Below are 144,179 nucleotides of genomic sequence, written 5' to 3'. Positions count from 1 at the left end.
TATATAATTTGTAAATATTGTTTGTACATTGTACATCTGTTAAAAAAAAAAGTCTGTGCGGAAAAAACAAACAAAAAAAGTGTTCCTTCCTTCGGCTCCTATAGCTGGTGTCAACGCCTGCACAGTGGATCTCCTATTGCTTTCCCGTCTCTGCCTCGTTTGTAGCTAAAATAGTTTCAAATGGGAGTTTTGGAGTTTGGTTATTTGAGCAAAATTAGTGATGCCACTGACGACGACACAGCAGACCCGCCGCTCGGGCCTGGTGCTTCTGCCATGTGTTGTCTCATGTTTGTGACTGTAAGCCGTGAATGCATCCAGGTGAGACAGAACTTTAGCTTGTAGTTTGTTTTGAAGCGAGTTTCTGTCGAAGCAGAGCTGTCTTCAGTTCCTTCATGCCGGCAGAAACACACGAACAGCCAATCATATCTCCAGACGTCACCAGTAACAGGCAAACAGCCAATCATTCAGCAGCTGTGTAGTTCAATTGCAGTGATTGCCATGTTAGTATGTTTTCAAGTGAATAGCGTGCAGTGAGCTTAGACTGTGCGGTGAGAAGCCGGGAGGAGAGTAGATGCAGCCGCTATGTAGCCGAAACTGGCACCGGGAGTACCGTTGTGTAGAATTTCTTGTATAGTAGGAACCGTTACAATTTGGCACCGTGGGTATTAGGGCTGTAGTCAACCAAGGAAATGGTTGGTCGATCAAGACTATGGCACACGTAGCGATTAGTCGACCAAAAAAAAGGCAGAATGAATGAGTAGGAAATAGAGACAAATATTTTGTTTTGGCTTTTTGTGGTGCCAATTTGCTTTTAAACACAGACCATCTATGATATGGACCTTATTCAAGCTTTGACCAGAACCTGACAAAGCAAAAGTGAAACCTACAGGTCAGACAAACATTAGGGATTTATATCCGTGCCCGACCTGAAACCGAGAATTAAAACCTATTTTTTCCTCATACAAATGACATATTTATATTTGTTTTAGTGGTAAGCCGGCTTTTAGTAATAAACTGCTGATGTCAACATCAAATCAGCACACGGGAAAACCAGCACGTCAAACACAGGTGAGCAGTGCACTCCGCTCCGCCAGAGACAGCAGTGGATTTATTTACATAATCCACGTATCAAATATAAGGATAATCCATGTTCTTGTGCAGAAAAAGAACTGATTTAACAGTGGATGCTTGTGTGTTTTGTTCCCTCTCTGCTCTGAGGACTGCACAGTGACAGCTGAAGCGCAACACTTTATTTTTTGCAGAGCAGCACGCACTTGCACAGAGCTGTTGCTGGACATAGAAGCATGTTTAGGCATTAAATACATTATATTGATATTTAATCCTTATCACCTATATAAGTGCATTGCATTTTTTGTTTTAATACGCTATTTAAACTGATATCGTTGCTGGTCGACCAATGAAAATCTTGGTCGACCACTACGGCATCGACCAATAGTCGACTAAACGACCAAAGCTGGCAGCCCTAGTGGGTATCGTGCAAATACAGTTCTAAGAACCCCAAAAACATAGTACTTGAGGTTTATTTTCCCAAACTCACCTGCTTTCCAAAGTTTTAGCCCTCTGAGAAGTCACTTTCTGAGCAATTCTACACAAACGAGCTGATAAGCGGCTTACTTATGTATAGTCATGAGTGGGTGTGTCTACAGACAAGACACTGATTTCCTTCTCCCCGCCAGAGAACGACCCGCCCTCCTTCCACCCACTCCGTAGCCGAGCGCATGCTGCTTTATAAACATGAGACAGAGTGTGGGGGCTGAGCGTTCGCCGGTACATACATAGACTGTAGAAAATACATACATAGCACTGCGGGAAGGACGCTGAAATGCCCACCTCTGTGGGCGTGTCTGTTTACGTGTCAATCACAGCAGAGCACTTCCTGGAGGCGTGGCTTCTCCAGCTCAGTGCCGCGTCCAATTCGTCATCCAAGTGGGAACGCTTCATCAAATTGGAGCGAGGTGTTTGTGCTCGCCCTGCAGTAAGAAAGGAGCAAATCATCCTCTAACTAACGATAGAGGGAATCAATTAAAAAACACTTTGAGCATGTGTATGAAGCCCAAATAAATTATTATTAAATTATTCCATCTTTCAGCAGCACAGTCAGTTAAAGGCTTGTACATTATGTAATGTACACAAATGGGGTCAAGTTAAACATTTTATTTTATATTGTGCATTGTTGTCGTCAGTGCTAAAAAAATATTTGTATGTTTTTTTAATCGATTAATTTATTCAAGAAACAGAAAACATTCATATCCAAAGTGGTCCAACAGAGTGGATGAGGACCTTTGTCACATTACCTAGGAAGAAAAGCTGTTGTGGGATCAGACAAACGCTTCGGTCGGTTTTTGTCACTGCGTGATGCATCGAGAACACACTGCCTTGCAGTAGCGCTACAATTCGGCCTTTTGTTCGCATCATGTCCCACCACAGCAGTAGAAGCTGATTGCCATCAACACACTTATTCAAAGCACTCACCTCCAAACTGTAGCTACATGGATATCCTTGTAAATTCCAGGAGCTTGATGTGGGGATCTAAATCAGATAACATAATCAGTGGAAACAACGCAACAGAGGACAGGGTTCATATGACAGAGTGGATCAGAATACGCTTCGGTCTGTTTTTTGTCACAGTCCCCCCTCTATGAACAGACTGCTGTGAGAGGGGCTTCAATCGGCCTTTTATTACATCAGTTCCACAGAGGGAGAAACATAACTACACGAAACACATGCACTCACCTGGCTAAGACCATTAGTGGCCCACCCCACAGATGGGGTTATAGGCAAATAGATGGTGATCAGAGCTATGGTTTTGGCCCCCACGATGGCACCACTTTCAGTTCCTGAAATAAAGTGATACAAATGACATGCTTAACTTCCATACACAGATCAGTTCATACCCAATATCCATATTAATAAGGGAAAAAATATTATTGACACACAGACATTGATTTTCACAGGTTTTTCACCAATGCGCACAAATGCGAGTGAAATTTTTTTTTTCCCCCCGTAGTCTTATTTTTCTGTTTTAAATGACCATTAATTTAGCATATAAATTGTAACACAACAATCACTATAACACTACTGAAGGTCTTCATTAGGTCCCCCTTTATATACTACCACAGAGATATTGAGAAAAATGTTTTACCTTTTTAAAGAACTTATTAAAATAATAAATAACCAATAATACTGTACATTATTATTTAAAAACAAAACAGAAATACAAAAAAATAAAAAACCAGACTAGCAGCGGTTTTCTGTGGCGTAATGAGTCTATTGGTGCTCCTCGGTTCTTGTGATCAACTTCTGTGTGTGTTAATGGCTGCAGTTCGTAGCTCATAATCAGGGTATGATATTAGGAAAATATTATGAGGGTGATTTTGTGCCCTGTAGTCTAAAAAAAATGGGGGCCATGAAAAAAAAATTAATTACAGCTTGGATACTTGTATAGATTAGATGAACAGTAGCTTCTGCCAACGCAAATAAATGAAAAGCACATCTTGTCTTTTTCAGAGAGAAATTTGCAAGTACTGCGGCAGCTTTACAGAAAGAAGAAGACAGATGTAGGGAAACCATAGGTTTATTTATTTATTTATTTTCATTATATTATAATTATTCTTATTCAGCTCTTAACCTGTAAATATTACACAAAATAAACTTTAAAAACAGCAATGCAAACGAAGTACATTACAATTTTTCTAAAAAAAAATACATAGAAAAATAAAACTATTTTTGTAAACAGGTTCCTTACAAACACATGAAATGCAATACATAATAACTAGAATCTGCTTCACAATTAGTATTTACACATTTAAAAAGCCTACAATAGTTGCAGACTCAAAGAGCTCATAGGCTGCTAATTTATGGCATATATTTACATCTATTAGTGTTATTGTATGCAAGTAATTTATTTCCTCTAATTTAAAATCAAATAATTTTCTTAAAAAAGCACATGAAAAGCAAAAGTAACTACCGTTACAATAAATGGTAAATGGACTTGATTTATATAGCGCTTTATCACCACACTGAAGCAGTCTCAAAGCGCTTTACATATCAGCTCATTCACCCAATCACTCTCACATTCACACACCAGTGGGACAGGACTGCCATGCAAGGTGCTTGTCGACCACTGGGATCAACTTAGGGTTCAGTGTCTTGCCCAAGGACACTTCGACACATAGTCAGGTACTGGGATCGAACCCCCAACCTCTCGATCAGAAGACGACCCACTACCACCTGAGCCACGGTCGCCCATTAATGTTTTTACTCTTTAAAGGTCCGGTATTATGCTATTTTTCACCCATCTCCACTTGTTCTAAGAACCCCAACAACATAGTATTTAAGGTTTATTTTCCCAAACTCGTCTGTTTACTGGAGTTTTAGCCCTCTGAAAAGTCACTTTCATGACACTTCTAAAAACAGGCTGTTTAATGGCCTTCATGCAACGCACTTGGAGAAGGTAATCAGTGATCACTATAGGAATTTTCATTTGTTATCCACACACTCGTTATAGTTTTCAGCCAAAAAACTGCACATTACAGTAAAACACATGGCTATATCAGGGCTATTGTAATTGTGAATCTGACAAACACTGCTTCAGGGTGTGTGTACTGTATGTGTGTGCAGCAGCAGCAAAGTAAACTATCAGCTAAGTCAGCTGAGGTGTTAAGCTGCCAAATCACTTTCTTGTCATCTTCACCACTACTAACCACAGGAATAGTCCATTTAAGGTGATAATCTGTTTTGTCCAACCACTGGTCGCATTGGGTCACAAACACGTCAGATCATGTCAAAAGCAATACGGGGCGATATATCGGCTACTAAAAATGAAACGCTCACAGTAATCCAAAGCTCTCACGCTGCGCTTCGGATTATCTATACACGGAACGTAAATATATTGTGTGTGACATTATGATCATACCCCCTGTAATATCTAGGACTCTACTTAGAGAGACATTTCACTGGTAAATATACACAGGTGCTGGTCATGTAATTAGTATATCATGAAAAAGTTGACTTATTTCAGTAATTCCATTCAAAAAGTCAAACTTTTATAATGTATACATTCATTTCACACAGACTGACATATTTCAAGTGTTTATTTCTTTTAAAGTTAATGATTATAACCGACAACTAATGAAAACCCCAAATTGAGTGTCTCAGAAAATTAGAATATTGTGGAGAGGTTCAATATTGAAGACAGCTAATTAACTCAAAACACCTGCAAAGGCCTTTAAATGGTCTCTCAGTCTAGTTCTGTAGGCAACACAATCACGCGGAAGACTGCTGACCTGACAGTTGTCCATTGACACCTTGCACAAGGAGGGCAAGACACAAAAGGTTATCGCTAAAGAGACTGGCTGTTCACAGAGCTCTGTGTCCAAGCACATTAATAGAGAGGCGATGGGAAGGAAAAGATGTGGTGGAAAAAAGTGTACCAGCAATAGGGATAACCATGCCCTGGAGAGGATTGTGAAACAAAATCATTCAAAAATGTGGGGGAGATTCACAAAGAGCGGACTGCAGCTGAAGTCAGTACTTCAAGAACCACCATAAACAGACGTATGCAAGACATGGGTTTCAGCTGTCGCATTCCTTGTGTTAAACCACTCTTGAACAAGAGACAGCGTCAGAAGCGTCTCGCCTGGGCTAAAGACAAAAAGGTCTGGACTGCTGCTGAGTTGGGGTGGGAACCTCTGGGTACCTCACGATATGCAATTAGTGCTTTCTGTAAACAAAAAATAGGGTCTTTCTTACCAGTGACACGTTATAGTGCAGTAATCCAGTAAATAAAATATTGGTTCCTTCAACAAACAGTGACAAATTTCTGTGAAGACGTACCTGCACATTTCAGTGAAAAAGCAGAAAAGGCAATTATTTTACTGTAGGCTACTTAAGTGTTCAAGTTAATGATTACTATACGATTATGGTCTAAAGCAACATCAAATGCAATTTTTTTCATCAAGGGACATGACACTTGTGTTGCCGGCTGGCTGGCTGGCTCCCCACACAGCGCATGAAGTGGGCCGGTCTGTCAATGACTCCCGGTGTCATGTACTGAGTGTGGATCGTACTGAGATTGTATATGCGCATGCAACGCTCTACTGGAAAATTTATTTTTGCTAAAAATAAATAAATAAATAATAATTTTTGTTTAGAAAGTGAACGGACACGTTTGTTTATTAGATTATGTTAGGGTTATAATCTCAGTACGGAGGTGAACTATTTGACCAACATGCTGTGGAGGCTGCCAGAGGAGCAGACATGACATTATCTTTAAAGGCTGGGATACACTGTGCGATTTTTTCAATCGTTATACTCAGCTCCAGCTCAAACTGTGTGACTCAGGTGCAGAGCCCGAATGTGCACAGCTCACGATTCATGTTCTCACACTGTACGGACCGACACTCTGACACGATCTGACTGCTCACCAGTGACGTGCCGTGACCACAAGGGCTGGGTAGGCACGTTGCAAATCGAGACCACCAATGACAATTTCATATGTTTCTGCTGTCAAGTGTTAATTCAATTCAAATCAATTTTATTTGTAAAGCAATTTCCAACAAAGTCATCTCAATGCGCTTATCAAAATATAAAATTCATAATAAGAAAGAAAAAACCCAATAAGATCCACATGAACAAGTGTTTAGCCATCTAACAAAATCAACATCATAAACACCATTAAAGAAACAAAGAATTATTTAATATAGCCTCCATACTCTCCAACAAGATATATCTCATGACAACAGCACATCTGTTGTTTGTGTTGGAAACACAGAAACACAGATAAAATGACAACTTAGAACAGCCTCAGTGAGGAGCATCCACAAAGCCAATCCTTCCTTTTGTACCATTCACTGTGAAAAGTATGAAACATGTTCAGACCTTACCTTTGCTGAAGCTCTGGTAACTCAGGTGTTGGTCTCCATCTTTCAAAAGCTGTCGTTTTTCCTCAAAACAAAGTCTCTATCATCTCTAGCGTCGTCATCCTGACTGTAGCGTTATCACGCCCACTAGCTAGAGAACGTAGCAGCAGCAGTCACGTGTCATCTATTCACTAATGTGCTGTGAACTTACGTATAGCATTTAGCATAGCGCAGTTACGTGCAAAGGCAGCTCTACGCTGCCTTTACGCATAAATTTATGTCACATTGGGAACCTGACTGCGCATGCGCAAACACATAAAATCACGCAATGAGAACGGAGGCAGAAGAGCGACGTGCCTTTGGGAGGGAAAAAAAAAAAAAAATGACTGTGCAGCTGTTCCAGGAAACAGCGCTGTTTAGTAATTTGGGCTATGAAACGCACAAAATGCGGACACTTTCAAACTTATAGCTACTGTAGGCTATTGGAAATAGAAAAATAAATAATTTATAATAAAAAAAATAAAAATAATAAAAATAAAAATAATAATCAAAATATCAATTCACCCTTGGGTAGGCACTGCCTACCTTGCCTACCCTGACTGCACGTCACTGCTGCTCACATTGTGCGTCCATACACGACACGTCGGGGTCTTGTTTCCGGAAATGCAACGTACAAATTAGAAGAAAAAAAAGAACTCTGAAGCTTCGCCATCAAAACAGACGAAGAAAAAAAAGGGGAGTGGAGAGACACTCGCAAATCTCAGCAAAAAGAGCTTTAAAAAAAGAAAAGACAGCGATGTGATGAGCCAGGAGCTGGCTGGACAGACGTGGGCAGTACAGTCCTTCATTTTCACAGCGGTCCTACGGTGTTCGCGCATGCGCAATGTGAGCGTTTACGGTAAGGCAGTCCGTGGCCCTGCTTCAACTGTGAGATACCCTCATGAGGAGCTCATGAGGAGCGACTGGATTTCAAACATGTTTGATTTCCTTATGACTATACGATTGCTGATTGGGAGCTGGTCATGAGGTGTTCATCGCTTCTCGTGACCCCAGCAAGACGCACGACGCATGATTTAGCTGAGACTCGCACCACGATCCCACAAAATAGAAGCACGAGTTGAAAATCGGCTCAAATTAAGCAAAAAATCGTATGCCCGCCTTAAAGAGATCTTTACAGCGCTGTCCCTCACCAACTCCCCACGGACCCGGTTCCCTCGCTGCTCCCTCTCCGCTCTACGGCGGGGTCGGGGTCTCCTCACCCCAGGAGTGACTGTTGACCGGAGCAGTCAACAATCCGCTCCATACACTTTTATACTTTGTTTACAAATTATCTAAGTTTGTATTGAAAAATAAAGTGCACGTTTTAAAACCGTTGATTTAATGTTTGTGTCCAACAAAACACATGGTTGGTACAGTAGTTAAGTAATAATCCAGAAAAAAATTACATTTTAAGATGCTTTAAAAACATATTTTTCTGTGACCAGAAAATAAACAAGGGCTTTTTAATGCCCATTAATGCCCATTTGTGCAGCACACAGCCACAACCCCCTAGCGGCACGGCTGCCAATCGCTTAGCGAGGCGTTTCCTCCATTTAGAAATAAAAGGGCCAACCTCCGAGCGTCACGTTGACGGCATGCCCCCGGCGTAGGTCCTGACGCTGAACCTTAAATTAGGCTTTAAGTACGAATAGCTGCGTACGGATGGCCATTAGAACAAGCGTAAACTTAAAAAATGAATGATTTTCGTTTTTTCAGAATTGTTGATAACCTGCCTATTACCACCTGCCCGCTTTGGAGCAGCGCTCTGGCCCAGCAGCTAGATGGGGTCAGCTTAGTTATAGTTTTAGCTCCGAGAGCTGGAGCTCTGCTGGTGGAAACTCCGAGTTAGCTCCAGCTACAGGCCAGTGGACAAAGCCCATCAGTGCGGTCACCGACTCTGCAGATGTTACGGGTCCCAAGAATGAAGGACCACAATAGCAAATAAAAGTACCTGTATAATGCAGGTGAAACAGAGAAGTCAGGACACGATCTGTGCTCACAGTTCTCCAGAATACTTCTCGTTTAATGACATACATCATCACAATCACATGACCACTACATATTTCCTTAGTCCAGTTTCCTGATTTTGCACACATTTTGCTAATTATATAATTTCTCATAACTCACATTTACATCATCTCTCATCACTCAAGATACAATTCAGTTTTAACCAATAAACAATACTGTTTATAAATAACCCATTCTGTACATACAGTGCATATACTTTGTTTCAGGATAACCTATTTATCATCATTTACTACATAAGTTCACAGTTCTCATGCATTTTGGCATGTAATAAACCTTTTGTCTCTCTCAAGGGGCTGGACTTAAGGATTAATGTTTGTGATATGTATTATTATTAATGTCAACAAAACAGAACTGTAAAACATAAGACATACTATGTAACTACTATACTGTAAACTAGGTGAAACGGGCGTCTATTCTGAGCCAAAATGGCGGCTGCTGCTGCACTTTGTCTGTCTGGTTTGAGCCAAAATGGCGGCTGCCGATTGAACTTTGCCTGTCTGGTTTGAGCCAAAATGGCGGCTGCCGATTGAACTTTTAGTCTTTAAAACTACACATAACTCGGCTAAACATGCTCTAAGCTTCGCTTAACACCTCCAGTGATAACAATGTTTACTTATACTCTACATTCTGTAGTGCTTGGAACATTTATTGACCTGTATAATGCAGGTGAAACAGAGAAGTCAGGACACGATCTATGCTCACAGCTCTCCAGAATACTTCTGAAGAGACGGGGGAAAGCGCCACCCCTTTACCTGTCCCTAGAGGAACTAGTTCCCGCACAGAAGTTCCACTCCTCATTACTTTTGATGGAATTATAGTAAAAGCACCCAAATGTTCACAATAAAAAAAACTAAAAATAAATACATTGAAAAAAATATACCAAAGCTATGGATATTTCAGCTCTTACACATAAATTGTGGCTGACCGATTTTTGGGAGTGCCACACAGACACACACTCTTGATTCGCAGCTCATTGCCATTGTAACATTTCAGTTCGGCAGGCGGACCCCCTAAAGAAATGACTGCCCTGTACAACGCTCTTAGTGTTACTAAATACAAAGAGGTAGAGTTAGTGCTTGAACCACCTTCCGATCGTGTAATAACGATGCGAGGAAGTCGAATCTGCGAATATTATTCTATTTGAATGCAACGGTAAATTAGAAGGTTAGCAACATCCCTAGACTTTTTTAATGTCCAAATGGGGTGAATTAATTGTATTTTCCTACATACATGGGGAGGAAATACGTTTCTTTTAGTTTAGCACGCAACAATACTTCCACTACATAACTTTATTAAAGGATACAATTTAGTGGAACTTTAAAGAACATTTTCACGTTACTGTTTATATTAAGCTGGTGGATTGTCATGATAGCTTACCTCTGTCCTCCACGTGGAATTACAGTAACTTATTTGAGAGCACGGGCCTTCGCTCACATCTCCATTCATCCACATCAGATCCTCCAAATACACCTCCACGTCCGGCAATGAGAACGGCTTAATTCAAATGAACTTTTTAAGGAAAGTTTTTTTTTCAAACTTAATTTCACATCCTTCCACCAACGACGCTGTGCTGTTGTACTTCTTCTTCATTGTTGATTAACGGCAGCTTGCAAGCCTTTAGTCGCATTACCGCCTCCTACTGACCACCGTTGTCATAGACAATCATAATAAAGGCTCAGTCCTAAATCCTTTCACGGACACTGTGCGTAAGCTGATGCTAGCTGCTCTATGTTGCCGTTATGCTTCGCCATGCAATTTTCCGCTAGATATTATGCAGAAAGCTGACGAGCTAATGCAAGTTAATAATAATGATCTTCAATCCAGCAATACAAAAAATAAAGTCTATTTTTAATTCTCAAAATTGAACAAAAGAGCATCAAGTCAGTTCATCAGTAAACCCTGAAACAAATAAGATAATTTCCTTACAGGTTTGTGGGCTTAATTTTTTTTTATTTCACAATGATCAAAACAAACTCAAGCATTTTATTTGAATTGTTGTTTATGTGTATAAATAATCATGATGGTAAAATATCTTTATGATTTACTTTTTCACTTGCCCATTCATGTGTAGTAGCCCCAATTTCCCAGTGAAAAGTTGGCCTGTGAAGGGGATATTTCTGGCTTAAAGCTGATTAGAACCTGCTGGATATAATTTTTAAAAAGCAACCATTACTATTTGCATTTCTCACATTAATAAAAATAAAATGTATCAGTTAATATTTGAAAAATGTATCTCTGCTGAATTACATTCACTTTCAATTCTTACCCAGACTGATATGGTATGTGTACTAAGTATAATTCATGTGCAGTAGTATGTTGTATAATAAAGGCAGTGGCAATTTGTCAATATACTTCATTGGGAACAGTTGTCATCAGTCATCATCCTAAACATACCTATAGTATATAGTAGACAGTATATTAGTTTGTAGTGCATAGTATGGAGCATACAGTTTTGGGAAGGTTACTCTCAAAATGTAATCAGTTACAGATTACAGAGAACATGCCCAAAAATGTAATTTGTAAAGTAATTCCTTACATTACTCAATCAAAGTACCGTAATCTGATTACTTGAATTACTTCCATATTAAATTGTATTTTTTAAGTGTAGGAATGCAGCCATTAATGAAAAGAATAAAGATAACTATTGTAAATACACACTGAGCTAAAAGAGCAAGAATCGAGAATATCCGGTTTTTGATTCTGTCTAGAATACGTTTCTGATGCATATCTGGAGTTTTTTTGATATGCACCATATCTGGTCAAATATGAACCCCATATACTTCATGAAGACAATATATTGTATTAGGATACTAACAACATTTAGATTATGTCATATATGTGTTCTGGACACAACCTGAGGGTGAGAATACCAAGAATCCCAAAATGTCCAGTTTTTGATTCTGTCTAGAATACTGACTTTTCTCTTGCATATCCGGAGTTTTTTGATATGCACCATATCTGATCAAATACGGACCCAATATACTTCATGAAGACAATATATTGTATTAGGATACTAACAATATTCAGATTTCGTCATGTATGTGTTTCGGAAATAATAATAATTAAAGCCGCGAGCGGTGTCATAGGTTCCGATGAAGCGGCCGGGGGCGGTAACCCACGGTCACGTATACCACTGTTGGGGATTTGGGAATTGGCCTGGAGTTGTAAGCGTTTTCGTATAACGGCGTACTTATCGCGAAGGATTTTCCTGTGTCATGATAGGCCCCTCCCACTTTTCACAGCCTGCTCTATTTGCCATAGCAATGTGCTTCCATCTAATAAGATTCATCCTACAGTGTTTTGAAGTCAACACGACATATCGTCTGTCCACTACAGCTGCTCGTGTAGGACGACCACAGAAGCGGTGCCCTCTGAGAACGCAAGGCATTGTGGGTAAATTGGTTATCGTTTGTTGTTTAGCTCTGGACAGTGATCGTGTGTATCAAATATGAAGCAGTTTGAACTTTGCACTCTAGAGTTATAAGCGTTTTCGTATAACGGCGTAGTTATGGCGAGGGATTTTCCTGTGTCATGATAGGCCCCTCCCACTTTTCACAGCCTGCTCTATTTGCCATAGCAATGTGCTTCCATCAAATAAGATTCATCCTACAGTGTTTTGAAGTCAACACGACATGTCGTCTTACCGCTAGAGTTGCTGGCGTAGGACGGCCCAAGAAGCGGCGCCCTCTGAGAGCGCAAGGCATTGTGGGTGTTTTTGGTTATCGTTTGTTGTTTGGGGCTGTACGGTCATCATGTGTATCAAATATGAAGAACTTTGAACTTTGCATTCTGGAGTTGTAAGCGTTTTCGTAAAACAGCGTAGTTATGGCGAAGGATTTTCCTGTGTCATGATAGGCCCCTCCCACTGGCCATGATGGGTAATTTGGTCATCGAGCGTAGTTTATGGATGGACAATCATTGTGTGTATCAAATATGAAGCAGTTTGAACTTTGCATTGGAGCGTTATAAGCATTTTCCTATTACAGCGTGTTGATGGCGAAGAATTTTGCAGTGACATTTTAGGCCCCTCCCACTGACCACTGTCTGTTGTTTCTTCAATAGCAATTTGCTCCCCTCTGTGTAGGTTCATCCTACAGTGTTTTGAAGTCAACACGACATATCGACTGTCCGCTACAGCTGCTCGTGTAGGACGACCACAGAAGCGGCGCCCTCTGAGAACGCAAGGCATTGTGGGTGTTTTTGGTTATCGTTTGTTGTTTGGGGCTGTACGGTCATCATGTGTATCAAATATGAAGCACATTGAACTTTGCATTCTGGAGTTGTAAGCGTTTTCGTAAAACGGCGTAGTTATGGTGAAGGATTTTCCTGTGTCATGATAGGCCCCTCCCACTTTTCACAGCCTGCTCTATTTGCCATAGCAATGTGCTTCCATCTAATAAGCTTCATCCTACAGTGTTTTGAAGTCAACACGACATGTCGTCTGTCCGCTACAGCTGCTCGTGTTGGACGACCACAAAAGCGGCGCCCTCTGAGAACGCAAGGCATTGTGGGTAAATTGGTTATCGTTTGTTGTTTAGCTCTGGACAGTGATCGTGTGTATCAAATATGAAGCAGTTTGAACTTTGCACTCTCGCGTTTTTGTATAACGGCGTAGTGATGGCGAGGGATTTTTGTGTGTCATTATAGGACCCTCCCACTGGCCATGATGGGTAATTTGGTCATCGAGCGTTGTTTATGGATGGACAATCATCGTGTGTATCAAATATGAAGCAGTTTGAACTTTGCATTGAAGCGTTATAAGCATTTTCCTATTATAGCGTGCTGATGGCGAAGGATTCTCCCGTGTCATTATAGGCCCCTCCCACTGATCACAGCCTGTTTTTTCTTCCATAGCAATTTGCTCCCCTCTGTGTAGGTTCATCCTACAGTGTTTTGAAGTCAACACGACATATCGTCTGTCCACTACAGCTGCTCGTGTAGGACAACCACAGAAGCGGCGCCCTCTGAGAACGCAAGGCATTGTGGGTAAATTGGTTATCGTTTGTTGTTTAGCTCTGGACAGTGATCGTGTGTATCAAATATGAAGCAGTTTGAACTTTGCAATCTACAGTTATAAGCGTTTTCGTATAACGGCGTAGTTATGGCGAGGGATTTTCTTGTGTCATTATAGGCCCCTCCCACTGGCCATGATGGGTAATTTGGTCATCGAGCGTTGTTTATGGATGGACAATCATCGTGTGTATCAAATATGAAGCAGTTTGAATTTAGCATTCTAGAGTTATAACCTTTTTCCTATTACAGCGTGCTGATGGCGAAGGATTCTCCTGTGTCATGATAGGCCCCTCCCACTTTTCACAGCCTGCTCTATTTGCCATAGCAATGTGCTTCCATCAAATAAGATTCATCCTACAGTGTTTTGAAGTCAACACGACATGTCGTCTGTCTGCTACAGCTGCTCATGTAGGACGACCACAGAAGCGGCGCCCTCTGAGAACGCAAGGCATTGTGGGTAAATTGGTTATCGTTTGTTGTTTAGCTCTGGACAGTGATCGTGTGTATCAAATATGAAGCAGTTTGAACTTTGCACTCTAGAGTTATAAGCGTTTTTGTGTAACGGCGTAGTTATGGCGAGGGATTTTTGTGTGTCATTTTAGGCCCCTCCCACTGGCCATGATGGGTAATTTGGTCATCGAGTTATAAGCATTTTCCTATTATAGCGTGCTGATGGCGAAGGATTCTCCCGTGTCATTATAGGCTCCTCCCACTGATCACAGCCTGTTTTTTCTTCCATAGCAATTTGCTCCCCTCTGTGTAGGTTCATCCTACAGTGTTTTGAAGTCAACACGACATATCGTCTGTCCACTACAGCTGCTCAAGTAGGACGACCACAGAAGCGGCGCCCTCTGAGAACGCAAGGCATTGTGGGTGTTTTTGGTTATCGTTTGTTGTTTGGGGCTGTACGGTCATCATGTGTATCAAATATGAAGCACATTGAACTTTGCATTCTGGAGTTGTAAGCGTTTTCGTAAAACGGCGTAGTTATGGCGAAGGATTTTCCTGTGTCATGATAGGCCCCTCCCACTTTTCACAGCCTGCTCTATTTGCCATAGCAATGTGCTTCCATCTAATAAGCTTCATCCTACAGTGTTTTGAAGTCAACACGACATGTCGTCTGTCCGCTACAGCTGCTCGTGTTGGACGACCACAAAAGCGGCGCCCTCTGAGAACGCAAGGCATTGTGGGTAAATTGGTTATCGTTTGTTGTTTAGCTCTGGACAGTGATCGTGTGTATCAAATATGAAGCAGTTTGAACTTTGCACTCTCGCGTTTTTGTATAACGGCGTAGTGATGGCGAGGGATTTTTGTGTGTCATTATAGGACCCTCCCACTGGCCATGATGGGTAATTTGGTCATCGAGCGTTGTTTATGGATGGACAATCATCGTGTGTATCAAATATGAAGCAGTTTGAACTTTGCATTGAAGCGTTATAAGCATTTTCCTATTATAGCGTGCTGATGGCGAAGGATTCTCCCGTGTCATTATAGGCTCCTCCCACTGATCACAGCCTGTTTTTTCTTCCATAGCAATTTGCTCCCCTCTGTGTAGGTTCATCCTACAGTGTTTTGAAGTCAACACGACATATCGTCTGTCCACTACAGCTGCTCAAGTAGGACGACCACAGAAGCGGCGCCCTCTGAGAACGCAAGGCATTGTGGGTGTTTTTGGTTATCGTTTGTTGTTTGGGGCTGTACGGTCATCATGTGTATCAAATATGAAGCACATTGAACTTTGCATTCTGGAGTTGTAAGCGTTTTCGTAAAACGGCGTAGTTATGGCGAAGGATTTTCCTGTGTCATGATAGGCCCCTCCCACTTTTCACAGCCTGCTCTATTTGCCATAGCAATGTGCTTCCATCTAATAAGCTTCATCCTACAGTGTTTTGAAGTCAACACGACATGTCGTCTGTCCGCTACAGCTGCTCGTGTTGGACGACCACAAAAGCGGCGCCCTCTGAGAACGCAAGGCATTGTGGGTAAATTGGTTATCGTTTGTTGTTTAGCTCTGGACAGTGATCGTGTGTATCAAATATGAAGCAGTTTGAACTTTGCACTCTCGCGTTTTTGTATAACGGCGTAGTGATGGCGAGGGATTTTTGTGTGTCATTATAGGACCCTCCCACTGGCCATGATGGGTAATTTGGTCATCGAGCGTTGTTTATGGATGGACAATCATCGTGTGTATCAAATATGAAGCAGTTTGAACTTTGCATTGAAGCGTTATAAGCATTTTCCTATTATAGCGTGCTGATGGCGAAGGATTCTCCCGTGTCATTATAGGCCCCTCCCACTGATCACAGCCTGTTTTTTCTTCCATAGCAATTTGCTCCCCTCTGTGTAGGTTCATCCTACAGTGTTTTGAAGTCAACACGACATATCGTCTGTCCACTACAGCTGCTCGTGTAGGACAACCACAGAAGCGGCGCCCTCTGAGAACGCAAGGCATTGTGGGTAAATTGGTTATCGTTTGTTGTTTAGCTCTGGACAGTGATCGTGTGTATCAAATATGAAGCAGTTTGAACTTTGCAATCTACAGTTATAAGCGTTTTCGTATAACGGCGTAGTTATGGCGAGGGATTTTCTTGTGTCATTATAGGCCCCTCCCACTGGCCATGATGGGTAATTTGGTCATCGAGCGTTGTTTATGGATGGACAATCATCGTGTGTATCAAATATGAAGCAGTTTGAATTTAGCATTCTAGAGTTATAACCTTTTTCCTATTACAGCGTGCTGATGGCGAAGGATTCTCCTGTGTCATGATAGGCCCCTCCCACTTTTCACAGCCTGCTCTATTTGCCATAGCAATGTGCTTCCATCAAATAAGATTCATCCTACAGTGTTTTGAAGTCAACACGACATGTCGTCTGTCTGCTACAGCTGCTCATGTAGGACGACCACAGAAGCGGCGCCCTCTGAGAACGCAAGGCATTGTGGGTAAATTGGTTATCGTTTGTTGTTTAGCTCTGGACAGTGATCGTGTGTATCAAATATGAAGCAGTTTGAACTTTGCACTCTAGAGTTATAAGCGTTTTTGTGTAACGGCGTAGTTATGGCGAGGGATTTTTGTGTGTCATTTTAGGCCCCTCCCACTGGCCATGATGGGTAATTTGGTCATCGAGTTATAAGCATTTTCCTATTATAGCGTGCTGATGGCGAAGGATTCTCCCGTGTCATTATAGGCTCCTCCCACTGATCACAGCCTGTTTTTTCTTCCATAGCAATTTGCTCCCCTCTGTGTAGGTTCATCCTACAGTGTTTTGAAGTCAACACGACATATCGTCTGTCCACTACAGCTGCTCAAGTAGGACGACCACAGAAGCGGCGCCCTCTGAGAACGCAAGGCATTGTGGGTAAATTGGTTATCGTTTGTTGTTTAGCTCTGGACAGTGATCGTGTGTATCAAAAATGAAGCAGTTTGAACTTTGCACTCTAGAGTTATAAGCGTTTTCGTATAACGGCGTAGTGATGGCGAGGGATTTTCGTGTGTCATTATAGGACCCTCCCACTGGCCATGATGGGTAATTTGGTCATCGAGCGTTGTTTATGGATGGACAATCATCGTGTGTATCAAATATGAAGCAGTTTGAATTTAGCATTCTAGAGTTATAACCTTTTTCCTATTACAGCGTGCTGATGGCGAAGGATTCTCCTGTGTCATGATAGGCCCCTCCCACTTTTCACAGCCTGCTCTATTTGCCATAGCAATGTGCTTCCATCAAATAAGATTCATCCTACAGTGTTTTGAAGTCAACACGACATGTCGTCTGTCTGCTACAGCTGCTCATGTAGGACGACCACAGAAGCGGCGCCCTCTGAGAACGCAAGGCATTGTGGGTAAATTGGTTATCGTTTGTTGTTTAGCTCTGGACAGTGATCGTGTGTATCAAATATGAAGCAGTTTGAACTTTGCACTCTAGAGTTATAAGCGTTTTTGTGTAACGGCGTAGTTATGGCGAGGGATTTTTGTGTGTCATTTTAGGCCCCTCCCACTGGCCATGATGGGTAATTTGGTCATCGAGTTATAAGCATTTTCCTATTATAGCGTGCTGATGGCGAAGGATTCTCCCGTGTCATTATAGGCTCCTCCCACTGATCACAGCCTGTTTTTTCTTCCATAGCAATTTGCTCCCCTCTGTGTAGGTTCATCCTACAGTGTTTTGAAGTCAACACGACATATCGTCTGTCCACTACAGCTGCTCAAGTAGGACGACCACAGAAGCGGCGCCCTCTGAGAACGCAAGGCATTGTGGGTAAATTGGTTATCGTTTGTTGTTTAGCTCTGGACAGTGATCGTGTGTATCAAAAATGAAGCAGTTTGAACTTTGCACTCTAGAGTTATAAGCGTTTTCGTATAACGGCGTAGTGATGGCGAGGGATTTTCGTGTGTCATTATAGGACCCTCCCACTGGCCATGATGGGTAATTTGGTCATCGAGCGTTGTTTATGGATGGACAATCATCGTGTGTATCAAATATGAAGCAGTTTGAACTTTGCATTGAAGCGTTATAAGCATTTTCCTATTATAGCGTGCTGATGGCGAAGGATTCTCCCGTGTCATTATAGGCCCCTCCCACTGATCACAGCCTGTTTTTTCTTCCATAGCAATTTGCTACCCTCTGTGTAGGTTCATCCTACAGTGTTTTGAAGTCAACACGACATATCGTCTGTCCACTACAGCTGCTCGTGTAGGACGACCACAGAAGCGGCGCCCTCTGAGAACGCAAGGCATTATGGGTAAATTGGTTCTCGAGTTTTGTTTATGGCTGTACGATCATCATGTGTATCAAATATGAAGCAGTTTGAACTTTGCACTCTAGAGTTATAAGCGTTTTCGTATAACGGCGTAGTTATGGCGAGGGATTTTTGTGTGTCATTATAGGCCCCTCCCACTGGCCATGATGGGTAATTTGGTCATCGAGCGTTGTTTATGGATGGACAATCATCGTGTGTATCAAATATGAAGCAGTTTGAACTTTGCATTCTAGAGTTATAAGCTTTTTCCTAGAACGGCGTTCTGTAAATGCTAACCGTGTACATGACCTTAAATGACACCGGTCGAAAACACAAGGCATGATGGGAAATGTTTCAAAGCAGTCATGACCAAGCTTGGGCACATGTCCTTTGTGTGAAATTTGAAGCTGATCGAAGTTTGTGTGTCAGAGTTATGGAGATTTGGAATTTTTTGCGTGCTAACGAAAATTAGCATTGCATTTTTGTGGCGGCGCCACGACCAAACCGTGACAGATACGGAAATTCTTTCGATAACTTTTCATCTTCAATGGGTCCTATGTGGTGTTGCCAAGTTTTAAGCGAATCGGATGAATCCCCTCAGACTAGTTCGCGCAGATGCGTTTCGAGGGCGAAACGCCATTTTTGACCTTTGACCCAAGATGGCTGACTTCCTGTTTGGTTTTGGGCGGGGTCACAATGTAACTTTTTGCTCATTCTGGGGCCAAGACTACATGTGGCGATTTTCGTGCAAATCGGTCAGACCTGGCGGTCATGTGGTTCCATCGTTTGTTTTGGCGGCAAAAACGCACGCTATGCGTGCGTTTTCTGTCCGTTTTTTTTCACGCCACCAAATTATCAAATTTTTCGCCAGGCCTGAGGTGCGTGCAAATTTCGGTGAGTTTTTGGGCATTTTTAGGGGGTCGATTTAGCGATCAAAGGCGGGCGGGGTATAATAATAGGAAATAAAAGCAAAAACAATAGGTTCCTCTGTCCCATTCTGGGACATCGGAACCTAATAATAATTAAAGCCGCGAGCGGCGTCATAGGTTCCGATGAAGCGGCCGGGGGCGGTAACCCACGGTCACGTATACCACTGTTTTGGGAATTGGCCTGAGCAAATTTGGTGTAAATTGGTGTAAAAACAACTGAGATATTGCATTTACCAAGAAATGGCGAAAGATTTTCCTGTCATGATAGGCCCCTCCCACTTTTCACAGCCTGCTCTATTTGCCATAGCAATGTGCACGCTACCAAATTATCAAATTTTTCGCCAGGCCTGAGGTGCGTGCAAATTTCGGTGAGTTTTCGGGCATTTTTAGGGGGTCGAATTAGCGATCAAAGGCGAGCGGGGTATAATAATAGGAAATAAAAGCGAAAACAATAGGTTCCTCTGTCCCATTCTGGGACATCGGAACCTAATAATAATAGGAAATAAAAGCAAAAACAATAGGTTCCTCTGTCCCATTCTGGGACATCGGACCCTAATAATAGGAAATAAAAGCGAAAACAATAGGTTCCTCTGTCCCATTCTGGGACATCGGAACCTAATAATAGGAAATAAAAGCGAAAACAATAGGTTCCTCTGTCCCATTCTGGGACATCGGAACCTAATAATAGGAAATAAAAGCGAAAACAATAGGTTCCTCTGTCCCATTCTGGGACATCGGAACCTAATAAAAGATTAAATCGGGGCTTTCGCCTTTAATTGGCCATGTAATATTATTAAATGCACGGAATTTGTCCTCTGCATTTAACCCATCCCTGAGGAGCAGTGGGCAGCCATTTTTGCTGTGCCTGGGGAGCAGTTCGGGGTTAAGGGACTTGCTCAACATCCCACAGTGATGGCCCAGGTGAGGCTTGAATCGCCAACCCTCCGATTACAAGCCCAGCGTCCTTAACCACTAGGCCACCACTGTGACCCCTGGAATTTTCAGTGGTCTCCATCCAACTACTAACCAGGCCCAAATTTATTGATTCCGCAAAGCAAAACCTCTGACTCTGTCTCTATATGCAATCTCAGGTACTGAATACAAGAGTATCTTAAAACTCTAAGAGTCACTCTTCATAACATAGCTCATAACAGCCAATCCTGATTAACATGATAAAAAACAGCCTTTTACAAGGTACAACAGACAATGATTCATGCTGAACAACTTTCTACCTGTATGGGTGTGAAGGTTCACATTGTATTATGCACGATGGCATCCGAGGAATGCACACCTATAGAATGCAACAACCAACCCTGATTAACGTATTGGGATTAACCCACCTTTAGGAGGTAGAGCAGACAAGGATACCATGCTCACAATGGCAGCGCAGGCCGGGCCAAGTCAAGCATGTGTGAAACCATTGGGAGCCCATTGTGTGCCATGTTTAAGTATTGTTAACTGCACCGTGGGTATCTGATTTACAATATCAATCTGCAAAGTTTTGATTGTGTAGGGCGTTTTGAAACGCATTCAGCGCTTCTTCTGTTTTAATTTGCCTGTGTGTAATTTGTTTAACTGAAGCTATATTTTTATACTTCTTGTATAAACTGTAAAAACTAGTAAGTGATCTGAGATATCAGCAACCAGTATTCCACTTTGAATGTGGTTATTAATATCATTAGTAAAAACGTTATTGATCAGAGTAGCACTGTGTGACGTAATTCTAGTTGGTCTGGTGATTTGGGGAAATAAACCTATGCTATACTTTGTATTTATGAAGTCTTCAGTTCATTTGTGATTTCCTGAATTTAGCATAATCTATATTACCACATATGAACATATTTTTGTGTCTTTTGAGAGATTTCCTCCATCCAGTTTGTAAATTGTTCAAGATTAGACCCTGGTGTTCTATATAAACTACTAACTATTACATTTTTATGTTTTTCTTTAATAATCTCAATTGTTATACATTCCAGTACATCATCAATAACTGCTGGCATGTTATCCATAATTTTGAATTTCAGTGAGTTATCCACAAATAGTGCTACTCCTCCTCATTCCCAATGCATTAGTTACTAAGTATCTCCAAGTGAGTTTTGCAAGTCTTCAGTCAATGGCACGTTATCTGATCGGCTATATTACTACCCTTAACTTGCCTTAAAATGTTATGGAGTTCTGAGTTATACAGTTTTACTGCCTCATGTCTGGCCTATAGAGGTTATTGATGTTTTACCCTTATCTCTGTCAGTTTGGAGCATGGCAAAAATTGTTAAACATTGGCGAAAATGCTTGAGAAAAAAAGTTATTGATACTCAGTAATACACAAGTATATACAGTAAATTAACATCAAGTTATATAATGAAACATATTGCTCGCGTCTGGGATTGGAGCGGATATATTTTTTTTAAACCCACTGATTGGTGATTGGCCCAAAAATTCTGATCTTGTAAAGTATTAAAGTCTATATGTCATTGTTTTAAATTAAGTTGAAATCAGATGTTCTGAAGCAGTTTGTTCCAAAAAAATAGGCTTTGAGAAAGTTGACCTGAATGTATTTTATTATGGTTAAATAAGAGCTATTGGACATTTGATTATAGTTTGTTAAAAAAAAAAACATGAATAATAATCCATATTTACACTTTCTATGCATCACTTTATGCAACTTATTTTTGGACTCTTAAAAAGCACAACAAAAAACAAGCCTTTTCATCCGCAGTGTTGGGACCACATTCAACATAAGGAACAGGAACTAGTTCCTCACATTTAGAACCTGTTTATCTCACTGTCACAACTTAAACAGTAACATCATCACTCTCAGTGAGTGACTTAAAGTGACACTTTCAGTAGTACAATATACTAAAATAAACTCTTCAGCAGGTATTAGGCTAATACAGTCATGAATGACTGGCTGTCTGTTTCAATTTTTATTTGAACTTTTAAAACAGAGTACATTTAAGATGCATTACAGAAACAACAAAAAATAACAGACACAAAAGCAATATATATATATATGTGTGTGTGTGTGTGTGTGTGTGTACAGTATGTAAAGGTTGTTGGGGGCCCTTCTGCTGAACAACAATGATATATTGGTTAAACAAATCTTGCTAAAGGCAGTGTTACCAACACATTAACAGTTTCTTGCCTTGCAGTAGAAAAGGCGACTTTGAAAGTACAGCATGCTCACTGGCTGGCAATTCTTTTCAGTGGAAGGAAAGATGCATATGACCATGGTACTTCATTAGTTTCCCAGACTGCGCAGTTGCTTTTTTGCCCAAAATGCCACACATCCCCATGCTCTTTGAACCATTTCACATTTTCTACTGCATGTTCAACCTTTGTCAGACATTCATCCATCCACAAAAACACAAACACTTTCCATATGTTTGATATCTACCTCGGGCGCAATGATACATTAGGGTCGATCATGGGATGATGATCCTGACCTATAGTGACATGTTGAAAATACATCACCAGCTCAACTATATCTGTTGCTGTACATGAAGTTTAGAGATACTCTCTCAATTATCTCATTCTGATATATTACCTCAAACATTGAGAGAAGATCTGAAGTGTCTGAAATTTACATTGTGCTTTGTTTAACAGGTGGAAGAAAAGTTTCGAGAGTATCATCAAACTCAAAGTTTCTGTGGAAAATATGATCATGAGAGAGATCATGTAGGATATGTATCTTCTCTGCCTGGATAGCTGTGGCAGTGGGGGTCTTACAGGATAATGTTTCGACTTCTGTATCAAATATATCCAAAATACCTGGGTACATTAACTTTTTGCCTGCCACCTGCCATTCAGCTAACCATTTTTGCATCATAATCATTTCAGTGTCTTGTTTATTAGTGTGGTAATCTCCCAATGTACCATTGGCACGTTCAAATGAGAAGCACCAGAAGCCATGAACAGGTCCAAAGTCTTTAACACAGGACTTCAAATGTAGATGTAAATGCAAATTCATCATGCACCACTGTTTACCATATTGGTTTTCAAAGGATCTACACAACATTTGGAGACATCTATAGGCATCCTCAATCTGCAAGTCATTAATAACTCTGGAGCATAGTAATTGTGTTGCTGCAACAAAAACTCTCCACAAAGAGTAATCCTCTTCTCCTATGACTCCTTTAAGGGCAAAGGTGGAATAGACACAAACCCAGAGTTTCCACTGTGCTGCAGTGAAACCCTCAAAAGCTGCCTCAATCTTTGAGGGTATACCAGAGTCAACTGGTACTTGGAAGTTTCAGCAAGTTTACTCTTTCCTGTATTGTGGCAAATCCTTCCGTGGAGATTGCACCTCTTTCTTTCCAAAATTGCATCACTCTTTATGCTGTACCCTCCAGCAAGTTATGCATTGGATCAATAACATGCATTCGAACAACATCAAAATATGGTCATTCTTGTAAGCAGCTGTATCTGGCTCTATATTTACCCTCAATCTTGCTTTTGCTAGCTTTGTTTTTTGCCCCCTTAGCATCTCTGGCATATCTACAGTGGTCCGTGTTACTTCTAACAGGCCATGTATCATCAAACCCAGAGAAATCAACCTTATTGTCTTCAGTCCTTGTAAAGTTTTTTAGGCACTTACTGCAACCCATATTTGCCATATGGCGGAGAAAACCTCCAGTTTTTCTAGCAGCTGGAATGTCACTCACTAAGGACAACAAAGCTCCATGAAAAAATTGCCCATCAATATCTAACCCCGCCCACAGATGTTTTAAATCACTGACCAAAGGTTCCAAAAACCAAATGAATGACCAAAAAAATGACTTCCACTTTGCCAGTAACAAAAGCAAAAATGTGATTATGCCATGTGGTTCACAACCACCAATTTCCTCAGGATATTCTGTCTTCATTTTCACTCCAAACTTCTTGGTCCTCAGAAAACTAAAATGAGAAGTGTTATGGTCAATTATTATACTCATCATCACATCGTCAAATGTATGTTCATGTGTACAATTTGTCATGTTTTAATACATGATGACTCCATTACTCTTTACACTTAGAACAGCTGAATCATGATTAAATAGTACAGATCGTATTATTCTCAGTGCAGCACAGTCTCTGCCAAGGCCAGAATCTCTGCTCGCATGCAGCACACACTATCATGGAGATAAGGGTGGCGCCACATCTTCTTCATAACATAACATCTTCATCATCCTCCAACATTTCCACTATGGGCATCTGACTCCCTCCCTTTTGTCTCTCACTGTTGGGACCTTTTCTTATCTGTATAAAACCTTAAGCTGAAACTGTTAGAGGGCGCGGCACTTCCTTCGGACGTCCGCCTGGACGGACGCTAATTTTGTTTCACTTTGTTCCATCTTGTACCTTTTTTACTTAGCAATAGAATAAACTTTTTTATATAAAATCATCAATGCTTCTCCTGGACTCCATCATTCAACCAGAGCAATGAATCATGTCTCTAAATGAGGTCGACCGTAAATTCAGCCGTAACAATTGGCGTCGACGAACTGAATCCATCTTCTGCTCTGTGGGGCATCGACCGTGGACCAGCACTGGGACACACTTGAAGCCCCGGGGCTGGCCCGCGGTGGTCCGCCCTCGGACAGAGACTGGAGCACGAACCATCGGTTGAACCTCAAACACCAATTCGGACTAAGGTAAAGCTGCCTTTATAAACATATATATATATAAATTTTCATTTACATATATATTTGCTCTGTGCTGATTTTTTTTTGGAACCAGTCAAGCATTGTATTGATTTTCAGCTTTGAGCTTTGATTTTGATCCTCAGCTGTTCTGTGTTTTGACGCAGTGAATAGCTATGAGAAGGGCTCAAATGGTTGAGGTTCTATGCTTTTTAATGCTGTAGGTTCTCTCTGGTTTTCTTCGGGCTCGGATATTTTGTTTAGGCATAAAATACGGCTGGTCATTATTTACTTTGGTTTTGTTCGGACACCCACAGCCTGTGAGGTCCTGACCATAGATAGACGGGCAACAAGGTTTCCAAAACATCCCAGCGGTGCCATGATCTGAGTTCACCTCTGTACCGAAAGATTAAAACCCCGAACCTAACCTAAATTGTGTTTCTGTGAATCAAACAGATGAAGAATCCAATAAACAAATAATATAGGCATACGCATATACAATCTTGGTATGATGTGAACTCAGATCATGCTTCAGTGAGTTTTACTTCTTTTTTTTGTAGTTGTTTGGCTTTAAGGCTCTCATTTTGGAGAGAGCCGGCTTTGGGTTTTTTTGTTTTGTTGTTCTCTCGCAGTGAGCTGCTGTGTTTCTGGGTTTTTTGTTTTTTTTTCTCTCAGAACAGACGTGTGAACACACACACACACACACACACACACACACACACACACACACGTACAGAGAGAGAGAAAGGGAGAGAGAGAGAGCACACACACAGGCACGCGCACGGGCGCAGGCACACGCACAGCCACACCCATCCCAAGAGAGAGAGGTGGCGCCCCTCACTGGCCAGTTTAGTGCACTACACATTGTGATTTCTCACCTTGCCCCCTGCCGATAGAATAGTGCCATTACACACAGACACTATTTTTATTTTTATTTTAAATTTTATTTTGATTTCATGTTTGATGGGCAACACACACTCAAACACACACACACAGATGAATACAGTATTTCATTTTATTTTATTTTAATATTACTGTTACCATCATTATCATTTTTTATTATTTAAATTGTTAGTTTCTGTTGGCTTTGTGGTTGCCCCCCTGAAGAAACGACATCTTCAATGAAAGAATGAAATCACCTTCAACTCTTATGCTAATAAAATGTCAACATCATTCAAAGGACCAAGCATCAGAAGGAAATGGACAATCAAAGGTCGGTGACCTTTCAGGACTCAAGGACTCAACTCCCATTCAGCAAAGCAATGCTGAAATAACTCGCTCAGTCCCAAGTCAACTCTTCATCGTCTATGAATGGGCCGCATGCCCCATCATCAAAGACTGAGAACCTGTGGGCGTCGGAGTGGACACTCCCCCACCAGTGAGTTGCGAGTTAAACGCCACGACTACTGCCTGAATGATGGGCAGCAACTGCAGACTGGTCACACGTCTGCTGGATATCTTCACCAAAAGAGACACTGTTTCAAAAGCCACAAGGATACCAAGCCACAAGAAGTCCACCACAGCCTTTGGTGGTAGTGCTAAATCACTTTAGCCTTGAACTTTGGCATGGAGGGGGACAACTAGCAAATAGCCAACAAGCTTCTCCTTCGCACAATACTAACCCCTCTATCTTCTGACTGTGCACTAGATTATTTTGTTTTCATTTATTCTCTCACACGCAGACAGACCAGACATACAGTCACACACCCACATTCATAACTATGAGAAACACAGGACCACCAGAACTTCACACAGAACCCTTCTGTTTGCCACATGAGATCAAGTGTGCCCATCATTTATCTTTGCTTTTATTCATTATGTTGCTCATTTATTTACACTGCTTTTGCCTTTATGAGAAAAGAACAAACAAAAGGGGAAGAAAATAGTGTTACTGATAAGGTTGTTTTTGTTTGCTTTTCTTTCATTTTATACTCTTGCTGAGGGAGGCCCCCACAATGCAAGATATGGTTACATCCGCTGAAGACAGAGCCCTCTGTTGCCTCAGCTTTTGGAGCTGAAGTTTTAATTTTTATTGGCCATGATTTTTTTTGAGCTCACACGTTTTTCTCCTTTGTTATTTCTGAACGATTCTTCTTTTTCTCTTTTGTTTTTACTCAATTTCAGGAAAATTGAGACAGAGATTGAGGACTGCAGCCTCAACCAAGTTTAAATTTTGACATTTTTTGACCGATACCCTCGTAAACAATCTGTACCTTACCCTTTTTGAAGCTGCTTGCGACAGACAGCCTAGTTCAACATTCATTGTTTTCATTTTGCGCGCCTCCCCCTTACCGCGTCGGACTGTCTGGCCGGCCCAAAGCCACTCGACAGCATGGGGGGGGTACCAAATTTTTCCTGAGAAAAAAATGTCCCATTAGTTGCTATGAGTACATAGGCAATTACTTTTCAAACAAGAAGTCCTGGTTTAATGTGCAGAAAAAGGATACACCTTGCTAGGGAAAGCACTCTTCGGGGGATAGTGGTCCACCTGATTTGATACATGCTTGGTAACCGAATACCGTTCTGAACAAATTTCTACGTTCCCTTAGAGTGAGGGTTATTAGAGGTTGCGTGCTCCGTTCAATCTTAGAGGTGCCCAATAAAGTCCTGACAGTTGAGTTTCCCCCAGGTTTGGTACCGGGGTTGAGTTTGTTTCCCTCAGGTTGCAGACCGAGGTTGAGTTATTCCCAAGCTCTTATTTTTCAAGAGTGTAGGTTGAGTTTCCTGCCGATTCAGAGGTTTTTTCTTAGACTTCTGGAGTTTATGGTGGTTGAGTTATTCCCAAACTCTTATTCTTCAAGAGCGGTGGTTGAGTTTCCTGCTGATTCAGAGATTCTTTTTTACATTTCTGGAGATGGACAGCGGTTGAGTTTCCCCCAGGTTGGGTACTGGGGTTGAGTTTGGTTATTGTGCACGGCTGTGCGATTGCTGCCTGATCAGCAGCTAGTAGACTGTCAGTACTGCAAGGGACAATACTCTAAGTGTAGACTCCGCCAAGGCGGAAGTAAAAAGGAGCGTACCTCTTAGTAATCAGACGATACCAGTAAAAAGCAATTAATTAACACTAAAAGGTTGCCAAGCATGAGGGGGCAATAAGAGCTCATTGACCCCGAGAGAGGAGGTGGACTGGCTATCGCCATTGGTGGGTTAGATGAGACCTATATTCCACTTAGACACTGCAGCAAAACCTTGTGAATGCATGGACGTGAAAATTGAGGCATGAACGTGTGCGGTGCATGAGTGACTGAATGATGACACGTTACGTATGCCTGAGAGAACCGCGTTGTGAGTGCGAATGTGCCGTGGACGTGTCATTGAGTGATTGACCGATGAATGGCTGTTTGACTACACATGTTCCTCTGTTTCACCTTCCTTTCCTCCTGGGTTTTGATGCACTAGATCTTCTCCCTGTTTTTGCCAATTATGTAGTGAGGTGTTCAGAAAACACTGCTGCTTGTTAAAAAATTATGGTTTTAGGCCTTGGGCCTTCTAAAAAGTTACCAGGATTTAAAGGTTTTTTTCTGGGTGTTTAAAAACACCAAACGACATTTTTTATATATGATACCACTTTCAGTGGAATGACTGGCTTTGACCTTGACTGACCTTACTGTTCATGTTCAGTGTCCATGTTTTTTGTTGTTATATGTGTATACTCGTTGTGGTGTGCACTTGTCTATGTCTTCGTCTTAGTTGTTGTTATTGTGTAGCTTTTTCCAAAATACAGGTCGCTGGCTGTATACTCAAAGGAGACGAATCAGATCCAACTAAAGAAAAGAGATATTTTAAATTATTCATTTAAGTCTTAATGTTTTCCTCTCTTTCTGTTTCTGAGTGTTTCCTAACAGAAAATGCCACCGCCTTCTCGACTCCGATCCTACCTCTTCGACGCCATGCCTGGTCACTGCTCTTATGATGAAGGATGAGAATTAAAGGGAAGTATTGTCCATAACTGTAATTGGGAAGCAAAGGGGAAATAGAAATAGACACGTGACAATATGACATATTGTGGATGTTCTAACATAATATCTATTCCAGAGACTACAGAGACTTCCAATCCAACTGCAAAAGTGGGGACAGATCTTCAAATTTCCAAAGGGAGCGTACAGTTGACCCTGGACCTTTTAAGGCTGAGGAGGAGGAGGTCGAGGAGGTTGGAGGGCACAAAGGCAGGCGGACACAAGAGAGAGGAAAACGGAGACACATCCAAAATGATCAGATAAGTGATTTTCCAATGATATTTATCATATGGTTTTAAGAATCCAAATGTATTCTTATGTAAAAAAAGGGAAGGGAGGGACCAACGTCCCTCTAATTTTTGATTTATATTTTATCATAGGAAAATATACCTCAAACCCTCCAACTATTTTCTTCTTGTTCCACCAGCACTTAGCGTGCAAGACCATAAAACACCTTCACTGGGTTTAGACACGTTTAAGGGAAAAATTAAGTGTTCTCAACATTGGGTTGGTGGCCCAATCTGGGTCGCCTGAGATTTAAAAAGGGTCCTCCTGAAACTCTTGATAATTGATTGAAATAAGAGATAGTTTAAAGTTAAGTAACTTCCAAGTATTTAAGGAAGCTCTCCAAACCGTGCTGGGGCTCGTCACCCCTACGAATGGGATAAATAAAGAGAGCAAAAGACAATATGATTGTTCGACTCAACTTAACTTTAATTCTGTCTAACCTTAAAGGGCCAATAATCTTGCTAAACTCCGGTTAAGACACAGAATAGGAGACACTTTTGCCACCAATTGACCTTCAAAATTAAGTAAATTACATCTCAAATAATAATTATGAGGGAAATGAATGAAATAAATGAACTGACAAATTCAGCTCTATAAAAGAATTAGGCTATGTAAATAGGTGTGGAGTGTTAACATTATTCAGAATAAATAAAGGATAGAATAAGATTTCTCCTTCACAAATAAGAGATAGCAACGAAAAATGAAACAAACAATTTAAATAAATAAATAACATTATTTATTTATTTGGTTAAACTCATTTAGCTTTCTCACATCTCCATGTCTCCCAATTGTATGTATTCATCTTGAGAAGACATGTAACCACACTCCACACTTGTCCGACTTGCATGTCCTTCTCCGTCCGACTTGCATGCCCTTGTAAACAGTGGTTCTCAAATTGTTGCTTCTCACCAGGTAAGTAGACGTACCACAGATAATCACTGCAACTCCAGCTATGCTTCTCCTTACTCCAGGAAAAGAAAATCGAATTAATACTTCCTGCTTTTCTTTCAGCCTCATATTTTCCCACTCGCGTGCGAATGGGCTACAGAGCTAGCATGGCTAAAAGCTCACTAACCCACACCTAACCATTGTGTGATTGTGCAGCAGCACCTTTTAGGATCTGAAAAGCTCTCAGATCCTGACCTCTGACCTGTCTCTGCCTTCCTGGCCATACTAACTATTCATTTAGTTAGTTAACTAAACCTAACACCCCTAAACTTTTATTTTATTCTATTCTATTCTATTCTATTCTATTCTATTCTATTCTATTTTATTTTATTTTATTTTATTTTATTTTATTTTATTTTATTTTATTTCATTTCGTTTTATTTTATTTTGTTTTGTTTTGTTCTGTTTTGTTTTTCCCCCCACCCCTTTTTTCTGTCCAGGTACCAGCTAAAGCCTACCAGGTACCAGCTACCAGCTAAAGCCTCAGTAGTGGGATCGCGCCTGTGTTCAGGTACCAGCCAATCCCAAGAGTTCTGTTTCGGTGTTTTTCCCCCTCTTCTGTTCAGGTACCTTCCGATCCCAAGAGAGGTTGCCAGGTGTGTGGAGACTACCCTTCCTCAGACAACAACCAATCATCTACAACGCCGACCGGAAACGAACGACCCACACGGCAGTGAAGGTCGCGGAGCAGGCAACATGGATCCAAGATGATTGCCGACACCAGCTGATGCTGAGACGGAGGCTGACCGAACAATGAAGGGGGAACCGACAAGGCCACTGAGACACACACAAGAAAACGCTCTAGAACAAGGGCCTAGCTTTGTTTATAAGCCACACCAAATGCTCATAGCTAGGTTGAGGGAGGACAACCTCACACCTAGCTGCAGGAATACAGTCATAAACCCTTCTGCTACGATTGAGGAAAATACTCAAGGTTCTTCACTCATGATGCCGCCAATCAAGTGTGATTCTAACCATGGCTATTGGTTACCCCAGTTACCACTGAACTAAGCCGATGAAGACGAGTGATGTCCTTGATGCAAATGATGATTTTTGCTTATCTAGATGTAATAAAGGATGATTTTTGATGATTCATGCCATTGATAATAATGATGAAGTTTTTTTTAAGGTTTATTTCCACATTTTTCTTGATATATCTGTGCCTCACAAAAGAAGAATATATCCAATGTATGACAATAACGATGCTAATGGTTAACCCTGACAGACAGCAAAGGTGGAATATAATAATTTTGTTTCTTGATCTGGTCGTTGATGCGACCAAAAGTGGGGAATGTTATGGTCAATTATTATACTCATCATCACATCGTCAAATGTATGTTCATGTGTACAATTTGTCATGTTTTAATACATGACGACTCCATTACTCTTTACACTTAGAACAGCTGAATCATGATTAAATAGTACAGATCGTATTATTCTCAGTGCAGCACAGTCTCTGCCAGGGCCAGAATCTCTGCTCGCATGCAGCACACACTATCATGGAGATAAGGGTGGCGCCACATCTTCTTCATAACATAACATCTTCATCATCCTCCAACATTTCCACTATGGGCATCTGACTCCCTCCCTTTTGTCTCTCACTGTTGGGACCTTTTCTTATCTGTATAAAACCTTAAGCTGAAACTGTTAGAGGGCGCGGCACTTCCTTCGGACGTCCGCCTGGACGGACGCTAATTTTGTTTCACTTTGTTCCATCTTGTACCTTTCTTACTTAGCAATAGAATAAACTTTTTTATATAAAATCATCAATGCTTCTCCTGGACTCCATCATTCAACCAGAGCAATGAATCATGTCTCTAAATGAGGTCGACCGTAAATTCAGCCGTAACAGAAGACACACAGAAAACATTATGATCAGCAGAATGAAATTTCATAGCTGCTCATCTTCGGAGGAGTTTTCAGTGGAGCAACAACTTAACACGTCTTCTGTACCATCTGTTTTACATTCAAACTGGGTTACATTTAAGCCTGAGGGGCACCAGGCATAGAGGAACCCCGTAATCGAATGATTGATAGGTTGTTTTTTTCCAATCTATTGCAAGGACAGTAGAACCATTCTTCTCCTATGTATAAGATAATGGTAAAGATGAAAAGCAGATGTCGGGTGACGTATCACTGAAGTATATAGGCACCTGCGCGGAGGAGCTTCAGAGCTGCTTTCGACCTCGCACTCTCGAGACAAGCCATGGTATCTGTATCTGACTATTTCATAATGTAATAATAAATGATGTATTTATATCATGATGATGTCAGCAGAAAATTCTTCAACCTCTTCACATCAACAATGGTCCTGGAGTGGCCTAGCCAGTCTCCAGATCTCAACCGCATAGAACATCTTTGGAGGGAGTTAAAAGTATGTGTTGCCTAGCGACAGCCCCAAAAAATCACTGCTCTATTTTTGTATTTTTTTTTACTTGTCTGCACATGCTGTCGAAAGTCAACACTACAAAAAGTGCAATCATTTTGAGACAGGAATGCATGTTTTGTTATTGCAATAAAATAAATTGATTTATTTTATTGCTTAATTGTGACCATCACCAGCCCTCCCTAAGGAAGGGTAAGAAATACTTTATTATAGGGAGAATATAAAAAGGGAGAGCAGTGTTACACCTAGGTGGAGGGGGAGGGGCAGGGGAAAGGAAGCAGGGAGGAAAGACTCAAGGTAGGAAATAGAAAGGGTGGGGAAGAATAGATTATTTTACAGTGAGGGTGAGATGTGAAGTTGTAGAACATATTGTGGTTATTGTGTTGTGTAATCAAGCCAGTATGGTGACAAGTGTGAAGCTTAGCTATAATGGTGGTGGCTGTGGACAGGGGGAATGAATGAGTGGTAATACCTAAAGCAGGCATTTGGGATTAACGTGTCTAAAGTTAAGCCCAGTATGAGTTTTATCCCACATCCCAAGGCGTGCCAGTGCATCGTAGACCAGTATATGTGCAAAAACCGCTACCGCAAACCCAGGAACTGCCCCGGGCCCGCAGATGCAGCAAGGCCAGCAGAAAGAGCGGAAGCCAAGGAGCCCCAGGCCACCCCCCCACGGCCGAGCAGCCCCCCAGACGCCTCCGAGATCTCAGGCCGAGAGGCAGCCACCGCCCCCCACACACACATCCGAGGCCGGCGACCCCCGCTGCCCGCTGGCTTAGGGCGGCCCGCCCCGCCTAAGCAGGCGGCAGCCAAGCAGGAGAGAGGCCAGCACCCACACCAGGGCCAGTACAGGGCCGCATGACACCACAACGTAGCACCCTCCACAGGGGGGTGGCCCCAGCCCCCCCGACGAGAGAGCACCCCCATCCAGGCACCGCAACCCCACACCAAGGCCCCCAGACGAGCCAACCCACAAGCCACCAACCCGGCGCAGCAATGCCCGCCCCCCAAGCAAACTTAGGCCCCCCCACCAGCATCCCGGGCTGACAGGAGCCCCCAACACCAAACCCAACGGGAGAGCAGGCGCAGAGCGAAGGCGGAGGAGGGGGGAGGACGAGACAGGGGGACAGAGAGCAAGAGGAAAGAGTGGCAGAGAAACACGCAGGTCCCCAGCCCCAAGTGCCACCCCGATGTACACGGAGGGGGTAGGAGAGCAACACCAAACCGCCCAGGTACCACAAGAGCACCCGAAAGAGACGCACGCCCGCGCAGAGGCACCCAAAACAGGACATCTGAGAACTTTGTGAAAGATATAAGCTTTTCTCTCCTGTTCTTGCTTCAGAGTAAATCTGACCTCGGCTGCTCTCACAGGGTTTTTGTCTCTCCCCTGTTCTTCTGATTCTGCTTGTGTTAATAAACTTTGTGTTATTATGCAAGCCAGTTTCATCTACGATCCTTATTCATCCTCCACATCATCACCCGGGGAAACACAACAAACTTGGCGTTGTCGGGCAGTGACTGCTACAATTGTTCTTTCGTGCCGTGGTGTCCCTGAGTCCATCCAACATCCTTGGTGGGTAAGTTAACTGGGTGTTTGGGGTCACTGTGTTAACATGGTTATTGTACAGTTTAAAAGAATTTGTGCGTTGCGTGATGTTTGTGTCGAGTGGAATAAGTTTCGTCTAAATTATGTTGTTAAATTGAGACAGACATTGGATAATCGAATAATGGACAACAGAGAACCGAAATGGTAGGATAGTTTTGTTTTGTAACGGTAGGGATGTAATGGCTATTTTATGGTTTTGTGGACTTAATATCCATGCAAGAATTGGGAACATGGCCATTTTTCCTACATTCTGTAAGTCTCTGTCGCAGGTTTCGTCACTTAATCATGAAATATGCTATAGAGAATTTGGCATTTAATTTGGTAAAGGTAAATTTTGAAATGAGAGAAATGAGAATGACTTGACTATGGAATGAATTCATGAAGTTGAGTTGAGTTGAAATGTGAGAGAAATGAAAATGACTTGACTATGGAATGAATTCATGAGTTGAGTTAAGATGATTATTTTTGAGTAAAGATTCAGGATTTTACTCAATATGGTGGAAAATGAATGAGCCACTATGGAATAAAGCGCTGTTTTGATGTTTTGTGCGTCAATAGGAATAAATGGATACAACTGCTGGTCAATTGTATTTGTTTTTTCTGTTTCTGTTTTGTGTGTGAATTAAATGTTGATTTGTATGTCATGTTTGTAGATGTAAGTTGTGTTTTGAACTATATATGATTTAATGCAAGAAGAGGGTAATTTGATATAAACCCAATATTGCATGAGATAGATTTGGTTAAGGGTTAAGAATTATGAGCCCTATAAATTATGGGGACTTTTGTTAGACTTTGGTGCTCTTTGAGATCGATTATTATCTAGAATATATTTTCAACATAATGTTAAACATATCTTAACTATAGTATTTGTATTTATCTCTGTTTAAGGTTGGTTTGGATGTCGACCTTGTTTGGGGCCGCTTGCCCTATGTTTGTCTGCAGTCCGCTGTGGATGTTTCTGTGTCCTCTTGCGCCGCAGGGGGAGGATCTGTGTGTGTGCGTGTGAATGCATGTGCGTGTGCTTTTTCTTCCTGTCATGCGTTGAATGAATGGTAGTGAAATAGCTGGTATAACTGATTTCAATATAATTTGTGACTTGGTGAAGTTGCTATTCAGTGTTTGACAGAGCTGTGTGTTTGTTACTGGATTCTGACTGTTGCCACGATTGACACTCTGGTTTAAAGTTCTTAATAAATAAATAGCGTTGTGCTGCATGCTGACGTCTGGGTTTTAATTTAGATTTTACACTTCTAGCAGTGTCTGAGACATGAGGCCGGCATCAGCCGCCGTTGCATGCATTCTTTACTTCAGTGTAGCTGTTGGGGTTACAGCGTTATATTACTGGATCAATTTATTATAATGGATTAAATTAAATACAACATCAGCATTAATTTGGTAGTGGTAAAATACGTTCCGGACAAAGGCCTGATTTAATAATAATAATGATGATGATAATGATAATGTTTGATGCTGCTTTCGATTATTAAATAGCAATCTGGTTGGATTAACGTGTGGTTTTTCTTAATTGTGTGATCGCTTATTTGCTTTGCCGTTTGATGGCATTGTTTGCTGAATTATGTTATTTTTCAGCGGTGTTTATGTGTTTATGGATCTCTTTTATCCGTTGTCATTTCCTTATTCCACTGACGTGTATTTTACGGTTTCGGACTTGTTCACGGCGTTCCGCTGCAGGGGTCCGGTGTGAACCGTCTCGGATCGATCGCGTCTTCCTTTTTGTGCGTTTGTTGTGATTCTGTGGTTTGTGCCTCTGTCGTGTATGTTTTATGTGTAAGCTGTTTAGGTTTATTTGGTTCCGCTGTGAAAGTTGCGGGTGTTGTGAACGAAGTGGTAAACTGTGTATTTGGTGATGAGAACTGGTTCGTATTTTCTGGCGGGCAGGAATCTTGGTTAAGTGTTTGAATGTGACCATTAGAATATTTGTGAACGTAAGATAATTGTGAACATGCCATGTTGTTTTGTTTTTGTTTTAACTGTCTCGTATTTTGTGTGAGCTAGCTGTGTGTCTTTATGTCTGGATATGAACGGCCTGGGACGCCGGGTTCGTGAGTTTTGGTTATTGGGACTTTGTTATTCGTGTTCTGACGTGGATGTTTACAATAACTGTGTCTTTTTGTTGAGCTGTCCTGGTTAGTGTTGTAATTTCGTTGTAAGTTCACTCCGGTATAATGTGAATGTGTTGTGTCGATTTGTTTCCCTGTTGTTTTTTGGCGTCTGTTTGAGTTCCCGTGATCTTAACTCTTCGTCGTTAACGTGGCTACTGGACGTTTGTTTGTTTTTGAGAGGCGGAGCTACAAGTTACGTCATGGAGTGGACGAACTGAGGTCCGCCCAAAGGGGGGAGGATGATCAGTTGTGGCGCCATCTAGCTAAAGAGATGGTGAACTGCACAATTTTTACTCTAAAGTTAAATACTGCCTCTAGCGGTACATATGGGAAACTGCATGCTTTAGTGGAAGCAATGTTGCTCTCTGCTGGTGTCATGAAGTTAACATTTATATAGAAATTACTCGTTCATTTAAAGTTTATTCTTTAATATTTATACATTATAATTAATCATAATTATATTGTTCTATAAGCTTGAAATATGATTAAGAGTTACAGAAACTTTCCAAGGATTCATTTTTTAGTTTTGGATTTACAGCTTTAAAAATGGTGATGACTTGTTATGAAACTGAATTTTTGTTTTTATTTTTTACATAAGGGGTTGAGAAGAGGAGTGCCTGAATCACAACTCCTAAAGCACTGAAACACACCTGGTGGTTTTGACTTTGTGGGTGACACGATATCTGAATTCCAGTCGAGAGAAACTGGTGCGTTTATTCATGAAATTATTCAAATAGAACATTTGTTTTTGTTTATTTTTTACACATTTATAGCGACACATTACCTTACACAAACAATCATAACACAATTTATTCACTTATATATGGCTTCACAGTGGTATATATGATACATGAAAAGACTTGGCAGTGGACTGAATATTGAATTTGTTTACTTTATTGAGCATCATTGATTAACAATCACTCATTGATTGATTGGCTTTGACAATTAAGTATTATTAATTTGATTAGTTATCTGCGAATTAGCTAATCTGTTTAAACTATCAAGTGAATATGGTGAATAATAATTTCAGTATCTGTGCTTAACTTTACTTTGATTGGGGATATTGATATCATTCCAGTTTTGGAGACGATTTAAGGTTTGATCAATTATATCATTACGATTCGAGTGGATTTATTCTCACATCACTTCTTCTGCAGTTGGCAAAGTTCGGTGACCATAGATTTCGTATAGCACACAATTCGTTCGACATTAGATTTATAGTAAAGGAAAAATTAAGAGAAGTTCCTTATAATGTCGAGTCCTTACATTACACAGCCATGGTCAGTTGAGGGTACTTTTAATCCAGATGTAGTTAACACCTTACAAGTCCTAGTGTCTACTTATAGAGCAAGTCAGAGGAAAGGAAAAAAGGGAAAGAAACGAAGTGAAGAAAAAAGACAAATTGAATTAGGCATACTGCAACTCTTTGAGATCGTAGGGCAAAGTTTCTCTAAACTGGCAAATGACAAAAAGATGCAGAGCATAGAAGACATTAAGAAAAAGGAGAAGACCACCAAGTTGACAAAGAAAACCAACGTATCTTTCTCTCATGCAACATCAGCAAAGAAGCCACCACCATATGAAAGAGAAGTACGTTTACGAATGTTGGCAAAAGCAGAAAGAAGAGGAGATCGATCAACAAAGCAATTAATATCAGAGGAAGACGATACGGATGATAGCGAAAAATATGAAAGTGAAGATGAAGTGGAAGGAGGAAAAAATCTCCAACGGAGTTTACCCACCAATGAAAAGAAGAAGTCTCAAAAGTCAGACACCTGGAAATATGCACTACGTCCAAGAACCGAAAAGAAAGACGACAAAATGTGCCCGGTGATACTCCGAGGACAAAATCTGGAGTACAAGCCTTGGCAGAATACTGACATGTCTGACATACTCGGAAAATTACCGACGCTTCAAGATGGTGCACACCCCTGGATCTCAAAGCTGGAAGAGGTTCTGGTGGGAACACAGCCAGCGATGGGAGATATTAAGAGACTTTTGGCCAGCCTTATTGGAGTTCCAGCGATGAAAGAGATTCTGCAAACAGCAGGCCTAAAGAGATATGTGGAGACGTCTGTCAATGATCAAGAACGGTTTGCTGCAAGTCGAGGACGGGTGTGGAGAACCTTAAGAGGACTTTTTCCAACAAACGTGCATCCTGACAACATCTTCATTGAGCCACTTGGCCACCAAGAGAACCCGAGAGCATATGTGTCGAGAGCTCATCGAATGTGGAGAAACATTACGGGAAATGATCCCGAATTGAACCAGATGGAGAAATCAATTTTAAGAGCCAAAATCCAGAAAGGATTGTCCCTGACAGTGAGGAGCAAATTGGCTGAAGTGTTTGGTCTTAAAAACCAGACCAAAGGAATATATACAGATCACATCGCACATCAGGTGGAAGTGTATCGGAAAAAGGAACAAGATCAAGATACTCTCCGAAAACTCACCCAAATACAGTTGATCGATATAAAGAAGAAGGAAGAGAACCAAGCAATGGTCATGAAGAGTCAGACACAACCTACTCAAGTGCAACCACAACTACAACAACAGTTTCAGCAACAGCCACCTGAGGTTCCCATTGCCTCTTTCCAACAGCCATCGTGTGATCAACGACATATAGAGAGAGGAAGAGGCCAAGCAAACTTTGGAAGAGGAAGAGGAGGAAACTTCCCACAGATACAAGGACCATGTCATAATTGTGGACAAATGGGCCATTTTGCTCGTGATTGCTACAGCTCCAGAGGAAGCTTCAGAGGAAACTTCAGAGGAGGTTTCAGGAATAGCTTCAGAGGAGGCTACAGAGATCAACAGCAGCAAATCAGGGGACCGGTAAACCCATGTAGGGGTCCGGTACCTGGTTTCTAAAGGTGCCAGCTGGTAGTGTCAGGGCCGAAGCAAGAATCAACAATAGAGGTGAAAATAAACAATCAACCATTGGAAGTTATGACTCATTGTGAAGCTGCTTTCACCTGTATTCGGCCGAAGGACGCTATACATCTTCCCATGTCTGGACAACTAGCAGGACAATAGGGGTATGAGGACGTGAAACAGCTGATTCCTCTCACAAAACCCAATCGAGCTTTGCTACAAAAATCAGAGACCTCTTCAGTATACTGGATTGGAGATCTAGATCCAGAACTGCTACAATCAGCTACTATGTGGGAAAAGTCCATCGTGGCAAACATGCCTAACACAAAGCTACCAGAGTATCCACATCATTGCACACTCAAATATTTCAAGAACACGGACCAAGCAAATCCAGAACAATGATTGAGTAATCAACCCAAACATGTTGAGCTGACTTCGTAACCACAAGGAGCAGCTATGACGATAAACATTAACGATTAGTAGTTTGTCTAGGTCAGATGATTAGTCATGTACATAGAAACATCTCTGAAAGTTATTTAGAAGCTATTCATACAGCACTAAAACCTAGAACAGTTAGGGAAATGATGTCATTTATTGATATCACAGACTTTTAGAGCAGGAAGATATTACCTTAGTGAGATGCGCTACGGTAAATTCGGCTGAAAATTTGCCAACTCCAGAAGATGGGGAACCACATGATTGTGTGGAAAATTGCGGGTTTAAGAAAACAGATGGTTCTCAGATCCAACATCATACACAGGTATTGAAATTATTGCATGCAATGATAAAACCAAAAGAAATAGCTATAGCTAAGTGTGCAGCTCACAAACAGGACATGTTAAGAAGTGCCTTCAGACCTACTGGGCCTAATGATTCAGGAAGCCCATGGGTTAGCCCATGTGGCAAAGGGAGAAGTTAGGATAAAAGATTGCAAAAGTGTGTGGGGTTTTGGTTATAGATTATGTTGACATGATAAAAACCAGTTGTGAATAGATTTTCACAATGGTCTGAAGCATGTCCAAGCAAACGTAAAGATGCTCAGTCTGTTGCTAAGTTTTTGTGTCGCGAAATTAAAGTAGATGGGGTTTACCCGATCGCATATCTTCAGACAACGGGAAAGAATTTGTGGATAAAACAGTAAGATTAATTTTAGGAAAAATTAGGAATTAAACAACGCTTAGGAGCTGTCTATCACCCACAAAGCCAAGGTGTGAATAAATGAATGTTGTGCTAAAAAACTGCATTGTTGAAATCTGTTAGCACACAGGTTTTAATTGGGTTGTGGTACTTCCACTAGCATTAGTGATATGTCGTTTAAGTGAATTCCAAAGCAAAAAGGTCAATAGCAATTAGTTAAATCAATAATGACGGTAGAACAGAAAAAATGTCCACTATAGCTAGTGGTATTATTGCATCAAATATAGTTTCTACAAATACATCAGTGATAGATAAGAATGTTTCAATAACAGTGATGACAACAGCTAATTCTAATAATTTCTGATAATCATACAAGTGCAGCTGTGGAAATGAGTTCCACAACAAATAACTCAATGACAACTTTTTCAGTGCCTATAGAGCCTGAAGGTACAAAAACAATACCAGACATTACATCCCAATTTATTATAGTCTATAAATACAACTCAACAGTCTATTGAAACACAATTCTGATAATTTGGTGGAAATAGCTGATTGCCTGTTCACATGCAAAATTCACATCAATACAGTTGTTCTTCGCTAGTGGAATGACAGTTTTTGAATATTCTTGAATATTATGAAGATATTGTAGGTTCTGGGAGCTGCTATTTTATCACTTTGTGTGATTTTCTGTTGTTGTACATTGGTACTGACCTTTGCTAAAGCAATGATACAGATGAGGAGGAGACAGTAGTGGATGATGAGATAGTGGAGACTTATCCATTTTGATTGATTACACCATTCCCTGAACGATATTTTAACCAAGTGGTTTCTTGGTTAAAGGGGGGAACGGAAAGGAAGAATGGAATCACGTATTAATAATGCATTAATTAGGCGTTGAGTGTTAAATATTAATCGATAAAGAAGAAGAAAAAAAAAAAACGAACAACAGAAAGAAAAATTAGAATTTAGCTATCATGTGGTGTTTAATGTTGGTGCAAGATACTGGTCAGATGTTTTTTACCTTCCAGAACAAGTGTGGGAGTGATGGGGCTAGATGATTCTACCTGCCTATATGAACATGGACACCTCAAACATGGACACTCCTGCCATGGACACTGAAGGACAAAATATGGATGGCAATTCCCCCAAAGAAGCCGTCATGAACTGTGATACTGAACGATAAATTGAATAAAGGAATATCAACAACAATTGTCCAATGTATTCATATGTGTCCTACATGTTTGTGATGTTTATTGTATTGGAATATGTTTATTACAATGTATTATACCTCATTAATGATTTCTACTTTATACTAGGTATTTCAATGAATACACATTTTAGAGTTTGCTAGATAGTTTAAAGTGCTTATGTTGGGACCTCAGGTATTGTGATTTTTCCGGTTTTTATTTGTAGGGCCAGTGGGGCTTAGGCAAGGAAAGGCTTACTGTGAGGTGCGATGGGTCGACCAGACCTCACAGTGGGCAACCTTTAGTTTGTTTCTGAGGTTCTCAATGTGTGTACTTTATGTAGATGCACGTAGACATTTAGACATTTATGTTTTTCTTTTCAAGTAATAACAAAATTAGAGTTAAGTAAATCTATAAACTTGGAGTTAAAGACTGATAAATATAAGATAAAAAATAAGGCATTAATTAAATAATACTAGTTTTCTCATTTTGATTGGTTAGAGATTTATTAAAATTGGCAGAGGATGATATTTGAAAGGATCCTTTTCACATTTGGAAATTTTACAGTATGATTAAGGCTAAACATGATGAGGGGTTGTCATAACCTTTAAGACTATTTATGACATGCTTGTTATCTTTGTTTTTTCGAGGTTGATGGACCTCGAAAAGGGGGGAATGAGGTGTATTTACTGTTTCATGTGTAGGAAATTAAATCATCTAAATTGAACTTTGACTGTGCTAGCCTCAGCATTGAGGTCAGAAGGTCTGTCTCCCTCTGTGAAGTGCAAATGTGGACCAAGGGTGGGGGCCCTTTCCCCTTCCTGGCCAAGCAAAGGAACAGTAGAATCAAAGAACAGGTTTGTTCCTGTTATCACCTCTTTGTTACATTACGATCAAAAATAAACAATCAATCAATGTTTCAAACTCTGGGCTCCGACCCCCTGCGGAGCCCAGGGGATTTAATCATCCCCACAGGTCACTCAGGATGTTGGAAGAATACCAGCTGTTTGTTTCCACCTCAAAATGAGATCATCATGTGAGGGTCTTATCACCTAAATGGACAAATGTTGCTTCCTTTCTTTGTGTCCCAGAAAAGGGTCGTTAAGTAATTATGTGACATCTGAGAACTTTGTCAAAGATATAAGCTTTTCTCTCCTGTTCTTGCTTCAGAGTAAATCTGACCTCGGCTGCTCTCACAGGGTTTTTGTCTCTCCCCTGTTCTTCTGATTCTGCTTGTGTTAATAAACTTTGTGTTATTATGCACGCCAGTTTCATCTACGATCCTTATTCATCCTCCACATCATCACCCGGGGAAACACAACACATTGCCAAAAGATGCCACCTAAAAAACAACACAGACAAAGAGATTGGAAGAAGAAATGGGTGAATCCCACAAAAGTGGCTTGCTAATGAGGTTAGTGGCTAGTCCCACTCCGGAAAGTGTAGCCATCTTTGCTGCTATAGGCGAGATGAGCAAGAAAATGGATAAGAGATTTAATGCACTGGAAATAACCCTGGAAGCCAACCATGCTTCATTGGCCAAACATGCGTCTCGTCTCTCGGCAGAAGAGGTAATGAGCAGTGACCACGACACCAGATTAGCCACACTTGAGCTAACAGCTAACCGCCAGGAAGAGGTTAACAAGACGTACAAGATAAAGTTATCAATCTTGAAGCACGCTCCAGACGTCAGAATATAGTCGGTCTGCCTGAAAATATCGAGGCTGATCGACCAGCTGAATTTGTATCCAACTTCATTGAAAACCTCTTCAGAAAAGAACACTTTCCAAAGCCGGTAGAAGTTGATCGTGCACACAGACTGGGAGCACAGATGGCTAACAGGGCTCCGGCCTTGTGTTTTGATAGCCAGGATACATAACTATTGTATCAAGGACCGCATTATGCGGCTGGCAATTCAACGTTCCCCGTTGACGTATCAAGATCAGCGGATTCACATTTTCCCGGACTTCTCGGCCGAAATTATGAAGCAGCGTCAACACTTGGAAGATTACAGGAGAAAACTGAAAGAAGCTGGTTTCCAAACCGGATTTGTTTACCCTGCTCGTCTAAGAGCAGTGAAGTGCCGTCAGGGTAGGCAAGGTAGGCAGTGCCTACCCAAGGGTGAATTGATTTTTTGATTATTTGTTTTAATTATAATATAATTATAAATTGTTTATTTTTCCATTTCCAATAGCCTACAGTACCTATAAGTTTGAAAGTGTCTGCATTTTGTGCGTTTCATAGCCCAAATTACTAAACAGCGCTATTTCCTGGAACAGCTGCACAGTCTTTCTTTCTTTTCCACTTTGCTGTAAGGCAGAGGGAGGCCACGCCCCCTCCCAAAGGCACGTTGCTCCTCTGCCTCCGTTCCCATTGCGTGTTTTTACGTGTTTGAGCATGCGCAGTCAGGTCCCCAAGATGACAACCATTTACGTCCAAAGGCAGCGTAGAGAGCTTACTTTGGACGTAACCGCACTATGCTAAATGCTATACGTAAGTTCACAGTACATTAGTGAATAGATGCCACGTGACCGCTGCTGCTACCTTCTCTAGCGATTGGGCGGGATAACGCTACAGGCAGGATGACAGCGCCAGCGATGATAGAGAAACTTTTTTTTGAGGAAAAAACGACAGCTTTTAAAAGTTGGGAGACCAACAACTGAGTTACCAGACCTTCAGCAAAGGTAAGGTCAGAAAATGTTTCATACTTTCTACAGTGAATGGTACAAAAGGAAGAATTGGCTTTGTGGATGCTCCTCACTGTTCTGAGTTGTTGTCATTTTCTCTGTGTTTCCAACACAAACAACGGATGTGCTGCCGTGTCATGAGATATATCTTGTTGGAGAATATGGAGGCTATATAAAATAATTGTTTATGTTTCTTTAATGGTGTTTATGATGTTGATTTTGTTAGATGGCTAAATGCTTGTTCATCTGGATCTTGTTGGGTTTTTTTCTTTCTTATTATGAATTTCATATTTTGATCAGCGCATTGAGATGACTTTGTTGGAAATTGCTTTATACAAATAAAATTGATTTGAATTGAATTAACACTTGCTGTCAGCACTAATCTCGCGAGAACTGCCACTCAGGCCATTTCAGGTGGTAGTTCTCGCGAGGCTAGTGACAGCGTTCAGTTTATTAAGGCATCTTTTAATTATTGCTACATTAAAATACGGGATATTTACGGGAAAATACTAATACGGGACGATGGTGGGAAAGAGGGGTAAAATACGGGACTTTCCCGGCTAAAACGGGATACTTGACAGGTATGGTTTTGGACACTATGGACAACTTCTACCCTTTGCGGGTTAGTTTTGGCCTCTGGGGTCAACCTTGGAAATTAAATCAGGTAACAATTACACAGCTTTAATTTGGACTTATTATATAAATAATGTTAACACACTTGGGTTTGTAAAACCAACATTATTCTTCTTAACTGTTTACCTTTCAATATATGCCTTATTCTGAACGTTCTTGGTTATCCTGGTGTTTTTTCTTTTTTTCTCTTAATTTCATTCGGAGGGGATACAAAAAAAAGTATTGCTGGTAGCGTTCTCACAACTTTATGTTTATCTGGGTTCTATTCCTGCTTTGTCTGGGAAAGCAGGAATAGAATTGCAGTTGTGTGTTTGTTTGAGACCCATAATTTTCCCACTATCAAAATATTCAATACCACAATATGCCATGATGGCAATAAATAACGTAAGCAATAAAGGGGTCACTATGATAAGTTGGAATGTAAAAGGACTTTGCTCTTCTGTTAAACGTGCAAAGGTTTTTTCTCATTTAAAGTCTTTGTCTTCTGATGTAGTGTTTTTGCACGAAAATCATATCCGACCAACTGAGCAAGCACACTTGAGATGTAACTGGGTGGGACATATATTTCAATCACCATTTTCCAGCAAAGCACGTGGGGTTAATATTATTATTAAAAAAATATTCCATTTCAACATATAACCACTTTTAGTGATATTAATGGCAGATTTCTTATTGTAACTGGACAGCTTTACTCAATGAATGTCACTCTGGTTAATATTTATGGTCCAAATGTGGATGACTGAGGTTATTTTCGTAAAACATTTGATAAGCTGCCGGATATCTCAAATACTAACTTGATCACGGCTGGCGATTTTAATACAGTATTAGATTGGCATTTGGATAGATCTTCAAAAACACAACATGCTCCTTCAAAAGCATCAATAATTTTAAAAAGCTTAATTTCTTCAAATAATGTCAGACATATGGCGACTGCAGCATCCAACATTTTTTTTCACAGTTTCACAATTCTTATTCTAGAATTTAGTTCTTTTTTTTAGACTCTAAACTTCTTCCAAATGTCCAACACACAAAATATAACATTGTGATCTCAGATCACACTCCTACTAGTGTTACATTTGATTTTAATCAACCAATACCAAAAACACCCTGGAGATTTCAACCAAATTTAATTAATGACCCTAATTTCTGTAAATACCTTTCATGTAAAATTTAATTTCTTTTTAGAAACAAACGACACCTCTGATATACCAGACTCAATCTTGTGGGAAACTTTTAAAGTTGTCATGAGAGGTCACATCATTTCTTATGTAGCATCGCTCAAGAAATTAAGAAACTTAAGATTGACAGAAAGTGATCATAAAATATCCCATTTGGAGGCTCAGTATAAACAAGATAATAAAGAGACACTACAAGAAATTATCAATCGTAAGTATAACTATAATACAATTCTGACAAAACAAGTCAGTGACCAGCTGTCTCAACTCCGGATGCACCATTTTGAATTAGGGGATAAATCACATACTCTTTTGGCTCGTCAGTTACGGGGGCAGCAAAATAACAGGGCTATACACAGATATAGTTCAATACAATAAAAATCCGACCACATATCATACAATGCTTAACATGAACTTCAAAATAATTGCAAATAGATTAAATAAACACATTGAATCTCTCATTCATATAGACCAGACCGGCGGTCTGCCAGGCGGCAGGCCGGAAAGGACAAGGGACCATCGCGTAGGCGAGGCCGAGGAGCAGGAGTCCGGCGGCCTCCCATGAGGCGGCGCAGGCTTTGGCGAGACAGACGGGAAGACCTCCGGCTGGCCAGACGGAGAGGGCTCCGGCAAGCTGGGAGTTGGCGGCCGGGTGCAGATTCAGTTTTTAAAGAGTGGAATGGGAGAGGCATCATTTCTTTAAAAGATCTCTATATTAATAAACGTCTTTGTTCCTTTGAAAAACTAGAAGTAAAATGACTTGCCAAAATCAAATTTTTTCAGATATCTGCAAATTCGAAATTATGTAAGTCAAAACATTGCTTTACATAATTTTCTCCCAGAAGACAACTCCTTGTTTAAGCTCTTACTCGGCCCCCCAGACGCAAAGGGATTAATTTCTAAATAGATTGAAACTTTTTCTTATAAACTGGCCCAAACAGATGATAAAATTAAGCATAAATGGGAGGCTGACCTTAATATAAGAATTCAGGATAACATTTGGAAACAAGCATTAAAGGATATTCCTTATTGTTCTATTAATTCTAGATTACAATTAATTCAATTTAAAGTTTTGCATAGGTTACATTATTCAAGAACTAAGTTACATAAAATGTTCCCTCAAACTTCCCCACTGTGTGGAAGATGCAAGATCTTCAATGGTACATTGGCACATCACTTCTGGGAATGCCCAAAGATTAAAAACGTTTGGTGTTTAGTATTTAAATGGTACTCTTCTATATTTAAAATTAATCTGGAGCGGGACCCTGAATCTGCCTTGTTGGGCATCTCTAGTGCACTAGAAAAGGAGGACAAAAAATTGTGTACAACTTTTGCTTATGGTATGGTTATTGCAAAAAGATGTATTTTGAAAATGTGGAAATCAGATGCCCCACCTGTATTTGAAGTTTGGTTGAGGGAATTTATTGGAGTACTCCACATTGAAAAACTTAGATATGAAATGTCAGGGAACCTACATATATTCTATATCACGTGGAAACCTATTTTAGAGTATTTAAAACTTTAGACGACCCCAACTATATTTAATTGTTTTGTGGCTAAATTGTGGATATTTTTAATGATGTAAATAGCCTCATTGTTAGTATTGCGTATTTTGTTGTTTTGTGTAGTGGTACGGTTTTCTTGCTTTATCCAGGTATTTGTGTTTACAATAAATTTTGAACTTTGGACTGTATCTTTATGTACACGCTATGCCTGGCTGTATGTCTTTTTCTGTCTTAGTGTCACATGTAAAATGTTAAAAATCATAAATAAATTGGGAAAAAAAAAATACAACGTAAAACTTGTAAAATCTGTTAAGCTTTTCTTGCAGTATCCTTATATGCAGCCAGGCAGAGAGAGGAAATTATTGTTCTGCCCTTATTCTTCACTCAGATTCAATGATGGACAACACATCACACTGTTCATCTACAGGACTGCTGATGAGCGGGGACTTGTGCTTTCCAGAAATCGGCTGAAGAAAAACCTGAAACATAAAAATTCAATCACAAACACAGTAAGGATAATACAGTTATTGTTATTTTTATTATATATATATATTTTTTTCATTTTCGATTAACTTCCTCAATTTGCTTCAATAAGTGCCATAAGATTTGTGTGATATATTTTCCACTATGAAACTGAATTACATTTAATAGGGGGACCATACGTCTGAATTTACCCGGACATGTCCTCTTTTCACATCTCGGAAACACGTTAATTTAAAAGACCGTAACGCCACTAATATTTGCTCTATAGGATGGAAGATCGCCTGTTTTTAACCCCTTATGGGATTATCATGATCAGCTCTCTATCTAACAGGTAATAGCCCAGAGTTACGGGTATTACCCTAATGCACCATTTTGGGCTATATAAGGTGATATACTTCATGGAAACTTAACCCGGCCGTACTATCCTACTTCATGACACTTTTTGAGTATGCCGAGGTCCGCCCAAGTGTCCTCTTTTTTGAAAGTCAAAATATGGTCAGCCTACATTAGAATATAAGGGGCGGATTCACAAAGATCTGAAATAAAGGGTGGTAATCCAGTTGCTTTCCTAAATCCTTTAGTGACAGTTTCCTCACCTGCTGTGCGGAACTCACTAAGATTGCAGCAATCATTAGTGCATGAGCAGAACTGGTGTAGACCGCCCCTATCTAAATGAGAGTTTTGCTTGTTTAATGGGGCGACGTCTGTGTGCACAAACACATTGACATTTGAAGAAGTTAAATTTTAGGCAGATGGACTTCTCTGTCTGCTGCACAAACATATAATAATGTAAAAAACTAAATAAACAAAAAAAGTTTATTTTTTAATTTAAAAAAAAAAAAAAAACAACTTAAAAACATAATGATATTTTTTCCCCCATCTGTCTGCACCTGATTCTCAGTTGTACTATTTTTCTGTACTAAAACAATCACTGCAAACAGTTCCAGATTTCATGAATCGCTTTGCTTCCCCTGCATTAATTAATTTGCATTTTCTCCTCCCATATTTTTGCTTCCCCTGAGAGATCCGCCACTATGCATATTCAGTAGAAGGAAACGTGCTAAATGGAATGAGGTCGCATTCTGACGCACTGAAGACCTGACTCTCTGGGCTTTGTACTCCTTATTAGTGCGTGGAGTGACGTTTTCACACGTTTTAATACCACTAAACCTTTTGTGAATCCGCCCTTAAGTTTGCAAAAAGTGAGTAATTGTGGTCAATGCCTGAATCATGTTTCATCAATGGGAGATTTGATGCATCGTGAATTATACTTAAAGGAGAGATGAATATAATCAAATCTCAAAACCAAAGAAAATACATACCCTTACAATGCAATGTATCTGAGAGTTGAATTTTTGTGTGGGAGCAGACTTCTCAAATACTGTACTGTATATTTGATAACTCTGATAAACATTGGCGTAATCTGCTTCTGCAGATTGCTAAAACTGCTTACAAAGATTAGGAACGGGAGGAGCTGAATCTTCTTGGCAAGCATTCTTCCAACTTTGGACAATGACTATGTTATTTTTCATTATTTGATGTTTAAAAGTGTGACTGTAATGTTAGTGTGTTAAACTCACAACTGGGATTTCACATGGAGGTTGCATCCAATGTTTGATTGTTCTGCGATGAAAGATACAAATGTACACAATCCCAACGATCAGGATCACAATGAGGAGGATGGTAAACACCCCAGCTGTTATCTTTTTTTCTTTAGAACCTGCTGAAAAAATCAACGCAAACACAAGTACACACAGAATATTATAATCAGGGGTTTATATTAACACCTGCCAACCCACAATTTTAGGATGGTGTTTAGAATTTAAAACGTAATGTGTATCTGGCAACACTGCTTGTTGTACTAACACTATGTCGTGACATGTCATTCAACAATTGGCTAAGCACTTACGTTGGCATGATTGTGGTTATCGGAAAAGACAAACAGAACGGCGCAAAACAAACAATAGGTGCTGAAATACAGTTGTAAAATTAGGTAGGAAAAAACAAACGTGGATATATCTATCGGGTGTTGTAAAACCTGAACTGCAAAAAAGGAAGGCTGCTGCCGACACTGGGGAAAATGAAGATGAAAGAGGATCTGAAAAGAAGAAGAAATTCAGGAGTTTTAATACTAAATTTATGTTGGGTCGTGAGCTGCTGGTATTCGACCATTTGTTCATCTTTAAAATGTGCACTATACAGTTTGTGGGAAGTGGGATTTGTTTACATTTGAAGAGTATGCATGTTGTCCCAGGGTGTCTCAAATTGTCCAAGAGTGTCCCAAACTGTCCTACATTGTCCCACATTGTCACAGAGTGGCCCACAGTGTCTTAAATTGTCCTACATTGTCCCAGTGTCTTACATATTCCCACATTGTCCCAAACTGTCCCAGAGTCTCGCACATTGTTCTGCATTGTCCCACTGTGTCAGACATTGTCCTAGAGTGTCTCAAATTGTCACAGAGTCCTAAATTGTCACAGACAGTGTTTGGAATAACGGCGTTATGTAACAGCGTTTGTTTTTCAGTAACGAGGTAATCTAACTAATTACTTTTTACGCCGTTATCGTTACTGAACGTTAAATGCGGTGGGTTACATGCAGTGATTGAATAAACTGTTATCCAAAAGCAACCCTGGCTTCTTACCCGGGGTTTCCACTGGATACGTCTCCGCTGCGCCACGGCACTGATCCAGTATTTCACCGCTGTCCGCCGTCCGGTAATTCACACCGGTTGCGTTTTGAGTGCGCCGCGGTGCGCTCCGGTTGAACGACTGTGACGTCAAGAGACAGATCAGTTCTCACGATATTTATATAATTGCGCGAGAACGCAGTTAAATGTATGTGTTATAAACGCAACAATAAACAGATAAACAGGTCAGTGTTCCTAACGAAGGAGAACAAGAAGGTTGGACTCTGGATTTGTCATAGCCACATTTTTTAGCAACAGCCAAGAGAGAAGAGAAAAAACTGCACCAGTAAAACATAAACTAAATCAAAGTTGCTGCAGTTTACAGTGTAGTTACAGTATGAGAGGAAACAATATAGTGGATGTGAATTTGTTTTTACACATTATGACGTTTTGGTGATGTATTTACTTGAAATATAATCTGAAGTGTTTTATTTTGAAAAGTAACCCGATATTTTATTGCGGAGTACGTGCTTAATTTCCTGTTTAGCTTCATTTGCTCTGTGCTGATTGATGCGTCGTGCTCCGGTGTCCGCCAGAAATAGAAGCCCTGCGTATATCTGGCGGAGGGCGCCGGACTACCGCATCTGGGAAGGAGCAGACACGCACCGCAGCGGACCCGGTGAAAATTAACACATTGACTAAAATGGAAACCTATCAGCTCCAGTGGAAATTGGGGGTTACTCAGGTGTTGTGAGGAGGTGGGTTAAAAACAAGGTGAGCGATAATGATTGGCTAAGGCAACGTGCCAGCACACGCGACACACACGGGACAAACACACACACACTGCAGATTGAATGAAGCAGCAGAGATGGCGAGCGTGGAGCAGTCTGATGAAAAGCTGGCATTTTTAAGGTGACGATACAAACACTACTTAATTGTGGTCAAAGGCAAGAACGTGTATGTGAAGTGTTCATTATATCCAGGAGAGAAGACTTTGTCGACATCCGTTGTAAGCAACTCAAATTTAATGAAGCACCTCACGACACACGCATCTAAAAAATGTGAATTCTTTGACATATAGGAACTTTTTTTTTTTTTCAACAGTAACGCAAATAGTTACTTTCCTTGGTAATGAGTTACTTTTATTATAGAGTAATTTAGTTACTAACACAGTTACTTTTTGGAACAAGTAGTGAGTAACTATAACTAATTACTTTTTTAAAGTAACATTCCCAATACTGGTCACAGAGTGACCCAAATTGTCCTACTTGGTCCCAGAGTGTCCTACATTGTCCCAAGGTGTCTCAAATTGTCCAAGAGTGTTCCATACTGTCGTACATTGTCCCAGGGTGTCTCAAATTGTCCAAGAGTGTCCCAAACTGTCACAGAATGTTCCAAACTGTCCCACATTGTCACAGAGTGTCCTACAGTGTCCCAGAGTGGCCCACAGTGTCTTAAATTGTCCTACATCGTCCCAGAGTGTCTTACATATTCCCACATTGTCCCAGAGTGTCCCAAGCTGTTCCACATTGTCCCAGAGTGTCCTACATTGTCCCACATTGACACAGTGTCCCAAATTGTTCCAGAGTGTCTCACATTGTCTCAAATTGTCACAGAGTGTCCTCCATTGTCACAGAGTGTCCCAAATTGTCCGATTTGGTCCAAGAGTGTCCCAAATTACCCAATTTATCCCAAAGTGTCCCAAACTGTCTTAAATTGTCACAGAGTGTCCCAAATTGTCCGATTTGGTCCCAGAGTGTCCCAAATTACCCAATTTATCCCAGTGTCCCAAACTGTCTTAAATTGTCCCAGAGTGTCCTACCTCATCCCAGAGTTTCCTACATTGTACCACAGTGTCCTACATTGTCCCAGAGTGTCCCACATTGACTTAAATTCTTCTGCATTGTTCTACTTACTGTCCCATTAGCCAACACAAAGCTCATCCACCCCCGTGCTCCGAAACGGACAAAACAGAAACAATCGCTCTAGAATCCGCCTGTTTGATCAGCTTTAGACTTCATCTGCATGTTCACACCACCCAAATAAGGCCAAGCAAAGAAATCCCTGAGCTGCTTGCTGAGGGGCAGAAACAAAAGCTGAGCATTTGCATAACTTTGCAATAAACCGACCGCCCAGCCATAGCCGTTTTAATCATTTTAATGCGATTCATATACACAATTGTACCGGCTCAATCAGATGAGCTGATGTGTTCTTGTATTGTTTGAATCAGTGTGCTGCTGCTTTAGGGAAACAATAGATTACAGCTGAAATAGACAACAGAGGCTGTGAAACATCTGATGAAAGTTTTAAGAATTTAAGATAAAATCTTTGCAAACAATTTGGCTTTTATTGCCTTAGCAAAATTAAGTAAGCAACAAGCCATCGCTGCCAATGTTTGAGGCTCTAAGAGTCATTTTATTTAATTCTTTATAGACCTGGGGGTTATGAGGGAATAAATAGTCAATTGGTAGAACAAATTTTTTTTTACCTGCACTGAGCTACATTATCACACGGGTTGTTAGTGAAGACATAGACTGATCTTTAATTAAAGTCAAGGCCATTAGTGATGCTTTTTGTAGATCGATAAAAAGCATCTGCGATGAATGGACTTAAACAAAAAGGCAGGGTTTCCCCCAGAAAACTTGTTAAGCCTGGTGGTAGAGAAGCCGACCGGCGGCTCACCATCTCAACCAAAGCAGAGAAGACGTAGACTCAATAAACTGTGCTCTCCTCTGATATAGTCAGATATTATGGTTCAGAGCCGAGAGTTCAGCTGGGAGTAGGTTATTGAGTCAGATCTGTAAACATCCCGGTGAAATTGGACACATCCTTGAGCATGTTGAGGGAGGCCCATTGGTGATAATTAATTGTTTTCGTTACAGGCTGGTATTCTTTCCAGTAGCCTTGAAGTCTCTGGTCACAGTAATCCAATACTGTGGGATCAAACAATTGGCCGACACATCCTTTCCATTCACGAAAGTCTGAGAATTCAATGCCCTGCCCAAACCTTCAGTGATGAGTGGCAGCCTTCCCAAAACGACTGCCACAGACTTTACGATAAATCAGATAGCCGCCAACTAGCAGCATCTCAGCTGCCTTGTTCCAATCATGTAGATATCCTCAACATCCTCAACGGAAAGTAAAGACAGTCAGACGATCTTCCAGAAATCCCAGGAATACATCGTGTATCCAGCTAGAAACGTTCCATCAGGGCACGCAAGCTCACCTCGGCCTCTTTGATACTCTGGTCTTTTTGTAATATGCGACAGGTCACTGGAACTCTGGTGTGGAGCAAACAAGCGAACTCTGGTCCTCTGAAAAATATGGGTCTCGGTTTGGCTCAAGTGAATCTTGGTGCGGTCTTAAACCATGTGAGAAAGCAACCAGGACTTTACATTGAAGAGCAATTGTAACGGAGCAACTCCAACAATTGCTCTGTGCCGCTGCTACTATAATAATATAGCAATAACAAAATATTATAGGAATCCAGTAACAATAATAAAAACAATAATATTATAAACAATATTTATTGATAATAAGGTAATATGAGAATATAAAATAATTATAATAGCAATATTAATACAATTAGAATACCAGTGCCGACATTATAAAATATAAATAAATAATAATAATAATAATAATACAATAATATGAGAATATATTAATATTTATATTTGTTTATAATATTTAATTGTCAAATGCAATGTATAGCCTTAAACAATGTCGTCAATAAAAAACCTGAGCACATCTGAATGTTTTCTGGGTTCCTTTTGTTCTATTTCTATCTTTCCATTTATCCATCTATCATGTCTGACGTTTGTTACAAACAAACCCCAAAAAATGCTTGAGAACTGAGCGATTTATGACAACTTTAACTTGAACTGCAAGCAGTTATGAAAGGGGGCCAAGCCTTCCAGCAGGACTCGGCCCCCAGGTTTCGCAGAGCCCATGGAAATAAGTCACAAAGGATGATGGGCTTGGGGCGAGCGTCAGGACAAAGGCCAACGTGCCAACTGCAGTGAACAGGTAGATATGAAGATTTGGAAGATGTGATTTAAAATGTGAAAGTTACAAGCCAAAATGCATTTGCACCCATTACAGCGTGACCTAGTGGCACACTTTTTGATATGGGTGGCCTGTGTGCTCTGCTATATATACTCTGTAAATTTCACAGCCCTCAACATAATACTTCAGCTGAAATAAATATTTGTTTATTTATAATTTATGTTGTAATAAGCCACGCCCACTTTGACCAATCGCGATTAACTTCAAGATATGGCCTCAGGAGCGACCCAAGATCATACCCACCAAGTTTGGTAAAAGGTTGTCATTTAAGAGATAGACATTTCCCATTAATGGGCGTGGTCTCGTCCAAATGATTCAGTGCTATTCAAGAAATCTGTGGATATGAAGTTTTTGCATGTGCAAAAAAACAGTGTGGGAGTTATAGGCCAAAACGCGTTGACCTTTGTTATAGTGCCACCTACTAGCGGATATATGTGAGTTTTTGCGTCCAAGGTCCCCTGGGGGTTTTGGACCCACCCTCCAAAGGGCACCGCTCTCTCTTGCACAGTTTATTCTGCAGCACCACTTTTACCAACAGAACTATAAAAAGCAACTATATACCTATCTATCTATGAAAACAAGGATGGTCTGTGGGTGTGTGTGTGTGCATGCGTGCGTGCGGAGCAAATATCTCCCCGACGCGGTGCGAGTTCGACCTGAAACTTGGTCGACGGGTTCCAAATACCCCAAGTGTGTGCATCTGTTATTTTGGAGTCATTTGGTCATTTCAAAATGTTTATTTTAATTTTATTTCACTTCTGGATGGCCCCGAAATGAAACCTATTCAACTTTTGACCTCAGGGTGTGAGTGGGCGCTAGCACACCATCTATATCTATCGCCACTTCCGGTTCCGGGTTCATGACGTTTGTTTGGGTTTAAAAAAAAAAAAGGTCAATATTAAAAACGTTTTTGTACCGCTAAAAGTCATTTAAGTTAATATTTCATGATTATTTAATATTATTCCTGTGATTCCAAATTTACTTTAAATCTCGGGTCACAGACTCCACTTCCTCCTTCATCTCCATGAGTGTGGGCGGTGGCTGTGCTGACGGTCGTTAGCCGACCTTATCACAAACATTCTGATTCTTCAAACAGAGGAATGTAACGTTATTGTGAGCGGATGAGTCCGCTATGATTATTGTTTGTTCCGCGCAACGGTGAGTGTTTATTCTTATATTCTTCTATGAGCTAAGAAAGATGCTAGCAGCTACAATGTAAACAAACACACACACACGCACGGCTGATGCGCGTGCATGCACTCCATCGGGATGTACATGGTGAACGCACACAGAGCCGTTGAAAAAGAGAATTGCGACTTTGGTGTTGCAAAACATTTATTTTACGTGGTACTTCCGGGTCTCTCTCTCTCTCTTTTTCACACACACGCACACACAAAAAGGTTCCAAAAACACACAAAATTACTCCAAAATACATACATTACAGAAAAATACACCAAACAACAACAAACATGAAAATGACTCAAAATACACAAAACTAAATATTTATAAAAAAAAATACACAAAATAACAACAGAAATGCAAAAACTACACTAAAAAAGATACAAAAATACACAAAAAGATTCCAGAATCACACTGCAATGGCAACAAAAAACAATAATTATACAAACAATGCACAAAAAGACAACAGAACGATACAAAAATACACATAATGACTCCAAAAACATACATTACAGAAAAATACATCAAACAAAAGAAATATAAAAATGAGTAACAAAAACAAATAATTATACAAAAAATGCACAAAAACACAACAGAAAGATACAAAAATACGCAATTATACCCCTTATGCTCCCACATAAATGCATACTTCCGACAGGCACTGTACTCGTAATAATAATAATTAGAACAAATACAATAGGGTTCCTAGCACCGCTGGTCCTAGGAACCGCGTATGCTTACATACTCGGTCCCCAGGCCCCACTGACTTGGCCCCCTAATAATAATAATTGGAACGAATAGGGTTCCTAGCACTGCTGGTCCGAGGAACTGCGTATGCTTACATACGCGGTTCCCTGGCCCTGCGGGATTGGCCCCTTAATTATGTAAGCACATAATTCCTCTATAGATGTAATGAACTGTAGGAGCGACTGCCTCTGGTCCAAGATGCCCACCGTGTTGAGCACTGCTCTCGTGGGCGGCAGCAATCAATGCGGCGTCGTATTATATGTATTATAATGTCTATGCTTTTTACTAGTCTCTGCCTTTCATGAAGTGGTTAGCGTTAGTCTTATGTGTCGTGGGTTAGCTTAGCACGCTTTAGTAGAGCACCGTGTTTGTGGGAACTTTGGGTGGATCTGATGGAGGAAGTTAGACTGGTTCACTTTCTTGGATGGGTGTCTGGACTTAACCAAGTGACGGTGCGCGATGTATCGCTGCTTGTCACAGCTTCAGGTAAATTGTGAAAAGCAGAGCTGTGTGTGTGAGTAGCGTTGACAGCGCTGAGCTTCCGGTAACAGCGACATATTCTTACCAGTGAGAATGTTTTTGATGATACTGTATATCTCCTGCTAATCATGTCTGTAACAGGCATAGAGCTCTGGGCAAAGATATATAGAAGGTGGGATGAGCCACTCCTCATGAAAAAACAATGTTTAAAATAAATAAACAAGAGAAGATTAGCCTGGCGGGGGAGCAAGTAAAGCCTGGCGGCCTGCCAGGCCTAAAAAGCACTGGGGGAAACCCTGAAAAATGTATGCATTCTTCCACTCTACAGTCAGTTGACTGTAGAGTGGTCAGTTGACTGTCGTCAACTGACCAAAAACAGTTTTTACCACCTGAGAAATATCTCTAAAGTGAGGCATCTGTTATCAAAATCGGATCTCGAACTGGTCACACACATTTATATCTTCATGCATTGACTATTGTAATTCTGTTTTTACTTGTTTTAATAAGTCAACCCTAAACAAACTCCAGATCGTTCAGAACGCTGCTGCCAGACTTTTAACTGGTGCTCCCAGAACGTCCCACATTACCCCCATTCTTTCTACTCTGCACTGGCTTCCAGTTAAGTTTCGAATAGAACACAAAATCTTAGCTCTTACGTTCTGAGCGTTACATGGTCAGGCTCCTCAATGTATCATGGACTTGTTGTGCCCCTACACTTCAGGGCGAAGCCTTCAGTCCTCAGACCAGGGTCTCCTAAAGATCCCAAAAACAAAATTTAAAACCAGAGGAGACCTGGTGTTCCAGGCTGTGGCCCCCAGACTCTGGAATAACCTGCACCAGTCTCTCCGTGAGCTTAAATGTGTGGACACTTTTAAAAAACTATTCAAGACTTTACTTTTCAGAAAAGCTTTTAGTTAACTGGATTTTAAATAAGTATTATCCATTTATGTTGGTGCTCTTATGATGTATATGCACCCATGTTTAATTATTCTATGTTGATGTTGAACTTGTATTTTCACCACAGCTCTGTACAGCACTTTGTGATTCTATCTGCATAAAGCGCTTTATAAATAAATTACTTACTTAATGGGTCTTTCAACAAAACAATACCATCCTCCATGCTTCACTGAGATGAATCCGATTAGATCACAGGTACTTTCTGGGTCAGTGAAAAGCTAAATGTTAAAAAACTAACTTAAAAAATTTGACTCCCCAAAATTTGGCCAGGGTGAGACCATTATTCACAAGGGGTGGCAAATAATACCTTATGCCTGCCTGTACATGACTGAACTTATATACAGTATCACTACTCCTCTGAATGGGATCGATAACATGAAATCTTTGCATGGTAAATATCAATAAACATGTATTGCTTTCAATTACATTCTGGTTAGTTCAAATTGATGAGTTTCTATCTACACATGAATTCACCTCCTCACTTCCCCACGTCTACATATCAGTCAATTTACAGCTTTTTATGGTAATTTATACTTTAACCACCAGACTGCTGCTCTGCTTTCTGTGTCATTTCCTCTTACTGTGAGCTTCTTTACATGCATTAGCATCCGGTGTGTCGATTGCACCCCTCTATCTGTGTAAAAACTACAATACATTATAGGAATGTGCAATATTTTAACGTTTATGATTTATCTTCAAAAACATTCTCACCGGTAAGAATATGTCATCCCACGATATAAACGATAAATTCCCATGTCGGAAATTAGCGAGGGCCACAGTCCATTTGTCCCTCAATTTAGCCAAGAATGCTCAAAAAAGCCACAGAGAACCACCGATTTGTTTATGGTCAGATTTAACACTTGAATGGAAGTATAAAAGTTAACATGAAACACGTTGTGTGAAATAAATGTTAGCATAAATACTAATGTCACTATTCATACATCCCAACTTGTGAAACAATTTTTTTGTAATTATTTTTCACATGTTCACAGACAAAGCTGGTCCCATTAGACTAATGTAACTATTGAGATTATTATACCTAAATATACTGAATGATTAAATCATCAAGCTTGATCTGGTTTAATTATAGGAAATCAGAGAGTTATCAATCATAACTTTATATAACTCGGTATCAAATATGAAATAAACAAGATTAATCAGCAGAGAAAATTATTGGAGTTATTTGTGCTTTTTTTTTTTTTAGAAAATAATTTTATTCCAAGTGAGGAAAGAAATAAATTACATACAATGCACTTCAACATGCACTAATATATTCCATAAAATATCAGCTCATGAACGCTGAGTCAGCAGCTATTGTAGCCTTTTTTAATGTGTCTAGTGCTGATGTATTCAAATTTATTTGTGTTTGTAAGGAACCTGTTTACACTAAGTTGTGAATGTTTTTTTAATTTTTTTTTTAATTTATCGTAATTTTTATCGTTATTGTGATAATACCAGAAATTATCCGGATAATTTCTTTGTCAATATCACCCATCCCTAATACAGTATATACATTTACAAACTTTTTCATCTTTAAAATTTGGCTCAGTGGTCAATGACACATGTTTCTATGGTATGACAAACTCATAACACAAATTTATTTTTGCTTTACACGAACTTTAAAAAATCAACTTCATTTGGTTTCGGGCAGTGTCAGGTGTAACTTTAAAGGGTCGAGCTGTGAGTGCCTGAGCATAGATATCTATGTGCCTGAGCGCATCCCCTATTCCCACAACTTCCAAAGCTCATTATTAAAAGAATTGGAGGTTTTCAGTGGCTGTGCCAGTTCAGTCATCTCAAGCAAGAATGATGCTCGGAACAGCCTCCTGACAGTCGCTTTCCCTAGACAATTGTGTGCCCGACTTGCTGAAAAATACACACATCGACTGCTCTGCCATATTGGCCGCATCATCAACTTTAACTTTTTGTTAACAGTTTGGTAATTAAAAGAGGGATTCTTGCCCCAAAATATTAAAAAGCTGACTCAAAAATAAGTGAACAGTTGACTCTCACCTGAAAAAGGAATGCTCTCACACTGGATACAGCTGGACAGTTCAGTATCATTGCTCAAAAGTGTAACATATTGCACTTTTGCACAATACTGTTGCCCCTCCTCCAGTTCTTTAATGGTAAGTGAAGAAGCAGCGTCTGAATGTTCCTGATGAAAAGTACAAGACCTTTGTATTATGCACATACAAACATTATACAAGATGCAAAAATGAAATAATAATACAAATTTAAATGACCTTCACTTTTGCTAATCAGTCAATAAAGCTGCAATATGTAATTTTTGTTTTGCTTTATTTGGTCAAAAATCCATAATCATCTTATATCGTATTGCATATTTTAATCCAAAGTGTTCTGAGTGGACAGTGAAGCTCTGCTCCTTCTCCTGACCCTGTAAATGAGATTTAGAAAAACAGCAGATGGACTTCAGTCAATCAGAGATCTTTCTACCAAAAGGGCGAGCCCATTAACTGTTTTAAGCATTACTATTGGCTACTTGAGCTGCTCGTCAAAAGTCAATGCGCGTTCTCGATCTGAGAGTAGGGAAAGTCACATGGTAATATATTCCAGCCGAAGTCTCTAACGTGGCTTTTGGCACAGTGGTTACATGGCAAGAGAAGAGGAAAAAGGAAGACAGAGGCGGAGAAGCGACAGAATAAAGGCACAAACGTGTTCAGTAGGAACGGTCCCTCTAACTCGGTGTGCAGCAGACTGTGTCGAGTCAGATTGAGATAGTGATAACAGACGGAATAAATAGCTTGTAAAACTATAAGAGAAACATTATATAAGGTTGAGACAGAAAACAGACTCATTTCATTAGCATTGTGGAGTGTGCCTGCTTTGATCAGCTGGGATCAGGAGGCGGAGGAGCGGCTGCTTGTGTGCGAGGAGCAGCTCTGAGCCTCTGACTGTCTTCAAAGCAGAGTGTGATACATGCTTTAATGTCTCTAAAACATCAGAAAACTCTTCAATAACACAAGATAAAGTCACAACATTTGTTTCTAGTCTCTAGGGAGAAAACCGTTGCAATGAGTTCCACAGTTGTGCACATGCACATAAGTGTTTCCAAGAAGACCGGTAAGTTTTTCAGGAGGGGAGGGGGGAGTTTAGAGCACCTCATGATTCTGTAAATTGCATACACCTACAGCATCCTTTAAGTGGATGCTGTAGGTGTAGCTGCAAATTAAAGCTGCGGTACATACGTTTTTTTGCTTCATTTGGTCAAAAATTCATAATCACCTTTGAGCATATTGTAATTCGAAGTGTTCTAAGTGGACACTGTCATTTTGGAGCTTCTTTTGGCCCTGTATAAGAGCTTTAGAAATCCAAGAACGTGACAAGACTTTTCAGCCAATCAAAGATCTTTATACAGAGTGTTCCATGAGCTGTTTTGGGGTGTTACTATTGGTTCTCTGAAGTTCCCATCACAGCGTTAGGCACAACGGTTACACTGCAAAGCAAGCGGAAAAGGAAGACTAAAGTCCCAAACATACTCGGGTGGAACAGACCACTTAGATGTCTGCTTTGCGTCCTTGTGGTCTGTACCACGTATTGGTGTCTGAGGGAGAGTGGGAACAGATGGGTAATCACATGTAGGGCCCTTTAAAATTCGCTTTATTTTTTTCCAAATTCTGTTTTTTCCACTTTAATTTTTTAAATTCCATTTTTTAGAAATATTTATCATTTTTTAAAGAAAATATTAGTTTTTAACTCCTGTGCGGAAACAAAATCGATAATGATAAATAAAAAAACTCACAATTAAAAAAAAAATGTATGTCAAAAATAAAGTACACACAATTAAAAGGTAGACATACAGTACATTGTAGTGTCATGGATTATTCTGCCTTCTCCTTTTTAATTATTTATATGTCATATAAGATGTATGAGAACAGCATTAATGTCACCTGATTTCCTCTCAGGGATCAATGGTTTACTGAATCTGATCAGGTTTATTAATTAAGTTCTGATCAGCTTAGTTTAAATTATCCTATCTTCTGTTTAATGTGGAATTTGACATTGACTAGATGTTGCACTTTGTTACTTTTGTCCCCCATAGTCAGGACGAAAGTAACACCATGCAATACACTGAAGTTAAAAAACAAAAGAAAACAAAACAATGTTCTGGCTAATAAGCCATGCACTCTCTAAAAAAAAAAAAAAAAATTACATTTTTCATTGCTTAATCAAAAAAAAAAAAATCAATTAAGTATAAGCTTTGTTTTCATTAGTGTTTCATTAGTTAATTTTTTATTAATTCATTATTTCAACATGCATTTTACTGTAGCTCTGATGAGATGTTAGAATGTAACATTCTAATAAAGTTGCTCCAACGGACTTTTATTTTGTAAACCGGAAGTTCCCACTGAAACGGTTGTACTTCAGGTAGCTTGCTGACTGTGAATGTGTACTTAAGAGGCACGGACAAAAGGCTGGAAAAAAAAACTAAAAGACAGCACGGACTGAGTTATTCTTAGTTAACAAGACATAATAGTTTGAACACTGAGCACGTGAAGATGATTAAATCTGATCACTTTTTTACGGAGCGCTGTTGCGCTATACGAAACACGGACAGAGCTTCACAGGCACAGCAAAGTTAAACTTGCACTAGAGGTTCTGTAGTTAGGAGTCAGTGATGATTTGCGTTGTTTTAGAGGGTGTTTGTGGTGGTTTAAAATTAGTTTAATGCAGCCAGGAAAGGAGAAGGGGGGGTGGTGCACCTAATAAGCGGTCCCCGGACACATTACCCCATAAAAAAGAACGTTCTTTGCACCACAGTGACTGCGTTTCATGCCGATTTTGTCCATTTCTGCGTTTAAACGTTTTTATTGGTCAATTCCGTGATCCGTAATTACTTTTGCAGTTTTCGTTTTTTTGAGGATTGATCTAAGTTCTGATATAAAGTGAAGTTGAAATCTCCACCCATGATGATGTCACCTATGCTGTTCAGTTTTAGAATAATAGTTTGGAAAAAGTTAAGTCACCATGATTTGAGGAATAAATATTCACGAAGGTGATTTTTCCAAAAGTATTTCGCCTTTAACTGCTATGCAGCATCCACCAGCATCACTTTGACATTGAAAAGGTACCCTTTTATGCACAAGGATACACACTCCTCATGAGTTGGACTGAAATCAGCTATGGAATACCTGCCCACCCCAGAGTTTCCCCAACTTCTCATGTTCTCACCAACATAAATGTGTGAATTATATGCACATTATAATTCTGAGCTCATAGATGCCAATATAGATGCTCATTTATGTACAGTATATTTCTCCCTCCTTGCATGCTGAGAGCTCTGTTTCCCCAGTGTTATCTTTCCCTGAGACAATTTCACGAAACATGTCTTGTTCTCACAGGAGATTCTCTCTCAGTGTCAGACAATCTCATAACAAAGTCCTTGCAGGTGTCCTGACTGGGAAAACCTTATTCCTTTTCCTCCGTTATGTGATTAGCCAATAGCAGCCTTTCTGATCATCTTTCGTTTTTGTCCTAGGAATCTGTGCTGTTACTATGATTCCCACTTTTTCTCTTCCATGAGAGGGACCTCTTTATCTGTACCTTTTTGTTCATGCCAGAGCTCTGGAATAAACTGCGCAAAATAATGTATCTTTTGTCCATCTTTGACTTTACCTTATCAGACATATAGAGTATGCTTGAAGATTTCCACAACACTTGTAAGAAACACATGTCCAGTTTGTTTTGTTTATGATAAGTACGTACTTTCCTTTTAATCAAGGAGTGTAGGCCATTCAAATTCCATGAAATCAATTGTATTTCTTTGTCCATGTTTTAGAGTAAGGGGGAGTAAAAATAAACCAGGTTTCTATTGTGGAGATGAATGAAGCATGACTTTCTGTTAAATGTCGAGCACGGTGAACACTGATAAAGAACATTAAAATTAGAAGTCGACCGACATATCGACCTGCCGATATATGGCCTTTTTTCAATATCTGCCATGGGCTGATTTTTGTTTTTTTATTCTTTGTTTTTGTTTATTATTTTATTTCTGTTGCATTTGTAGTGTGATTCTGGAGTCATTTTGTATCTTTTTTTAGTGTAGTTTTTTGCATTTCTGTTGTGTGTTTTTTGTATAAATATTTAGTTTTGTGTATTTTGAGTCATTTTCATATTTTTGTTGTCGTTTGGTGGGTGTGTGTGTGTGTGTGTGTGTGTGTGTTGGGGGGGGGGGGGGAATCCATTCTAAATTCATGCACACCAGTCCATCCACGTGCCTAACTTTCACTAAACTTATCTATTTTCAGCAGTTAGGTGTAGTGGCAGGTGTGGCGTGAGTGAAGCTGCAGTGATTAGGCGAGCTTCACTATGTAGCACCGTCTAACGTAACATGTAAACACTTAGATCTGATTCAGAGCGTAACACTACAGTTACTACCACTCTATGGACGGCTGTTGTGACACAGACTGTAACCGGACTAAATGGTGGTCCGTTATACACTCACACACTCACATACCTGCACGCATGTCACGTAGACGCTGATCGACGTGTGTGTGTGAGAGACACTCTACCAGGGACTCTAATCTCCTACGTTGGGTCTCTCTCACACACGCGCTGCTGAGAAATGTGCAGCTTTCAACACAGCAGCCATTGCATGTCAATAACTTCCGGGTGAGGTCTATCCGGTCTAAATAGCGTAAGGTCAAACTAACATGAACGTTTTGAAACGTCATCACCAAATAAGGAACAATGAAAAAGTATGTTTCCTCAAAAGAGAAGTCCACAGGAGCTCTGGCACGCACCGGAAGTGAGCTGTGCACTGAAATAGATATAGATGGTGCGCTAGTGCCCGCTCACACTCTGAGGTCAAAAGAAAAGCTGAATAGGTTTCACTTCTGTGCTGTCCATAAGTGAAATAAAATTAAAATAAACATTTGGAAATGACCAAATTACTCCAAAATAACAAATGAACACACTCTGGGTATTTGGAAGCCGTTGACAAAGTTTCAGGTCTAACAGGCAACACGTCGGGGAGATATTTGCGCACACGCGCACACACACACACACACACAGACCTTTTTTGCTTTTATAGATAGACTAGTACAGTGCCTGTCGGAAGTATGCATTCATGTGGGAGCATAAGTACAGTTGTCAATTATGGCCAAATGAGTATGTGTTTGAAGGTTGGATGTACTAAAGGTCTAAATACTCTGCACTATGTAGTGTTATAAAGGGGTTTATTTGCGGGTGCAAAGTAAAATAGTGTGTGTGATTTATTTGGTTTAATTTTATGGGACATGTGCATGATAAATATGTTAGTTGTTTTTTATACTCATTTTTATATTTTTTTTGTTTGATGTATTTTTCTCTACTGTATGCTTTTGGAGTCATTATTATTGTTATTATTGTTAAAAAATTATTGTTTTTTGTTGCCATTGCAGTGTGATTCTGGAATCATTTTGTGTATTTTTGTATCCTTTTTAGTGTAGTTTTGTGCATTTCTATTGTTATTTTGTGTAAATATTGTTTAGTTTCTTGTTTTCTTTTACTCATTTAGTATAATTTTTTATTATAAATACTGTGTGTGTGTGTGTGTGTGCGTCTACATCCATCTCCTCCGTGTGTTATCTCACGCACGCGTGTGCGTCTTGCACATAATCTGTCGCAGGTTGTTAAGAGAGTGTGTGTGTGTTCTTGCGCAAAACAAACAATAATCACAGTGGAACTGTGTTGTGGACCCATCTGCTATCAAAAACGTAGTCGGCTCATGACCGTCAGCACAGCCGCCACCTACAGGTAATGGGACGAAGGAGGAAGTGAAGTCTGTGACCCGAGATTTAAAGGAAGTTTTGAATCACGCGAATAATATTAAATAACCATGAAATATTAACTTAAATGAATTTTAGCGGTACAAAAACACTGCACTAGTTTTTCAGGTTAAATTATTTGTGAATTTTATTGTTTTTTTTTTTTTTTTTTGAAAAGCACACCGCTCCTGCACATGCTTTATGCAGCAGCTTGACTTCCTCCCTCTCAGTGTGGTGACTGTGCTGATGAGGCTGTACCAGAACCGTATAGTGAGAGAGTTGAGACAACGGAAGTCCAAAATGCTTGTCCGTCATTTGAATCCATTGATTCCTAGTGACATAACTGGGATTTTTGGTAATTTGTCTTCAATAACTGTATTGATTGACAATATTTATACAGTACACCATCATATGTATGTGTATATATAATATGTTTATGTAGTTCCATAGTTTTTTTCCCTAACATAAAGTTGTATTAATGATTAGTGTAAACAGCTAACCGAGCTGCTTTTTTGACGTATTTAATGCCAACATTAATTTGATTAAAAAGTGTTAATATGTACTATATACAGTATGTATTGCTTTGAATTTTCTTTTAATTGGGAGTCATTTTGTCTGTTATGTATGTTATGTGTTATGTATTTCCTTATTTTTCATGTGTTTTTGGAGTTATTTTCAGTGTATTTGTTGTTGTTTTTGGAGTAATTTTCTGTGTTTTTGTTGCTATTTTGTGAATGTCCTTGAATCAAGTTGTCTGTGTATTTAAGGAAGCTTAATCACTGATGTCATCATTTAGATGGTTCCATATTCCGACGCCCTGAAATGAAATGCACCTTTCTTTTGTACTGTTCTCAATTTTGTGTTTTTAACATCTGTATTCCTCACTATAGAAGCTGGCTTATCTGCATTTAATGTAGTTAAGGCCAACATTAATTTGGTTAAAAAAAAATATTAATATGTATGCTTTGAATATTCTTTAATCTTCTTAAAAAAAGGGGTAATTCAAAAACACCACACATTAATGGGTTTAGATACGCTGATAATACTAATAATAATATCCAATATGATTATTTAAAGGTAGGGTAGACGATTTTCAAAAGCCAGCCTGATTTAGCACGTAGCCTACCCGACAGCCTTTACCCCCCTCGCCCCTCCCCTCTGTGCTCCGTTTCACTCACATGCACGCGCACAGCTGCTGCAGAAGAGGAGCTCAGCTCATCGCTTGTATTGTGTAGAAACTTCATTGTCTCATGTCTCATTCAGCAGTAAGTAAACACTAAACTTTATCATTATATATGTCAAAACAACGTGACCAAAAACTCTGTTTTAACTCTGTCAGTGGTGACGCGCTTTCAGTGTGAGCTCGTGCACGCGAGGGGTTGAGAACGGTTCCTTTATTTTTCATTGGTCGAAGTTATTACAGATATACAGCTGCTACAGTTGACAGATTTTCTTCGTTCCTCTTTCAGAGCACATATGATCTTAACTTCTGTCAGGACACAAAGACAATTTCAACCAAAAACTTAAAAAGTGTATCTTGAGAAAATCGCCGACTTCAAAATTGAATCACAAACTGTCTCACCTGCTGTATCTTTAATGCGCTACAATGGTGGCCTGCTCACTTCCTAGACAAAATGTGAGGCTCTGTGAGCCACCATTGCTGTAAAAAAAAAAAAAGAACCACTGAAGTAAACGGAGTTGTCGCAACTTTCTCTCTATACGGCTCTGGGCTGTACCTCCGTGAAGGGGAGTTTATTTTATTATTTTTGCCATCTGTGGTTGTCATACCTCATATATGTTGGTAAGATTATGTTTTGTAATGTTATGAACCTGTTTTCGATCTAATGTGTGAGCTATTTTTGCGTTTTAGTACTTTTGTGAAATCTGCTAATAACTGCAGTTAGCTAACTAGTGCCTTGTGTAATAACATCACGTTACATGTATTGAGCAACCATTTTAAATGGTAAATGGACTTGATTTATATAGCGCTTTATCACCACACTGAAGCAGTCTCAAAGCGCTTCACATATCAGCTCATTCACCCAATCACTCTCACATTCACACACCAGTGGGACAGGACTGCCATGCAAGGCGCTAGTCGACCACTGGGAGCAACTTAGGGTTCAGTGTCTTGCCCAAGGACACTTCGACACATAGTCAGGTACTGGGATCGAACCCCCAACCTCTCGATCAGAAGACGACCCACTACCACCTGAGCCACGGTCGCCCGTTTTATTGTGCTGTTTGCTTATTTGTGCATTTTACTCCATCCACTGACACCAAATATGATTGTATATAATTAAGGAGCCAAGCCCGCGGGGCCTGGGGACCGTGTATGTAAACATATGCGGTTCCTAGGACCAGCGGTACTAGGAACCCTATTGTATTTGTTCCGATTATTAGGGGGCCAAGCCCGCAGGGCCGGGGGACCGCATATGTAAACATATGCGGTTCCTTGGACCAGCGGGGGTTGACAGCTCGTTGGTCTTGGCCATAGTTTGGAGTGTGACTGTTTGAGGTTGGGGACAGGTAACTTTTATACTGATAACGAGTTAAAACAGGAGCCATTAATACAGGTAACGAGTGGAGGACTGAGGAGCTTCTTAAAGAAGAAGTTACAGGTCTGTGAGAGCCAGAAATCTTGCTTGTTTGTAGATGACCAAATGCTTATTTTACTGAGGGATTTACAAATTAATTAATTAAAAATCCTACAATGTGATTTTCTGGATTTGTTTTCTCATTTTTTCTCTCATAGTTGAGGGATACCTATGATGAAAATTACAGGCCTCTCTCATCCTTTTAAGTAGGAGTACTTGCACAATTGGTGGCTGACAAAATACTTTTTTGCCCCACTGTATATCGGCACCCGATACCGCACTTAAAGCTGGTATTGGTAACTAATAACTTAACACACCAATACCTTTACAGCTTCAAATGCATTGTCTTGTGTTTTTCTCTCTCCCAACTCTCACACACTGCTGCCCTGACTCCTAATCACAAGTATGGTGACGTAGGCAAACCATTGGCCCGGAGCTGCCGCTCCGAACCAATCGCAGGGCTGCATTTTCATGATGTGGAAAAGCAAAGGAAGATCCCTACATGTGGAAAAATGTCTGCGATTTGGGAACATTTTAATATAGAAACTCCAGCGAGTCTAACAGTCAAGTGTACATTTACGATCTGAAAGTTTCGAGAGGTGGAATTAAAGAGGTCAGTTTCAATACCACAAACCTGATTAAACATTAGAGAACCAACCCCCTGAAACAGCACCAAGAGTTTGAGGCTACAGCAGCTGCGAGCAAGAAAAAGGGGGGCAGACCAAAGCAACAAACCCTAGTCAGTTCACTCCATGGAAAGGAGCAGTGGGATGGGAAAAGTGAATCAGAAAGAAAGATGACTGCGAAAATAACAGAAATGACTGTGCTCTGTGACCTGCCCCTCTCCTTTGTTGACAACGTGGGATTTCGGCTTTTTAATGGCGCACGCAGCCACTGAGACGGCCATACCTGCACTCAAAAAGACGCTCACGGAGCACGTTTCAAGGAAGCGAAAAGATACAGGCTATTAGCTTCATCACAGATATATTGAGCAGCAACATCTCATTATTTTCGCTGCTTAGTTTAACTGCTCATTCACCGGGTGGACGCTAAAGCATTCCAACAGGAAAGCGTGGCGCTCCACGCAAAAGAGATAAAAGGATCCCACACTGGTGAAGCAATAGCACAAGCAATAAAGAATATGCTGCTTAACTAGAACATCCCAAAATCAAAGGTAAGGTTATCCTACTAATTTCTAGAATTAGCTATTTTGTCTTATTTTTCCACTTGACTTACTGAAAAAATACTGAGCAATCTGTTTCAGAAAAACTATACGAAACACAAATTTTACAATATATTACTGTTATTATACAAGATATACACATTTCATTAAGCATGATTTTAATTATAAAATATATGTAATTTTTTTATAATGTATAATTTAATGTATAATTTTTTATATTTTTACAATTATATTATTCTTATATTGAAGGTTCACACCATTCCTCGTGACAACACTCACAATATGAAGAAAAGGTTTTAGCAGTGTCAGACGAAGCCATGATAGCAATTATTTTTTACTATTTTCAAAAGAAAAACCGGTCATATCTTTATTTAAACACTGTGGTATCGGTAGGTATCGGCATCAGTCGATACGACCCAACCGGGTATCGATATCAAGACAAAAAAATGGTATCGGAACAACACTAATTTACATATATATATATATATATATATATATATATAAATAAATTATGAAGATGTGTTCATAAATGCCCCCTGTACAGATATGTAAATATTTTCAGCAATCAATGAATAGCACAATGATTCATCAAAATTAGTTACGTGTTAACGTTTGTCCTCTTTATTCAAAAAATCAGGATCAAGTTATATATTCTTATGACCAGATTATTTCCAGACTAAATAATGTTAATATTTATCCACACAATAAGTGTTACATACATTGGTAGCTGTAAAAACTATTAAAAACATTAGAAAAATAAGGTGGTTTAGTGCTTACCTATGTCCAAAACATACAGTATAAGGAGTAAACATTAAAAGTAATCATCAAATTCAAAGTTACATACATTGTTTTGACGCCTATTTGTTTCCCAAATATATTAATGTGTGTGTGAATGGGTTGATAAAAAGTAATAACTAATGTCTTTGGAGAAAAGCAATTTATGAGCTTCGGTCCATTCACTTGCAGGGCAGCTTTGCCTTTACCAATATGGCAGCCATGCTGACGTGTCGCTGCAATGAACTAACCCGCTCAATGAGAAGTCTATGCATGTCTATGCTCTTCACTCAAAACTCAATATTTTACTGTGACGTTTTAGACAATGTTGGGGCAAAATTAATTTATCATACATTTGCGTGTGAAGATCTGTGTGATTACCTATCAATGCTCCACATATACAATATTCATGTGTGTTGATTTATTAAGTGTGCTTGCATATCAAAGCTTCATTGTGTGTTGAACCATTTATCATCAAACTGTACATGAAGTGAGTCATTCTGTGTTCTTTGTCTTCTTAGTCACATACTGTAGCTTAGATAAACACCCTGGCACCGGGCCTCCAAGGCCGTTGATAAGGAGGTGCTTTTCACCTCGCAAGGTACAGTGGTGACTCACAGCTTCCCCTACCCCTCCCATCCTCATTCTTCATCCTCCTCATCCTTTTTCTCTCTCTGCCCCCACCTCTTTTCTCTTTTTTTCTCCTCTCTTCTCCCTCTAGCTTAGGACATTATAAATTATATAGTAAGTCTTTAGATAATTAGCACAGGTTTCCTTACCTTCCTGCCAGCAGGAATATTCATTTGTGCTTATCCCTTTAATTTGTTTTTTTTAATAAACATTTTTACTTTGATTCACATTGCTTCTGTCTGGACTTCATCATCACAGAGTGTAAATATTTGGTCTAAAACGAGGGATGCTGAAAATCTGCCATGACAACAATAAATTGTAATCCTTGGGGGAAATCCTTGTTTTCCGTCCATATTTTGCTGCCATCTCGCTGCCTCCAGCATTGTGGTCCAATTCTATTATAAACCTTAGGGTGTACTCACACTGGCAACTGGGGCCGTTCCAAGCTCACAGCAGGAATCCCCCCCTCCCTGTCCCTTTTCTGGCACGGTAGAACGGACGTGATCACCAGCTCAACTCGGTTCCCACAGAGAAACACATCATCACGTTAATTTATGACACACGTATGGCGTTACGTCACCATTAAGCGACTCTGGGTTTGTTGTTGACAGTACATTCTGTTAATTTCATATTTTCTGTTGCTTAGGGTAACTATAAACCAAGATTTACCCAGACACGTGCTCTTTTCACGGACTGGGTTTCCCAGGGCCCCTGAACGCATCACGTTAATTTAAATGACTGTAACTCTGCTCATATTTGCTCTATCGGAGAAATTCCACCAGTTTATGAAAGATAATAAGTTGCTCTTTACAGCCAGTGTCGGTACATTGTGGTAATTTACTCACACGTAATGGAAACATTAAAGATGCCGCTTTGTTTTGACGAAATCGACACAAGGAATAGAGAGAACCAAGTGAGTGAGAAAGAAAGAGAGATTAAAACAGACCAAATAACGGTGGATTTATTAAAAATGAAAGACTCTCTGACGATAAAAACCACCATGAATGGAGGTTCAAATGGATTTGAAAACAAAGGAGGAAACTGAGCCTATAAAGGTAAGATCAGTTTAATTTCTGGATCAATAAATGTCATTCTGATTTTGTGGAGCTAGTCTTTGTGTACATTAATATAAGTGTAAATAGATGCTTTTAATGTGTGAGACAATTTAGCATTTGTGTGTTTGTTTAAACTTTGTGTGTGTGTGTGTGTGTGTGTGTCCATCTGAGCATATTTATCTCCATCACATTCAGTTTTCCTTTTGATGAACATGACAATATCTAACTCTTCTTTTATTTCTTCTTCTTTAAGTCCAAGCAGGGTGGCCACGCCCCTCCCTGGACATTAAAACCATGAGCTGATCCTAGTTTCCATCATCTGGTTTAGACCCATCACTTCCGCACAGAATAAAGCTCAGAGTCAACATGGGAACATGGGAGGCACTTATTTATTGAAATGTATATTAAATGATTATTTAATTTTCTGTAATTTAATTTTTTAGGAGATGTTTTTAATTGTTTCAATAATTTAGAGACTTAAGGAACAGATTGAGATCTCAATGTCACCATCAGTGAACTTTTTTTTTTTTTTTGTAAATTATTCACTGGAAGCTTAGATATTGTGTGACACAGATATCAAAGTTTGTTGTTTTGAGAAGAGTCATATTTATGATTAAAAGTTATGATTGTATTATATTCTAAAGTTTAGAATTATCTGGCTCGTCTTCCTTTCTTTCTGTTCACAGCATAACTTTATATTTAGTTCTACAAAATGTGTTTACAGCTAATTTTACTGATTATTGTTACACATCATCCTGCATGTGCATTATATACAGTATAAATGTGTAGATTTAATCAACTGTTGGAGAAACCATTTTATTAAATACAAAGCAAACAACATGCAAACAGAAAAACAAAGGTAGAAATTGTGTATTTAAATTATGAAATTAGTGAGTTGTTAAAGTGCTGAGGTGCAGCGGCTGTCATAATATTCCCATCCTTGTACTTCCAATGTTTAAATGTTTTGTTTTTAAGGTTCATGTTACATTTTGCAAAAGGTTGCACTTTATTTCTGGCTTATTGATTTTTGTTTGGAAAATTATTACCCTTTCTTTCAGACATTTCATTTATTTGGGCTTGTATTTGTGATGTTCTGTTTTTGGTTACATTTAGATGAATACATTATTACACTACACTTTGCTCCCCAAGACACTGTGTTTGTTTTCATTCTACAGAGTTTGTGAGTATGTGTCCCAGAACACTGAAACACCATATATATATTTATATTATTTATACATTAGCAGCAATACAATGTCCAATTTCCATTTTTTTCTGGGTTATATAATAGCCAACCACATGTGTCCTGTCCACAAAATACCAGTAATATGTTACACATTTGCAGCAGTAAAATGTCCCATTTCCATATTTTCTGGTTTATATGGGTTAATATACCAGTAATATGTGTTTATATGTATATTTATACCCTTGGAAATACCCGGACCTGATGATGACCTGCTACACTCCGTTACTATCCCGCTGTCGGCTGAACAAAGAGAAGTCCTGAAGGTCATGTTGTCCTCTTCCTCCATGAGTTTTCTGTGGTGTTGTTCATATATATATCAGGTATCGCCAACTCTGAACTTTTCATCGGCTAACGAGCACTTCTGACACCGCTATCATTGCGGAATGCAGATGTTTATGTGCCGTAAAGCGTCGCGCGGTACCAACGTCATCACATTTTGCGCGAGGGCCGAGTCGAGTTGTGCGTGCGCATGCGCGGCCAACCGTGCCAGTCTGGCACGCTGTTTGGACCACCTCTTCTAGCAGGACCATCGGGCCGTTAACCCTCCTGCGGTGCAGTTCACACCTACGCAGGCCAGACAATGGCCCCCCATGGTTTCACACATGCACAGAGCTGGTTAGGAACGGCCCTGGTTGCCAGTGTGAGTACACCCTAAATCTATCTGAGAGTGCGCTGTCACACAGGAAACAGCTTGGTTAGATTTGATTAGTTCATGTGTGTCAACTGGTAGCCAGCATCCTATTTTACAATGTGGTGTGCTGGGGGGGAAGCATCTCAAAGGGCGACACATTCAGGTTGGACAAATTGATCAGGAAGGCCAGCTCTGTGGTTGGCATGAAGCTGGACTCTCTGGTGACAATGAGAGAGAGGAGAAAACTGGACTAAGAGCTGGACATTATGGACAATGCCTGCCACCCTCTGCACACTATCATCATCAACCAGAGGAGCCTGTTCAGCCACAGACTGCTCTTTCCAAAGTGCAGGACTAACAGACTGAAAAACTCCTTTGTCTCCCCTGCCATCAAACTCTACAATTCCTGGGTTAGGGGGAGGAGGGGTAACAGACAGATGATGAGCAGTAGTTGTAGTCTGTAGCACCAATCTTGTTTATTTATTATTTATTTCTGTGCATTCTGGTTTTCTTCTTTCATATTCTCTATGTTCTGTATTTCTAAATTCATATGTTATTTCAACCCTGAGTGGTGCTTTTCTTTTGTTCTCTTTCTGTAATGCTACTGGAATTGTTAATTTCTCTGACGGAAGCTTCCCAAGGGATCAATAAAGTCTCTTATCTTATCTAACTTCAAGCTGCAGTATGTAGAATCATGAGACTTGTATAAAAACAACCAGTCCTCCTCCCTTCCCTGTTTCGAAACCTATTGTCTCTTAGCGGTGTCCTTGTGAAGGCGCACAACTGTGGAGTTCTTAGCGATTTTTTTCTCAATAAAGACTAGTGACAAATGTAGGCACTTTTTTTGTGTTATTGGAGAGTTTTCTGATGTTTTAGAGACATGAAAGCACATACCACTCTTCGCTGTGAGGACAGGGGTGTACTCACACTGGCAACCAGGGCCGTTCCTACCCATGTGTGAAACCATGGGGGGCCATTGTCTGGCCTGCTTGGTGTGAACTGCACCACAAGGGGTGTAACGGCCCGATGGTCCTGCTGGAAGAGGTGGTCCAAACAGCGTGCCAGACTGGAATGGTGGCACGCTTTTACTCACATGTTTCCGCTACATGTGAGTAAAATTACCGCAATTTACCGACACTGGGTGTAAAGAACAATTTCTTATCTTTCATAAACTGGTGGAATTTATCCGTTAGAGCAAATATGAGCATTCATATGTTCTGTTGCGTTCGGGGGCCCTACGCAACAGAAGATAAGAAATTAACAGCAATGAGCATGTACTGTCAACAACAAATTCAGAGTCTAATGATGACGTAATGCCAATACGTGTGTCATAAATTAACATAATGAAGAGTTTGTCTGTGGGAACCCAGTGATCACGTCCGTTCTACCATGCCAGAAAAGGGACAGGGAGGGGGGGATTCCTGCTGTGAGCTTGGAACGGCCCGAGCTGGCAGTATGAGTGCAACCTAAGAGGCTCACACCTCCTCCTCTGCCACAAAGCTCACAAACAAGCAGCCGCAGCAATCCCAGCAGAGCAGACAGCCACTCCACTGTCCAGACTGCAAATGATACATTCTCTCTCCACCGTGGATATGCTTCTCTTAGGTTTACAAGCGATTTATCACGTCTGTTATCGCTCTCCCACATACCGAGTCAGAAGGGCCGCAGTGTGCCTTGGGTATGTTTGGGACTTTAGACTGTTGCTTCTCCACGTTGGATTGTTTGCATGGGATATTTTCTAATCTATGTAAAGTTTTAATATTAAGCACTTTGGATTATATTTTATATACAAAAAGCATATAATACAATGACAGTCTTACCTTTAACGATTCTCCTTTTTTACCCAAATAAATTCTGTGTTTTACATGGGCCCCGTATTCTTGAGCAAGACTATGATCTCCACTCAGATGAACAGTAAGGGAGCCAGGCCGAGCCGTCAAACTGAATTGGGGAGTGCAGGGTTCACCTGGAGGGTTAGAGCAGTTGACAGAATTGTTAGATAACAAACTGTGAGCAGGGCCTCTGATTTTCTATAAACACACCTAATTCAGGTTCTTAAACAGACAAAGCAATCTGAAGTTTAACTCTCTCTCCTTATTTAAAATCTGACCCCAATATGACACAGACGTACCTCCATTGCATGTTTTGAGATAATATCATGGATTTACACTTTACTTTTCCTGGGTGACTGAATATTAGGTGTAGCATATGAACAATTATGTCCAACTTTACTCCTTATCTTGTTCAAAATCCCGCACTACGTATTACAGTTCGACTAGTAATCACGCTATGCGGTTACTGAAAATGAATCATCTGAAATGTGTTTATGTGTGTGATGAACAAGTGGTTGAGATAAGGTATTAGTCAAGTCATCTAAATGGGGAAAGACAATTAAAGGGAAACAAAACAGTAAAGTGTAAGATAAACATGGACGTGACATGGAAATGGTCAGGGGTGGAAATTAACAAATTACATTTACTCTCGTTATTGTAATTGAATTGCTTTTTTGTGTACTTCTTTTTTGAGTACGTTTTTAAAATCTGTAATTTTACTTTTACTTAACTAAATTTTGTTTCAAGTAACAGTACTTCGCTACATTTGAAATAGATTTTGTTACAGAGTAAAATAAATCTAGCATGCGGACGGGAGTCTGCTACATATGTGCTATTGAACGTACTCTAGAGCTGTTGTTAGGATCAGTGTGTATATGTCTATGGCCTGCTCTGTTGATTCACGTGACGTCACACACATTGCTGCATCGCGACAAAGCAAGAGTGCTAAATTCTGATGGAGAGCAGGAAACTTGAGAATCTGCCGTCTGAAATCATCAAAATGCCCTTGTTTAGTGGAGTTTACGGCTGAAAAGGAGGTGGCTCTCCTCAAACATGGTAGAAGTTCATATAGCTTAGAGAAAGAGTTTGTTAACTTATAAAAGAAAGCTCTTCGCAAAGATAGAACTTCCTATTACTCAACTTTAATAGAGGAAAACAAAAATAATCCTCGGTTTCTATTCAACACTGTAGCCAGGCTCACCAAAAACCACAGCTCTGTCGAACCCTCTATTCCTGTTAACCTGAGCCAACAGAACAACATCATCTGCAAACAGCAGAGATGAGATCCTGAGGTTTCCAAATCAGACTCCCTGCGGTCCCTGGCTACACCTAGAAATTCTGTCCATAAAAGTAATGATCAGAACAGGTGACAAAGGGAAGAGAAACCAACATGCACTGGGAACAGGTCTGAAGTACTGCCGGCAATGCCAACCAGGCTCCTGCTGCGTTCATAAAGGGAATGGACAGCCCTTAGCAAAGGGCCCCGGTCCCATACTCCCGGAGCACCCCCCACAGGGCACCACGAGGGACACAGTCGAACGCCTTCTACAGACCTTGCCGGGGAGGCTAAGGAGTGTGATCCCTCTGTAGTTGGAGCACACCCTCCGATCCCCCTTCTTAAAGAGAGGGACCACCACCCTGGTCTGCCAATCCAGAGGCACTGTCCCCAACTGCCACACGATGTTGCAGAGACGTGTCAACCAAGACAATCCTACAACATCCAGAGACTTAAGGTACTCAGGACGAATCTCATCCACCCCCGGAGCCTTGCCCCCAAGGAGCTTTACAACCACCTCGGTGACTTCAGACCCGAGTTTTTGCCTCTGCAACCACGCGGGCTGCAGTGCGCTTGGCCTGCCGGTACCTCTCGGCTGCCTCCGGAGTCCTACCAGCCAACAAGGCCAGGTAGGCCTCCTTCTTCAGCTTGATGGCATCCCTTACATCCGGGTGACACCAACGGGTTCGGGGATTGCTGCCGCGACAGGCACCAGAGACTTTATGGCCACAGCTGCGAACGGCTGCATCGACAATGGAGGAGGAAAACATGGTCCACTCGGACTCCATGTCTCCCACCTACCTCGGGATCTGGGAGAAGCTCATCCGGAAGTGGGAGTTGAAGACCCCACTGACAGAGGGATCCACCAGATGTTCCCAATAGACCCTCACAACACGTTTGGGCCTGCCAGGTCTGACCGGCTTCCTCCCCAGCCAGCAGATACAGGTCACCACCAGGTGGTGATTGGTTGACAGCTCAGCTCCTCTCTTCACCCGAGTGTCCGAGACACGTGGCCGGAGATCAGATGATACAACTACAAAGTCGATCATCAACCTCCGGCCTAGAGTGTCATGGTGCCACGTGCACTTATGGACACCCTTGTGCTCGAACATGGTGTTCGTTATGGACAATCTGTAACTTGGACAGAAGTACAATAACAGAACACCACTCGGGTTCAGATTGGGGAGGCTGTTCTTCCCAATCACCCCTGTTCAGGTCTCACAGTCGCAGCCCACGTGGGTGTTGAAGTCCCCCAGTAGAACAATGGAGTCTAGTACCCTTCCCAGGCACTCCAAGAAGGCCGGGTACTCTGCACCGATGTTGGGCCCGTAGGCTGAGACAACGACGAAAGACCTGTCCCACACACGAAGGCGTAGGGACGCGACCCTCTCGTTCACTAGGGTGAACTCCAACACGCGGCGGCTGAGCTGGGGGGCAATAAGCAAGCCCACCCCAGCCCGCCGCCTCTCCCCGCGGGCAACGCCAGAGAAGTGGAGCGTTCAGCCTCTCTCCAGCAGTTGGGATCCAGAGCCCAAGCTGTGTGTGGAGGTGAGCCCGATTATATCTAGCCGGTACCTCTCAACCTCCCGCACAAGCTCAGGCTCCTTCCCCCCAGCGAGGTGACGCGGACCGAGGCACCCAGTCCTCTCTGCACCCGACCCCAACGGATCCCTCTGCGGGTGGTGGGTCCACAGGAGGGTGGGCCTGGGAGGATGGGGAGGGTGGGCTCAGTCCTTTCGGACTGAGCCCGGCCGCACCCCATGGGCAAAGGCCCGACCACCATGCGCTCCCATTCGAGCCCCAGCCCTGGCTCCTGGGTGGGGCCCCGGCTGCGCCATACCGGGCGTCGTCATGGTCCTTGTTCTTACTCTGTCCATAAAGGGTCTTCTGAACCGCGCTTAGTCTGATGGGTCAGACGCCGTAAAAAGTGGATTTTAAACCTACGTCTGCGTTCGTGAGGAGCAGAGTCTGCTGATGCTCGTGTCATCCTCCAGCAGTTCCAGATAAGCCACTGTGCGTCTTCACGCATTGTGTGCGTGTTTCTTTTTATAACAGCTACAGGTGTTTTAGCCAATTGATCAGCAGTTTTGCGCAATGATCATACGATTTTAATTACGATTATTATTATCAATATAAAACTGTATGCACACGTCACCCTGGGGCGTCAGTATCATTTTTTTTCTGCCTTCGACTAGGGATGTAACGATTAATCGGAAGGCAGTTAAAAATCGATTTATAGGTATAACGATTCACATCGATGCTGTGAAAATTGAATCGCAGAGCTTTTTTTAACCAGCAGAGGGCGCTACCCAGAAGTGTTGGCGGCGAGCGAAATCTGCTAATACTTTCTTTCTGGCCATCTTCTACTCTTAAACATATTCATAAATGATTCCTTACCCCTTTAGCACCGAAATAATATCAGGAATATTACGTGAATATCTGTAAAAGTCACGTTTTTCTATTAGTTCTGTCTGCTAGCATAGCTTCTCTTCTTCACTGCAAAATATCTGCATGCCAACCGACCGCTGGTAACCCAGCGGTCGGTTGATTTGTATTATTCCTTTATTTATTTCATTCAAGATTTATTTTTAGTTAAATTGCATTGTTTTGAATAGTTTATCAAGGGATTCTTTTGACAATGAAAAAATAGTATAGTATTTTCCCCAAAAAAACTAAAAAATATTTTTCAGTCATTTATATACAGTCCCATTTTGTAAAATAAATCGTGAGAGAAACGTATCGTGAACCCAGTATTGTGAATCGAATCGTATCGGGAGTTGAGTGAATCGTTACATCCCTGCCTTCGACTCATTCCACCTAGAATGTTTCATAGACTTTATATAACATACTGTACGCATTTCTTCCTTTCAGATGTGATTTATTGGATGCTCTGACACATTGGATGTATTGACACAAGCACTTACCTCATCGAATTGACATCCTTGACTTTTTCTTTATTAGCCACACCATGTCTTGTTATCATGCATGTTATTTTGAAATGGTGTTCTCTAATACATTATAATAATAAAAATATAACCTAGTTTCATCTTAATACGCGACTTTTTATTCTTTTATTGCATGGGAGAGATGCAATAAAAAAAACAATTGAAAAGAAAAAGAAAAAAAATAACTAAGTAACATTTACTCTGAATACATTTTAAGTGAGTTACTTTTTACTTTTATTTGAGTAGATTTTTACACCAGTGACTTTACTTTTACAAAATTTAATCAAAGTAACAGTACTTTTACTTAAGTAGATTTTTTCTGTACTCTTTCCACCCCTGGAAATGGTATACCCTAAAATGGAATCAATAATATCTTTACAATAAAAGCAGAATATTTAACACTGCAGTACAACAGTTTAAACTAAAGCCTTATTTATTTTTACATTTACGACGAAGACGCTTAACATCTTTATCGTCATTTGCTCACCCAGACACATCCAGGTGTCCTGGAGGTTGGTCATGAGATAAGCCACTGAACAAACAAGACACAAGTGGCAAATCTCTGATCACACTGTGGAAAGCATTATATTATTATAATGGATAAATAATAATACGTTTCATTTAGAGGTGCCTTGATCTTAGAAAGGTTGCATGCTAAACTGAGATGCTAATTTACATTCACATTTAGACAAAAATCTTTCAAACTCTTAGAATGCACGTGAAATTGCATCAAATTATGTCGAAGTTCAGCACAGTTTACTGAATAACACAATTTTTCAATATTTGACTGAACATAAGGCCGTGAAATTAATCAAAATTTGATTACAATTTTGGTTATTACACTCAACAATTACAAAACTAACATAATTGAGAAAAAAAAAAACAATTAATTAAAAAAATATATTTTTTATTTTCAAGTTTTATTATACATATGTTTTATTTGCTAAATAAACAAACTTCCACGATTTAGGTTATTTAGAAAGAATAAAATTTAGCACACGAGAAAAAAAGCAATTTTTAACACTAACTGAGTTGTTTAATGCAAGCTCCTCCGCCCCACACCCTCTCAAAGCTAAAGCTAACCTGCCGGCCAACACGAGGAAAATTGTTGCTAGCGGTCTTGAAACATGGCAGGAGAAACGCAGCAAAAAGGCTTCGTAAACAAGCAAGGCAAGTCAAATTCTCTTATATGTGAACACTTTAAGTTTGATAATGAAGAACGAGAGCAAAAAGACAGCACGTGCAAAGAGTTTTGTTTAGTGAAAAAATAAACAATACTAGATTTTAGTGTTTGAAGGATTTTATTTATGTTTAAAAATATATTTTACATTGTTTAGTACAAAAAGTAAATAACTTTTTGGTTGATAAATAATCGTTTCAATAATTGTGATTTCAATATTGACTAAAATAATCGTGATTATAATTTTTTCTATAAATGAGCAGCCCTTATAGCTTTGTATTTGTTTGTTACTTAAAACTTTTTTTTGCCGATAAGGACACTAAAAAAGATCTATAAATTTTGGGCAATTAAGTTACTTTCAACCATGCTTAGAGTTCAAACTACCTACTGACGTAAAAATATACATTGAAGATATTGTTTTTGCAGATAAATCTGGGATGTGTCAACTTAGCTCGAGGGGGAGACAGGGGGAACTAGCTCATGGAAGGATTCTGATGAGCACGGGCAATCTATGAACTGTAGAATGCTTGGGATTGTATGGACAATGCCGACTGCTGAACACTGATCAAACTGTGGTGGGCTGCCAGCATTTCGACTTTCATTACCTTGACTGCTGCAGGCCTCGACAGGTATCGATGTCAATCCATCTCTCTCTGCTTGCACGCGGAGCATTACACAACCAGCATGGTTACCATGAATTTTGGTGGATGTGACATTACAGAAATTCAGAGCTATCTGGACGCAGGCAGGTATATCTTTCCAATTATTATCTAAAATGCTAGAAGACAAATAAGTGAAATCAGTATTGATTATTGATTACTGAAAACACTTTACAGCCACAAGCACATTTTAGTTCTAAATGTCTCATTTAATGTGCACACAAGTCATTTAAAGTTCCTATATCACCATTTCATGTAAATGCAACAAGATACCCTAAAATAGTGCGTCCAAATATTTTACACCATATTATTTGCATATATTTACAGTATATTATACACTACTATATATGGGTTGTGATGTAATAACAGTTCCCAGCACTAGCTCACATTGAAGACACCTATGGAGTTAAATAGCATTACTCTCAAAGATGGTTAGATACATTGTCGCAGCAAATTGTAAGAAGACATCTCGGAATGGAGTTTTGTATTTACAAGTAACCAAAGCTATTATTTGGTCGGGCCACATAATTCGTCACAACACCTGTCTATGACCATGGCCAGACAAATTGATGTCTGCAGCGGTGCTAGTAGCTGAAGCTGGAGCCTTTAACAGCTTTAAAGCAAACAAAAGACTCATGGGGCAGATTTACTAAAGGACCCGCTTACTCGTTTTTCTTTCAGCACTGCTCTCAATGGGCGTCAGGCGGGGGTACATCATAGACAGGGCACCAGTCCATCATGAGGCAACACAACAACACAGACATGAACTCACACTTACATTCACTCCTGTGGGCCATTTAGAGACTTACGATTCATGTTCTTGTGCAGAAAAAGGATTGTATCAACAGTGAACCCTTCAAGGCTGTCCTCCTCTACTCGATGGTCCTAACTGCAGTGCTGATGTTGCGCTCACTGCTACAGCTGCTGCTGGCAGGAATGGAACTATGTGACCGAGCCCGACTACCAGTTCTATATCTGTATGAATCTGACCTGTCGGGTACCGTCGGGCATCCATCCTCTACTTGCAATAAACAGTCACATGAGCGGTAAATAAATAAACTGTCACGAGCCAGCTTGGTTGATAACTGCAGTTACCCTAACAGCAGTAGCTGTCGTTTCACTATGAAGTCTTAATTCTGGATCCTGCCCTATGCTCCTTTAACGCCACCAAAAAAATGGGCATCTTAAACTGTGAGTGAGGTACAGAAACAGAGCTGAGCAGCTGAGCTGGTCCAGTGTGGCGTCTAGTGGACGCTTCTGTGCAAATACCGTACCTTTCTTAGAAGGAGAGGAGGACCTCTCCGCTGTGCACAGAGCGTGCAGAGGTGATGTTTCTCAGCGTGCTCCAGGCACAGTGCTCCTCCATACTCCATCCTCATCTCCATGTTTTGGTCATAAAGATGAAGTTTTGGGTTTAGACCCACGTGACCCACTTTTGTCAGAGCACTGATGGCGAGTGTCAGCGCTGACCTGCTGCGTAATTTATGCAGCTATGGCACAAAGTGTCTGACTCAGACTGTAAAAACGATGAACGGGACATCCTCCCGAGAAAGTGAAGCTTTTATTTTTTAGAGCTCCCTCGCTGACTGGCTGCAGTATAGGTCACAAACTGAGACAAGGGAATCGTTCTGTGACAGACAATGCAGTAAATATTTTGACCTTGGCTGCTGACTCCCACTGAAATGTACCAGCCTTACTACCCCTTTCTAAGGGATTAAATGACCAAATCAAAGACGAGCTTGCTGTCAGAGATGAGCCTCGTGACCTACTTTCATTGGTTTCCCAGGCCATTAATTTGATCTGATCTGTCTCTCCATCCTTTCCTGACTTGTAAACAAGACCCTGAGGTACTTCAACTCCTCCACTTGGGGCAGGACCTCATCTCCAAATCGGAGAAGGCACTCCCTCTTTTTAAGGTCAAGAACCATGGACTCGAATTTGGAGGTGCAGATTCTCATCCCAGCCACTTCACACGGCTGTGAGAGCTGAAGGGCACAGTCTGATGAAGCAAACCAAATGGACACATCATCTGCAAAAAGCAATGACCACTCTGACTCAATCTCCCCTGCCTCCTCCGAGACACGGTTGAAGGTCTCCCTGGGGTGGGAGTTGATGTTACTTTGGAGGGAACTATAAAACTTATATATATAAATATATATAAGTATTATATATAATATACAGTATATATAATATATATAAACTATAGGTTTCCTCTTCAGTATTTTGCAGACTGCCTTCTCTTACAGCCTGAGAATGGATAGCTTTATTTCCCACATATACAGTGGGCTATCTACATTCTCGTCAGTCAAATAAGGTTCACAGCAAAAAGGCTGAATTGATCCTTTCAGCGAAAGATCTGTCTGCAATTTATGCTCAGGTTAATTTGTATCCAAGTACGAAAGGTAAACACTTTTAAAGTAGTCTGCTCCAAAAATCAAACTTTAGTTTGCTTCGGCAATGTCGCTTGTGTACTCATCTGAAAAAGGGTCTACCTTGTGTCATCATCAGCCAGTCACTGGGATTTCAGCAAACCAAATGCTGAGCGGAAGTGAAAATTAAAATGTTAAATAATGATTAGAAACAAATTTAGGATTGTTTGGAACTTTTTATACCAGATATCAGCTGATTTTCTTCATAGAACATAAGATGTTAAAAATGGTGACATAGGGACTTGAAGTATATAACACAAAATTAGGACAAGTATTTTTTATCATTTAGTTCTCACCTACGGGACTGAACAGTGTAGAAGAGTTCCCTGTCCTCTGTTTGTTCTGTCCATATCAGCAACCAATTGGCAACATAGATGTTCTGAGGGGGTGGCACCTTTGACAAAGCTAAAACAGAGAACATAAATAAAAATCATATAGAGGTCACCCTTTCCTCACATAGATGTGAGGATGGTAAATTTAAGCTACACAGTTCACGTGTATTGGCCATTGTTTGCTTTTAATGAAACACATACATACACTGTAGGTTCAGAGACATGGCAGAGTACAGGTGTAATTTTGTAAATATGGGGAGTCAAATTTGTGGCCGATATTTTGTGGCCCCCAACTTATAATAAATAATAAAGTAAACAAAAAAAAACAAAACAGAAAAAAAAAAGTAAAGTTAATAAAGTAAACAAAAATGTGCAATAAGTATTAATTTCCAACTCAATTTCTACAAAACAAATAGTGCAAATATCAAAGATCATAAACTCAAAAATCAAACAGAAAATAAGATAAAAACCAAAATAAATTGGAATTCACTCAACACATAAATCTCTAATTCTTTTCAAATAGCAGGGTTTCAACCTTTTAAATAGTACACAAAGAGCCGTACAATATGCCAACCGGATGTAGACGCGTTTCGCGCATGCATTGAATGGAACCGCTCCGTGAAAAAATTAGGTAGTGACAGGTCGAGCCAATGAGAGCCGAACAGGGAAAAACATCATATCCCCTGCGCAAAGCAGTATCAAAACAAACATGGCAGCCGACACATACAAGACCAACTCAGCTGCGCTCTGGTCTGTTGTAAAACAGACAGACGCTGCTAGTGTCCCGCCTTACGGATATGTGAAGAAAGTTCCAGTCCAACAAGTGACAGTGTGTTATATATTTAAATCTATTTTCAGATTTAAAGCATTGTATTGTCCAGGAGCCTCATTTATAATTGTTGTGCTCGAACAAATCGGAGCCTGAACAATTCCATGTAAGCTTAGTGATTTAAAAAATTACAGTTGTTAACTTTGACCCTGGTGCACAAACATTTTGGAGATGTGGGGAAATGACGGCGCCGGTGAGGAGGTGCTGACAGCGTGACATGAATAGCAAAATGTGCTACAATTAACCTTGACAGGTGTACTGCACCGGTGACTACCTGCCACTGTCCCTTGAGTGGGTCGCACCCGGCGGGCTTACGCTGGGTGCTAAACGCCAGAAGCAAGAGCCCGCTGGGGGCTTGCCTCCCCGGGTAAGTGAAAAAGAACAATAAGAGTTAGGGATGTAATGATTCACTCAACTCCCGATAAGATACGATTCACGATACGATTCTCTCACGATTTATTTTACAAAATGGGACTGTAGACAAATGATGACTGAAAATATTCCTTTACTTTTTTCGGGAAAAAACTAGAAAATACTGTACAATTTACTTTTATTTTTCATTGTCAAAAAATTCCTTTATAAACTATTCAAAACAATGCAATTTAACTAAATATAAATCTTGAATGAAATAAATAGGAATAATACAAATGAAGAAGCCTATTAATTTAAATTCTGGTTCTATAGTAAATAATGCAAAACTGCACAATAGTTCTTTTTCTTTTTAAAAGTGCAACTGAAAAAGTATTTTGTACCTGAACAATTGCACTTAACAATAAGACAGGCTTATCTGAGGACTCGTGCATGAACTGTGGCTATATGCCATGGTCAGTTCACTTGGCCAGGCTGAGAGAGGTTGAGCAGGCCTCGGAAGGGGCTGACAACCCCCTGGACGACCCGCTTCTCCCCTGCCTGGTCCCAGCGGTCAAACGACTGGCCGAAGGGGCCGTGGTGGCTCCAAGGGCCAAGAGACCGAGGGGTAATAAGCTGGCAACCAAGGTTGACCGATTGTCTGCTGAGCTGGGTCACATGAAGGACCTCCTAAAGGCTCTCCAGCCTGGAGCTGCCGCACCGGCACCTCCAGAGATGGAGACCCTGCTGATGAAGACGCCTGTCTATTTCCGCATCAGCGACGCAGTTCGCAGACCTTGAGGAGGACTCGCTGTCGCATGCCTCCAGGTTGCTCTCCCGTTCCTCAGGGCAGAGCCTGTTGCAGGACACTGAGGACAACCCTATGGGGTCTATAATCCGTGGGGCTCTAGCTCGACTGCTGCATGATGCCCAACAGGAAAACCCTGCTCTTGTTAGCACTTTTTTCAGGTGACAACAGGCGCAAAGCGTTTTTTCAGTCCATCTGTTGGAGGACTATGTCAGGGAGCTTCACGCCTGTTGTAGAGACACCAGGGCTTTCTCCCACTCCAACTCGGACGCCAGGGGCCTGGCAGTTATGCAGGACGCCACCAAGTATGGTTTGGGCCAAATACTAGCTGTAAAGCCGGCCATCATGTCTCTGATAGTGTCTCCAGATGAGTCTTTAAGGCTTGATGCTAGGTATCCTCGACCCCAGTGTAGAATAACGGACTACTTGCTGTCAAAGGCGTACAACGCGGCGGCCCGCATGGGGCGTGTCAGTAACTCCCTCTCCCACCTTATGCTGGCCCTCTCTGCGTCTTTATCACAACCACCGGTAGACGCATCGGTGAGAGATTTCAGCGATGCCTCGCTTCAGGCATTCGCCCTCATGACCAGAGAGACGGGGCGTCTGATGTCGACGCTGGTGCAGGCACGGCTGCAGGTGTGGCTAGCTCAGTCACCCCTGACAGACGCGTGCCAAAGAGTTCTCCGCTCTCTTCTAGTGGAACCGGGTGAGCTGTTTGGGTCAGCCGCCCTCAATGCCCTGGAGAGCTCCGCTCAGGCAGGGGCAACCCGGCAGCAGCTGGCAGGTCTCCAGAAGCCCAGAGCTTCTGGGGCCTTTCAGGGCCTTTACGACGCTCCTTGGCAACGGTCCCGGAGTCCACATCTAGTAGCCATCCCCGTTATGGACAGCCAGCAGAGCAGGCAGAGAGATTTTGCCCCCCTAAGCGCCCGCCTCCGAGGCAGCCTCGGGCCGCAGTACAAGGCCCCCGCGTACCCGGGACCTCATGGGTCTGGGGCCGCAGTTACTGACAACAGGGGGCCGGTTGTCGGTCGTTTTTCCTGGCGGCAGCTCAGCTATTGGGCTGCATGCACGCCGGATGCCTGTGTGCTGTCGACTCTCACCCAGGGCTACACCTTGCAGTTTCGACCCGGTCTTACTTACCGGCCGGGTCAGAATGACTTCCATCCACCACCTGGCGACAGCCCTGGCTCTGAGCCAGGAGTTGTCCACACTCCTGGCCAATGGTGCCATTGAGCCCATAGACCTCCTGCTGCAACCAAGGGGGTTCTACTCAAATTATTTTCTGGTTCCAAAGAAGGATGGCAGCCTTCGACCAGTATTGGACCTGAGGAGACTCAACAGGTTCCTGAAAGTTCTGCCATTTCACATGCTCACTGCAGGAGAAGTCCTGTGTGCAATCACAAAAGGGGAGTAATTCACGCTGGTGGACCTTCAGGATGCATATTTCCATGTGCCCATTGAGCCACACCACAAGCAGTTTCTGCGATTTGCCTTCTTGGGGCACCACTATCAGTTCAGTGTACTGCCCTTCGGACTGTCCCTCTCTCCCCGGGTGTTCACTTGGTGGGTGGCTGCTGCACTCACTCCTCTGCAAGCAGACCAGCTGAAGGTTTTTCCTTACATCGACGATTGGCTGGTCTGTGCGCCCTCTCGCGCTCAGGCAGCCAGTGATACAGCCCGGCTTTTGGCCCATGTGGCCCGCCTGGGGCTAAGGGTGAACATGAGGAAGAGCTGTCTGAATCTCTCCCAGCAGGTGACATATCTAGGTATCAACATGAATGCAATCACCATGACGGCAAGTGTGGCAGCTGGACGACGTCCTCTCCTCTCGGTCCCAATTCAGGATAGGCAGGACACTACCTAACGTTCAGTTTATGCGCCTAGCAGGCAAACTTACAGCGGCATCACGGGTTGTCCCCCTGGGCCTACTGGCTCTTCGGCCTTTCCAGATATGGATCAACAGCTTCCACCTGGCGGTTACACAGGCATCGGGTGGTCGAAGTTACCTGGAGGTGCACCCGATCTCTCACCCTGTGGGGAGTGAGGTTGTTCCGGGCAGGGGGTGTGGCCCTGGGTGCCATTCCGTCCCGAAGAGAGACAGTGAAAGGACGCTTGCCCAGCAAGGGGAGGCGCCGTCTGGCAGAAGCGGACGGTGCGTGCCCTGTGGTCGGCCCGGGACAGCATCAGGCACATAAATGTGCTGGAGCTGTGGGCGATTCACCTAGCCTTGGAACATTTTATGCCCTTCGTGGACGGGAAGCACATCCTGGTCCGGTCTGACAACATGTCGGCAGTGGCGCAAATAAACCACCAGGGGGGCACCAGGTCACTGCAGTTACTAAGATTGACAGAGTGTCTCTTACGCTGGGCTGTTCCCCGGCTGGCCAGTCTGAGAGTGATGCATGTGCCGGAGAAACAGAACCACGTGGCGGATTTCCTCTCTCGAAAGGGACCCCCGCCTGGCGAATGGAGGCCCTTGATCCTGCCAACGCTGCACAGGGTCTCTAAGCAGGGCCACCGCCTGCTGCTGGTGGCTCCTCGATGGCCGGGGAGGACCTGGTTTCTCTGCTGTGCAGGCTCTGTTGCCATCAGCCGTGGCGCCTCCCCAGCAGGAGAGATCTACTCTCACAGCTGGGGGGTCAGATCTGGCACCCCAACCTGGGGTGTCTCCAACTATGGGCCTGGCCATTGCAGGGGCCGACCCTCTGCTGAGTAACTGTAGCAATGTCGTAAGAGCCACCATCCTGAACGCGTTGGCTCCATCCACCCAAACACAATATGAGAACAAGCTCAAGAGGGTCTCCGCCTGGTGTGCAGATAGGCAGCTGGACCCTATCCACTGCCCGGTGACTGCTATCCTGGGGTTTCTTCTAATTTGTTAACCTAAAAATAAATCATGTTGTGCAATGACTCAGCCACCTTCCGACTTCACCTCCTGCAACATCGACAGACCATCAACTTTCCTGCACCTGTGGCTAACCAGTTTTAAATCCCTGGTAAGATAACAAAACCAACAAAAACACTGTTCTGGAAGAAAACAGATATTTTAATTGTATGGGAACAGATTAATTTAACCACCAATGTGCCGGTTAAATATGCATCCTTCCTGGCTGGCGGGGTGGCCCTGCTTGGCGGTAGATGGTGTCCTCTTTCGTCGGGGGGGCCGGGGCCGCGTCCCGGTGGAGAGTGTTATATCGTGGCGCCGGGTGGGCCTGTGCTGGCCCTGGTGCGGGCACGGGCCTCCCCCCTGCTCGGCCGCCCTCCTTGGCGGCGGGGGGGCGTCGCTCTGGGCCGGCGTGCGGCGGGGGTCGCCCCCTGGAGCGCCGGGGGATGGGGTTGGTGCCTGGCTGCGCCCGGGGGTGGGGGGTGCCGCCGTGCTCCGCGGGGCCGTCGCGGTCTGGGGGGGTGCCGTGGGGGGGGGTCTCCGGCCTTGCTGCTCCGGGGCCCGCAGTGCCGCTTGCCCGTCTGCACCATCTACCCTCTCGCGTGGCCCGCCATGCAGACGGGCCCGGCTCACACCAGACAGGCCTCCTACATGTACACTTCACCTCACTCCCAGCTGGTCTGGCTCATTCACAGAATGCACAAAAAAAAAAAAAAAAAAAAAAAAAATGCATCCTTTATGTTTGGCAGGAAATGAGCAATTAGCATGTGTTGACCACATGATCATGCGTTATCAAATTCAAGTTACTTTTTGTAGCGTTTCAAATACATTAACTAAAAAAAAAAAATCTTCCTTATATAACACTAGTAGAGTGCCCGTCGGAAGTATGCATTCATGTGGGAGCATGATGTGTTTTTGTGCATTTTTTGTAAAATTATTGTTTTTGTTACTCATTTCCATATTTTTTTGTTTGATGTATTTTTCTGTAATGTATGTTTCTGGAGTCATTATGTATATTTTTGTATCTTTCTGTTGTCGTTTTGTGCATTTCTGTTATTTTGTGTATTTTTGTATAAATATTTAGTTTTGTGTATTTGAGTCATTCTCATATGTTTGTTGTTGTTTGGTGTATTTTTCTGTAATGTATGTTTTCTGGAGTAATTTTGTGTGTTTTTGGAGCCTTTTTGTATATTTTAATGCATTTCTGTTGTCATTTTGTGTACTTTTTGTATAAATATTTTTCATATTTTTGTTGTTGTTTGGTGTATTTTTCTGTAATTAATTGCAATAACAAAATAATATAATAATGCAATAAAAAATATTAATAATAAACAATATTAAATAATTATAAGGTCATATATCGATAATAATAATAAAAATATTAATAATCAAAAATAATATAATAGTAATTATAAGAATAGCAATAACTTTAATACAATAGTAGTAAAATTATACAATAACAATTACAAAATAATATACTGAAAATCCAGTAACTATAATACAATAAAAACAATAACATAAAATAATAAGGTAATAGCAATAATAATAATACAATGAGAATACCAGTAACTATAAGATAAAAGAATAATACATAAAAAGAATAATATAAGAATAGAAATAACAATAATACTGTAGTAGTACGATTAGATAGAGATAATATAATACTGTGTGTGTGAAAAAGAGAGAGAGAGACCCGAAAGTACCACGAAAAATGAACGTTTTGCAACACCAAAGTCGCAACTCGCTCTCAACGGCTCTGTGTGCTTTCACCATGTACATCCCGATGTAGTGCACGCCGTGTGTGTGTGTTTGTTTACATTGTAGCTGCTAGCATCTTTCTTAGCACATAGAAGAATATAAGAAGAAACACTCACCGTTGCGCAGAACAAACAATAATCATTGTCGACCCATCCGCTCATAACGTTACATTCCTCTGTTTGAAAAATCAGAATGTTTGCGATAAGGTTGGCTAACAACCGTCAGCACAGCCACCACCCATAGTCATGGAGATGAAGGAGGAAGTGAAGTCTGTGACCCGAGATTTAAAGTAAGTTTGGAATCACGGGAATAATATTAAATAACCATGAAATATTAACTTAAATGACTTTTAGCAGTTTAGCGGTCGCGATTTAATGACCGTGGCAAAATTGGGTCGCAGGGTGAGACCAGTTGAGAACCACTGTTGTAGAGTAAAGGTTGCAGACCCCTGACCAGGGGAAGAGGGTTAGGAGACCCCACTATAAAAGCTGGGCCTCTGAATTTAATTCCATGGGGTTCACTTCACTTCATACAAAACTACGGTAAGGCAGTTAAGTCAACTATTCATCAGCATGAATGGCTATGTTGTACACTCTCCCCACCCCTGCTCAAAAAAAAAAAAAAAAAAAAAAAAAAATGGAAAAAAGGGTGTGCCCAAATTCAGTGCTGATGGGACCAACTTTTAACTGTTCACTTATCGGTTCAATTCAATGAAGGAAAGCCACAGTTTTCTTAATTTTTTTTGTTTTTGGTATGATATAAAAAATTACATCTGTATTAGGGGTGGGCGATATGAGAAAAATATCAAATCATGTATTTTTTTCATTCAAATTATTTAGAATATTTTAAGTTATTTACCAATAAAACAAACCAAATCACCTACTTAAAATCATCGCCCTAAACGGAAAAAAAGAATAAAAGATCATTTAGGACAAGGTAATTAACTTTTTTATTGTATGTAAGCAATTCGTCAAACTGGTTCCTAGTACATTTAACATCAAACAAAAAGGCTGACAAGTTATTTTAGTCACACAGTCTTTTTACTTTGTTTAACTAAAGTGGTGTAGCCTTAGCATTAGCAACACTTGCTACATAACAAGGCAGCATATCAGTCTAGTGATTTCTATTTGTTATTGAGGTAACACTCATTAATAAAATCCTACTTTAAGCAGTGTATCAACTCCTCATTTCACGCAGTTTAGACAATAATATCCGTAACAAGATAAAACGTTACTGCTTTGGTTACATTAGGCCTGGTGAAATGGACCAATATTCATATTTCTGTATTTTTCCTCAAAATGGCAATAGGTAATATGGACTCCAATTCTTTTTTTTTTTTCAATAGTTTTTCAAGAAAAACAATAATGGTACAAAGTCAGTGGAGAAAAATGCCACAAAGACCATTTTACTAACCTCTAGCAGCACAATATCAACATTTGTTATCACTTTTGACTTTTTCCTTCATTAAGGATGAAATGTGATTAAATTATGTAGTGTTGCTTTTTTCAGGGCAGCTCTGAATTGCTGAAAGTCGTTTTTAAAGTAAATCACATTCAGGACACTGTCTCTTTAAGAATAGGGAAACAGCCCCATGAGTTACAGCAGTAGCAGCTCTCTGCTACAGCGCAGTGACAGTTACTTATAGAAGAGAAACACATGCAGTGTTTTCTCAAACATATTTCAGTGCTTCAACAACACTGATAAAGTTTTACAGGACAGACAGACAGACATCTGCACTGAGCCTCGGGGGGGAGGGGGAGCGGAATGTACTTCTGCCCCATTTAAGCGCTTAATAATCTGTAATGTCTGTAACGCTGACATGCTGACTAGCAAATGGTGTGATTTGGCAGAGAAAAAAAACCATTGGATGTTCTGTGTATGGACCACAGACATATGACGCAGACAGCACCGCAAGGGTTAAAATGTGAACTACTGACGGTTCTACGATCTCCGTGATTTGGGAGATCATTGCCATGTTATAATCCTTAACGATCTAATATCGTCAGATCGCACACCCTTAATCTGTATAATTTTTTAGATTGGACGAACAGCCAAACACACAACAGCTCTTCGGCATGGTGAAACCTTTTCTGTTACAACGGGAGTCAATACGTTGTTATACATATACAACACCCGCTGCCTCAGGAGAGCCCGCAACATCCTTAGGGACTCCTCACACCCTGGTCACCACTTTTTCCAACTTCTGCCCTCAGGGAGGCATTTCAGGGCAATGAAGACAAAAACAAACAGACTAAAAAACAGTTTCTACCCAAGAGCTTTTGTTGCCCTGAACACCTCAAACATCAACAAACCCTGAATCTGCTGTTTTAATGCCCCTCTTTTCTTGTAAAATACCCCTCTTTTCCTGTAAATGTCCTCTGGGGACTGTACAGTTTTTTAAGATTATAATGTCCTGCACTATTCTATTCTATTCTATTTTGCAGTTTTTACAGACTTTGATTCGATGTTTTTTGCACTAATTATCTTTGCACTACTTTTTTCCCCTCTTTCTGCTGATCACATTTTTTTTTACTTCGTTGTGCTTCTAAAGGTTAACAATGACAATAAAAGGATTCTGATTGTGATTACCCCCAAACAAATATGGCAACTGAAATTGGTAGGCCAAAACGTCAAAACTTACTGACTTCACGAATGCAGCATAAATTAATATGAAAATTGGGTAATCCTGTTTCGGTAAAAATCTGTAAAAAATGCAAAGATCTCACATCTGTAAATGTCTTAGATCACAAAACAACTCATCTTCTTGTTGATTTACAGCTGTTGACATCCAGCTTAATGGTGCTTTAGCACCCTAAAACCTTCCCAAATCCTAACACCGAAACCCATTAATCCATATCTGTCAAGTCTCCCCTTTTGGCCAGAAAACTCCCGTGTTTTACCCCTCTTTTCTGCCATCTATTTTCCCATAAATATCCTGTATTATAATGTAATAATAATTAAAAGATAAATAAAAACATTCATCTGCCTCTCTAAAGTGAGAGAACTGCCACCTGCAGTGGCCTGGGTGGCAGCTCTCGCGAGATTAGTGCCAAAAGTGGGACAAACCCAGAAACAACTAAGAAGAGAAATGGATGGATGGATGGATATAAGAGACGTTCCTGCAAGTCGTGTAAATATCTTTGGAAAATGGGACAGCAAATTTACCTTGCTAAAGAGGAGCAGGATGGGGCACAGTTACATGTTCTGTAAGATTTGTCACTGAGATTTTAGCATCCTCCATGGGGGAACGGAACGACTTAAGTCAGCATGAAAAATCATCCCCGCACAAGTGCCACAAACTGCTTCCAAAATGTTTTTTAAAAGATGTAAAGTCTGCAACAAATGTTTATAAAAAGTCATTAGTGAATGCCAGAGAACCACATATATTTTTCATAGCTTATATTGTATCAAAATACTCATTTTAGGAGTTCATGCTGCATTTACTTCTCGGAATAAACAGCATGTAAAGCTCAGTTAGATGGATTGCTGAGTGTGTCCTAACCGAGACCCTCCCCATAACAAGTTACACTACAGAACTCACTCAAACACACTGTCCCTTACAGGTGAACAAGCCAAAAGTGGCACATATTGTGCAGTTGTTTGTTAATAAATGTGCCTGTGTGGCATTTTGCAACAGTAAATTGAATGCAGAATTGTCTTTCTGGTCAGACTTAATTTTACATAAATTTACATTGTATATCACCATTTTGGGGGAAAAAAATATTGAGATAAGAGTTTAGGTCTCTATCACCCAGCCCTAGTAGGAATGTTCACAGCATTTCAATGTCATCAAAGGTCGGCCTACCAGATTATAATCACCTAGTTGTATTTAGTAAGTGGTTGACAAGTGGGTATTTTAGATTTCTTGTACACCTGTCTTAAAATATAAGGGATACTGGAGCTTGGTTGAAGTGGTGGGATTTTAAAATCCAAAACTTGGCAGGTATGCATTAATATATAAATTGTTAGCATCATTTGGTCCATTCAGATAGCTGACCTGGTAAAATAAAGATCGGCTTGTTGGGTTATGCTTTCACCTTTATGCTTGGCCTTAGACTTAGATACACATGAGTCAACCAATGATTTTCGTATCACTGTATTATCTGTATCGGTTGCGATTTCAAAACTGTCTTTCAGCTAAGGACGATTTCTCACAAAACAAACGTCAGACCTTCCAGGTTGTACACACTCACACATAGACACACAGGTTAACGGAACACAGATGACACACGAGGACTAGTCGGCATCCTTGTGTTATTGCCAAGTCCAACGCATTGTTCGGGGCATGGCAGCCCGAGGAGAGAAATAGAATGGTAAACAATATCTCAGGCAGCACTTGGCGGCTCATCTCCTGAGAGGCACTGTCATTGCATTTGACTACCGTACACAAATAAAGCCAGTCACTGAGTGTCTATTTTAGTAGCCAATCATAGATCCAAGACCCGATGCTTTGGTCGCCGCGGGGCGATCCTAACAGAAATTCATTTCAACTTTGTATATACTGTAGTGCAAATAATGACGTTACCTTGCGTGAAAGCTTGAAAAATCAGGAAGACCCAAAACATCGTTTCTGCGTCACTGGGCAGCGAGACAAGACAACTTTGAGCCAGTTGAGGCCCTTGCTACCATGATGTATTTTGATAACTGTATATAATGTATATGACTGTTACTAGTTTGCAAACCAACGAAGAAGCGGAAAAGGAAGAAGTATTTCTTCTTCTTCTTCTTCTAATGGTTTCCGGCAGGCTGTACACTAAAAGAAGCGTAATGCTGCCCTCTTCTGTTCACTTAGAGTCACTCCATTTTAGATTCTCAAATAGAGGTTGGAAGATTGGAGATATCTCACGACTGCCTTATCTATTAAAATCGACTCTGCTCTTGATGCAAATATTGACTTTATTGAAAACACTGTCAACCCAAGAGTTGAAAGTTCTTTAAATAACGTTCCCCTTTCAGCAGAATAACATCCACAGGCCAATAGAACGTGGGAAATAGTCTCAAGTTGACCACACTGACATAATCCATCCGGATGTTTGCCTATTCGATTTAAATATGCAGCTAGTCCACAATGCCCCAGTAAGTATTTCTTCTTCTTCTTCTTTAGGGTTTAATGGCGGTTGAAAACAAATAATTGGTGCATTTCCGCCACCTACTGGTATGAAGTGTGGAGCAGAATGTCAAACATGTTCTACTTATTGTAAAATTTTTTTTTAAAAAAAACATGTAAAAAAAACAAAACAAAACTTATATCCTCTCAATCAGCTTAATTTGTCCAAGAAAATCAAATAAAATTCTGTATCCTTCATTTTCTGAATTATTTTGTAAGATATATTACATTCAAATGTACTTTAATTCATTTCAATCTTTCCACCATCTGTCTTCTTTTTAAATCACATTTATGACAGTGTATAATAACATGTTCCACTGTCTTCTCTTGTCCACAGTATTCACCTCTGCCCGTGTTATGTTTTCCTATTTTAAACAATGTACTGTTTTATCCAGCGTGTCCAAATCTTAGTCTAGATATTATTCTTTCATTTCTCCTAATGGTTCCTGCACTTCTCATTTCACCAACCTTCCTTTGGATTCTATAAAACCTTTCCTTCCTTCCACCCATTTCTTTTGCCACCTTTCCTTCAATCTCTGTTTAATAATGCTCTTCACCTCTGTTCTATTGATGATAACTGCTAAGTCTACTTGAGTATTTGTTGTAGCCTTCTTTGCCACCTTGTCTGCCAATTCATTACCTTGTACGCCTATATATGTGCAGCTAGGTACTCATAAAAACATTAATGTAAGGCCCATCATCTGAATATGATAGTGTTTGTTTGATTTCTATGAAAATGACAGTACTGTAAACTAATGATTGATGAACTTGAATTTGAACAAATAACTGATCTTAGTGGTCTTGTGTCCTTTATACACTGTACTGCTAATAATGTTGCAATCATTTCCCCCATGTAAACTGATAACCCACTTTAATTTGAAATTCCGGCGCAACAAATGAAACCCCGACTTTGCCGACTATGTTTTTTTGATACATCTGTATAGATCTGGACATAACTATGGTACCCGTCAATATAACCCTGTATTAAGTGTGAGTTAAAATGACATTTCCTAACCTTATTCTTCTTTTCTAATAGTGTTAGACCTACTGTGGCTTCAGGCAGTATCCAGGGTTGTATTACCGGTAAGGGTACTTGTCACTGTCCATCCAAAGCTATTTGTGTTCTTCCTCTCCTTCTCCCAGCAAGATTTTAACGTTTCCTGTGTTGGATGATCTTGACTATGCCCTGCAAACTAACCCAGTAAGTCACTGATAGTTGAGTCCTTCTCATTTCTAAAGGCATTTCTCCCATCTCAACTTGTAATGCTTCCGTTGGTGTTGTTTTGAAAGCACCTGTAAACAACCTGAATGCCTGATATTGTATAGCATCTAATTTTTTTTAGAGTTGTGCTTGCTGCTGATCCATATACAATGCACCCGTAATCTAATACTGATCTGATTAATACTATATATATGGCTTTCAGAACAACTCTGGCTGCCCCCTAATCACTTCCAACTAAACACCTCATAACATTTAAAATTTTCTTACATTTATTCACAATTTTCTGGACATGTATAGTCCATGTATTTCTTTCGTCAAACCATAATCCTAAAAACTTAAAAGTGTAAAGTTGTAAAAAGCATTGCTTTTGTTTTCTCTACTGAAAACCTAAAATCCCATTTATAAGACCACTCCTCTACTTTCCAAATTGCCTCAGTTTCTTTACAATGAACTCCACATTCCTTCCCCTTGTCCACATTGCCCCATCGTCTGCAAAAAGTGAAAACCCTATTCCATTCTCTATTCCTCTAAATACATCATTTATCATTATAGGAAATAATAAAGGGCTTATTGTGCTGCCTTGAGGTGTTCCATTCTGAATCACACGTCTTCCTGAGTATTTCTTTCCTATTCTAACCTGTATTGTTCTTTCTAATAAGAAGTTCTTGATCCATCTTTAAATCCTATCCTTGATTCCAAATTTATAAAGTTTGATTAACAATCCTTCTCTACACATCATATCATACGCCTTCTCTATGTCAAAAAAATACTGCCACGATACATTTCTTGTTTATTTCCGTCTTCCTAATGTCATGTTCCAAACATAAAGCTGGATCCATGGTATTTCATCCTCTCCTAAAACCACTCAGTTAATTTGACGTGTCCTTTATTTTTAAAATATGTTAACCTATCATTGATAATTTTCTTCATTATTTTGCAGATGTTAGACGTTGAAGCAATAGGTCTATAATTCCCTGGATGTGTATAATCTTTTCCTGGCTTAGGTATTGGAACTATGATCGCCTCCTTCCAACTTTGAGGCAATTTTCCACCCTCCCAAACTTTATTATATAGATTAATTTAAAAAAAAGGCTTTGACACTTCACTGAGATTGTTTATCATTATGTAACAAATCTGATCCTTATCTGGTGCTGACATATTGGTTTTCCTAAGAGAGCAGTTGAGTTCTGTTTTTGTAAATGGCCTATATCATTGACTTCTTCCTCATGATGTAATATCTCCTCAATCTCTGCTGTTGTCACTTCCCTCATTCTTTTCCCCTCTTCACTAATATTGCCAGAACTATGTATTTTAACAAATGTTTTTACCAGCATATCTGCTTTCTCCTCATCCTTTATTGCTGTTTTTTTTTTTTTTATTTTTTTTACCATCACTTAAGACAGGATATTTACACTCTCTTTTAACCCCCCTCATTCTTTGAATCATTCTCCACACTTTATCAATTATTGTTTCCCTTCATTTTGAAGTTACATTTCCTCCAAAAATCCTTCTTTGCATTTTTAACAGTTCTCCTTACCGTTGCTTGCATTTTCTTCTATGTAATGAAATTCTGGAAACTGATTCTTTTTTATTATCAGTTTAAAAGCTTTACTTTGCAACTTAATTACGTCACCACACTTCTATGTCCACCATGGTACAATCCTTTTCCTGTACTTACCCTTCTTTTGAATACACTGCTTTGCTGCCTTGAGAATAGCTCTACAGAAAGAAACATTTAATTTATCAACATTCTCAGTAATATCCACTTTTTCCATTTCTTGATAACTAATACATCTAAATTTTCCCCAATCTGCACTACTAAACAACCATTTTTGTATACATCCATTGTCACATACTTCTAATCTTAAAACAACTTTGGTTATTATAGCATAGTAATAATTTCCTATAGTTGTTCTTTTAATTACATTCCATGTACAAATCCCAGCTAATGAATTTGACACCAATGTAAGGTCTATTGCAGATTCTGTACCATTTCTAATATTCATTCTTGTACCACTCCCATCATTTAAACACACAACATTTTTAATGTTGATAAAGTATTTCAACACTGCTACTGATAAGCTGCAGCTTATTTTTTTAATTGTTACTCTTATTGTAAATTATGCTTTGTGTTGCTAAATAATAGTGTACATTTTTCCTAAAGACATAAAGCTGCATATTGAACAGTGCATCTGGAAAGAATTCACAGCGCTTCACTTTTTCCACATTTTTTTTTTTTTTTTTTTTAAATAAATAAATGAATCTCTTTCCTCAAATTCTACACAAAATACCCCATATTGACAATGTGAAAAACATTTTAATTAGATTTTATAAAATTTGTGAAAAACAGAAAACCCAAAAAATTACATTTACATAAATATGCACACCCCCTTCTTAATACTTTGTTGACCCACATTTAACAGCAATAACAGCCTCAAGTCTTTTTGAATATGATGCCACAAACTTAGCACACAAATCTTTTGGTAGTTCTTCTTTGCAGCACTTCTTAAGCTCCATCAGATTGGATGAGAGAAGTCTGTGCACAGCCATTTTCAAATATCTCCAGAGACAGATTTATGCTTGTGCTAGTGGGTGCACACTTGAGAGATTGATCCAAAAATATTGATAGTATTAATACCAATGTTTGGACTAGTATTGAATGATGCCGGTGTAAAAAGATTTATCCTTAAGTTTTGTTTTCTCTCCTGTGTGCACATGAGTGCTGCGGTTTCAACAAAGAGGTGACCTGTTTGTCTGTGTTTGTCAGTGCTACTGTTCAAGTGTAAATTGTGTAAGAGGCTGTAAGATAACAATGGTAACACTACAAATGTATAGACGCATATGAAAAAAGCATGTGGAACAAAGCCCTGAGCTATAGAAACAGAGGAGATGTGTAGCCCATTGCCTGTCCTGCAACCCACCCAGAATAATATTCAGTGGTGATCGAAAGTCTGGGCACCCCGGGTCAACATTTGTATAAATGTGAAGAATGAAGACAAGCGAATCTCCAAAAGGCTTTAAATTACAGATGAGACATTCCCATAACATGTAAAAAAAAAAAAAAAAAAAAAAAAAAGGGTTTTATTTCCATTGTTTACATTTTCAAAATAACAGAAAAGGAAAAAAAGGCCTGTGCAAAAGTCTTGACACCCCATATAGTTAATACCTTGTAGTGCCCCTTTTTGTAGCACACTCATCTGACCTTGCCCCAACAATCCAGCAAAATGGGTTCCTATAAGCAGTGGCCTATGTCACGGCAAATTTGCGGTTGACCTCTTTTGGAGACATGATTTATTGCTCTGGTTGAATAATGGAGTCCAGGTGAGGCATTGATGATTTTATAAAAAAGGTTTATTATAAAACTAAATAAAAAAAGAGTACAAAGATGGACAAAATTAGTGACCGCCCCGGGCGGACGTCCGATGATCAAGAGGCCCACAGTTCTAACTCATCACGTATATTCCCCCTCAGTTCCCCTCCCTCCTCCCCCCAGGAGATAAAGAGGACAGAGGAGGTGAAAGAAGAGAGTGAAAAGAGACAGTTTCTTCTTTAGGTCAAAACAACCAGTTCTCTGGTATCTCCTGATTGTTGTGAGTGTTGGAGGTGTGTGCGTGTATGGTGTTTGTGTGTATGAATTGATGTGTATGTGTGACTATGTGAGTGTGTGTAGGCATGTGAGTGTGTGATGCCACTGTGTCTGAGGGATAAGATGTGTTTTGGGAAGCTGACCTCGAGAAGAGAGCAGAAAACATGAGACAGCAGAAATGAAAAGTCTAAACTTAAAGCCTTAAAAAGAATAAGGTCTATGAGTAAATATGTTAATAAACATAACTAACACATTTGCCCTGACACCTACAACCCTGATTATTGCAGAGGTGTGCCTCAGGGTGGCCACAATAAAAGGCCACTCTAAAAATGTTCAGTTTAATCCCACAGCCCAATGCCACAGATGTTGCAAGTTCTGAAGGAGTGTGCAATTATCATGCTGACTGCAGTAATGTCCGCCAGAGCTGTTGCCCGTGAATTGAATGTTCATTTCTCTACCATAAACCATCTCCAAAGGCATTTCAGAGAATGTGGCAGTACATCCAACCGGCCTCACAACCGCAGACCACATGTAACCACACCAGCCCAGGACCTCCACATCCAGCATGTTCACCTCTATGATCGTCTGAGACCAGCCACCCGGACAGCTGCTGCAACAATCTGTTTTCATAACCAAAGAATTTCTGCACAAACTGTCGGATGCCGTCTCAGGGAAGCTCATCTGCATGCTCATCTGGGTCTCGATCTGACTGCAGTTCGTCTTGAATGGGCAAATGCTCACATTCGATGGCGTTTGGCACGTTGGAGGGGTGTTCACTTCACGAATTAATTCTGGTTTTCACTGTTCAGGGCAGATGGCAGTCAGCCTGTGTGGCGTTGTGTGGGTGAGAGGTTTGCTGATGTCAACATTGTGAAAGGAATTGGTCCATGGTGGTGGTGAGGTTGTGAACAACAAACACAGGTGCATTTAATTGATGGCATTTTTAATGCACAGAGATACCGTGACGAGATCTGTGTGTTGCATTTATATTTTTGTTTAGTGTAGATTGCCATTTGGAGACATTTTGGAGATGTTACTGCAGATTTAGGTCCAGAAGTTGGCATCAGGAGCAATTGCCAGATCTTCTTCCCATTTATGATGGGGAATGGATTAGGGATCGACCGATATGGTTTTTTTAGGGCCAATGCCGATTTTTTTTCCATCAGCCTCAGCCGATACAGACTGCCAATTTTCTTGAGCCGATATTTGGAGCCAATACTACTTTTGCTCCCTCAATTTACATCATAAAAATTACACAAAGATGATAACAAATGGTACAAGTCTCAATTAAAAAAAAGGAACATTTATTGAAATTAACAAAGGTGAGGTAGAACGACACCAACAAAAAAATATTTAACAAATAATAAAAACAGGTGATGTAGAACAAGAACAAGTAAAAAAAAGAGAGAAATCTCATTAAATATTATGAAAGAGAACTGTTCGTCCTTGTCCTAAAAATAGCTTTGACAGAAGTTGGCCTGACTGAAGATATATTTTATCAGCATGATTGAGTACAAATATATATAATTATTATATATGTATTAAACACAAAAAAAAAACCATGAATAGGCAATTCCAACACAACCCCAGAACATAAATTAACAGAGGAAAATAATATGTCAGATGCACATTAAGCAACAAACTGCTCTAGTTTCTGTTCTAATTTGCATCAACATTAACTAGAATAAATATTCAAACAAGTCGTAAACTTGCTGCTTCTCACTCAGCGCTGCGTTAAGAGGTTTTTAACTTTGAGAAGCAGCACTGAGTGCACACGCCAAACCTCTGGCCAGTTGCTCGTTACCTACAAGTGTGACATAACACAGACCCACTGAACAAAAGCTAAGTTAAGCAGTTAAAAGATGCTTTGAAAGTTTAAAACCTGCCGTTGGGATTGGAGAGCTTCTTTCACACTCTGCTAGTGGGGGGAGGGGCTTTGCAACCTCAGCAACACGGAGCAGCCTGAGGCAGTCACTCTGTTCATAAAGTGGATCGGCGAACTCTGCAGCGTGTATTGGTTGATGCCTATACACTTAAAACACGCCGGCCGATGAATCGGTCGATCGCTAGAATGGATATTGTTTCATCAGATTCCAAGTATTGAGTGCTCCTGATGCCAAACCACTGGACCAGATATGAGGTCGAGACCATTTAATTATTTTGAAAGATGTCCTGTAAGTTTGTGATGCCCCTCTCTGCTCATATGTGGAGGTGAAGTGTGTGTGTGTGTATGTTTTTTTTTAAATATAGTAGTAGGACTGGGTTATTCCATATGAGTGTGAGTGTAGAAGGTTAGCTAAGGTGGAGTTAGTAAGTTGGTTAAATTTCCACCAGGCTGTCAAAGCTCAGGACATTGTAGAGATTTTGAAACGGGTGGAGTTGAATAGAAGTCTGATATTGGAATATGTTTTACAAAATGTTTTTTCTACTTCACGCCAACTGACATCTGAATTTGTGATAAATGCATTTAAATATGTATTGCAGTTGAGCAATTACTGAAATTTAGAGCGGCAAGTCCGCTTTGTGATTTTGGTTTCTGTTGAGTGGAAAGTTTCATTCAAGGTGTTTGTTTTTCCAGTAGAACTTTATTATGATTGAATCAAGAGATTCAAAGCAGGCTTGTGTCAGCGGGGGTTGGAATCATGGAGAGAAAATAGTTAATTTTTGGAAGAATAGACATTTTAATTGTTGATATTCAGCCAGTTAGTCAAAGTGGTAGATTCATCCAGCAATGACGGCTATCTGTAATGGTCTTGAGAAGCGGAGTTAAGTTGAATCAGAATATCTCTGACAGCCTGGGGGAGATGTTTATGCCTAAATATGTGATATGAGTTGTGCACAATGGGATATGTGAAGTATAAACTGCCACATCCCAGTTATTCTTTGTTATTGGAAGTGTAATGGATTTATGTACAGGAGGTATATGGAGTAGTCAGAAATGTTAAAAATTTATCTATGAGTGCTAATGTTTCTGTTCGGGATGTGAATGGCTGTTGAAAATAGAGTAATATGACATCTGTATATAAATTGCTTTTATGATGAGCAGTAGGTGTCCCTATTCCTGTAATTTCTGGGTTCTGGCACATTGCAGCAGCAAGTGGTTCCATTTATTAGTACTATGGTGGTGGCTGAGGTATGCAATATGTGAACCCAATTAATAGAATATTCCCCAAAGACAAATTTTTGTGTGTGAATGTTAAGAATGAACAGTTAACAATCAAATGACTATAGCAATGACTATTCCTCCATGATGACTGATATACTTTTTTGGGTGGGTGGATTGACTTCTCCCGTTTTCTGGAGAAGCCTCTCGGTGGCCAAGGCAAACTGTGGGATTACTTTCTTTTTTTTTCTTCTTTTTATCGCATGTGTGTGTGTATAAGTGTTTTTTTTTTTTTTTTTTCCTTTGGGCAGGAGGTGGGTGGGGATGTGTTGGTCCAAGTACTTCTTGTATTCATAACCCAATCAAACTATTACCATAATTGTATTATTTGTATGCCAAACTTTACTCTGAACACATATGAACAGCATTAATATTCTGTCTGAACCTACTTTATAGGAACTTTGCTTTCATACAGGAGTCACTTTCGGGATTGCATTGATCCAAGAATAAACACTATCATGTGATTGCCTCCTCCTGTTATACCAAAAAGTGCAATGGGATTTTCATAGCTGCAAACACAATCCAAATGACACTATTCTGGGCACAGGGGGATCCACAGATGGTCAAATCACTTTCTGTTAAATCATTTATATTGGTATTACAATTGCCCTAATCTGTGTATATGCTCCAAATTACTTTGATCAGCATTTCTGGCTCTATATTAAGAGATTCCCCAGAGTATCAGCTTTAATGCTATTTGGCTCCATAACATTGACAGAACAGGAGTGAAAAAAGAGATTAACGATTGGCATCTGTTACATTAGAGAAATGGTCCGCTAATCATGGAATAACCAACATTTGGTGTATGATGAATCCCTCTTTCAAAGAATTTTCCTTTTTCTCCACCTGGCACAAAACTTTTTCAAGAATTAACTATATTTTTTAAAAACTCCATAGAACTGAAATGACTCCAAACTCACTTTCTGACAACAGGGCTGTTTTTTTGCACTTTTTCATGAAGAGCAAGTCAATTAAAGGCTGTTTGTTGGCGTTTTAACACATCTCTGCTCTAGAATTACATTTTCAGACAAGAGCTTGAGGCTGAACTGAAGCAATTTATCACAATAAACAGCCCATCAGTCGATGATCCCTGTGTGCTGGGGGAGGCGGTTAAAAGTTGCATCAGAAACAATGCCATATTGTTTGCATTGAATCTCAACAAATGTAGAAACATTGCATTGAATCCCTGGAATTGGAAATTTCAGCACTTGAACAAGAAATGTTGAAAAATACTTCTGATGAAAACATACAGTATGTAAGGGATGGAAATTATTTGATGAACTTAATAGCCTATTGAGAAAAGTTTGTCATTCACCACACTAGGAAAACTCTTAATTTGAACAGTGCCCGACCCAGCCGTTTGCTCGCTCATAAACTATGAGCAAACATACCAGCTATCAGGACAAGAGAGGGTGATATAACATCCGATCCCATGAAGATTAATAGCACATTCCAACAGTTTTACCAAAACTTGTACAAATCAGAGATGTCTCAATGAAAAAATCTGTTCCGGATTCCTTAAGTCATTGAAATTACCTAAGCTTCCCCAAGAGGCCAGCTGTCATTTAGAAGCACCTATCACTTTAGAAGAACGAAGGAACGCTATTAAATTAATGAAAAGAGGGAGATCTCCAGGCCTGGATGGTTTACTTCCAGAATTATATGATGCTTTTTGGCCTCAGCTCGGTCCTGTTTTAATAGATATGCTTAATTCTTCTATTAACAGAGGTTCCTTCTCAACTAGTTCCAATGTTGCAATCATTTCTGTTCTACTAAAGGATAAACCAACTGATGATTGCTCCTCTTATAGGCCTTTAAGTCTCTTGAATTGTTAAGATAACCTCTTTACTAAGGTTTTAGCTAATCGTCTAGAGCATTACAGGCGTTACCTGTGTAGCATGGTGAATATTTTACCTCTTGTGCTCCCTTAGTGATTTAATTGGCTGGCACTTCGTCTTCACTGTGTGTAGAAGCTAAGGCTATATAAATCTTGGCAGCTGTGTGAATAGCATCAGCCTGATTGGTACCAGCCTTTCTCTCTGAGGTTGTCCTAAACTCACTACGGCTCAGTGTGCTTATCCCTGCTCCTGGTGTGCTGTGCTGATATCCCGACCAGGTCCTGTTTCACAGAGCTCAAAGTGTTATCCCTGCTCATGGTGTGTTTTACTGGTACTGCTGTTATCAGATCTTTTCCACTGCGGTTTTGTGCTGTTTACATTAAGGTTTTATCTTGCTTTTTGCCCTGAGGAATATAGGGCTGAATTTGTCTTATTTGTATATTTTGGCTCTTATGCGCAGTACTGAACATTATTTGTTTGCAGGGGCCGGTGGCATCGGGTGTGTCTGCTCCTAGCAGTGGAGGATCAGTGTCATGGGCGTTTTCACTGGAACTCCTTACCCCTTCCTAAAATTGTAACCTGCTCATTAATTCACATTTTCATGCTTTTGTTTGATTCTTTGTTATTTGGCCTGAGTCTGTGTGTGTGCATGAGTGTTGGGCACAGAGTGGAGTGAGTGCTCTGTGGCCAAAGTAGATTTTCCCCTTGCTACTTGCCGTCGTGGCCGGTGTCAGCCAAAGTAGCTGATCCTCTTTTACAGAGCGTTTGAATGCTCTCATTTAATTCCAGTTCTTTGTTTTGCTTCACCTCAGATGTGAGAATACCGATTTTCATCTTGAAAAAGTTTCTTTTCTTGTTTGACCTCAGTGGGCGAGGCCTCGGAAACAGGAGAACGTAACGAGTTAATGACGATCGAATTCAGCCACCGTATTTATCAACATCAGATTATTCGTAAACTGGGATTGGTGAAATACAAATGTTTCATGAATCACACCTTGGTACTGTCATACTACCAAATGTGCCCTCAAATTTGCACCTGTTTTAATGCAAGGTTGATAAATGAGGGCCAGAGTGCATATGAAGGCGTGCAGTGACAGACTTAAGTGCTACTACTACCTTTAACCCTAACCCTATGTCTTTCTATCTGCAGGAGACATAGCCAATAACCAGGCCTCAATTGCAGCCAGACAATGTAAACATGCTAATATTCATTAAAAAGACCATGTCCATATCACCTGACCGTGGCTCAGGTGGTAGTGGGTCGTCTTCTGATCGAGAGGTTGGGGGTTCGATCCCAGTACCTGACTATGTGTCGAAGTGTCCTTGGGCAAGACACTGAACCCTAAGTTGCTCCCAGTGGTCGACTAGCGCCTTGCATGGCAGCCCTGTCCCACTGGTGTGTGAATGTGAGAGTGATTGGGTGAATGAGCTGATGTGTAAAGCGCTTTGAGACTAAATTCAAGTCCATTTACCATTTATCTTAAATCTAGGCTGCGCAGACTGATATGAAAAAACAAAAACTAAACTTGTAATGCAGTTTCTGCATAGGAATTAATTTTTTTTTTTTTAAATTACATAACATTTGGTTTAAATTTTAAACTGGCAACAGGAGTCAGGAATAAAAAAATGTAATTTATGTTTTTTGTGTGACAGGTGTTAGGTAGGTGCACTAATTAAGAACACTACAAATAGTGACCTGCAGGAGGAACACAGGTATTCCAGGTACTGGGTTGTGGAATGTGGCAGGTGCTCTAATCAAGACTGCTGCAAATGGTGACCTGCAGGAAGAACACAGGTTGTTCAGCCATTGGTATGAGGACAGTGGAATAGGGCAGGTCCACACCTTATTCCACATGAGCATGCAGAAGGTGCAGGAAAAGCTGGTAGGAAATTCTGTTTGGTGTGTATATGGTATGTTGTGTTGAAGTCTAGCACATGACATTTACCATCTTTATTATTTCAGATGTGCTTCCCTGCTTGAGTGGAATACAGCTGGTTGTTTGTAGACTACCGACGGACCAGGTATTTTAAAGTTTGTTTGTAGTTCATCTTTTATTGATATGTTTTAATGTTTTTTTGTATTAAAGTGTTTTTTATGGTTATTAATGTTTTCTTTGCAGAGCATCGGGGTCCATACGCTGCTCTTGTTGAGAATAATTTGTTTGTTTTGTTTATTAGTTAGGCTTTGTTTCCTTTGTTCTAGTCCGTCCTGACATGTGAGCCGGTCAGGGGCAAATAGCTGGGTTTTGCCTGTGGGGTGGGCTAGTTCCTATTTTTTTTGTTCTCTTTATTCATTTTTTGTTTTGCGTATTATTTGAACTTGTGCTCCCCCTTGTCACCAATACCCGGTAAGCTCTCAGTCAGGCATTCAGGTGGGGCCTTAAGGGTGTAAGTGGGCCGTGCATATTCACATGTGTAAACTCTTTGAGAGGAATATTTGAATTGCAGTGTGTAATTGTTGTGAAACCATATCCGCCCCAATCCTGTTACCATAATTGAGAGTTGAACTGGGAGTCTGGTATGGTGAGGCTTATCAATCTTTATGAACTGGTTTTAATAATAAAGATTCTATCTCCCCTCCTATTGGACTGCTGCTTTTGTATTGCTAAATCCTTAAGCGGGTGCAACATTTGTATTTGTATTGAGTTGTAAAGGTCAAACCCAGAGTCAGAATATAACTGCAATTTTGTCTTACCACAATATATTGTATATTATCGTGAACCCATTGTCTATCTTCCCACCCTTAATATTGTTGTACAGGGATGTAACGATTAATTGTGAGGCAGTTAAAAATTGATTCATAGGTATCACGATTCATATCGATTTTCTGAAAATTGAATCGCAGTACTTTTTTTCTGTATATATTTATCCTACTCTTGTCCAAATGCTGAGGCGGTGGGCGGAATCTGCTACTACTTTCTTTCTGGCCGCCATATACATGTTGATAAATGATTCCATACCCCATTAGCACTGAAAGAATATCTGTAATATGTGTATCTGTAAAAGTCACATTTTTCTATTAGCTCCGTCTGCTAGCATAGCATCTCTTCACTGCACATTTATTTTTAGTTAAATTGCATTGTTTTGAATAGTTTATCAAGTGATTCTTTTGACAATGAAAAATACAAGGAAAATAGTACAGTATTTTCTAGGTTTTTTTTCCAAAAAAAAATAAAGGAATATTTTTCAATCATTTGTCTACAGTCTCATTTTGTAAAATACATTTTGAGAGAATCGTATCGGGAGTTGAGTGAATTGTTACATCCCTATTGTTGTATATAAGAGGCAGGTAGATTTCTTATAAATACATGAGTGCACAGAAACATCTAAACACTTGAAGTAATATTACCATTACAGGAGAGAGAAGCAGCAGGTAGTAGAGTGTTAAAGTAAGATATCAGTCGCAAATACAGTATATATTTCAGCAGCACAAAAGGAATAAATGACAAAACTCTTAACACATGCTACACTTGAGTACATTTTTCGTACAAAGCTTCTTCAACAGCTATTGAGATATTTTAAATCAGTCATTGGAACTGTTCAGCAAGGTATTTTACTGCTGGATAAAACAAACTATTAGGTGACAAAACACTGTCTATCCCCTTGAACCTCATTTATAAAGGGTCTGTGCGACAGCTGGAAAGAAATTTTATTCTGGTATGTGACTTTGATGTTCAGCACCTATTTTAATTGTGGCACCAAATGTTTAATAAATGAGGTTTGATGATCAATGATACATGAATTCTTTTTAACATTGTCAAAGATATCTGAGATATACACAGACAACAGATCATTTGCTGGACAACACAAACAGGTTTGTTTTTAATCTACAAATAGCCACAGAAGAAAATACTCTGACAGCCAAAAAACGAACATCAAAAAACACTAATACAGAATACAGTAAAAAGTCAAACTCCCAACAAGTTAAAAATATTTTCTAACCACGCAGAAAGATTAAGGGATTCAACATCTAATGTTACCCCTCTTCTCCTCTCAAACATCTATCTGAGGCATCATTGTCAAGCCATCCAGGCTTGCTAGGTCTTTAAGGTCTCCAGCGGCTTATTCCACAGTGAATTTCATCTGTCGGTCACTATTTATCTTCACCACACTTGTGTTCCTTACCAAGGCCTCGGATTGACAGATCATAAACCACCTCCTCGATCTTCTTCACATCATACTTAAGACCATCATAGCGCTTTCTCAGAGGGTCGTTCTTCAGGTTGAGCAGACGGAAGCCCGAGTCCAATTCGTTAATGAAGTTAGAGATGCGAATCGGTCGGCTGTAGTCACCTGCTGTGACGCTGTTCACCGCCAATCGGGACTGCAGGAACAAACAAAAGAAGCTTGAATCATGCAACTCTGTCACGAGCTACGGTGTAGCTACTGCGCATAACTCATTACAAATTTACCGCCATGCTGCTAGAGGGTTGTGGCCGTGTGTGTATGGTTTCAGAGGAGCATTAAAAAGTCCTGGTTTATCTTCCGATCACAATAAACAATGTTTTATGTCTTAAGCATCTTAAAATGCATGTTCTTCTAGCAATAATAATTATCTTTGGCCAAGCACGTATGCATTGCGTTGAAAACAAAATGTGCCCTTGTGACATTTTTACCAATTCTTCCTTAACTCACTCAGTGCCCCCGACGAGATATCTCGTCATTTCAAATCCAACCGCTCAGCACCATTGACGAGGGATTCACGGGGGATTACAAGAAAACACCCTGGCGGAGGTCCCTCATCAATATCTAAGCTGTGGGGTGTTGTAGTGACCAAATGTGCCCTGACGATGGCAGCGGTGCACCTTTAGATGAGAGATTAGCCACTGATGCTACTATTAGCTGGGTGGGAGAAGGAGGAACGAGTGAGAATATGGCGCTACAGAGTGATATTGTGACGTATCCAGCAGCTCACAGCACCACATACTAACAGAAAATGTGTGGACCTGAGTAGATTATTGATAATGTTGTGATCGTGAGATGAAACTATCAACTAACCGGGCTAAGCGGTCACTGCTGCGTGTCGGGAGGAAGAGGAAGTTACGTCTGTGTGCAGACTGACAGGAGGGAAAGTTGGAGGAACGCCAAAATACAGTAAGAAATCCATTCAACTCTGACAGACAGCAAAATAATAATTTTGCCATCAAAAGCCCAGTCTCAGTGTTTTTTTTTTAATGTTTTATATAAGGAAACAATGTTCAGATGTTAGAGTTGTCACTAAAGCAAAAAAATAGCTTTAAAGTCACTGACAGGGTTTTTATTTACAAAAAGGCTGTTTTCTCTGCTTTTTGTTCTGAAACTGAAGATTTGTGTAAAACTTGCTCTATTCAATGGCTCAGCAGGCACAACAATGGGGCTCAGGATCTAGTTACGGTATCTCTGTGCATTCAAAATGCCATCAATAAAATGCACCGGTGTTGTGCATAACATACACCTGCCCTTATCATTACCCCGCCGCCACCATGGGCCACTCGATCCACAACGTTGACATCAGCAAACCGCTCACCCACACGATGCCACACCTGTTGTCTGCCATCTGCCATGAACAGTGAAAACCAGGATTCATTTGTGAACGTGCCAGACGCCATTGAATGTGAGCATTTGCCCATTCAAGTCGATTAGGATGACTGCAGTCAGCAATAACTAAGGCTCATCGCGCAGGCAGCATAGGAAAAAAGTTAATCTGGGAATCTCTGGGGGGCCGACGGGGCGTCCCCTTGGTGCCCTAAGCGGCTGGGGATGCGGTCATCGTCCTTGGGCGAGCTGCTGCCTGTGCTCCTTGTGGCCTGGGGTCCGGCTCCTGCTGGCTCTGGGCCCGCGCCGTACGATCTGGCCGTCTGCTGGGCGTGAGCCTTGGCTCCTCTGCTGGCGTCTCGAGCGGGGGAATCTCCAGGCCCTCCCTTGGGGAGTTGGGTGCAAGGTAGGGGTGGGGTTGGTGACGGGGTGCACTGGGTCCTCGGCTCCTTGGGGCTTTCTCGGGTGCGTATGTCCATAGCCACCACCATTATACCCAAGCTTCACACTTGTCACCAGACTGGCTTGATTACACAACACAATAACAATATCCACAACTACAACTTCACATCTCGTTTTTACAATAATCAACTCTTCCCCACACTTCCCATTATTGTGGCCAGCCTGAGGCACACCTGTGCAATAATCATGCTGTCTAGTCAGCATCTTGATAAGCCACACCTGTGAGGTGGGATGGATTATCTCTGCAAAGGAGAAAAATTTAGACAGATTTGTGAACAATAATTTAAGAAAAATAAGTCTTTTGTCTATATACAAAATGTTTTAGATCTTTGAGTTCAGCTCATGAAAAATGGGAGCAAAAAAAAAGTGTTGCGTTTGTATTCTTGTTCAGTGTATGTAGTTAACAATTATTAAAATATGTTTAGTATCAAGCTTTCCCACATTTTATCGTTTAAAAAAATTGAAATCAACAATTAGATAAGAGATGCTAACAGAAAGCTAACACAAGAGGAAGGTGAACTTTTAGGTTATTTATTTCAGGCTCAGTAATTGTGATTTATTGTAATTGAACATGTAATTGACTTTCTGAAGATAAATAATAATTGATATTTATTTGGAATTGAAAAAAATGTTGGTCTCTGTATTCATAGTTGAACATGGATAATTGAAGACATAATTGTAACTGAAGATTGTAATTTACCCCAACGCTGGGCTATTTCACCACTCACAAATATTTAAAATAGTTAACATAAGGCCAATGTAGCTGACCTCTGTGTCTCATAATCTATTGTTTATTAGTTTTTCACTAGTAACAAAAAATATAAAAACCATTGCATCAGAAAAACATTTATTTTTTGAAAACGTAATATTTATTATGAACACACATTTGTTCTACATTTTTTGGAGTGTTCTTTCTTCAAAATACATTAATAACTGAGATAATGCAGAATTTGAAATCTGACTGTAGAAGAGCTGAGCGTAAATGAAGATCAACAAAACTCCAGATTCATCTAGAACTATACAAAATAAGTCTGTGAAAATTCAATGATGGCTTGTTCAAAGCAAGACAGCAATACTTTTCTGAAATTATTGCTAAAAATGTCAACAACTCTCGCACGTTGTTTTCTGTAATTGAAAAGCTCACAACCCCCCCAAATCAGATAGCCCCTGAATTACTGTCAGCTGGAAAATACAAAGAATTTGCTGTATATTTCAATGAAAAAATACAATCAATAAGGTCAAACATCAGAACAAACCAGCAAAATAACAAAAAGCTTGAACAGCTTCAACCACTGAGGGATGAGTCAACTACAATGTTAGAGTTTATTACAGTGAACCCAAAAACAATAGAGGAAACTGTTCAGCAGCTGAATCCATCAATGTGCTGCCTTGACACAATACCCTCAAACTTGTTTAAAACTGCTGTAAAGTCAATTGTCACTAATTTGTGTCAGATAATGAACTGCTCATTGCAATCAGGCACCATACCAAAATCCCTGAAAGTAGCTGCTGTGAAACCTCTGTTAATAAAAGAGAACACTGGATGCCTCTATACTGGCTAACTATAGACCAATCAGCAACCTTCCATTCATGGCCAAGATCATTGAGAAGGTGGTCTTCAACCAACTGAGTCAATTCTTAACATTCAACAAAACATTTGATACATTTCAGTCAGGTTTTCGTTCTCATCACAGCACTGAAACTGCTCTTATCAAAGTGATCAATGACATAAGGTTGAACACTGATTCCGGAAAAGTATCTGTTCTCATTCTATTGGATGTAAGTGCTGCATTTGACACTGTAGATCATACAATTTTGTTGCACAGATTGCAAACATGGGTTGGACTGAATGGAAAAGTAATGCAATGGTTTAAGTCCTACTTGGAGGAGCGAAGTTATTTTGTAAGCATTGGAAACTCTGTTCTTGAACCCCTTCTGTTTAGCCTATATATGCTTCCTTTAGGACACATTTTACAGAACTGTAAGGTTGATTATCAGAGCTACACAGATGACAACTATATCTATCACTGAACCCAGATGACTATGGTCCCATTGAGGTGTTGTGTGACTGCTTAGAAAAAGTAAACTGCTGGATGAGTGAAAACTTCCTTCAACTAAACCATGACAAGATGAAAGTGATTGTCTTTGGTAACAAGGAAAAAAGGACTGCTATCAGCAAGTATCTTGAGTCTCGATCTTTAAAAGCTAAAGACCAAGTCAAAAACCTTGGTGTTCTGATTGACTCAGATCTTACATTCAGCAATCAGATCAAATCTATCAAAAAAACAGCCTTCTACCACCTAAAGAACATCTCCAGAGTGAAAGGTTTAATGACTCAGAAAGATCAGGAGAAACTGGTCCATGCTTTTATCTCAGACTGGACTATTGTAATGGTCTTCTGACAGGAATCCCCCAAAAAAGCATCAAACAGCTACAGCTGGTTCAGAACGCTGCAGCTCGGGTCTTAACCAGAACAAAGAAGTCAGAGCACATTACTCCAGTTTTAAAGTCTTTACACTGGCTCCCAGTCAGTCTCAGAATGGACTTTAAAGTTCTACTGCTGGTGTATAAATCTGTGAATGGGTTTGGTCCAGAATACATCAGTGACATGTTAGTCAGGTATGAACCCAGCAGGTCTCTCAGATCTATGGACACAGGTCAGATAGTGGAGAGTAGAGCTCACAGTAAACATGGTGATGCTGCGTTTAGTTGTTAAAGTGGAACAAACTGCCAGCAGAGCTGAAGTCAGCATCTAATGTGAACATTTTTAAATCAAAGTTAAAGGCACTTTTTTTCTCTACTGCGTATGATTGAGAGGGATATTTTTGGTCATGTTGTTGATGTAATGTGTTTGTTGATGATTTTAAATGTTCTTATTGATTTTAAACAATTGAATGTTTTATCATGTAAAGCACATTGTGTTGCCTTGTGTATGAAATGCGCCATACAAATAAATTTGCCTTGCGTGCGTGTGCAAGAGAGAACCCACGGAGGAGATGGAGAGTCCCACACAGAAACCAGGAGGACAGGTAGTGAGTCTCTCACTGTTTCACACACACTGCCTCAAAACAGGCCCTCACCACACATAAGGTATTTATAATAAAAATATACTAAATGAGTAAATAAAACAAAAAAATAAACATTTATAGAAAACGTAAACAAAACAACAAAAATGCACAAAAATCTACAAAAAGGCTTCAAAAAAACAGAATGTCTGCAAAAAAAATAATACATTACAGAAAAATATATCAAACGACAACAAAAAATATGAAAATGAGTCAAAATACACAAAATATTTATACAAAAAATGGGCATGCTATTAGTGAGCTCTGCCTTCTCCTCTGTTGTATACCCGAGTGGATCAGCAAGTGCGCACGTTTGGGCAGAGCATCTGAGTGTTTGGCATGCTCTCTGCAGCAACAAGGATCGGACAGCACGTGAACAGCAGTACCAGGCACTGAATGTTTGGAGGACTTTCCGTACTACAAATTGACTCACTCAAGAGAAGACACCACCGGTAAGAGCTTGTTGCTCCGCAGATGCACTCCATTCACAATCTTAAATGTTTACAACAATGTTGCATTCATGGATGCTCAGTGTTTCTCAAATGTGACCTAGTATGTATTGCCTTTGTTGTGGATTAGATTAAAACGTTATTTGGATATAATAAAAGTGCTTGAAAATACAGAAGTGAAGTTTAAATAATGAGTATATTACATATTGGGGTAAAATTAAACAATTATTTTGATTACAATGTGTTTGACAGGGTAAAAGTATGCCAAATTTTGTTAACTTAGGAATTATAAAAATGTCTGTCATACAGTTTTCTGTTACTACATTAATTGTTTGTTTTTAACGTTTTTACCTAAAGACTGACTAAAGACTGAAGGCACTGCTACCTGCTACAATGAAATAAAAGAAAAGCAGGATAGAAAGCTGATGTCCGAGAAAATTCCTGTCAAACGTCTTCTGAGTGGGTCTCTAGTCCCATCAAGTACAGGACAGTTAAGAGAGGACTCCACAAACAGAAAGATACAAAAAATACATGACTCCAAAAAACATACATTACAGAAAAATCAGTTATCTTCAACACATCCTTATCACAGGAAACTGTGCCAGTCCCCGAGAAAACCAAATTCGACAACACTGAATGACCTGTGACCAGTGGCACTAACATCAGCTGCCATGAAATGTCTGGAAAAGCTGGTTTTATGTCACATCAACTCCATGGTTCCTGCTACTGTGGACCCCCATCAGTTTGCCTATCATTCAAATAGGACAGTAGATGATGCTGTGGTGCTGGCACTTCACTCCACCCTCCAACACCAACGCTCACTTTTTGTTCCAGGACTACAGCTCTGCCTTCAATATGATCAGGCCGCTGAAGCTGACTGCTAAACTGGCTGGCCTGGGAGTTCTACAACACACCCAAAACTGAATCCTGGACTTCCTCACGGATAGACCACAGGTGGTAAGGATAAGAAAGACAACCTCTGCAGATCTCACAGTTAGTACGGGCCCCACGCAGGGCTACTGCCTTAGCCCAAAATTCTTCCCCATGACGGTCTCCCCACACGACAAAAACACGCTCATCATTAAGTATGCAGACGACAACCATCCTTGGCTTCATCAGAGATGGGGATGAGTCGGTATACAGGGACCTGGTCCACAGGACAACTGTCTATGGATAGGAGAATGACCTTGTTCTTAATGTGGAAAAAACAAAATAACTCATTGTGGATTACAGGAGGAGAGCCCCCCTCTGCAGTCATTCACTATTGGTGGGATTGAGGATTGAGCGGACCGACAGCCACAACTTTCTTGTATCCGAGAACCTCAGCTGGGCAAAAAACACTGGTGCGACTGGTGAAAGAGCTCAGCAGAGGCCGTATTTTATCAGGCTGCTGAAGAAGGCCTACAGGGGTCTCTGAGAAGGAGAAGCTGCAGCAGGTTGTCAAAACTGCAGAGTAGGTCATTGGCTCTGATCTCCCCTCCATTGACACCATTTTCACACAGTGCAGCAGGAGAAAAGAACAGAGAATTTTAAAGGACAAGCATCACCCAGCCCATGCTCTGTTCCAGTGGGTGGAGTCAGGTTACAACCTGAGACACCACAAGCCTGTGAGCATCAGCACTCACAGGGCCCGCTTCCACAACAGCTTTTTCCCACCTGCTGTCAGGCTCGTGGCTCAGGACATTAAAGAGGGCAGATACCACAGTACTCTTCCAATTAATAACTTAATCCCCCATGCTGGACAATTTGACCTCACACTCTCCTATGTGCAATATGTAAATTAAACTTAAGTATACTCAACAAAAAGATAAACAAATATAACTTATGTCATTTCCTTGTTTTTGCACCTTTGATTACTGTCTTGGATGATTTGTTGTTTGTAAAAAAAATAAAAATAAAAAAAAATCCATCTGACTCTGGGACATGCACAACAATTCCATTGTACCTGTTCTTTTTGGGCATGTGCATATGGCAAACTTTATTCTATTCTAAAAATACAAACTAAAAAAAAATTAGTACAAAAAAAAAAAAAAAAACAACAAACCAATTTATTATGCGCACGTCCCATAGAATTAAACCAGGGAAATCGCACACATTTTACTTTGCACCCGCATATATATCCCTTTATAAAACTACAGAGTATGTACACCTCTTCGTACATCTCACCTTCAAATACACTCATTAGGCCATAACTGACAACTCTACTTAAGCTCCTACTATATGAATACATACTTCCGACAGGCAATGTACGAGTCATCATAACAGTAATTAAATGCTGCATCAGCAATCAGTTCAATTAGTTTTCAGGGCACTTGCATCCTTTTGTTCTGTGGTGTACCGCCTCCCATGTGTGGTGTATCTCCCAATTTCCACTGAGCAGATATGCAGAGCTTCTGTTTTCCGGACGCCGGAGCTGTGCTGCAAAAGATTCTACAAAGATAAGCCCGTTTGGGACAGGAAATGGTGCAGTGGCCAAAAGAACAGAAGTTGTTCTGGTAGCTGGAGAGGTGCCAGGGCACTTCTCAAGCACTGCCGAGGTGCCCTTGAGCAAGACACTGCTCCCTTCATTGTAAAGCGACTTTGAGTTCCCAGAAAAGCGCGATATAAAATTGATGTATAATAATAATAAATTATCTGATTTATTTTCAAAATAAAATACTCAGTGTTCAAGGCAAATTGTAATTACCGATCCGCTTGCTCCTTCAGGGTGGCGGGGGTCTGCTGGTGCGTATCTCCAGCTTTCTTCAGGCGCTGGGCTGGGAGACACCCTGAACATGGCGGCAGTGGATCGTATTTTACATAAATATATCACCTATCTGTGGTTGAATTACAATTACCTCCAAAAAAGCGGAAAATCTACAGGGCAAGAACGAGTCGATTTCCTTCTACTCCTCTCGAAGGACACACTGTGACCTGTTTGTATGGCTCTGTGGTTCTCTTTGTATTGACGACAACTTGTTATATCGTGTGAATTAGCTAGATCTCCTCAGGCCTTGCTGCAACAGATATTAAGATGATTAAAGAAAATATTACCCCCCTCCGTGTGGTTCCCCTGTTGTCTTTGAGTCTGTCTCCAGCATGTGGTACTCATTTCGGATGGTGACATTTTCCAACATTTTGGCACTGGTGACCAAGATGAAGCCATCTTTTTCATCTGACGTCCTTCCTTGTAGGCTCTTTCAAAAAGTGTTTGAGGTAATTGGCCCTGGGGTTACCAAAATGGTTAACCTCTGTCTACTTCTTCGACACTGTTGACCACCAGGTCCTGCTGAGAAGGTTGAGAGATCAAGTAGGACTGTCAGGGTCACTTCTGCAGTGGTTCACATGTTATTTATCTGGGCGATTAGCTTTAGTGTGACAGCAAACCAAATAAGGTCCGAGTCAGTGGATTTGTTGTGTGGAGTCCCTCGAGGCTCCGTTTTGGGTCCTGTCTTGTTTTTGTTGTATTTGACTCCCTTGGGAACGATTGTCCAATGGTTCAGTGATGTTTCTTACCACCTATTCGCTGATGATATCCAGCTTTACTGCTCCTTTAAGTCACCTGAGATGCAGAAGCTAACCTCTCTACTACATTGTTTAGTGGAAATAAAACAATGGTTAAGTGAAATCTTAAGACCTTATTATTTGTTAAAACTTTTAATTAGCTACTCTTGGGCTGCTATGATTCTATGTTGTCATGGCCTTTGTGTATACCGTTTTTGCTTTTAAACTGTTTTGAAGCACTTTGTGGCTTTATGTCTGTGAAAGGTGCTATAGAAATAAATGTTACTTACATCACAGACGGTGGGGATTGCGGGTACTCAGTGGATTAGTTAAGTATCCAGTAGGTATGTGAATCTCAATCACTGACAATTCGATACGCACCTCGATACACTACCAGTGGTTCGATACATTAGCAATACATTGAATCCCCTTGCAATAGGATTCAGCCGTTCCGGATTTGATGGTGATTCAATTCTACACAATGCGATACTTGCGATTTTGAGCAACAGGAACAGAGGATTTATTAAATTCCTTATAAGCAGCAAATTTAACCAAGTGCACATTTTGCTTATAATCTCTACCTAGTACCATGTATCACTTTATGCATAGTACTTCTTTTTGGCCTCTTAAAAAGGACAAAAAAAAAAAAAAAAAAAACAGTCTTTTTCACAAGTAGCATAGGGATTTGGAACCAGATTCAACATAAGGAACAGCAATGGATTCCTTCACATTTGGAGCCTGTTTCATCACACTGTCACAACTTAAACAGTGAGACAACATCACTCAATGAGTGACTTAAAGTGACACTTTCAATAGTACAGTAGTTTCAGTAAATGTGTGACCAGTTCCAGATCTGATTTTGATAATAGATGCCTCACTTTAGAAATATTGCTCAGGTGGTAAAAACAGTTTTTAGTCAATTGACGACAGTGTCCCTCCAAAGACATGGACTGATCAAAAACAACCCCAAGGTTTCTGAGGCAGGTTTTAACAGATGAGCCCAGATCACCAAGGGAGTTTTTAATCAGAGGAATCTTTTTAATCAGGAGCGATGATCAAAGTTTCTGTTTAATCTGGAGATAATTTGATGACAACCAGTTTTTGATACAGGATATACAATCTAACAACTCAGATAAAAAGTGAAACTCTGAGTCATTAAAGGAGCAGTACAACTGGATATCATCAGCATAAAAATGATAAGACAGTTTTAAAACCACGGATCAACCGACCAAGAGGCATCAGGTACAATAAAAAAAAAAAAAATACAGCAATGGTCGCTTATTTGCAAGTCTTCAATTCCGAGATGGTCAATCTTTAAACCAAAAGAAAATACCAAATCTAAAGTATGACCTTGAATGGGAGGACTTTCTATTAACAAACGACTCCCTGGAAGTGTCACTATCCTTACTCTGGGAAACCGGCAAGGCTGTCACCAGAGGGAAAGATTGTATCATACTCTTCTTACAAGAAAAAACAGGAACAGATAGCAGAAAAAACGATTGAAGAAAAAATAAAAAACTTACGGAAGAATATGCAGCTAACCCGTCTGAACTTTTATGGAAAAAACTCCAAAATACAAAACTTAATCTGGACATAATTTCATCTAAAAAAAACTGATTTTATTTTGTAGCAATTATGGTACAAAAACTTTGACTTTTTCATAGCGGCAATTTCTGATAATTCAGGTGAAACTTTAAACTTAACTCAGGATATTAAGGTTTTTCATGATTATTATCAGAACCTATACTCAAACTTAAACCCTGACCCTGAAGATATTAAAACCTTCCTCAATAACTTAAACCTACCACAGCTCACCATAGATCAGAAAACCACCTGGTGAGTCTATCACCATTAACCTTACAAGAACTACAAAATGCTTTGGATAGCATGTCAACAGGCAAAGCACCCGGTCCAGGTGGGTTCCCGGTTGAATTCTTAAAACATTTCTGTTTGTGACAGAGATTAAAAATAAAGGTTACGTAGGAGGACACATGAATGCAGCGAACATTACATTTTTTACTTAAACCAGACAAAAACCCCATGTTACCCTCAAGCTACAGTCCCATCTCACTTATCAACACTTCCAGGTTCGAAAAATAGCTCAGTCAATTATATACCAAGACCAGACAGGATTTATTAAAAATAGACACTCCAAAGACAATGTTAGAAGACTGTTTAATTTGATTAACATGGCACAGAAATCTAAAAAGAAAACAATAATCTTGTCACTCGACGCAGAAAAAGCATTCGATAGAGTTAACTGGTCATTCCTCCTTGCAGTCCTTGGCAAATTTGGCTTTGGAGAATCATTCATACAATGGATCTCCACCCTGTACACTAAACCTAAGGCCTCAGTAACCACAAACAAAATAACATCCCAAAGCTTCACACTGCAGAGGGGAACCAGACAAGGTTGCCCACTCTCACCTTTGTTTTTTGCAATATTTGTTGAACCTCTCGCAGCAGCTGTTGGTCAGAATACTGTTATTAAAGGAATCCACTCATCCATTTCAGAACATAAAATTAATCTTTATGCGGACGATATTTTACTATATTTGGAAGAACCCCAATCCTCATTAGAAGAAGTATTTAAACTAATAAACAGCTTCTCTAAATTATCAGACTATTCCATTAACTGGTCAAAATCATCAATCCTTCCATTAACAAAAAATTCATGGAACCCGGCAAGCCAAAACCCACAATACCCCTCCCCCACGAATACAATTAAATATCTAGGCTTAAATATATCACCAAACTTAAATGAATTAATTAAACTGAACCAAGATCCGCTGTTGGATAAAGTCACAGAAGATCTGCGGAGATGGAACAATCGCCCCATCTCACTCCTTGGCAGAATAGCCTCAGTTAAAATGAAAATCTTACCTAAAAAAAAACTGTTTTCTATGATCCCACTAAAACCACCAATGTAATGGTTCAAAAGATTAGATTCTGCAATGACAAAAATCTATGCTAGGAATAAAAAACCCAAAATAAGCCTTTCAACCCTTCAAAAAAAAAAAAAAAAAAAAAAATTATTATTACTTAGCAAACCAAATAGAATACCACAACACCTGGCTAGAAATAGAACAGCTAGACTGCAAACATATTAAACTCTCTGATCTCCCTTTTATCACTGCGCCCCTCAAATGTCATAACTGCTTTAAAAACCCACTGACTGCCTCCACCCCAACTGCGTGGTGGAAAGCCCTGGACATTACGATTGTTCAATTAAAAACTAGCATGCCGTCTCCAATCTGGCACAACCTCGACTTTAGAAACAGAAAAACTTTATCTAAAAACATGGGAAGAGAGCAGAATTATCCATCTCCAAGACCTCTTCAAAAATGATAAGCTCAGGACATATAACAATCTAACCCAAACATTCAATATAAATAAAAGTAATTTTCTTCAGGACTTACAACTAACAGAGACAATTAAGAAAAATACGGCAATAGATCTAATCACCTTGCAACCTCCAGAACTGGCCATATATATGAAAAAAAATTTCAACAAAATCAAAAAAAACAACTATACGGAGCACTCTTGAACACCAACTCTAACCACTTACTAATTGCTAAATGGGAAACTGAACTCTCAATCACCACGAACATCAATTTCTGGACAGAAATTTGTTGTAATACTTTTAAGATGACTAAAAACACAAATCTTCAGCAAATTCAATACAAGGTACTCCACAGATCCCACATTACCCAACAAAAAAATGCATAAAATGGGCTTTTCCCCAACAGACATCTGCTCTCAGTGCACCCAGGGAACAGGTGATTCATATTTACATGCAGTATGGCTTTGTTCACCAGTTCTGGTTTCTAATCACTGAAAAACTGCCCTCCATTATGGACTGCAGGATTCCTCTATCTCCAAATCTGTTTGTTAGGAGACCTGACTATGCTTGATCTTCCAGCAAAACAATCGCAATCCACCCTTGCTGCACTCGCCATAGCAAAAAAAAAAAAAACAATATTAGTGAATTGGAAAGATAAAAAATTTTTTAAGCATAAACCAATGGCGAAATCTCTTCATAGAATTTATTTCCTTGGAAAAGATGTCTGCTCTCAGAAAAACTAAAATGCCCTGCTTTGAGGAGTGTTGGACTCCTTTTCTAATTGCATTAAATCTTGATTTTTCATTCTTAGCCAGATAATCTAGCCTGCAAGCGACTGCCAGCACCACTCTTTACTAACACACTGATCTAACTGTAGTCCTGGACCTCCATGGCCTTGACCAGGGTGGCTAGGGTGGGTTGCTGGGGGGTTTTGGGTGCCTCTGCGCGGACATGCATCCCTTTCGGGTGCTCTTGTGGTCCCTGGGCAGTTTGGTGATGCTCTCCTGCCCCCTTCGTGCACATCTGGGTATCCTTTGGGGCTGGGGGCCTGCGTATTTCTCTGCCACTCTTTCCTCTTGCTCTCTGTCCCCCTTGTCTTGTCCTCCCCCTCTCCTCCGCCTTCGCTCTGTGCCTCCAGTCAGCCCGGGATGCTGGTGGGGGGGTGGCTGTGGCCTCCGCTTGGGGGGCGGGCATTGCTGCAACAGGTGGGGTTGCTTGGGGGTTGGCTCGTCTGGGGGCCTGGAGTGGTGGGGTGTTCCTGTGGGTTGCTCTGCCGGTCTGGGCACCTTGGCCTGGTTTTCTGGGGCGCACCTTCCCTAAGGGTGCTGCTGCCCCCCCCCGGGGGCTCACTTGGGGGACTGCAGGTGCCAGCTTGTGTAGCTTTGGGGGGAAGGGAAGAGTGAGCTGTGGGGCCTCCCCTGGGTCGTGCTGGGTGGGTGTGGCTCCTGTCGTGGCGGATCCGCGTCGGGGGTGGTTGGTCTGCTGGCTGGGGGCACCGTGTCTTTGGGTTCGGCGTCTCGGCTCATGCTCCCCCGCCGTTTGCCCGGGGACTGGCCGCGGTTCAGTGTGGCACTGCACCGCCTTGGGCGCGGCGGGTGGCGTCTTGTGTCGGCGCGTAGATGATTGAGGGTGGCCTCCGTGGGTGGGGGGGCTCTGCTGGCAGCATTGGTGTGGGGTCGCGGTGGCCCTGCTTGGGCGGTTGGTGGTGTCCTCTCTCGTCGGGAGGGCCGGGGCCGCCTCCCTGTGGAGGGTGCAATACCGTGGTGTCATGCAGGCCTGTGCTGGCCCTGGTGTCGGCGCTGGCCTCCCTCCTTCTCAGCAGCCGGCTGCAGGTAGATGTGGCTGGTGCCTGGCTTCGCCTGGGGGGGGGGGGGGTTGGGTGTCCCACCGTGTTCTGTGGGGCCGGCGTGGTTCGGAGGTGCCGCGGGGGGTCTCCGGCTGTGCTGCTTGGCACGTCCCTGGGGCCCACAGTGCCGTGTGCCCGTCTGCGCCATCTACCCTCTCCGGTGGCCCGTCAGACTCATACCAGACAGTCCTCCTACATGGACACTTCACATCACCCACTTGTTGCACCACACTCACATACTCACCCCTTGGGGGGCTGGATGGTGGGGCTAGGGGTGGAGGGAGCCGCCGCCGCCTGTGCTACTAAATAGTGGGTGGGGGCCCGGCCCCGCTGTTGATGGCTGGGCCGCTGTGTAGAGTACAAATACATCAAGATCATCTGGGGGGCGTGGAGGGGTGTTGCTGGGGCGTGGGGGTGCCCCTTCCCTACTGTTGGGGCTTGATGTTTGTCTCATCTCCTGGTTGTCTTGGGGGTGTGCCTCGCGGTGTGTGGGTCCGGCGCAGCCTGCCCCGCCGTGGTGGGCGCTGTGGGGGGTGCTGGCGTTTAGGCCAGGGTTGGGACGGGGTTGCTTGGCGCTCTTTCCTGGAAGGTGGCTCTAGCTGCTTAGGTGGTTGAGGTCGGTATCGGCCGCTTGGTAGGTCGGTCCTGCTATCTGCGCCTTTGGCTGGGGGCTGCTGCTCCGCACCAGCTGTGTGCCGTTGGGGTGATTCTCTCCCGTGGTGGCTTGCGCTGTCCGGTGGGGGGGGCTCATCCCGCATCAAGGAAAGGTGATCTGGTGCGCTTGGGGGTTGGCGGGGCGACTTGCAGCGCCCCCTTGGTACCCTAGGCAGCTATGGGCGTGGTCGTCGTCCCTGGGGGTGCTGCTCTCGGTGCTGCTTCCGTTCCGAGTCCTTCTGGCCTGGAGCCCGGCGCCCGCTGGCTGTCCATTCGGCGCGGCTCTAGCCGTCTGCTGGGCGTGGGCCTTGGCTCCTCTGCTGGGCCCTCCCCTCAGGGGGTTGGAGGTTGGGGTCGGGATGCGCTGGGTGCTCAGCTGCCTGGGGCTTCCTCGGATGTGGCTGTTTCTTGGCCTGGGATCTCGGGGGCGTCTGGGGGGGATCCTCGGCACTGGGCGGGTGGCCTGGGGCTCCTTGACCTCCATTCTTTCTGCTGTCTTGGCTGCATCTGCGGGCCCGTGGCAGTTCCTGGGTTTGCGGTAGCGGTTTTTGCAAATGTACTGGCACGCCTTGGGATGTGGGCTAAAACTCATACTAGGCTTAACCTTAGACATGTTAATCCCAAATACCTGCTTTAAGTATTACCACTCACTCTTTCCCCCTGTCCACAACCACCACCATTATAGCTAAGCTTCACACTTGTCACCATACTGGGTTGATTACACAACATAAATACAATATAATCTCGAACTTCACATCTCACACTCACTGTAAAATAATCTATTCTTCCCCACCCTTTCTATTTCCTACCTTGAGTCTCTCCTTCCTGCTCCCTTTCCCCTCCCCCTAGATGTAACACTGCTCTCCCTTTTAATATCCTCCCTATAATAAAAAGGTTTCTTACCCTTCCTTAGGGAGGGCTGGTGATGGTCACAATTAAGCAATACAATATATCACTTTATTTTATAGCATGTGCAGACAAGTCTTTAAAAAAAAAAAAAAAAAAAAAGTATTACCTTTAATGTGTGTTGGACCTGACATATGTTGCAAGTGAAAAGAGTCCGTAAGAGACATCAGCTCAGCTGCCATAGGACAGGAGGAGTTATCAACATGCAGATTAAAATCAACAAGGATTAATACACTCTACAGCTTAACAATAGATGTCAGTCAGAGAATTCATCTAGGAATAAACGAGCAGGACCAGGAGGTCGGTCGATTAAAACACATTAAAAAGAGTGTTCATTTCCAAACTTACACGTCTGGAGCTTGAAGGTGTTGAACGTGTTCATGTCCAACAGTCTGCAGCTGAAAGCGTCCCGGTATACAAGCGCTAATCCTCCTCCACGTCGTGTAAGCCGTGGCGTTCCAAACACGGAGCCGTCGGGAGGGCACAGCTCATTAAGATGAATGTACTCATCCTCCCGTTGCCAAGTTTCCGTAATATACATCAGATCCAACCCGCGGGACATGAAAAAGGTCCTTCAGGAGGTGAGATTTGTTGGCTAGCGATCTAGCATTCTGCAAGCCGAGGTGTAGAGTCACTTCCTCGTCGGCCTGTGGAGAGCTGCATCCCCAGCATCACGATGCACGAGCAGCGCTTCGAGCGGCAGATGACGCAAGCCGGAAACCAGACGCACGGGAGCCATGGACTAAACCGTAATCAATGTGATAACTGGCATCCACGATCTGACCTCACGCACGCCTTTATTCTCAACAGGATTCCACCACGTTTACCCCGTTTTTTGACACGGTTCCTCCGGAGGACAGGTGAGCGCAGCAGATAGTCAGGTACTGACGCCAAGTGAGGAGGAAGTCTGGATGTTTGAGTTGAAGCTCAGACGTACCTCATGTGAACGATTAAGATTAATAAGTGCCTGATGGTCGTAAACTATCAGCGCAGTGATGTTTTGGCACAGAAAACTGATCAGTGCGGCTACAAACAAAAGTTCCAGCTGAGCGGGCAGACGGCAGCCGGTACATGCTGGCGCCATCTTGGATGTACCGATTGAAAGCACTCAACATTAGATGCGTGAACGCAAACTTGGTACATATAACTAAAGCCGCACCCTCAACCAGAGCGAGGCGTCGCCAGAGAGCTAATTTGCATACCTGGAAGTACACTCCACCTGTTTTAAGGTGAGCACGAGTGACTTTTTACACTGATGAAATTTGGGACGACTGATGAGTTTGGGACAATACACTTCAATTACTATTATGTTGGGTTTCTGACTTCTGAGACATTTGTGAAATAGTATAAAAAGCAGTATGATATGGGACCTTTAAATACTTTTTAATCCAGATTCTTATATTAGTAACACTGATTTTAATAAGCTCAGACTCACCAACTCACTGGCCATAATCAGCACACCTGCCAGGTAATCCTCTACATCCAGATGAAAGCCTTTCTCACGCACCACCTCAACTACAGTGTGAAACGAGTACAGTGATCAGCTTCAGTAAAAATCAATTAAACTTTACCACATTACTTTGTACTTACTGTCAAGTATCTGAGCCACCTCTTCCCGGGTAACCAGAGTTTCACTCTCAAGATAGACAACAAAGGCAGCAAGGAAAGTCAAACGCTGCAGGACAAACCGCCAGTGTTCATGAAACCTGGAATCAGAGAGGCCAAGATTACTGACAGTGCTTTACAGATCTTAAAATTCCAAGCATTTGACTTGCATTTACCCCTTAAAAAATTATGTGCAAACAATAATTTTGTTGTGCATTGTGAAAAGATAAATACCAAACATGCATATCATTTCCCCTAACTTATCCAACATGGCAAATCTAAAGAAAAATGTATTTATTTTTTGCTTGACTGGGACAGAGCCATTGGGCTCGGTTCAATTGTGAGCGCATTGTTGATTTGACCAGGCCAGCCGTGGTGTAGTAATCCAGAGCGCATTTGTCTATGGGGAGAGATATGTCTAAAAAATATTTACAAAAATCCACAATTTTCACACCATTTTCAGATGCATTTTTCATATCCACAAATACATTCACAATTTTCACAGGTTTTTCAGATCTACAACTTACACGTGTTTTATGTGTAAATCTTCAATTGTGCTTGTGAATTGTGTAGTGCATTTGTGGATCGGCCAGATTGTGAACTATGAATGAACACATGAAAATCTGAAAAATAAATGTGAAAATTGAGGACATATTTGTTAATATTTTTTTGAGCCAAATCTCTTCATATTTTTGTCAACGAAGGCAGTGGTTCCAGCCTCAACTAGTAGGCTCCACTCAGCAAGGGCTGAGTGGAGTGAGGAGCAAGATGTGCGTCTGCAATTTCTCTTTTATACTAGACATTACTGGAGGACGCAGTAGTAATCCAACATTAGGGACTTAAAGCAAGGGCAGATTTTGCAACTGCCACAGCACCCAGAAATGGATCTCTCCTGAAGCCGGTGCTGTAGCCATCAAATCAATAGTTATCTTTAAGTAAATTGCTACTGCTGAGCACGTTACAAAGGGGCGGGTATATAAAGATGTAACCTGTCTCAATCCTGTCAAAGGCTATGTTCAGACAACAGGTCTTAACGCACAATTCTGTTTGTTTTTGGGAAAAAAAAGACAGTTTTTGTTTTGCTCATATTACACATAAAATACAACTTCTGTCAGTTAGAGTCTGAACCGAATGCGGCTCTGAAGTAACCTACATGCAAGCACGCAGGCATCTCAACGTGGTAAATTTGATTAATTATCAGCTCTCACTCTCCTTCCACTGTACACTTTCCATTCTGTTCTCCACCATGGATGTTTTTTTCCCTGCTGCATCTCCTGGGACGCAAAATTGTTTATCCTATTTCAATGATATAAAGGTTGGAAAAATGCAACCCAACCATTCAGACAGCAGTCACATTGCAAAATATCAGACAGAGATCTGATATACAGTGGCTTGCAAAAATATTCACCCCCTTAGCAATTTTTCATGTGCCACAACCTAGAAGTTTATGCAAAACAATACGCACAGGGGGAGGGGTTGGACCGCCCGCAGGAGGTTCATTCCCTAAGGGTTAAAGCGGGTTGGTAGACAGGAGGGGTTGTGTGTACCTCTAGGGCCCATTAAAATCATCTTTATTTTTTTCCAAATTCTGTTTACCATTGATTTTTTTTTTTATTCTGGATTTTTTAAAGAAATATTTTATTAATTTTTTCAGAAAATATTAGTTTTCAACATGGATTATTCTGACTGGTCCTTTTTAATTATTTATATGTCATAAAGATGTATGAGAGCAGCATTAATGTCACCCACTTTCCCTTCTGGGATCAATGATTTATTGAATCTGAGCTGGTTTATTGATTAAGTTCTCCTGATGACATCATTCCAGACCGTAATGATTAAACAAAAATAAATTGACACAAGGATGCATCAGTTATTTTACCACTAGTGGCCAGAATATTTTCCAATATTAGAAGCTATCAAGTGATCATTAATCTACAGTCCCTGGCATTGGTGATCTCGTCCACAATAACATCCAACTTTTTCCCACAGGTCTTCTGAAGCACTAATGAGACGTGCCACTCAAACACTGAGCAGGTGAAGCTGAAGGGACCACTGCTCACTGTTTGCATCTGTTACGACTGTGGCCGTAATGGGAGTTTTGTATTCTGTTTGTATCTTGTATTCTGTTTTTGGAGGAGAGTGAGTGCTCTGTCGTCGTGTGAATCTTTGTCTCTTTTTGTCCACTGTGAGTGAGTGCTGTGAGTGGATCTTTGTGTTCCAGGTGGTGCTGTCTGATTGGAGGAGACAAGCTGCAGTGATTGGTCCTCCACCTATAAAAGGCAGCATGCAGCTGACTTCAAGAGGAACCTCTGACAGCAGAACACCTCGTTCTCCCCAGCCTCCAAAGACTGAGACCTTTGACTGTAGTTATGACTTTGTTCAGTTTCTCTGCCTTTGTTATTTCTGTCAGTGATTTTGTGGAGCTTTAGAAAAGTGAGTGCAAGACTGCCTCCTGAGTTTTGATCCCACTTTTTGTTCTTTATTGCTTTGTAAAATACTTTTGAAACACCTATAAATTATAAATATCCCTTATGTTTGTTTAATCATTTATTTGGGGACTGGGGACAAATACCTTCCTGTGTAGTATGGTGTGTACCTACCTCCTAGATGGGTGCATAACAGCAGCGCTTCACGAAAAACGGGCAGAGCTTCAGAGACACAAAGTTACGCAGAAACTGGTGACCTCTATTTTGGAGCAATGATTTTTTGGCAGTTTAGACGTTGTTTTGGGTGGCCACTTTGACATGTTTAGCTCACGATGCGGGGGGGAGGGGGGGGGGGGGGATGCACAAAAGAAACATTTCTCTATAACAAACATCCTTCGAGCCATCAAGGCTAGTGAGGCAAACAAACTCAATAAACTGGTGAGGTAGTCCCACTCTGTGGTTGGTCTGGACCAGGGGCCCTCATGTACAAAAGGTACGTACTCCCAAAAACGTGCGTACGTCAAAATCCTGATGTTCAGAAACTGGAGTGAGCGTGGAAATATGCAGTCTCATGTCAAGTCCTGAGGTGGTATACGTATGTTTCTATTTAGTAATGCTTTAAATTCTAAGGATTTTTGTGGGATACAGTTTTGTTTTTTTAATCTGCCTAATGTGAGTCAGCCACATGTTGATCACTACCTTTAGTACCAAAGCGTTTTACACTGAGTCACATTTACCTGTTACACATTCCTACAGCCTGTTTGATGCTCAGATGGAGGACAGCTAGACAAATATTAACCCTGATGTATGCTCACCATTAACCTTACAAGAACTAAAAAATGCATTAAATAGCATGTTGACAGGCAAAGCACCCGGTCCAGATGGGTTCCCTGCTGAATTCCTAAACGGGTGATTCTTATGAAATTTTTGTTTCATTGAGTTACATGAAATTTAAAAAAAAAACAAAACAAAAATAAACATTTCTTTTTTTAGGCATCATTAACAAGGTCTTAAGTGTTTGTGGGCATTAATTAGCACCTTTTAGAACATATTTTCCAAAAGTAGTAAAAAAAAAATATCTCATACCGCAATGGTCTCAAAACGTCAAGATATGTGATTTAGACTGATTTCTCATTACCGCATCACCTTCCACAATCGGCAACCTAAAAGTTGTTATTTCAATGAAACCTTTAGATATTTTCAAAATGATTTGACAAACTTGAAATTCATAAAGTAGGGATGTAGCGATTCACTCACTCAATTCCCGATACGATTCACGATACCGAGTTCACGATATGATTCTCTCACAATTTATTTTACAAAATGGGACCGTATACAAATGACTGAAAATTATTCCTTTATTTTTTTGAGGAGAAAAAATATACTGTACATTTTCCTTCTATATTTCATTGTCAAAAGAATCCCTTGATAAACTATTCAAAACAATGCAATTTAACTAAAAATAAATCAATAAATCTTGAATGAAATAAATAAAGGAATAATACAAATGAAGAAGAAGCCTATTAATTTAAATTCTGGTTCTATAGTAAACAATGCAAAACTACATAAGTTCTTTTTCTTTTTAAAAGTGCAACTGAAAATGTATTTTGTGCCTTAACAATTGGACTTAAAAAAAAAAAAACAGTCTGCACTGTATTTAGGTCAGGTATTTGTTTGGACCAGCAGAGGGTGCTGATACCCCAGTGGTCGGTTGGCATGCAACTAATCTAGCAGTGAAGAGATGCTATGCTAGCAGATGGAGCTAATAGAAAAACGTGACTTTTACAGATATTCATGTAATATTACAGATATTCTTTCGATGCTAAAGGGGTAAGGAATAACTACACTTTTGGACGAGAAAAAAAAAAAAAAAGTACTGCGATTAAATTTTCAAAGTATCGATGTCAACCGTGATACCTAAGAATCGATTTTTAACTGCCTTACGATTAATCGTTACATCCCTAGCATAAAGTATATATTATGCACACACATTTTAAAGCTCCTACTAGATTTCTATTAATTAAATTGACATTAAATCAACACCTGTGGCGGTAATGATACATGGGTTTTGGTAATGAGGTTCAAAATTTTTGTGATAAATAAATATACTATATATAGTAAATACTAAGACTGATGTATGGTCAAAAATATTTCATAGTTGAACAGAGTCGATACTGATATAATCAATTACATGACATACATGGACAAAATACATTAGACACAAAAATACAGCATTAGAACATATGCTATAAAGATTTTTTTTTTTTTTTTTTTTTCACCTTGTTTGCACATGCTGTTGAAGGTTAACACTACAAGAAGTGCAATCTTTTAACAGCAATGCATATTTTATTATTGCAATTAAATAAATTAATTTATTTCATTGCATAATTGTGACCATCACCAGCCCTCCCTAGGGAAGGGTAAATACTTTATTAAAGGGAGGATGTAAAAGAGAGAGGGCAGTGTTACACCAGGGTGAGGGGGGTGGGGGGGTGGGGGGGGGGGGAGTTAACAGGGAGGAGGGATACAAGATAGGAAAACGAATGGGTGGGGAATAATCAATAAGTTTCAAGTGATGTGATGTGAAATTGTGGTTGTGTATATTGTGCTTATTGTTGTGTTATCAAGCCAGTCTGGTGACCAGTGTGCGGCTTAGGAATAATGGTGGTGGCTGTGAGCAGAGGAGGAAGTGAGTGGAAGTTACATAAAACAGGTATTTGGGAACAACGTGTCTATGGTTGAGCCCAGTATGAGTGTTATCCCACAGCCCGAGGCCAGTGCGTCCATGACAAATGTGATTCCAAGAGCCGCTACTGCAAAACCCATGAGCCGCCCCCGGGCCCGAAGAAGCAGTCGGGCCAGCAGAAAGAGCGAGAGATCTAGGGGCCCCCGGCGACCACCCCACGGCCAAGCAGCCCCCCGAACGCCCCCAAGGTCCCAAGCCGAGAGGCTGCCATTGCCCCCCCCATACACACCCGAAAAGCCCCCAAGGAGCCAAGGACCCAGCGCACCACGCCACCGACTCCAACCCCCAGTCCCCCCGCCGGTCCCCAGGCACCCCAACCTAGCCCCCCCGGGCGCCCCAGATGCTGATACCGCCCGCGCCACGAGCTTCAGTTCTTTAAAGCCAGGGCCCCCTCCAGAGGCCAAGCCAGACCGCCCCGCCGGGATGTGGCCCCCTAATCTAACCCCGACACTCTGCCTCACGGGGGACTGCCCAAGCAGGGGCCGCACCAGAAGGTATGCAAGGGCGCGGCACGCGCCACCCGCCCCAGAAGACCCCCGCCAGGACCGGCCCGGCCAGCCGGCCAAGCACCCCGGGCCCCAGGAGCACCCCCAGGGACCAGGACCCCCCAAGGGCAAGCCCCCGGGCCAAGCCCCCCGGGACGCGCCCCCCACCCCAGCCCAGGTCCCGACCACAGCCCAGCAGGACCGCACAGCCCCAGACGGCACAAGGCCAGCAGCCCAGGGCCCGCCGCCCCCCGGACAGCGCAAGCCACGGGGCAGCGCCCCCCGCCGGCCCGCGAGCAACCAGCGACCCCCACCGCGGGGACGGAGGCACCCCAACGGCACACATCCAGTGCGGGACAGCAGCCCCCAGCCAAAGATGCCCCGGACCCACCCACCAGTCCGCAGATGGCAGGACATACCCACCAGGCGGCCGAAAGCAACCTCAACCATCGGAACAGCTAACGCCGCCCCCCCAGTAAACAGCATCATCCCGAGGCGCCAAACAACCCTGCCCCAACCCCGGTGAGGACACCAGCACCCCCCCAGCACACCCACCCCCCAAACCGGCGAGGCAGGCCGCCCCGGGCCCGCACACCGCGGGGCCCGCCCCCAAGGCCACCAGGAGACAAAGCAAGCACCAAGCCACACCCAAGGGGGAGAGGCACCCCCGCGCCCCACCCGGCCGACACAGCCCGGAAAGACCCCGCAAGGAGAGACCCCGGCAAAGCCCCCCCGAGACCCACCGCCACGCCCGACCGCACCATCTTGATGTGCTTTTACTCTATGCAGTGGCCCAGCCACCAACAGAGGGGCCAGGCCCCCACCGGAGAGGCCCAAATATGTGTACCAACTTACCACCCTGTTATGGTGCCTCTCCATTCCCCAATGGAGAGGCACTTCCCGATCCCCTGTGTGAATGTGTGTGTTTGGTGAATGTATGGGGTGTAATTAAAAGAAGGGGGATGGAGGGGAGCGGTGCTCCCCCTCCAGCCTCTGTGGATTTATGTGTATGTGGTGTAATAGGCCGGAGGGTGTAAATGATGATACACCCTCCGGGGGGTGACATGTTGAGATGCGATTAAAATTGGAGGGATTAGTAGGGCAACTAGAGGTGGGAGGGCCGCCCCCACGCCACTACATAGTAACACAGGTGGCGGCCCCCTCCACCCCCAGCCCCACCATAAAGATTTTTTTCTAAGTCACTGATAAGTGACTGTCCATTGTACATAAAGATTCTCAACAACATATTACTATCTACACAAATTTCTTTATTTCCTGTTACATTCTATTTACAACTTCTAATTCAACTGTTTTACATATGTATTTCGTGTACTTTGCCCAGATCTCAGGCAACACACAGAAGTGACAAGATGAGGAGGTGGCAGGTTGTGGCTCTGGGATGATAGCTTTAATGTCATTGAAGTAATACCAGACCTTTCCCCCTTCAAATCTATTAGATTGGAAGGGGGGAAATTAACTAGCATTAACCTAGTTAACCAAGCATTAACCTAGCAATAACATTAGCCTAACATTAACAATAACCTATCATTAGCATAGCTATAAAAGTGCTCAGGGGGTCAAATTTGCGATCAAATGCATGATGGTATAATAATAAAAGCAATTACGATAGGGTTTTTTTGGCTTTCGGACCCCAATACATTTTGTTAATGGAAAAATCAATTTCTGTAGTTTTCATGTTTCATTTTGTGTATATAATTGATGTTTTAAGCAGTTGCGAAATGGCCTTTTAGGGTTAGATTAAATAAATCAAGTGTGTGTTGAGCCAATTACTCTTGCTGTGACCTCTACAACCCCTAACCTCTCTATCCTTCCTTCTGTACTCTTCCAGTAGTTCTGGGTTGGTGTAAATCTCTCTAAAGTTTTTCAGCCTGGTCTTCACTAAAGCTTTCTTTCTGTCACTTGCTGACTGTCTGCAATGAAACAGGACTTTAAGGAAAATACCAAGTAGGTTTATAACATTAAAGTTAATAGTTAGGCTAGTTCAAAATGTAGTTTGTATGGTTACATTCTCATTACCGAAACACAAGTTCTCTCTACCGCAACTAGACTTAAATTGTTGCGGTAAATGAGAATGGTGGATGAGGAGCCATGTTTTGCTAACAATAGCAAAGCCACAATGACTATGCACATTTTTAGTCAATGAACAAAATTAGACAAGCAACTTAGTTTTATTTTATTTTTTTGAAAATATACTAAGATTTTTCTTATTGTAGAAAACATCGGTAATGAGAATCAATACTGTCGTAATAGCATTCCGACAACAGAATGTTTAGCTTTTAACTGGAGAAATATAAAGAGTTCTATTTACCTGGTAGCCATCTTAAATGTACTAGAAGATGCGTTGCTTCATTCAAAATCAAACTTCATTAAAATTATTTGTGTGTTTTTAAACAGTCCTTCAAAAAATGTTGCGGAGGATGAGAACATCAGTCAGACACTTACATTTTTCGTAATATTTAAATAATTAACATACGTGAATATTCAGTTAATACTTTTTCTGTCATTGAGAAACATGTAGTATAGATTACATTGTTTTTTTCCCAGAATATTTTCATTTTAATCTGTTTAAATTACAACATAACATACCTTCAGTTACAACTGGACGAGTTGCGGTAATGAGAATTTAAGCATAAAATGCAATATAATACAAAAATAATTTATTCTTATTTGGAAAGAAATCTTTGCGCAAGACTGAGAAAATTGTTGTCTTTATTATTTATTATTATTATTAAGTTATATAACTACATTTCACATTTTATATTTACAATCGTTACGTGCATGGTATTGTATTGGTTTCATGAGAATGACCCAAACACTTCTGGTCAATGCTGGCTCTGGTTTTCTTCAGAGTAGTAACAGAGATTAAAAATAAAGGCTATGTAGGAGGTCATATGAATACAGTGAACATTAAATTATTATTAAAAACAGACAAAAACCCCATGTTACCCTCAAGCTACAGTCCCATCTCACTTATCAACACTTCCAGGTTAGAGAAAGTAGCTCAGTCAATTATATACCAAGACCAAACAGGAGTTATTAAAAATACACACTTCACAATGTGAGAAGACTTTTTAATTTCAGCAACATGGCACAAAACTAAAAATAAATCAATAATTTTGTCACACGACGCAGAAAAAACATTTGTCAGAGTCAACTGGTCATTTCTCCTTGCTATCCTTGGCAAATTTGGCTTTGGAGAATCATTTATCCAATGGATCTCCACCATGTAAAATAAACCTAAAGCCTCAGTAACCACAAACAAAATAACATCCCAAAGTGACACACTGCAGAGGGGAATCAGGCAAGGCTGCCCAGTCTCACCTTTGCTTTTTGGAAACATTTGTTGAACCTCTTGCAGCAGCTGTACATCTGTTATTAAAGGAATCGTTTCATCAATCTCAGAATGCAAATTTATTCTTTATGTGGATATTTTAGTTTATTTGGAAGAACCCCAATCCTCATTAGAAGTAGTATTTGATCTAATTAACAGCTTCTCAAAACTATGAGACTATTCCATTAATTGGTCAAAATTCTCCCCTTAACCAAAAAAAAAAAAAAAAAAAAACAATCATGGAATCCTACAGGCCAAACCCACAATACAATCAATTATCTAGGCATAAGTATATCATCAAACTTAAATGAACTTATTAAAACTAAACCTCAAACCACTGTTGGATAAAGCGTCAGAAGATCTGTAAAGATGGAATAATCTCCCTATCTCACTGCTTGGCAAAATAGCTTCAGTAAAAATGAAGATGTCCCGATACAACTTTTTTACTTCCAATACCGACATTGCAGCCTTGAATATTGTCCGATATCGATCCGATATCAGCACGAATCAGATAATTTTATTACTTATTTTGTAATGTATAATGTTAGAAAAGGCTTGATCAAGTGATGTTACTCAAACAGAACAAAAGTCAACAATTTCAGTTCACTTCAGTTATCTTTTACTGTCAGTATATGGTGGGAACAACTGAGGGCGGGGACAGAAAACAAAACGTTATCGGAACACTTATATCGGAGATTTTAGATACAGTCCGATAAAATCCAATATGCGTTTTCTAGCTGGTATCGTACCGATATCAGATATCAATATCAGATTGGGACACCCCTCGTAAAAATGAAAATCTTACCTAAAATAAATAGGTAAAAATTCTGATGTTCAGAAACTGGAGTGAGCATGGAAATGTGCGGTTTTTCACGTCAAGTCCTGAGGTGGAGTATATGCGTTTCTGCAGGTACATGCTTTAAATTCTAAGGATTTATTAGGCAGACTATGAAAATAATACAATACATTCACATATGAACCTCTGAGCTGCTGTTGACCTATCATTTACACATTTTTTGTAATTTTTATATTTTTTTCTGTCTAATCTGAGTCAGCCACATGTTCACTACCTGTCAAAGCTCTGTGCACCGATCCGGTTTTTCATCGCTGTCCGTCATCCGGTAATCCACACCGGTTGCGTTTTGAGTGCGCCGCGGTGCACTCCGGTTGAACGACTGACATCACGAGACAGAACAGTTCTCACGATATTTATATAATCGTGTGAGAACGCAGTTAAATGTATGTTATAAACGCAACAATAAACAGATACACAGGTCAGTGTTCCAAACGAAGGAGAATGTTGAACTCTGGATTTGTCATAGCCACATTTTTTAACAACAGCCAACAGAAGAGATAAAACTGCACCAGTAAAACATGAACTAAATCAAAGTTGCTGCAGTTTACAGTGCAGTTACAGTATGAGAGGAATCAATATATATGTGAATTTGTTTACACATGACATTTTGGTGATGTATTTCCTTGAAATATAATCTGAAGCGTTTTATTTTGAAAAGTAACCCGATATTTTATTGCGGAGTACGTGCTTAATTTCTTGTTTAGCTTCATTTGCTCTGTGCTGATTGATGCGTCGTGCTCCGGTGTCCGTCAGAAATAGAAGCCCTGCGTATATCTGGAGGAGTGCACCGGACTACCGCATCTGGGAAGGAGCAGACATGCGCCGCAGGGGACACGGTGGAAATTAACACATAGAATAAAGTGGACACACACACACGCACGGTCTTATAGGGTGGAGGCAGGAGGGTTGGCGCTTGTAAGTGAAGTACTTTTCTCAATATGTCAGAGGCTTTAATATCAAAGCATTTTCCACTGAAGGACAACGAGACAAAACATTATGCCTGGTGTGGTCTAATAATTTTAAAATATCTTATTTCCTGTGTTACTGGCTGCAGCAACAAAGTTGTATTCTAATATTAACAGTGTTTTCCACTGAGCATTGGGAAATGGTGGTGTGTAGCAGGCGAGGTGGCAATTGCAAGCGATCGGGATTTAAACACGAGCAATCGACACCCAATGCTTGAGCGATCGCGGAGGCGTCATCCATGTTGTGAATGACATGGCTTGGTTGCATGGACGGTATTTATCTTTACTTGCACAATGTGCGACTAAATACTTTTTGCAGATTCCACATGTGGTTTCTTTTGACCAAATGTAAGTGAAATGCTCTCACTGGAGAGCCCTTCATTTCAAGAAGGAATTAAGCTATCATAATGCAAATCAAAAATACGTGAAGTGTTGCCTATTTTTGTGTCCATGAATAAATATATTTTGTGTTCCCAAATGTTTCACGTCATGAGCACTGGAGAAAATTCAGCATACAGCCCCGCTTTGTTATCCTTAGTGGAGCACACATAAAATGATGGAAAGTTAAAGCAAGGCAACAACCACATATTCACGTGACATATGTAAACTATAAATCTCTCAGTGTTTGAAACCAGCCAGACATTGTTATTGAAAGGAGAACACCGGCTCGTACCTGTAATACTGCTCCACAGGAAACTTTGTTTTAAGATCTGCAATTTGTGTCCTAACAGTGCAGAACAGTTCTCGCGCCTTTGCACATTTGCTGGGAACTTTAATAAAAAATAGAAGTAAAATTTAACAATGCAATGCAAAAAAAGAGATGAAAAAGCACACACTTAGGTGAACACTTACTTTCTTTGAATCCAGTCAGTTGGTGGACGCTTTGGAGAACTGTCAGTATTTCTCTGGCAGCCTGCTCCAAAATCTGTACCACCTTACGGAGATCCTGAATGAACAATGCAGCAAGTTGAACCTATTTGACCATGTTTTTACAAATCATAGTTTAAAATGTGAAAATGAGATATTCCTTTAAGAATTACTATATGCTATTAAAAACAGAAAGCATAATCCTTCATTCGTTTTAAGCTAGAAAAACAAAATGAACATATAAGGTGACTGAACGTCCCAGTTTTCAGAGACACATCCCGTGTCACTGTTGATTTCCCCAAAACCACTGATTTGTCCCGGTTTTACACAATCTCAGTCCAGTTTTTATGAAATGGACATCTGTTGCCAGCTTCCGCTGACAGAAAAGACCCTGAACGCAGCAGCACATTTCATCAAAAAAAAAAAAAAAAGTGTGATCTCTGTGGACTGTGAGCTATCAAATATAACAGTTTCTATAAAAGCGCTTGCAATACAAACAGATTAAAAAGTCTTCTATGCATTTGCAACTCGATGTTGATTGGCCGATGGCATTCACAATATTACTCGTTCGCTTCTTCTCATGCTTTCTCCTTCAACATGTCAAAAGGAAAAACATTTTTTTTATTTTATTTTTTAATATTCAAAAGTTTGTTAATATAAAATGTTGCTTTTTGTTCTGACCGATGGCTACTTCAAATTTGGTTCAGTTGTTGCAATAATACATTTCATCCAAAAGAAATGTAAATCACGTGACTTTTTCATTACAAATAAAAGCATATGCAAATAGTTTATTTTGAAAATCTAGCACTGATCAATATCAGAAGTAGCCTTAAACATTTTACCCCTAAAAATGGCTCCATGAGCTATATAAAAACATAAAACACTAAGTCATTTTATTTGTCAAATTAGTGATGCAATTTAGTTGGTATCAATACAACTGATGATCGACAGTACTTTTTCTGAAACTTTTCATTCTTGTCATGAATGCCGTTATTTTGTTTCTGACAGTGACAATTAACCGTTTAGGGTAATTTGTGAGCAGATTGTCTCTCTGATTTAACGCATGTGAGTAACAATTCCAATGAAATATCAACCATTATTGGGAGCAAGATACTTTAAAACTTCTAGGTTGTAACCAGCAGTGGTCAATCACCAGTTAAAACGGACACCAGGCGACGCAGTACACCGTTAGCAGATAGCTTAGCTGTGACTGAGCTGCTGTTGCAGCGGTCACTGCTTACTCTCACCTCTCTGACGTCCTGGTCGGCGCTTAGAAAGCCCTGGATGAAACTAAACATCTCCGTCACAGACATTTTCTTGCGTGAGCCAAACTACGAAACAAAGAAAAGCCGTTTGCTGACAAATCATTGACCCGTTAACGTGCTTGTCACTGTCCAATCATTTCAAACGCCCAATCCTTTTAAAGCATGCGCGTGGACTACGTAACTTCCTGTATTCGCGTGGTTTCCGGCTGTTCAAACATACTGGGACGTGATATTTGAATGTAACCGACCATACGACTTTTGTTGAATATTGTAATGGTACTGAAAATATGGATTATTATTTATGGTTTCTTTTTTAACATAATATAATTAAATGTCAAATAGACAGAAGGGTTTTTTTTTGTGGTTTTTTTAAGTTTTTTAAATTTTTTTATTATTAACAAATTAAGCTTACAGGCAGTTGCACATAGAGCGTGAAAAAAATTGAAATGAGCAGAAAAAAGAACACTACAATTTGTAACAATTGTATAAGCCAACAACATTAAGGTGCAATGGGGTCAAAAGACATAGCTATTAGATTATTATAAATCCATACAGCCTTCTTGGAGTTACATAGTTTTAAAGAGTCCTTCAGAGATATTAGTTATTTTAGAAACACAATAAAAACAGGTTTAGTGTCACCAAATTTACATTTGTGTACAAAGAATTTTGCCATAATGATAAAATTATTAACTGTAAACTGTTTTTTCTTGTTGTTCAAAATAGCTCCGAATTTAACATCATTATAAGTCAAAGACAGTATTTCTAAATTATTATATGAAACCCATAAACAAAAGCTGTCCCAGAAAATGTTTGTATATACACAAGTAAAGAACAGATGTTCTTCAGTTTCTATGTTGTTAGTACAAAAAACACAGTCATTTTCACCAATATTTAATTTTGAGTGTAAAACATCTTTACAGGGATCCATATTGTTCAAAGTTTTAAAATGCACTTCTTTAGCTTTAGGTGGAATAGGAAATTTAAGATAATTGCATCTAATATTTTTAACGTTTTGACTGGTAAATCTTTGTACTAAATTTCGTCTTCTAAAAAGGGAAGTATGCATTGGTTAGCACTGTTCTGAGAAACTTGTTACATTTCTTGTCTACAAAGGGGCAGTCCTGGACCAGTAAGGAAGGCACATGAGGGACAAGATGCGAGTATCGTAGAGAACCTTTTAGAGTGCAAATAATAGCTTGTGGTATTGCATTAATCACATCAGAAAATATTTGGATTGTACAAGCAATATTGTATTTATGCTTGAAATCATCAAAATTAAGTCAATTTCCTCTCTCATCCATTAAATGCAAAACTGACCATATTCCTTGATCATCCCAGTCTTTACAGTAAAATGACTTTTTTTAATAAGGATATACCGATTGTTCCAAATTGGCGAATTATGGGGTGTGAAATTATGTTTATATATTAATTTCCAGTACTGTAGGACTGGTTCATGGAATTTTGATATTTTTATGGGTAGTTTGGACAGTTCAAAATCACAGTGTAAAAGCAATTGAATGCCGCCTACATTGGATAATATTTTAGCAGGGAGATTAAACCAAAAAGTATTCATATGAGTCATAAAGTTTCGTAACCATCTTAGTTTTATAAGACCATTCATCGAATCAAAGTCGATAGCATTAAGACCACCTTCCTCTAAAGACTTGACAATGTCATTCTTCCTTATATAATGATGTCTATTTTTCCAGTTGAAATTGAAGTTGTTTTGATTGATTTGTTTGATAACAGTTTGTGGTATGTCCAGAGAATATGCAGGGTAAATGATTCTTGAGAGACCTTCCATTTTACAATACTGGGTTCACGATACGATTCTCTCACGATTTATTTTACAAAATGGGACTGTAGACAAATTAGAAAATACTGTACTATTTTCTTTTTATTTTTCATTGTCAAAAGAATTCCTTGATAAACAATTCAAAACAATGCAATTTAACTAAAAATAAATCTTGAATGAAATAAATAAAGGAATAATACAAATGAAAATGAAGCATATAAATTTAAATTCTGGTTCTATAATAAACAATGCAAAACTGCATAATAGTTCTTTTTCTTTTAAAAGTGCAACTGAAAATGTATTTTGTGCCTTAACAATTGGACTTTAAAAAAAAAAAAACCTTGACTACACTGATTTACGTCATATTTGTTTGGACCAGCAGAGGGCGCTGGTAACACAGTGGTCGGTTGGCATGCAGATATCTTGCAGTGAAGAAGAGAAGCTATGCTAGCAGACAGAGCTAATAGAAAAAGGTGACTTTTACAGATATTCAAGTAATAGTACAGATATTCTTTCGGTGCTAAAGGGGTAATGGATAATTTATTAACATATTTAAGAGTAGAAGGCAGCCAGAAGGAAAGTATTAGCAGACTCCGCCCGCCGCCTACACTTGTACACGCCGCCCTCTGCTGGTTAAAAAAAGTACTGCGATTCAATTTTCAGAAAATCGATATCAACCGTGATACCTATGAATCGATTTTTAACTGCCTTACGATTAATCGTTACATCCCTAGTAACCATATATTTAATATAATTTTACTCTTTTTAATTGTATCAAGGTTGCTTTTTAATCAAACTTCTGAGTTTTTTGAGAGAGTTAGTTCAAGTTGCAATGTTAAAAATCACTTCAGAGGGCCCAAACTGACGTTTTCTCAGCGTGTTGAAGCTGTTTTAGGCCATACTAAAAAATTTAGTTGTTCTCTTAAAGTTTCAAGTTGCAATGTTAAAATCACTTCAGAGGGCCCAAACTGATGTTTTCTCAGCGTGTTGAAGCTGTTTTAGGCCATACTAAAAAATTTAGTTGTTCTCTTAAAGTTTCAAGTTGCAATGTTAAAAATCACTTCAGAGGGCCCAAACTGACGTTTTCTCAGCGTGTTGAAGCTGTTTTAGGCCATACTAAAAAATTTAGTTGTTCTCTTAAAGTTTCAAGTTGCAATGTTAAAAATCACTTCAGAGGGCCCAAACTGACGTTTTCTCAGCGTTTGAAGCTGTTTTAGGCCATACTAACAAATGTAGTTGTTCTCTTAAAGTTTCAAGTTGCAATGTTAAAAATCACTTCAGAGGGCCCAAACTGACGTTTTCTCAGCGTCTTGAAGCTGTTTTAGGCCATACTAACAAATGTAGTTGTTCTCTTAAAGTTTCAAGTTGCAATGTTAAAAATCACTTCAGAGGGCCCAAACTAACGTTTTCTCAGCGTGTTTAAGCTGTTTCAGGCCATACTAAAAAATGTAGTTGCTCTCTTAAAGTTTAAAGTTGCAATGTTAAAAATCACTTCAGAGGGCCCAAACTGATGTTTTCTCAGCGTGTTGAAGCTGTTTTAGGCCATACTAAAAAATGTAGTTGTTCTCTTAAAGTTTCAAGTTGCAATGTTAAAAATCACTTCAGAGGGCCCAAACTGACGTTTTCTCAGCGTGTTGAAGCTGTTTTAGGCCATACTAAAAAATGTAGTTGTTCTCTTAAAGTTTCAAGTTGCAATGTTAAAAATCACTTCAGAGGGCCCAAACTG

General features: G+C 40.7%; 2 protein-coding genes and 1 long non-coding RNA gene across 6 annotated transcripts in view; all 3 read right to left on the bottom strand.

Annotated features, from left to right (window-relative positions):
• LOC114455662 (uncharacterized) overlaps nt 1–10,530 on the bottom strand; it is a 12,720-nt gene extending 2,190 nt beyond the window's left edge. Inside the window, exons 1-4 of one of the 2 annotated variants that reach the window (XR_003672753.1) lie at nt 10,326–10,530; nt 2,755–2,858; nt 2,494–2,550; nt 1,852–1,991 (exon numbers count right to left, since the gene is read on the bottom strand). This is a non-coding gene — a long non-coding RNA (uncharacterized LOC114455662). The remainder of the gene's footprint in view (nt 1–1,851; nt 1,992–2,493; nt 2,551–2,754; nt 2,859–10,325) is intronic. The other variant, XR_003672754.1, reaches the window with a different exon arrangement.
• Nucleotides 10,531–45,263: 34,733 nt separating this feature from the next.
• On the bottom strand, nt 45,264–96,340 carry LOC114455582 (uncharacterized). 3 transcript variants are annotated; one of them, XM_028436908.1, is made up of 7 exons: nt 95,979–96,340; nt 84,791–84,899; nt 82,012–82,184; nt 75,994–76,139; nt 60,305–60,449; nt 49,815–49,957; nt 45,264–48,230 (listed from the first exon to the last, which is right to left on the bottom strand). In XM_028436908.1, exons 1-7 carry the CDS (start codon nt 96,016–96,018, stop codon nt 48,132–48,134), a joined length of 855 nt encoding a protein of 284 aa, XP_028292709.1. In that variant the 5' UTR covers nt 96,019–96,340; the 3' UTR covers nt 45,264–48,131. The 3 variants fall into 3 exon arrangements, with proteins under 3 accessions (XP_028292709.1, XP_028292710.1, XP_028292711.1); XM_028436909.1 differs by having other exon boundaries at nt 49,815–49,954; XM_028436910.1 differs by having other exon boundaries at nt 84,795–84,899.
• A 13,426-nt stretch (nt 96,341–109,766) lies between these two features.
• tsn (translin) lies at nt 109,767–140,818 on the bottom strand. The gene is made up of 6 exons (XM_028437049.1): nt 140,641–140,818; nt 139,379–139,472; nt 139,200–139,296; nt 127,682–127,797; nt 127,527–127,606; nt 109,767–110,693 (listed from the first exon to the last, which is right to left on the bottom strand). Exons 1-6 carry the CDS (start codon nt 140,704–140,706, stop codon nt 110,463–110,465), a joined length of 684 nt encoding a protein of 227 aa, XP_028292850.1. The 5' UTR covers nt 140,707–140,818; the 3' UTR covers nt 109,767–110,462.
• Nucleotides 140,819–144,179: the final 3,361 nt, after the last annotated feature.

This window comes from Gouania willdenowi, chromosome 21, assembly GCF_900634775.1.
Source record: "Gouania willdenowi chromosome 21, fGouWil2.1, whole genome shotgun sequence".
Lineage (NCBI taxonomy): Eukaryota > Metazoa > Chordata > Actinopteri > Blenniiformes > Gobiesocidae > Gouania > Gouania willdenowi.
Note: the sequence above shows the minus strand (reverse complement) of the source record. Positions and strands in the feature narration are given on the sequence as shown.

What these genes read in the sequence shown, in the direction of transcription:
- tsn (XM_028437049.1), bottom strand. Translation starts at nt 140,706, where the DNA reads ATGTCTGTGACGGAGATGTTTAGTTTCATCCAGGGCTTTCTAAGCGCC. An exon ending in CCGACCAGGACGTCAGAGAG is followed by an intron (nt 139,473 to 140,640) that starts GTGAGAGTAAGC and finishes TTGTTCATTCAG; the next exon opens with GATCTCCGTAAGGTGGTACA. An exon ending in GGTGGCTCAGATACTTGACA is followed by an intron (nt 127,607 to 127,681) that starts GTAAGTACAAAG and finishes TTCACACTGTAG; the next exon opens with TTGAGGTGGTGCGTGAGAAA.
- LOC114455582 (XM_028436908.1), bottom strand. Translation starts at nt 96,018, where the DNA reads ATGTTTTGGGTCTTCCTGATTTTTCAAGCTTTCACGCAAG. An exon ending in TTTTCAAGCTTTCACGCAAG is followed by an intron (nt 84,900 to 95,978) that starts GTAACGTCATTA and finishes TCTCTGTTTTAG; the next exon opens with CTTTGTCAAAGGTGCCACCC. An exon ending in CGAGGCCTGCAGCAGTCAAG is followed by an intron (nt 76,140 to 82,011) that starts GTAATGAAAGTC and finishes CTAACCCTCCAG; the next exon opens with GTGAACCCTGCACTCCCCAA.